This window comes from Sebastes umbrosus, chromosome 18, assembly GCF_015220745.1.
Source record: "Sebastes umbrosus isolate fSebUmb1 chromosome 18, fSebUmb1.pri, whole genome shotgun sequence".
Classification (NCBI taxonomy): Eukaryota; Metazoa; Chordata; class Actinopteri; order Perciformes; family Sebastidae; genus Sebastes; species Sebastes umbrosus.
The window spans coordinates 14,833,482-14,977,660 of record NC_051286.1 but is presented as its reverse complement, the minus strand read 5'-3'; the positions used below and the strand labels follow the sequence as shown (position 1 = coordinate 14,977,660).

At 39.2% G+C, this 144,179-nt stretch overlaps 4 protein-coding genes across 12 annotated transcripts; 2 read left to right on the top strand and 2 right to left on the bottom strand.

Moving 5' to 3' along the window:
- Nucleotides 1-9,462: 9,462 nt before the first annotated feature.
- fndc4a (fibronectin type III domain containing 4a) lies at nt 9,463-32,531 on the top strand. Its single transcript, XM_037751516.1, has 3 exons — nt 9,463-10,083; nt 30,315-30,529; nt 32,331-32,531. The coding sequence occupies exons 1-3, from the start codon at nt 10,008-10,010 to the stop codon at nt 32,370-32,372; spliced, it is 333 nt and encodes a 110-aa protein (XP_037607444.1). The 5' UTR covers nt 9,463-10,007; the 3' UTR covers nt 32,373-32,531.
- A 2,811-nt stretch (nt 32,532-35,342) lies between these two features.
- Nucleotides 35,343-93,555, bottom strand: si:dkey-71h2.2 (low density lipoprotein receptor adapter protein 1). Of its 3 annotated transcripts, XM_037751676.1 has the most exons (11): nt 92,673-93,555; nt 69,146-69,288; nt 65,814-65,926; nt 56,576-56,690; nt 55,739-55,811; nt 55,255-55,341; nt 52,012-52,139; nt 50,245-50,279; nt 46,594-46,622; nt 44,341-44,346; nt 35,343-35,353 (listed from the first exon to the last, which is right to left on the bottom strand). In XM_037751676.1, coding segments are annotated over exons 1-11 (816 nt in total). In that variant the 5' UTR covers nt 92,758-93,555; the 3' UTR covers nt 35,343-35,351. The 3 variants fall into 3 exon arrangements, with proteins under 3 accessions (XP_037607604.1, XP_037607603.1, XP_037607601.1); XM_037751675.1 differs by lacking the exon at nt 35,343-35,353 and having other exon boundaries at nt 43,324-45,027; XM_037751673.1 differs by lacking the exons at nt 35,343-35,353; nt 46,594-46,622 and having other exon boundaries at nt 43,324-45,027.
- Nucleotides 93,556-95,003: 1,448 nt separating this feature from the next.
- On the bottom strand, nt 95,004-136,756 carry si:ch211-278j3.3 (E3 ubiquitin-protein ligase RNF19B). Of its 4 annotated transcripts, XM_037751639.1 has the most exons (11): nt 136,736-136,756; nt 123,052-123,176; nt 112,149-112,757; nt 110,870-111,363; nt 105,827-106,032; nt 105,538-105,685; nt 101,810-101,972; nt 101,249-101,363; nt 97,906-98,037; nt 97,517-97,787; nt 95,004-96,643 (listed from the first exon to the last, which is right to left on the bottom strand). In XM_037751639.1, exons 3-11 carry the CDS (start codon nt 112,299-112,301, stop codon nt 96,349-96,351), a joined length of 1,977 nt encoding a protein of 658 aa, XP_037607567.1. In that variant the 5' UTR covers nt 112,302-112,757; nt 123,052-123,176; nt 136,736-136,756; the 3' UTR covers nt 95,004-96,348. The 4 variants fall into 4 exon arrangements, with proteins under 4 accessions (XP_037607567.1, XP_037607569.1, XP_037607566.1 ...); XM_037751641.1 differs by lacking the exon at nt 136,736-136,756 and having other exon boundaries at nt 97,517-97,766; nt 123,052-123,394; XM_037751638.1 differs by lacking the exon at nt 136,736-136,756 and having other exon boundaries at nt 123,052-123,393.
- znf513a (zinc finger protein 513a) lies at nt 128,990-142,366 on the top strand. Of its 4 annotated transcripts, XM_037751653.1 has the most exons (6): nt 131,950-132,086; nt 134,117-134,169; nt 134,467-134,601; nt 136,746-137,523; nt 138,540-139,298; nt 139,465-142,366. In XM_037751653.1, the coding sequence occupies exons 5-6, from the start codon at nt 138,614-138,616 to the stop codon at nt 140,421-140,423; spliced, it is 1,644 nt and encodes a 547-aa protein (XP_037607581.1). In that variant the 5' UTR covers nt 131,950-132,086; nt 134,117-134,169; nt 134,467-134,601; nt 136,746-137,523; nt 138,540-138,613; the 3' UTR covers nt 140,424-142,366. The 4 variants fall into 4 exon arrangements, with proteins under 4 accessions (XP_037607578.1, XP_037607581.1, XP_037607579.1 ...); XM_037751650.1 differs by lacking the exons at nt 134,117-134,169; nt 136,746-137,523 and adding an exon at nt 128,990-129,397; XM_037751651.1 differs by lacking the exon at nt 136,746-137,523.
- Nucleotides 142,367-144,179: the final 1,813 nt, after the last annotated feature.

Genomic DNA, 144,179 nt, shown 5'->3' with positions numbered 1-144,179 from the left:
TTGGAAAAGATCGACTTGGTTAGGCCGAGGCAACAAACTACTTGGTTAGATCACAGTTTGGGTTAAAATAACTCCAGAAGTGCTGTAACTTAAGTACGGAAGTTGCGTGACAAATAAATTAACTTTGACTTGAGGTTTCACACAGGACACGAACAGTCCTGCGTACACCGCTCTCTATACTTCCAGGTTCACAATTACATGGATTGCATATGAATTGATTAGGTGCTGACCCTCGTGAAAAAAAATGTGAAATTTATGTCTATGTACACGAATCAATACATTAAATTTTGTGACTATTTCACAAACTGCTGTGCGACCGGGCTGGTACCTCACACAACCCCACTTTAAAACACCCAAACTATCCCTTTAAGTTCCCCTTAAACACAGTGTTTTCATTGACTACTAAGCTGGGAGGCGACATTCACCTTGACAGCAGGGAAATGCATCCTCAAAACATACTGCACATCCTCCAACTACCATTCTGTACATATTTCTTGGCCACAAACTCCTCATAAATCATATTTCGGTCGACCATCAAACCTTCTGCTTTGTTGTAAAGTGTCCAACTGTGTACAACTTCACAAAACCTAACCTGCTGGTGGTCTGTCACATTCCAGCTGTGGTCTCTAACCACTGGGCCACCCTGCCATGCACTGATCCTATCACTGTTATCTGTATTCATCTGCTCTTTACCTGTCTGGCTTTCTAGCTACAAGCACAAGTGTTTTTGGGGCTGGAAGACATTTAAGATGATCTTTAATTCAAAAGTCAGTTAAGGAAGGCTCATTGCTAATTCTGCTGTTTAACCAAAATACAACAGTGGTGGATTATCTATTAGATATGCTATGAATCCATCTGTTGAGCATAAGATGAAATATTTCCATTCTGTGCAAGATGTTATGGGACGCAGACAATATTTGTTCACTGTTTTTACCCCACAGGCGCAGATGATAATAACATCCGTCTGTCAGCTGATGAACTGAGGGAACTACCATTAATCACGTCTCACGCTGCCGTATGATTGATAAGCAGCCTCACCTTGAAATGAGCCGTGATGTTAACGCAAGATGACAAGACATGTGGGGTACAGGTTGGGAGGCCTAATCACCCTCTCCCCACCTTCTGTTCGTCGCTGCTGCCTTTAGAGGAATAATGACGGGAAACGGGCAGCTCACACACAGATTGATGAGTGATCCCTGCAGAAGGCAACACATCATTAGCATCCTTTGATTGCGACTCCGCGCTGTCCTCTGGAGATAGAGATGAGCACATCAACCACAGATGAAAAGAGATGTGCTTTCATCTTCCGATAATGTTTGCTTGTTTTCAATGGCGTTCAATTGGGATTATGCTCCTCATGAACATGTTTTCTCTCCTGGGCTTTGATGTCATTATATTAATGGAGGCCATCAATCAAGACTGTTTGGTCCGATAGATGTGAGGGCTCTTGAAACGACGACAGAAGATATCTATGAAGCATTTGGCATAATAAGCATTTGTATCGTAACACAAAGAGAAGTATCTTTTGAGAGGGAAACTAGGGCTTGTAAACTCACAAAAGTTTCAAACAATTTAAAGATTTTAATTATTTAAATTCTTGTGTATACACAATGAATCTGTTCTCTGATTTGACTATTTTCAGGCTATTACTTAGGCGTTATCAGTCACTATAAGCACCATAGACTTGGGTCAGTAGGGGCCTACTACACGCACTAGTATGTTTTATCATCTATTCACATGGTAGATCACTGAAAGAAGATATAAAAGAACATAACAGCGACCTCTAGCGACCGTAGTAATTTTGACAGGAGCAGAAGCCGAAGTCAGACGCTGTAGTACACACTGCGTTAAACTCCATATGGGGTGGAGGGTGGGTGGCGATGGACGGGACACAAAAACACAGTGTTTTCATGCAGGAGGCCAGGGCTCACAACCTGTGTGAAACCAAAAACGTGTTTTCGCAAGAGTTAAGTTTCACTTTCTCTTTTGAAACGTAGTTATTTTAAGCCAAAACACAATGTTTTTTCCCTTAACTTAAGTAAGTGCTTTTGTTGCCTAAACCTTATTGTTTGTGTTCAAAATGTAACATTTCATTCAGTTTTACAAGTTAGAACGTGTTGCTTTTAAGTTTCACTTTCACAACGTATAGTAGGCATAGTAGGCCCCTAATAACCCACATCTATGGTGCTTATAGCGACAGATAATGCCTGTTTAATGGCCTGATAACTCATTACCATTGTCACTCCCTCTGCAAAAAATACCTTAAGTTTTGGGGCTAATTTGCTCCCGATATAAAGTTTTATTTCCTTAACTTTTTAAAAACAATTAAAAACAAATCTTCTTTGTACACCTCAATCAGTCAAGCACGAAAATAGCTCTTTGGAGCAGAAACCACTTTGCTGTGAGCACTCAGTGCTAAACATAAAACAAAAGAAAATGATGAAGACCAAAAAAGAGAAGAGAGCACTCTTTACTTGGCTTATGTTCTATAGATCTATAGAGTAGGCTGATTATATTCTCTTCTATTCTAACCAAAATGAAGTCTTATGCGGAGGCCATTCATGCTAATGGACTTTTCTTTGGTGAAGCCAAAACAAAAGGCACACAGGAGCACAATCTATTGAGGCCTGCTTCCTTTCGTTGGGCTAATTGGGACGGATTAAGGAAACCATCTGCTAGATTGATATTTTCTCTTGATATATGAGTCTATGTCAATTCATTTACTGTAGGAAGCCTTAAAGCCATGAGGTAGCAGGAACCCCACCACCCACTCAAATGTATCTGGTAATTGACCACCGTGGTTGTGCTCAATGATGAGTCAAGGGCACCGGTAACTACAGGGAAATTTAATTATATGTGCGCTGGTGCAGTAAAAAGTACTGAAGGATAGTGCTGGCCTACACAATGTGGGCTGAAATGTGACCATTTAATGTTCTCTTACACCCTCTGTGTCCACTGTTCAGCCTTAAAGGATGAAATAATCAGATTTGTTTTAAGAGAATATGAAGAATCGGACTAATTCATGAATTTTGGTGTTAGTGCATGCATCTATCTCTTCAGCTGAATCAACTCCATACAACCACATAAACCTTTCACTGGACAGTAAAACACTCAGCTACATTTCACACAGCTTACGTAACATCTGGTATACCTTGTGTCATGGACATATGAGTCTTTTGTTAGCTCACCAACAAGACAGCTCATCATCCCTGATCAGTATGCAGCGCCGTGCTCCTGCCCATTTTAAAGATCCCTGCTGTCACCATCTCCCTTCTCCCAGTGGTTTGTGTACCAAATGTCAACGTAAATATTCATGTATGTGGCTTTGACCTTGGGTGGCCGACTCTTTCGCTATATGCTTTCTCTCTGCCTGTTTTTCCATTCAATGTCAAAAAGAGGGAAATCGGGAAGAATACAACGTAAAAGTGAAGGTGAGATGTTTTGTCAACGTGATCTTGAAATTGTTAGAATGATCTGCAGTTTGTAAACTATATTTCATTTTTCTTTTTGTTGTTTGATTTTATAATTTCTTTAAAAGGTGATCAATACGAAATTCAGAGCTTATCTAGTTCCTCCAAACAGCTCTCAACATGGCGATGGCTTAAGCCTCAACCTCAGCATTTTTGCCATTGCCATCTTGTTTTTTGGCAACCAGAAGTGACACGAGAGAGTGGAGCTAAGTACAACCAAACGCTAAATGAGACATTTTTAGGCAACCAAAATGTTACAATTAACTTTAATAAACTGAAAACACACTGAAAGGGTTAAAGTTGTAAGAGCCACACCCTAAAGCATACCCTGCTTATGGTCTTTTTTACTCTAAATGGGACCATAATTTACTAAATGAACATCATGCTGTATTGAAGAAGACTTGAAACTAGCGATTGAGACCATAAACTCATGTTTACAATGTTTACTGAGGTAATGAATTAAGTGAGAAGTAGGCTCATTATCTCATAGCCTTCTATACAATCAGACTTCTTTTTGCAACCAGAGGAGTCGCCCCCTGCTGGCTGTTAGAAAGAATGCAAGTTTAAGGTACTTCTGCATTGGCTTCACTTCTCAGACCCGGAGGTTGCCCACTATTGGCAGCTAACGGTGCTAACAGCCCTAACAGTGCAAACAACGGCAACACTGCTGACATAGTCAACAGTGTTAACCTGGGGGGGAATTATCAGCTGTATGAGACATGAGCTAATGGGGCACGCTCACTTGCACTCACATGCACTAAAAAGCACATGTGGCCAGCCCGGCTATGTCAACATGCCAGTAGCACAGAGAAGCTCGGATTACAACACACAGAGGGAGAGCTATTTCATTCTCTGCTCAAGTTACTCCTCTATATCTTTACACAGCAAATAGCTGTTTGATGCTATATTAATGCTCTGGATATCATTTAGAGAACATTTAACACAAAGTATAATTAATGTATAATATGCTGTGGGGGGTATAGACAATGTTTTTATGCCGTCATGCCATTTTACTTAATGGTGACTAAACTGCTTTACCTCCGAGCCAGAAAACTCTTTGGACTTTGGAAGGTGCCATCCAGCATATCGTTTCCAATCTGACACTGAAAGTACCTGAGAGTCATCAGGAAGATGGACACAATGAACTATAAACAGTCAAAGTCTGCAGTCACTTATTAAATCCCTGCCATCTTTCTGCCTTCTCATTACTTATAAAGTTCTTTTGGGCACTGAACACCAAGCAATTAACATTTTGAGTCATACCTCCTGCCAGGTGAAGTTATTTTTGGTATTTTTAACCCTGTCCTCATGACACATTGTTAGAAAGTTTTTTAAAATGAAACGATGACTAAGGAATACAGAGGAAAATGTGACGTAAAGCAGGGGAGCGGGGATAAATGGGGTTCAAAACCCCGGAAGAGGTTTGAAAGGGAACCTCTGTCTTTTAAAAGGCCTTCTGCACTTTAACTTGCTTAAATTATTCATTAAAGACAAGCTCTTTAAGACAACACCTGCATAAAATCCTTCCCATATTACAGTGTGTGAGATTAATCCAACAGTCCAGTAATGGGAAGGTTTGCAGGCAGGCTTGCACGACTGTGTGAACAAAGCACAGATAAACTCGGATTACAAAACACAGGGGGAGAGAGACTTCATTCTCTGCTCAGGTAGACATTACTCCCCTACATCTTTACATAACACATACTTGTTTTCTACTATATTAATGCTCTGGATATCATATAGAGAACCTTTAATGAACTACCCTGTCAGTACACAGATTACTTTTTTTCAAATGCACCTCCACTATAGTACAATAAATGTCTCTGACGCAGAGCTGGCGGCAAACTGACACCATGAGAAAACTCCACCATGTCTACTTTTAAAGTACTTGACAGCAACTAGATAGACATCGACAAACTGCTGGCATTTCTGTATGCAATCTGTAAAATACAAAATGTACTGCAAACACAGCAAGTCGACATCTGACCCTGAATGGAGAGATCTCACATCAATTCAGAGAAAACCACAGCAAGCAGCATAACCTTTAGCGCAACTGAGACCTTTGCCTGTGGACACAGCGTCCATAATATCTGGATTTTTTTTGTAATATAGAACCACGCAGTTTGTTATAAAGCAATTCTCTGTTTCAATATTCCAAAACCTGCAGGGGTGTACGTGTTTTCCAGGAGTGAAACTCTGATATAGTATCACACAAATCATCAGTCACAGTCCCCCCCACTGAGATGGAAAATCCATCCATTGTGGTGAATTTCAACACAGAGCTTGAATTCAAAATTACACACAGTATGAAGGAATACTCTCCCTCGCGCAGTAAACAGCTGAGCAACAGGGGCTACCGGTGCAGTCGAGCAATTATGTCGAAAAACAAACAACTGGATCCAAAATTACAAGCAGAATTGAAGTGCAGGACGTGTTGAGTGCTGCTGTGCTAAAAATCAAAAAGCCATAAGCTTGAGTGCTGCTTGGAAAGAAAATGTTGGCTCCATTATAAGCCGTTCATTGGATTCCTTATAGCCCACTTTCCAAAATTCTCTCGTTTCTTTTTAATGCTGCTATAAATCATTCCCAATGTATCTACCACTTTGTTCAATTATGAAATATGTTATACTTAAAATGCTATGATGTACTCAAAGTTTAAAGCCAGCGTAAACTCAACCTTTCATTCCCACTTAACTCTACAGACTACAGCACCTGACTGCTGCCTTCACTGGCTGCCTTTTGAGTACGGTGGACTCTGATGTAACTACAGAGAAAGTTATCTAACGGCTGACAGATTTATTTTGATCAAGAAAAATGTGGAAAAACAGAGAAGCAGAGAGACGTTCCCTCCATCGTTCCTCATGATCCTCAATGTGTTGATTCCTGTGAAACAATAACGGTGCCTTTTTTTCACAGTGATACAGTAGATGATCTACACCGATGGAGTCGTTTTTGACTTGATAAAAGCTTTTCATAAGTTGTATTCCAACGAATCAGCAACTTACTGTTATGACACATTTACATCCTCTACTACTTAGTGATTAAAGTAACTTGGAAGTAAGTAATGCTGCCAAGACTTTGCATACATTTTGGCTTATGTTACTGCTACAGATTGTAGGGCTATAGTGCTACACCACTCTGTGGTATTTCTGCTTAATGTGGGATCAGAGGATGGCTAACATCTTACAGGACTGAAAAGAGACTGCAAGAGGATTTTTTTTTTAGGGGCGAAGAGTATAAATCCCCAGCAGTCAGCGAAGAACTCTCTCTCTCGTCTGACAATCATCAGAACGCACTTGAAGGAATGTTTGTATTAAAGCAGCAGTGGGTAGAAATGGAGCAAATATGATTAAAAAAAAGTTATTTTTCATGTGAAATCATGCGAGAAAGTTTGTGAGCTGGCAGCCATGTTGAGATCAGTTGAGGAAATACCAAGCATCACCCACCAGCCGGAGCAAATTTTCTCATTTTACAGCTAAACTGTACACTACAAGATGTTTCTGAAAACATTTGAGGCGAGAAATAGGCATTACAGTAACAGAATATTGATTCATATTTGATCAGCGCTGCCTAATTTGACTGTTTGATTGGAGTTTGCAAGTGATTGACAGCTGCCTCCGTTGAATGAACAGCCAATAGGAACGCTCTCTTTGAAATGACTTGTGATTGGCCAAAGTCTCCCATCATGTGCTAGATGTTTTAAAGCCTGAAAACAGAGCCATGAGGAGGTGTAGAAGTCTAGTTTTCTCTCAGAACACTTGCATTGCAATATGCTGAAAGGTTATTATGGAATTTTTGCCCAATGATGCCAAAAACATTCTGCCTACTGCAGGTTTAAGCACAAATCACACATCGCTACAAAATGACTTCATCCTGATTTTGAGTCTCACACTGAGGCAATAGGTTGTTCGCAATTATTGTGCAACTAACTGAAAACCTCTAAACTGTAAGATGACATTTACGGCAAGGAAATTCAATTGATTTTGTGTTACAGATGAGCTTTATAAATAACTGGAAGGAGGCTAAATGCTGCTTAATACACAAGGTGAAAAGAAACAGAACTGTCTGTTCATTGCAGCCTCATTCTCACAATTGAACGTCTATAAAACACCAACATTATAGAGAAAACACAACACAAAAGAAGTGAGTGCTAACCACAATAGCCCCATGTTTCAGGGTCTCATATTGAGTTAAAAGCCAAAAAAAAGTCAGCTCCAAATAGGCAGCTGTCATGGTAACTCCAATATCTAATATCTGGCTTTAAATGCTTTCACAAAAGCCTTCTGCTCCGGCTCACAGAGAGGACTGGTGAGCACATAGAAACCATGGCAACGCCTCAGAGAGGGGGGGAAAACAATCTTTTCTTGACCACTAAAAGGATTTGAGTGGTTAATCTAACAGACAAAGATGAGAAAATAAAGTTTTGAAAGGGGCAACACACAGAAATATCGAAAATATCGAGTATCGCAATATTATGTTTTGTGATACTGTACTGATTTTTATTTAATAATTTACTTGCAAAGATTAACTCAGTCGTGCTATGATATACTGTGATGAATGAACATCCCACTGTTCTGATTGCATAAAAAAAGTTACTCAGATTTTATGCATATGGTGGTGTGTTCTTTATACTATCACAGTGTTCAAAAATTAGATTAAAAAAAATCGCAAACTTACTTATAGTATATCAATATATTGCGATATATTGAATCATAACCCCAGAATCATTATACGCACAGTATTGTATCACCAGATTCTTGCCAACACATATTCCTAATGTCTTCTGAGTTATTTTGCTCCTTTTATTGCAGTTATAAAATCATATTTGCATGATGCGATTTATATCTTCTGATTGATAATTCTCTCCCATAAGTCTGCCACACAGTTGATGACTTCCTCATGAATAAAGACTGCAGTAGCCTGTCAGATTCGCCATACACAAGCAATCTGATGCAGCGCTTGTCCCATGAGGCAATGCACTCAGCTTATCAACATGATTCATCTTTGTGATAACATGCTGTGTCTTATAGGAGGGGCTGGGCAGTGTATGATGGGTGAAGGACCTGCTGCTGCTGCTGCTGCTGGGGTTGTGTATCCAGAACACAGGGGGAATATAAAACACTTCATGCTTATTACATTTCTCACCATAAGTTTAGTGAATGAAGTAGAATGATACTATATAATATTGAACGTGTTTTAACCTTCTGTATCATCTGATGGTTTGGTAATGCTACTGAGGCACAGAAAAAGACCGTCAGTGGCCAGCTAACTACTAGGGATCACGTCACCAAGTATAGAATTTATCTACAGAGGCAGAAGAGTGAAGAAGGCAAACAATATTGTGGGTGACCAGAGGCAGATCCAAGTTCTCATTTGTCCCACAAGCTATTCACTTTTTAAACAGCTAATGCACTAGCACTTTATCCCCCAAGCATTTTTAAAAAATATGAACCATTTAAATAGAAGGAAGTATAAAAATAGGAGCAATATATACAGTATTGACAATAAAGAGACTATTAACAAAATTGCACAAGTGGAAAATGATATTGCACAGTGAGAATGAAATGAATGAAATTCCACCTGAAAATATTGCACAGTATGAAATACACCTTAGTAGTAATAATATAGTAGTTCACATATGTATGCGTGTGTGTATATATATATATATATATTTTGTTGTTGTTGTTGTTGATAAAATGCCTTGTGATTGTGCTGCAAACCGAATAAAGTATCTATCTATCTATCTATCTATCTATCTATGGTGTTTTATTAATGGTCTTCTCTGATATAGCTATAAACATTATGTCTCAGGGTCATTCAGCTCCACATGAAAACACTCTGTAATATCAACACTCCACTCCTTGTTGCAGTAAATATGATCTTATTGCTTATTAAATATTAAAGCAGTTGGAGCCACACAGTGTAGGCGTATACTGCTGACACGTGGAGCATCATTAATCACGGTATGCTGCGCGTGCACTTGAGAGTGCTATAGAAACCTGAGGGTCTCATAGGCTATACTTGTGGGGGGGTGAAGACTATACCGGAAAAAAAGGACTGCAGGAATTATAAACACAGAGAGCTGCGGAGCGCGCAAAGGGCAGTGTGGGTAAACTTCGTCGCTGTCCATGGTGCTGAATCTGCCTGGGAGCGTCATTTTCTCTCTCTCTCTATACGGACCTGTGTCGAACCTGGGCATGATAATAATGATGATGAGGATGAGGATGATGATGATGGACGCCTACAGTTGTTAACACCAGCAGCATGAAGGACTTGTGGATTTAAAAAACCCCTCAATGAAGACTCCTCGGCTCGACAAAATGTTTGTGAAGACATCATCATCATCTGTCACGTACTTTCACTGGCTGTCGATTTACTGACCAGCTCGAGTCCGATTATTCAGCCAGCAAGCCGTTCATTCATTCATTCATCAACATGTTATAATGAACTATATAGTTGCCCTTCAAGCATATAGGAGATCTGCGTTTTAATATCTAAAAGAAGAGCAACCTGAGACACCTGCAAGGAGAGACAGACATGGCTCGCCTGCTTGTTTTGGTCAACTCCGTGGTCCTGTTGCTTTTTGGCAGCGACATGTTCTTGGTAGGAGCGAGTAAGTATCAGAAGCCTCTATAGCAGAGGAGTCAAAGCAATTATTATACTGTAAAATGCATCATTTGGCAGAGTATTATAAAGCTGTGTTTGTTAATCTGCACCATGATGCACTTGATTCCACCTTTCATTTATATAAATCAAACAAGATCTATGTTTTTTTATACTCAGGGCTACTTACCTATACTGTTTAACCTGATATAGAATACATTGCAAGCATGTTTAGGTATACAAAATGGGCTTTTCTTTGAATCATTCACAAAAAAAACAAGACATCTATTTTAAAACATCCTTTGTGTTTTAAATTTAAATTCATAACTATATAAGAATAACCGTGGCCCTACTTATGCATCTAATAAAAAAACTATATAAGCACGTTTATAGCAAGAAATAATTTCCTAAAAAGAGAATTTGCACTACAGTCCAGCCTTTTCTCATTGTGTATATGCTCACTTGAGAGGCACTTTCTCTCAATCTTATGAACAAAGAAACATTTCATTCTTATATCATAATGTGAAAATGTGTAAAAGCTCTAATATAGGTGACATAAAATAGAAAAACACATTCACTTTTCTATAATAATGTGCCATAGAAACACCAGTTGCAGAGCCCACACTGTCTTCAGATCAACTGTAGGTGTTCTCATTTACAACAGTGCATATACACCCAGTATAATTCTTTTTTTTTTTGCATTCTCTCCATTGCAAGCTCAGCTTCAGACTTAATCTTTTATGAATCTGTACCAGGAATCTTCTCTATCTGCCTCTGCATGCGTTGCCTCTACAGTATCTCTACCTCTTTATCTACCTGTCTCCCTCTATCACTTCCTCCCTCGCCTCTCAAGGGAACCGAGTCTTACATGTGATAGCGTCTTGAGAAAATCAGATTGGCACCTCACTGTATCTGTGGGTGTGTGCACTGTCTGCCTGATACAAATATTCAGAGCTTTTGTCATGTTCCTGTGCTGGCATGTGAAACGCAGAAGCATCTCTGATCTCGGTGGAGTTCTGCATGGGGCTGTCAAGAGCAGGAGAAGCCACTATTAAAATAATAAACATGTCAGTCATATATTTGAATCTGGCTGTTGCAATGAGCTTCAGTGTAAATGAAAAATAAATGTTGAATTAATTACTCCCATCTGCATGCATGCTATGAGACTATGGGATTCACGGTGACATTCAGAGGAAGCTCTAAATTAATTGGAAGCTTCTCAGTGAGGATGTCCATAAAAATGTGAACGAAGCAGGAAAATGGAGCATTTCAGTAAAGTCTCTCTTAGCTAATACAATAAATAGTATTTGCTTAAATATTTCAAAAGTGATACTAAAATTATGTTAGGGATGCACGATACCAATAAGCGATAATTCCCTTCTTCCCTAATAATCGATAATTTCACGTTTTTGTATTTTAAAAAAGAAGTTCATAACCTGTAGTTTATGCACTCCTGAGGGTAAGAATTCCTATATGTAGTGAGCAAAGATGGATGATTTAATATTCCATAGCTCTGACCTAACCAAATGTAACTGACATCACTATTGTTAAAACAACAAAAACAACTCTGACTCTTCAAATGTTCATTTAGTTCATTTAGTTTTTCTAGTGAAGTAAAAAACAATTTGTATTGCAAATTACAATCATGTTGGCTTTCTCTGAAACTGAAAAACGTCCACACCAACAACAACATGTTTGGCTCTCTAACATAGACTGTATACAGTATAAGAAGTGGACATAGTCACCGTGACGTCATCCATTGGTTTGTGGACTGCCGTTTTGAAGACCTGTCAATCACAAGGTAGCCACGCCCTAAAGCATACCCTGCTTTATGGTCTATTTGACTCTAAATGGGACCATAATATACTAAATAAACATCATGCTGTATTGAAGAAGATTTGAAACTAGCGATTGAGACCATAAACTCATGTTTACAATGTTTACTGAGGTAATAAATCAAGTGAGAAGTAGGCTCATTTTCTCATAGACTTCTATACAATCAGACTTCTTTTTGCAACCTGAGGAGTCGCCCCCTGCTGGCTATTAGAAATAATGCAAGTTTAAGGCACTTCCGCATTGGCTTCAGAGGTTGCCCACTGCTCTAGAGAGGGCCGTTCACGTTTACAGTTCAGAGGCTTCAGTTTGTTGCAATCTGCAACCTCACCAGAGACTCCATTAAGCATGCTTTTCATCATGACATTTGGTCCAGATAATCATGTATTAAAGTCAATGTTTAGCTTCCGATATTTAAGTGAAGAAAAACATTCTAGTAAGATGCAATCTTCCTAAGTCAAACAGGGTAAACACAAGGTGTTTGATTTTTCTTAGTCCAACCTGACAAGAAATACTTACAATTTACATTCACACAGTCTGAAAACAAGCATGCTAGAAAATAAATCCCACTAAATCAGGGCTTAAGGCACTCGGCAAAAGTGAATTAGAATATATTGGATTCATTTGGATGGCCAGGCTCGTATCATTCTTCAAATTGGCAATCTGCTGTTCATAAACCTGGTGACACATTCTTGACAAATAGACGTCTTGTATTAGAGCTGAATCCATCAGAGTGACGGCCAATGTTTGCTCATGTTGTCATAATTGTATCTGCTGTCACATGGTAGACATTTTACACATGCAAAGATACAGAAAAGGATTTTATATCAGTGTTTTGAAAAGCATGCAGTAGCTCACACTTGTTGGTGTCTTGTTTAGACATAAACACACCACTGTAGCCAGTAAAATGAATGGTACAAACATCTTGTTCATAAACCTGCTCCTGCATGCTATAGCCTTTACAGTTTTGGGATGATGAAGTAATGTTAGCTTGCGGCTGGAAAGCCTTGGGGTTTGGCAAGTGATTACATTAACCTTAGACTGGCACCTGGTCCCATCTGGTCCCACTGCCGTTTCACAGCATCTGAGTCAGTGAGAGAGAAGACAGAGTGTACTTAAAGGGAGGGACGGCGAGTGCCTCTACTGTAGAGAGGCTCTGAAATGTAGGGAAAAAGCATCGGACTTCGTCACGCCTGGCTGGACAAGTCCTTCCATCAAAATACATCTACATAGCTACTTCATGCTGTTGTTGCTGCACTAGAGAGATACTAGTGAAGTAGAGATTTAATCAAAGATTACATAAAGTCACTTCTCCCACATGGCATGAAAGGCAAAATCTCAGAATTTCAAGAAACGAGAAAAAAAAATGTTTTCCAAAGGTAATATGAGGGTAGACGGTGCTGCGGCTGTGATAAAATCAGCACTACCAGGCAATTTGCAACACTGGGGCCTGTAAGCAGCTGTGCGACAACCTCCTGCTGTGCACTAGACTTCCCACGACTGGGTTGGAAACACATCCAGATGAAGCCGTTTGAAGATTGAGTGGACAAGACATCAAAATTCACAGCACCAATTATTGCCTTTAGTTATAAGATGGCAGTGAATATATTATCTATGTAGGGACCAAGGCATTAGAAGTATTAGAAAAGGATTACATTACAAGCAGCCCTTCAAACTGTCACCAGCTTAGAGGTAATTGAGACTGAAATATGATCAATATTACAGTCCGCCACCTTGGTAAACCAGTGTTTTCCATTTTACAATCGTTTAAAGCAATATGAATTATGCACCTTTGGGAGTTTTATTGTGTGATCAATCATTTGGAACATTTATGAATGTTTATTACTGAATAATGAGCTGAGCACTCATTTATGTCAGACTTGACATTGTTTGTTAAATAAGAAATAGCAGCTTCTGTCTCCATCTGGGATATTAACGAGTCAGAGAGCAAATTGTCACACATCTAACATTAAATGAGTGCATGAGCTGTTTAGAACGAAATGGGTTCAAAACAGTCTAAAGAAGTTTTAGGATAACTTTGTTTTTTTTCAACCAGGACTGTATTTTTCCACGTGTTTGTGTCTAAGTGAGTTTTGGGAGAGCACTGTAGCACTGATGACTCCGCTATCACGCTTTTCTAAAAGAAATGCAAAGAATTACGATGTCTTCCTTGCATCCGGATACAGCATTTATTCACAAACAGTGATGAGATTTAAGGGCTTTTAAACAGTACATTGGAGATCCCTAAGTGCATATCGATATTTGCTCATGAGTGTTATCATCCAATAACTCACATCAGATGCAAAAAGCAAACACAAAAAGGCAGATATATTGCTTTTTGCATTAGCTACGCATTTCAACCATAATGCTTTTCTTCAGGTGGCAGCAAACTAGACGCAAAATGAAGATGACATGTCATCTGTCAGATTATGTCTGGTGATTTTCCAATTTTCTACTCACGTGCCATTTTTTTTCCTGCTTAATCACTGTGTCACGGTTATCCAAGGTGGTCTGTGATCAAAAGCTGCACTGGCGTTATTGGGATAAATCAAAAATGTTAGTTTGACTATAAAAAAATCAATCTCTTCTCTTATGCTACGGATATACAGTATAAGCAAGCAATAACTAACTATGCTTGTATCAGGATATACTGCGCTATTGTGCTTTGCAAGCAAATACAGAGGGCAAACCACGGGATACCTCGCTCTAACAAATCAAACTGGGCTCCTTTCCACGTGGCTCGTCAGCCATTCAGAGATCCACCAGCACTTTCACTATCTCTCTCTGTGCACTCTGGGTAGATGGGGAGTAGCTAATGCACTGGGCTTTGTCTATACACGCTATGATTCATCCTGGCAGCGTGCCCACATCCCAAGAGGGTCTTACCATTTGTTTGCACTGAAGCACGCCTCGGCCGCCGTGACCTATTGCTGTTTGATCTCAGATCTTATACAAGGCGTTGTGTGGAGTGGGGCTTACTCGGGAGGACACGTGGCCAATAACAAATATTGAAGTATCCACAATGACACTTGTGCAGAAGGGGATATCATACAAGCTAGAGGGGGAGGATTGGACTTCACATCAATACAAATATTTACTTTAGAAAATCCCGTTATCATCTGTTGTCTGCTCATGATAGGGCTGTGTATTGGCAAGAATCTGGCGATACGAGACGTGAAATGATACAGGAGTTACGCTTCAATATATTGCGACACTGTATAAGCAAGGCGATATATTGCGATTTTTAAAATCTAATTTTAGGAAACTGTCATAGTATACAGTACATGCCACCATATGCATAAAAAAAAGTTTTAAAAAGTTGACTTTTTTATATATACACACATATACATACATATATACACACATATACTGTATACACACATATACATACATACGTACAAATATACATATATACGCATATATGTATGTATGTGTATATATATACAAATATATATATTTATATATGTATACATATCTACATATATTTACATATATACATATACTGTATACATATATATACTGTATATTCTGTATATACAGACTTTATATGTATATATATATTTAACTATTAATTAAAAATCGATAAAGTGTTTTTTAGAATCGATACAGTATCACAAAACATAATATCACGATACTCAAGTGTATCGATATTTTCTTAAACCCTTTGCTCATGAGCCAACATTTTTTTATTATTTATAGTGAGCTTCTAAAATATGATATAAGTTAATACAACAACATTAGTTTCAGTTGGCTTCATCTCATAGAGATCTTTATGTTCTACAGTCTAAAAAGTCACATTACCCGGATGAAAATACTCTCCTGCTCAACTGCCTGCAATGGCAACAACATCATACATGAAGAGGGCTCTTCATTACATATGTTACACCACTCACACACACGGTTTGGTGTAGAAGAGAGAGTTCACTTTTATTAATTCACCGGCAGAACTGGCAAAACCAAACTAGCTGTCGAGCAGCACCGGGCACACACACTTCACCGAACAAGGCCTCCGTCTAACAACAGAAACTTCTTCTTCTTCGCTGGTAGTCATTTACGACAGAGAGTTTCACCCTGCCCCCTGCTGGCGGGTGTACTTATACATATTTAAACAAAAGACTGAATATCACAGCATATTACTGAATGACATATTAGATAAATGTAACTAGGAATAGATATATAAAAAATGATATATCTCTCAGGTGCTACAGATGCATTCGGGCATTAAAGCACAGAGATGTTACAAGATAAGGGGCAGAATAGAAATGTTTATTATTTAAGTTAGATAGACATTAAATCTAAATTGTAGACTACCTCTCAGCCTTGGCAACGTGTCCCACATTGTCCCACATTGTCCCACACAAACATAGTCTTTGTCCCACATTTGGTTTGTTGGGATCTGGTCACCCTAGCCGACGGTATTTGACGCCTTGGGAATGAGAACGGGCTGGTATATTATATATATACTGTATATATTATATTGCAAGTTGAGTTACACATTATGGTTCTCATTCGGTAAATGATTTAATCCCGATATAAGAACTATATTTCTTGATGTATTGATTATTTTAAACACTCGTGCAGACGACAGCGGTCGGGTAAACTCTCCCCATGTGTGGATTCTTGATCAGGGTGGTGCTCTGAAATGTTTGGAAATCAACATTTTTCACGAGGTGTTTTGGGAAATGAGGACTTGCGGACACTCAGAGAATTCACCATATGATGCGTCACCAGTATAACTGTTGGTCATAAACGTATAATTCAATCATCATTCACACATTACCCGCGTCGCCCTGGCAGAGCCGGTTTAGCAACAACACGACAGTAAGAAATAAATCTAGTGATGAAACTCGACAGTCAGCGTCTGATCCCAGAGGACCAGAGTGTGTTTTAATGTCACGCAGCAAACTTTCTCTTTTGCTTAAGAATATAAAAACAACAGAAATGTATGATCACAGCAGAAATGTATTCCGGGAATTTGGCACTCAAGACAGCTGGTTTCTGGTTATGTTGGAAATGCAGAAAGAATGTACTGTAATTTAAAGACATTAAACTTCATGTGAAGTATGACTATAGTGGTTACTTACAAGCAGAGGAGTTCCCTGATTCCTGAACAGGTTTATCACGTTAAAGGATGAAGGACGTTGTAAATTTTAACAGCTGTATTAATCATTAATCCTTAAAGGAGTTGGAGAGAAGACCAGAGTTAACGTAGCTTGACTGTAATCCAACACCTCAGGCGTTAATAAAAGAGAGCTGGCATCAACCCGAAAGAAAAATGTTAGTTGTGTGTGAACACGTACGGTGATGATGATGATGATGATGATGATGATGATGATGATGATGATCACAGAGGAGTCTGACACGTTTCAACAGTTAATGAAATGTACAACATAACTTCAGAGTGATAACATGAATGTACCTGTGAGGAGAGTTAGAACACAAAAATGTGTCATAAAAATACTAGAAGAAATGTTAGAACAAGACGATCAGAATGAGAAAGGATATACAACTAAAAGAAATACTACAAGAACAGCCTGATCTCAGCCATTAGAGTATGAATAACACAACAGTTTCCTAAGTTATTTTGTGCATCATCGCTACGCATCTTTTCCTTTTCGTGTCATTTCACGCTGTGACAATAAGACGCTCCGAGTGAGGTCTCCGGAGGTCGGGTGACGTAGTATAAAGAGCCAGAAAGTCCACGTTAACATAACAAACTTCCTTATTTTAACCTTAAACCACAATCATTTCCTAAACCTAACCAAGTAGTTTAGTTTGAATTCACAACGTTAACCACGTGTTTATAACAGCGACTGAGCGTCGGTATGTGACGAGTTGGGAATGAGGGCGTTAATGTCAGCTTAACATGCGCAGACATGACACACGAAATGTCCTTAAAAGTGGCGTTTTATTTATACGGCGAACCATGAAACTCTGTTTTTTACCAGCCTATTCAGCCGTATGAATGCCACCATAATGCACAAGGCGTTTAGCGTGCAATAAGTACGTCTTTCTGGATTTCCTCGTGTCATTTGTACGCCACGTATCCTGTACTGACTGCGCTGTAAACACATCTGCGTATAAATACTACGGTGAGAGTTAGGTCAGGTTAGTGACGTAGTGCATCAGACTTTTAATGAGGAGACTCATGTTGGAGATCGTTGTTGACCGCTGTTTTATTTTGTAAGTTATGTTAGTGACGCTTGTCACGTGTTTTCTATAATTGTGTCACGTTGTTTTCTGTACGTATTTTACTTAGTTTGCTTATTTTAAGCCCAACCGTGACGTGTTCCCTTACCCTAACTACGTGGTTTTCTTGCCTGAACCTAACGACACGTGGAATGTCCGTCTAATGTTGTAATATTTATACGTCTTCCTGTGAGACCTGGTTGTAAATATAAAGATAGGATAACATACTATATATATTAGACAAGTGTGCAAATTTGTTGCAGTTTTATTTTTTAAATGCAATGAGGTAAAATGGGATTATACATATGTGCAAATCCGCCATGTGAAAGGTTATATATGGTTCTGTATGGAGTATAGTTGAGACAGAAAACTGGTGTAAACAGCTGTTTCTACACGCCTCCTCCTGCTGATTCTGACTGATTATTGTGAACTCTCTGATGTTAGTGTTGTTTGGTTTGAACTGAACAGGCGTTGTTCTGTTAGTTATGTTTCATTCTGCATTTCAGTGGAGTAAACAGATTCCTGCCCTGACTGGTTAATACCACCGCGTTGATTATAAACTGTTGTTTTAATTTTTCTGTGAGTCTCCACAGAGCTCCACTGTGATCTAGATGTTGATCCATTGATCCTAATAACAAGGTCTGGAGGAGGAGAAGGAGGAGGAGGAGGAGGAGGAGGAAGAAGAGGAGTATGAGGAGGAGGAGCTCCTAAAGCTTTGTCAATCAGCTCTCACATTATTTCCGTGTCGACGCCCCGTAAAGATTTATGTGAAGAACTTTAGAGAACAATGACTCACATCTCTCACATCCGTTTATGAAATAAATGACCTCACATCGGTTCTGTGTTTACGGACCGTCGGTGTGCAATGAGTTTGATGTGAAGGGACGAAGATGATGATGATGATGATGATGATGATGATGATGATGAAGATGATGATGATGATGATGATGATGATGATGATGATGATGATGTGTTTTACATGTGCAGCAGGTAGACTGTGTTCACTACATGACCACATTTAATCCCTTTAACAGGCGCACACGCATGAGGTCACCTGTGTTGCTTGGTTGGAAGAGGAGGATTATCTCATGAGTCTATCAACGTTCTGCAGGAATTTAAAAACCACATGACACACATACACGTGTTTAACCCTTTAAACTCTCAGTCTGCAGAAGCAGAAGAAGAAAACCATGGCGAGACATGCAGATTAAATGTGTGGGGTACGAGCGTGTGAAGACACAAAGAAGAAGAATTGAAGTAAATAAAATACAATAAATAGCACGAGTGTTACGTTATTAGTTTAACACAAACTATGATCTTTTTTCTAACCTTAACCAGGTAGTTTAGTTGCCTAACCCTAACCAATCGTTTCACAACGTTAACCACGTGTTATTGTGCATTTCTGTGAGTGTGATAGAGGCTGATATGATTTTTATCATAAAACGTGAAGGTACAGTATAATACCACAACACTTTCTCCGGTGACTGGGTTGATGTCAGGCGAGTGTAATACAAAAACATTAATTTGCATTCCCTCCGCTGCCTCACTAAATGTGTTCCCACCTGCTCTGTTTCCAATTTGAGAGGAAACGCCGGAAATTAAAAAAGATTGAAAGGAAGATTTTACACTTGTCTGAAGTGGAAAAGTTGTTTTATCACTATAAACACAAACACAGAACTTTGTGTCTGGCGTGAAACCAAACATGTTGTTGACTTTACATTTGTGACGTTTTCTGTATTTCTGTTACGTTGCTCACGTACGTATTTTTCTTAGTTTACGTTCTTATTTTAAGCCCAACCATAACGTGTTTCCTCAGCCCGTTGGCACGAAAAGGCGTATGAATGCCACGATAATGAGCAAAGCATTTAGCAATAAGTACGTCTTTCTTGATTTCTGTGTGTCATTCATACGACACGTGTCCTGTTTTGTTTTGTGACGTTAGGGACGTTTGTCACGTGACGGTTCGTGGAATAGTCAGGATATTTAATATATTTGATTCGTGTACATAGACACGGATTTCGTTTTTTTTTGTGACGCGCAGCACGACTGTCCTACGCGATTTCTTACGAATGACGAGCAACACGTGACACACGTGTCAATTTCCGCTAGTCTTTTCAAAATAAAACTACTTAGTTAGGTTAAGGAAAAGATCGACTTGGTTAGGTTTAGGCAACAAAACAACTTAGTTAGGTTTAGGAAAAGATGGTTTGGTTTAAAATAACACTGGAAGTGTCCTAACTTAAGTACCATTAGTCAAGCACCATTTGTCCCAAAGCTTGCTGCCGTATTTACACCCTCCACCTTAAAGAAGAGAGCTTCATTCAGCTGTGAATGTGACTACAGAACGGAGTTCACTCGGTGACGGAGTGGAAGTGGGGAGGGTCCGGTTTGATAATGTGACACCCTAGTCCTTATGAAAAATCTTTATACTTTACAGTTTTTGCTGTAAGTAGTAAGACAGTGTCCTCCCCGGGTCGTCCTCTGCAGCCTGCAGCTCCTCTCAGATGCTTGAAGTGAGCCATCAGATGTAAATTCCTCAGAGATCATAACTCTGATCTGACTCTCTGCTCCATGTGGCACCTTCAATAAGTGGGTCCAGTTTTCTGTCTTTGAGGATCTCTGATTAACTCGCCCCGAGTCAAAGTGAAACGAGCCAGCCAGACGTCACAAATCATCCTAAATAAATACAAGCTGAGTCTGACTGCTCGTCTCGCTCACATGTCTACACGTTGTACTGTAACCTCAGGACACATCTGATCTTCCTTCATGTTCGCAGTATGAACGTGTCTAAAAGTAAAAGTGGAAGTTGTTTTTTCGGAGTGACAGGATATTTTTATCCTGGTTTGCTGCATGTGCTGCCTGGACAAGCCCAGTTGCAGAGTTATTTAACCCAAACCGCGATCTTTTCCTAAACCTAACTAAGTAGTTTGTTACCTAAACCCAACCAAGTTGATCTTTTCCCAAACCTAACTAAGTAGTTTGTTACCTAAACCCAACCAAGTCGATCTTTTCCTAAACCTTACTAAGTAGTTTTATTTTTGAAAAGCCGGGAGCGGAAATTGACGTGTGTCACGTGTTGCTGGACATTTGTAGGAAAACGCACTAAAAGTACGTTGTTGAAGTCGTGCTGAGCGTCACGAAAAAAAGGGAAATTTGTGTCTTTGTACACGAATCAATACATTAAATTTATGCCTATTTCCTGTCCTGCTGTGAGACGGCGCTGCGTGGACGGGGGAAGAGGACATGAGTTTATCTTTATGGCCACAAATTATACGCACAAGATGAAAACACAAAGCTTTTTTCTGAATTCTCTCAGATCTCGTGCAGCTCCGACAGTAAATCTGCCTGATAAACGACTGAAAATTAATACGTGCTTTTCTTTGATGTCCATATGTGAGCTTTATTTGACCATGTGGGTTCAGCTAAGTCCTCCAGTGTGTCTCAGATCACTGCTGATGGACAAAAAACATGTTCAGTCAGAGAGGAAAATGATCCTTCCACACAACGTGCACGTGTTTTTTAAATTACAAAAGTAGAGTTTTTGTGGCTCCGGCGGTCATGAAGCTCACTCAGCACATCCATGATCATTCTTCAGTTCGAGTAAAGAAAAGAAGAGAAAAGTGAGTTCTTTTAAAATAGAGAAGACGTGTTGAGCAGCTGGTTTGAGGTGATAATGAACAGACCTGGATGACGATGATGTTCTCTGAATATCAACATCACTACATTAGTTTCTCTCTCTTTTCACTGCCAGAGTAACTGTACTACATTTCCTCCTCCGCTGCTCTTCAGCTCAGTTTTACTGTTTCCATGTTCCTCTTATTGGTCAGTCAGTCGGTCCAGACAGAAATATCTCAACAACTATTGGACGGATTGACGTGAGATTTCGTTCAGATATTCATGTTCCCCTCAGGATGATGAGCTTTACTTTGGTTTATCACTAAATATCTGCTAAACTAAATTATTAGTGCTAATCAACATGACAAACTTTTATTAACAAGCTAAGAACATGGCGGACATGGTAACCGTCAAACTGCTTGTTGAACCGCCGAATAGTTTTAGAAACCCTCTCCCTCCACTTTAACTTTCCGACGTCTGATTAGCCGTCAATTCCACATTCATGTCGACTTCACGCCGGGATGGTTCGGCTGTGTGGAGGTGAGAAAGGAGCCAGGAGTTTGAACTTCTCTCTCAGCTCTCTTTTCCTTGCTTCACAAAACTATCTTAACATTTCATGTGAACATCAACTGAGTACAAGACTACGACTGTCTTTCAGGAGGGAAAATGTTCGCTGTTATGCCCAAATTCAAACTGTTATTGTCTCTCCCTCTTCTCTATGTCGACTGACTTTGAGTTTGGCCATTTAGAACAACAACAAACACTTTTGATTTCCAACGTGATCTTTTCTAGCATAATCCGAAGCTTAAGGTCCTGACACACCAAACCGACGGTCGGCCGTCGGACAGTTTGAGGCCGTCGGCTCTAGTCTTCCCGTGTCGGAGGTTTTTCATCCGATTCAGCATGTTGAATCGGAGGCGGAGCTCGTCAGTGAGAGAAATCACTATGATTGGCTGTTCAGCTTAAACGAATCAGCGCATGAGAAGAGAAACGGAAGTGAGGAAAGCGGACGAGTAAAGTCAGGAGGAAAAACTCAGAAGGCTCTTCTCATTTTTCATCTTCATCTCATCTGATCATTCCAACACGACATGAACATCTGGAATGAAGCTAAGTGGTGAGTGAGAGCAGCTCGTATATCCGCCGTCCTCGCTCTTCCCGTTTCTCTTTTTGAATGATGAATACAGACTACCGCCGCCTGCTGGTGTGGAGCGTTATTTCCTCTCACACAGGAGCAGAACGTTCGTACTAACCGGCCGTCGGCTGTCGTCTTTGTGGTGCGTTCAAGTGCAACTTATCAAACAAGACAAAGGAGATGTGAGGCGACGCAACAGTCGGCCTTCATCACCGCTAGTTCTTTAATGTTGGGTTGGTGTTTCTAGGCCTTTAAAAGACAAAAAGACGAGGAAAAATCCCTAAACCAGCCTCCTGCTCCTCAGAGTGCTTCTTATTTTACTTTAAAGATAAATACTGCCGGTCTTGTACTTGTTGTGGAGTATTGCTGCTCTGCATGATGCTAATACTTTAAGAGTTTTGAGTTCTTCCTCCTCGTCCGTTTGGCCTTTTAAAAATCAACAACAGCTCAACATGTGTCTGCTTATTGATTCCATTTGTTCCTGTTAGTTTTTAAAAGGTCACACAGACCCGCTGAAGGGTAATTGCTTGTTCGAACGAGGAGCTCGTTCCCACGATCACCGCCAGAGGTTCATCATTCACTATCCACATTTATTATATCACCTTTAACAGAGAGAGAAGTCAATAAATACGACTACGTTTCTGTTTCTGGCAGCGAGCAGCAGTCAGGAGGTCATGAAGGTCCAGTTACCTGGAAGAATAAAATTAAAACTGACATAACTAATCATTTAATGTGAAGTTTACATTTTGTTAAATTCCTCCTGATTGGCTGTTACTGTCTGACCGGCCTCTATGATCACATGACCTGTAATCTGTGCTGATGATTTACCTTTATTTCACATTTCTTTCCATCGTTATATGAAACAAACTGATCCCTCAACCCGGTCTCACAGAGAGCGTATAAATACCACGATAGTCATTTGTACGCCACACAAATGTCCGCAGTTAGCTTCAGGCAAGAAAACCCCTTAGATAGGGTAAGGGAAAACTTCATGGTTGGGCTTAAAATAAGTACGTAAACTAAGTAAAACACGTATGGAAAAAACTACGGAAAACAAACATCTAGAATAAACAAACATCACTAACAAAACAAAACAGTCTGTTATTTCTTTATAACAGACCGTTGCTACGTATAACAGACCGTTGCTATGTATAACAGACCATTGCTTTGTATAACAGACTGTTGCTACGTATAACAGACCATTGCTACGTATAACAGACCATTGCTTTGTATAACAGACTGTTGCTACGTATAACAGACCATTGCTACGTATAACAGAGCGTTGCTATGTATAACAGACCATTGCTTTGTATAACAGACCGTTGCTATGTATAACAGACCATTGCTTTGTATAACAGACCGTTGCTATGTATAACAGACCGTTGCTATGGGCGCAGCTCTGATGTCGGACTCTGGAGGATGTTTTTGTGTTAAATGATTGATTTCTTCAGTAAGTAGCCGTGTAATAACCGGGATAATGTACAGCTAGCGGGTCATTGTTGTGAAATAAACCCCGACAGGGCGATGCCAGACTACGTCACTAACTCTTACCGTAGTATTTCTACGCGTATGTGCAGTACAGGATACACGGCATACAAATGACTCGGAAATCCAGAAAGACGTACTTATTGCACGCTTAACGCCTTACGCATTATCGTGGCATTTAAATACGTCTTTTCGTGTGAGCGGGCTGGACCTCTCTGAGTTCAGACATTTTTCCGCCATGATGTGAAACAACCAAACATGACGTAGCTCTTCATGTCTGAGTGGTTATCACCATCTGGAGAACCAACGCAGCCGTTTTAAAGACTGATGGAAGCGTTTATCTTTTAGTGCCGGTTCTGGGAGACCAGAAGCTGATATTGGGTCACATATTTATTGGTTCTGGTTATTAATGTTCAGTTTGGTTCTGAATCCCCGACAACAACTTTAATCTAGGTGTTCTTCTGGACGAGATGAGCTCGATTCATTAACGTGAAGGTAAACATGGCTGCCTGCTCCTCGTTACTCTAATTGGTGATTTAGTGAGTCTGCGGCGGCTGCCTACCCATAAACCCCGGCTGGTGTTCCGTCCTCAGGATGGGTTTGAAACTCTGCAGACAACGTTTGAAAAGGCCAAGAACGCAGTCATGCTCTAAAACAGCAGAATCATATCCAGTTAAGACGCAGCGATGTTTTCCAATCCTTGTAAACGGACTTTATTTCACCAGATTTTTAATTCTATTGCAGGAAAAATAAACAAAAGTTAATTATCGCAGATCGCCAACTTTTAAAGATTCAAACAAAACTAAAAATGTCATAAATACTCTCGTATACCCCCCCCACCCCCCCCCCCCCTCGTGTTGTTGTTTTTGTTGTTCAAATATCTGATAAACAAAACTGATCACTCCAACAGCAGAAACACAATCACAATGTTCCTCAGCATCACCTTCGAAATGCTCCATGAACATATGAAGACATGAAGATATGAACACATGAACACATGAACACATGAAGATATGAAGACATGAAGACATGAATATATGAAGACATGAAAACATGAAGATATGAAGACATGAAGACATGAAGATATGAAGACATGAAGACATGAAAACATGAACACATGAACACATGAAGACATGAACACATGAAAACATGAAGATATGAACACATGAAGACATGAAGATATGAACACATGAAGACATGAAGATATGAACACATGAAGACATGAAGACATGAACACATGAACACATGAAGACATGAAGATATGAACACATGAAGACATGAACACATGAAGACATGAAGACATGAACACATGAAGACATGAACACATGAAGACATGAAGATATGAAGACATGAAGATATGAAGACATGAAGACATGAACACATGAAGACATGAACACATGAAGACATGGACATATGAAGACATGAACACATGAACACATGAACACATGAAGACATGGACATATGAAGACATGAACACATGAACACATGAAGATATGAAGACATGAAGATATGAAGACATGAAGACATGGACATATGAAGACATGAACACATGAACACATGAAGATATGAAAACATGAAGACATGGACATATGAAGACATGAACACATGAACACATGAAGATATGAAGACATGAAGATATGAAGACATGAAGACATGAATATATGAAGACATGAAAACATGAAGATATGAAGACATGAAGACATGAAAACATGAACACATGAACACATGAAGACATGAACACATGAAAACATGAAGATATGAACACATGAAGACATGAAGATATGAACACATGAAGACATGAACACATGAAGACATGAAGATATGAACACATGAAGACATGAAGACATGAACACATGAAGACATGAAGATATGAACACATGAAGACATGAAGATATGAACACATGAAGACATGAAGACATGAACACATGAAGACATGAAGATATGAACACATGAACATATGAAGACATGAAGTCATGAAGACATGAACACATGAACATATGAAGCCATGAAGACATAGACTATATAACCATAGATATGTCCTATCAGCCGTGTGCTGCCTGCGGGACATTCGGGACCATTCGGTGTTAAGTCTGAAGCTTTTCTTTCTCCTTCACTGGACTGTAAAATTGTAAATTTGTAAACTGCGAACACGTGTGACTCATTAAATGTGTCTTAACAGTGAACATGTGTGTGAACTCCGTCCAGCAGAAAGTCTGAGTTGATTAAGATGCTGATATGATTTACTGTAACGCTGAGTCATGTTTTCTGTTTGACAGCCGGGTTCATATGACGAGTCATGTCTGACAAAATACAACTATAATAATTCATTCATATTCAGAGATGATATTCATGTTAACACTTTAGTCCTGTCTAATTGATCAGGATCGTTGTTCTGTTTGGACTGTATTGATTTATTTCTTACTAGAAACATAAACATAGAAATTAAGTTTGGAGTGCTTCTAATCTTCTCATCAGCGTCTCAGAGCTGTGCCAGTAGTCATAACCATGTTTCATTGTTCTGCATCTTAATCATCTCAATAAACTAAATAAATGATGCTAAATAAATAGTTTGATGCAGGAGTACTTTACAGTTCTCAAAGTTTAATTCTACAAAAAATATGTTGTTTTTGTATGTTTTGTTTTTTGTTTTATTTTCAATAAAGTCATAAATAGTATTAAAATAAAAGCACAACAAGACACATTGCTAACAATAAATGTGTTCATGTTTCTTTTTTTAATTATCAAAACATTTTTATTTAATTGTTTTAATTTTTTGTTTCATTATTTTATGATGATATGTATGTAGGTATGCAAGTATATATATATGTACAGTTTATGCGTATTAATTTATTTACTTTATTTTCATTTTATTTATTTATTTACTTTATTTTTATTTATTTATTTACTCTATATTTATTCATTCATTCATTTAATTTGTTTTATTTGTTTATTTACTTTGTATTTATTTATTTTATTTTGATTTAATTTATTTACTTCATTTTTATTAATTTAGTCACTTTATTTATTATTTGATTTATGTATTTACATTTATTTATTTACTTTTTTATTGTATTTATTTATTTACTAGGAGGAAGAGGAGAACTTATAGCCGGTCGCCTCTCTCTCTGACAGTCATCATTCATCTGGCCGACGCTAACAGGAACCCTCAGTCTGACCTCTGACCTCTGACCTCTGACCTCCACCCTTCTCTGAGTCTCTGAGTTCTGATAATTTCATATAGACTCTCTTCTCGTCTCCTCTCTGGATTTTATGGCTGCGTTCATAAATCACCGCTCTGCTTTCTGACATCATTCTTCTCGTATGTACAGTAGACGGAGACCAGCCTCGGCCCTCAGACCGCTGCGACGCCAGCTTCCCCGCCAGCTTCCCCGCAGCTCAGCCAGCAGCGTCTCCTCTAAACTGGTCCCATACTGGGAGAGGCTTTAATAAAGTTACAGGGAGGCTTTGTTCCAGAAACATATTAAAGTCAGATTTTACATTCAGCATGATATAAACTCATAAAATGTTTCTGCGTAAAATGTTTCCTTATTTACAGTCTGCAGTAACTTTATTAATATAATTACTACGCCTCCATCAAAGAGGTCAACATTCATCCTACATGTGTGTGAATGTCATGGAAACGCTTCTAAGCAAGTCAAACGGCCAACAGTGAGTCGATCCCCACAGACCTCCACGTTGTCCAACTTTACAGCAGAAATAAATGTTATAAATAATATAAATGTTTACAGCCTGATCTCTGGAGCTAATTCCTCCGTTCATGACAGCTGTACGGGAGGTGAATCTTTATACAAGTCATCCGTTTAAATTATAATAAGGCTTAAAGTTCGGCATCATTTAGGGCGTGGTCTCTTTGATTGACAGGTGGGTGCCGTATCAGGTCGCTAGCTGCTGGCTGTCTGCTCTGCTGCGTCAACCGGCCTCGTCAGCTTCACCCACAATCCACCTCTTTGTGGATTAGCCATCAGTGTGTTCCAATCCACGTACTTCCAGAAGTACACTTCAATATAGTGTACTGTGTGTACTCTGTACTCACTTGAGTAGTGCGTAAATTTCAGCGGGGTAAGATCGTCTCAAATCGAATACTCTGCGGCGCACTGACCGGAAATGGCGATCGCAACATTTGACCGCGGCTCGCTACCCGCCAAAATATCTTCTGAAAAAAATGAAAGCAGAGTGGAAATTAGGTTTCCAACGTCGTCGCCTACGATGTGTCCTCCTGTTGGCTGAAAATGCACCGGTATGTTTACGTATTGTTTTATTCTGTTATCTACGTCTGTTTGAATAGTGGCCGTGGCTCCGCCCCTTCCGCTACGTAGCCAAGATGGAGACAGTTGAGTGTGGAAAGTGTCCAGCGTTCCACACTCAACGATCTGACCGTTTTGAGTACAACATCCGGGTACTTTGAGTGCACTGCATTTTGCCGTACTTCACAGTGTGAACGCACTTATGCACTCAAAGTAGTAAGTGTAAGTACAGAAGTACGCGGATTGGAACACACTGCAGGAGTTAAGGCTGTGACGTCACTGCCAAGACGGCGACGGACAGAGCTACCAAGGATGTATAAAGAGAACTGGATCCAGCGTTGGAGGCGGGGCTTCGTTCATTCCTATGAATACAGTCTAATACAACAGTACCCATTTATATCAATAAGAGTAGGATCAGTAACAGAAACACCTCTCTGTATAATACAACACAGTTCAACAGCAGCACAAACTACAACCACCAACATGATCACTGATCACACCTCTATAAAGCATTATAACCTCCCTGAAGGGAGCATTTATTACAGGAATGCTGCACTCATTTTAGCTAGGTGTTCCTAATAAACTGGTAGCAGAGTATTTACTATATAAATACTATTATGTATATATTTTCCCACAATTGTAGGTATTTTCATGCTTTTTTCGTACGTCAAGTTTCTTTACCATTCACTAAAATGCAACCAATATTGCAATATTGGAGTGAAAGCATAAAAACTCCTCATGTGGCGCATTCATAATGGACTGCTCATTTGCAGCCAGTCCTGTTTAAAGTCAGCTTATACCCTGCATTTCAAACGATCACAATCTACAAAAGATAGTTGTGTTTACTTCTGCAGTTCTTTCCTGTTCGTATTCAATTTATTTGTTGTTTTTCCTTTTATCTTTTATCTCTGTTAATTTCCGCTGCCTGGTCTAGGTCTGAAAAAAGTAAATGGAATTATAAAGTAATCAGCTAATTGCGTTAATACGATGCAATCTCATCTGCCATATTGCATAACCTTTCTGTGTCGTGAGGGTCTGTTGGTTGAAAAAAATGCATAAAAATGGTGTGAAGACCTTAAAAAAACTTCACAAAATCTGCAGAGCAGCTGACATTTTTGCTGAGGAAAAGGTCACGTTAAAACAGCATAACAATAAACTGTAATAAGCCGTTTAAATGCAGACAAATCCCTTCTCAAATTACACAAACGCTGCGGTAATTTAACCTCGAAACAAACGTGAAAATGCCTATACCATCAATGTCTCTCTGCTACAAAGAGACAATGACATGTAGCTGCAATATTGCAAAGCGCTTACATGCTGCATGAATAATATGTGTTAATGAAATGAGTTACGCTATACGCTTCCATTTCTCCCAGCTCCCTAGTTGTCGTCATTACCGGAACTCGGTGTCAGTTTCTGAATACTTAATGATATCATTCTCATATAAATGCATAATGTCAGTGAAGCAAGGACGTTAATTGTGAGCATATAGTGCTTATCCAAACTGGAGGCAGAGCTGCATCTGGCAGATTGCATATTGTAGCAAAGCAAACTCCATGGAGAATTACTGTCTTCCAAGCGTTGCGATAAAGGCACCGCCATCACACTCCCTTGGGAGCGGAATGCCATTATCCACATGGCCTTTCAGCGTGCTCAGTTAGAGGAAGTGGTGACATGTTTGTGAGTGACAGTTGCCGCCTCACCACTGAATTCCTCTCCTTGTTTGTGTGTGTGTGTGTGTGTGTGTGTGTGTGTGTGTGTTTGTGTGTGTTGCACATGTGCCCATCTCTCACCTCCCGGCAGCTGTTATTGCCCTGTTCTGCCGACAGTATGACATCATCAAAGACAACGACTCCAGTAACAGTAAGGAGAAGGCCAAGCCGTCGTCGGAGAGGAGCACGCCGGAGCACCACAGCGGAGGGCTGCTGAGGAGCAAGGTGAGTGTGTCTCCTCTGAATACAGTGTAGTGAGTACACGACTTTCCACGTTGTAAACACGAGCTCACGAGATTCATTTGAAGGCACCACTATTTACACATTCTCTTTTCTTACTGAGACATGTCAACATGTCTTATTTTTCTTCTGTGTTGTGCTGTTTGTAAACCATCTTCCTGCAGAAACACTTTCCTCCAGTGAATAACATTAATGTAATCTAATCTTTGTAATCAGCCAACTCACACTGACGTTAACCTCTTTGGCACTTCACAACTGCTAACTTGGTTATGCTGGATATTAACATGATTCCTGTAGTTTTGTAGGATGCAGCTACATCTGGCTCTGCTGGAAAACAAAGAGCTTTAATATGCCATGATTAATGATGGATATATTGGGAGAGGATGCTTGATCAATAAGTAAAATATTGCCCAGTATCGAACCTTCTCTCTTGTGCTTTACTCGTCCACACATTCTCATATAAAATAGATTAACAGCAAGCAGCTGTTCCCATGATTAAAATGCAAGACATAAATTGACATTTATTTGATCAGCAAATGCAATTTGCATGCGGAGGCATGTGGAGAATGCTTATGTGTGTTTAATTAGAAAATAAAGTAATAAAGTAAAGTTATCACTGGTAAAAAAAAAAAAAATATATAAAATTTTCCTTTTCATTCAAGTAATTTTTTGGAAGATTTAATTTCATTCACAGTGACATAAATCCGTTCTAGACAGTGGGCAACCTGAAAAGTGAAGCCAATGCTGAAGTGCCTTAAACTTGCATTCTTTCTAACAGCCAGCAGGGGGCGATTCCTCTGGTTGCAAAAATAAGTCTGATTGTAAAGAAGTCTATGAGAAAATGACCCTACTTCTCAGAACTCTTGAATATACTGGTTTAAATCTGATGTATAAAATTTCCCCATCAAATAGTATTCCACTGAGGAAAAAAATACATCTTGTATTCAAAAAAGCACCTAATGGAAATGGTATATTTCCTACAGATGTAATCTCAGGACCCGTTCCTCAACTGCAGTCTCCAACAGTGCAAAATACTTACAAACAGCATGTCTGTTATGGAAAATATTTATTGCATGTGCTATAACAATACAGAGTTGGTTCAAGGTTGAAACCTTGTGATGCCGGTCCATGCCTTGAAAAATAGAAAATCGAGACACAAGTGAAGCTTATCAAAAGATAGCAGTGGACAGTCACAGCTCAGTAATGAGGCCATGGCCGATCGATAATCAAGGTCATTTGCATTGTGAGTGTTGACCGCTGGCTGAGATTTAACGGAGCAACATATTGAGTTTAAATATAAAATAGCTGAGGGGCAATCGTTGTAGTGCTCCTCATGTATTGGCTTATCTCTCCTTCCAGTCCTCATTAGGTGGTCGGAGGTTGAAGGTTTCTGTCAGAGACGTTCTGATGAGGACTTCAGAAGCTCTCTAGTATCTGTCAATAGCTTACATGGTTTAGAAAAAGTCCTGAAGGTATTTAGTGTCACCGATGGCATTTAGAAAAAATTGTAAATGAAAAGAAAGATTGGGGTAAAAAGATACCACTGAACAATGGTGTGAAATGCAACAATAAATACACCTTTTTACTTTTACTGTGCCAAAATCTTCCGGCGCTTAAAGTGGAATGGAGATTATCAATGTCTTCCAGCATTTAGATAACACTACCTGGGTTCATGGATCTTCTATTGGTTACTGTACCAGTAACAGTTTGTCTTCTATGATCAAAGTATGTCTTTATTGTAGAGGAGAATGTAAAATAGTAATAATGATCATCTTTTCTGTTGCAGTTTCATCCTTCTGTGCCGTCTATCAACATCATTGAAGTTTGAGAAGAAGGAAGCTGAAGTTAAATCCCTGTCTCTCTTCTACCATCGATGCATTTTCCACCTTTCTCACTGATGAGGAAAAAAAAGCTGATAACATGTTTAGTTTCTGTGGGTCATCATCAGTGAATAAGGCTGGCTGAGGCTGTGTTTGCAAAAGACACACATGCATGTAACACGGTATTTGTAGGAAAACACTAAACTACAGACACATGACCCTACACACACACACACACACACACACACATACCATACTATACAGTAGCTAACAGAAACCTACTCCTGCAGGTTAATAGTACTAAACTAATGTTAACCCATGGTGCAGTTAACATTGATGACTTTGCCAGGTGCTTGGTATGTTATTGCGATACAAAACACACAATCATCTCTGGGAGGCCGGTCTTCATGACTTTAAATTCGCAGTGTATTTTTGATATTGGCATGTGCAATTAGTCACCATCACGTTCTCCTGTTATAGGCAACTTAGCTCTAAATAAATCAACATTTTTTCATTGCAAATAGTGTTAATATATTGTCTCATATTATCTGACTGCTGTGGGCAGTTAATAAGGAGAGATATATGTGTTCATTTCTAAGAACCGCCACAACGACATGTCTTATTTTTTTCTAATAATATTAAAATACCATTTTCTGGATAACATTGTATTTTTTCATATTTCATAAATAACAAGCATTATGTCTGTACATATTTCATTCATTTACTAAAGTTGCATGCAGGTCATTTGCCTGTAGACTAGCATTTGATGTGCATTCCTGTGAAGCCGTTCATGTATTTCTTCTATTCTGCCTGCTTTTAGAACAGGACGTTATCTTTCATCATCCAGCGTTTCATTTCAGATCTTGTACATTTCCTGACAATTGTATTCCCTGAAGTGTAAAATAAACCCTCTTTTGAATGTCCCATCACCAAGTTGCAGCTAATGTAATGGAGTTTCTCTCACTGAAGTGCATAAATCACCTCCACTTCCGCACAAAATGCACATTCACACACAAACTGCTCGTCAACTGTCACAAAGATGCATTTTGTGCATTAAATGCTGGCCCGAGACTTACAGTACAGTTGAAAACAGCACTTAATGCACAAAATGCTTGCCAAGCTGTGTCACAAAAAGTGTTTTAATGCAGGTAATACCTCAAAAGTGCTACAGATTAATTAGCTAATAATATGGTGGTTAAATATTATAGTCGGTCCCTTCATTTTGAGGTACAAAATGCATGTAGTGCAGAAAAGTGACACATTAAATCCCGACGTGAACCATATTTGGTGCAACAACTGCAGCATTTTTGTTGCTCAGCCTGTATCTGGTGTATTTGACACCTGGTGCATCAAAATCGGTTGGTGGAATTTATGTTCCCTTAAAGAACTTTAACACAACACAATCAATCTTAAATATCGACTGATATTGTGAACAAATAAGCATAAATAAAATGAGCTTCCTGAGTTTAGATTCATGGCCTTAAAATTAAGCAATGCTGTTTTCTAACTCATAAGTTTGAGAAAGCCATATAACATGGCTGGGATTGTGATGTGATGTAAGGCACTGAAGGATCTGGCGGTATCTAGCAGTGAGGTGAGGAGATTGCAACCAACTGAAGCGTCTCCCGTGTGTCAAACGCGTTGGAAAGCTGCGGTAGCCAACGCAAAATCACGAATGACCCTAGAACCATTTGTTGTAAGAGTAGCGTAGGTCATTTGGAGCAGAGCCAGTGGTTAGAGTGTGTGTGTACGTGGCAAGTGAGTGATGAAGCAAGAGAGAGAGAGCGGCGGCGGCGACGGGATCGACTCCAGCCCAAGCAGGAAAAAGTTAACGTAGGCTACTGTAGAAACATTGCGGTGCATCATGGCGGACTCCATGAAGAGGGAACCCGCTCCGACCGATTCTTATTATCAGGTGATAATACACTAAAGAAAACGTATTAATATTATATTCCATTTCTGCCAATAAATCCCCCTAATTACGCACTGGTCCTTTAAGTTATTAACAGGATAAGGGCACAATGAACACAAGCTATATTCACACAGAGCATTAACTCTCTACTAAACATCCTGCATTAGAGAAGTAAGCAGCTAAAACAAACAAAGAGCTAATAGAACAATGGTCAGGTGTCAGGGAGAAGAAAAACACTGAATTTGTATGTATGATTATTTAATATTCAAAGAAATACATAATACAGACAGAGAATGGTGTTAAAAAAATAACAGGAAAACTCATCTCTGATGCATTATTCACAGGAAATAATCTGCTCCAAATCCATCCAAATCGCTTGTTTTACACAAACTTCCTGCAGTCGTTGCGTTCACTATTTGGGTTAATTGTACAGTTTATCAGTTGTTCTGTACTGTTATTGTTACAGTTTGCATTGAAAATATGTCACTTAGTCAGGGGTCGTCAGTTTACTCAATGATAGAAAAGGGGTCCCTTAAGGGAAAAGGTTTGGAACCAGTGATGTAAAGGATAACAGGCAGGGATTTTGAAGCTCATGTCTTGTTGAAGCTCTTCAATTCAAGAGCTCTTGAGTCGAATGGCTGCATTGATGCTCTCAGTGAGGCTGAATATGATTTGACCAGGAGAAAGCTCAGTGGAAATCCAAGATAGTATAAAATTGACATCGGTCACACTACCAAAGATTACAGGATATTCCTACGATTGCAAACACATAGTATGAAGCTACTGTACCTATCTGTTCACTTTATATTTACTATAATAAAACCTCAAAATCAAGCAGTAATCTCAACAACAATTGCTACAATGAAGCAGAGGTTACGAGACAAACACTGTCTGCTGCCGTACAACTTCAATGAGCCATTTCACCTGGCCTTTAAACTAGAATGTTCCTCATCAAAAATGTAATTACACAGACATACCTAAGAATACAGCTCATCCTGAAATAGAAGGTGATTACAGCCTCTCTGGGATTAATAGGTAATATTGTACACCCTCTCCTTTTTCCCCTTAACTTTGTCTCTGCAGACTTCTTTCCATTAGATGTTCAGGTGATTTATGGGCTGAGATAAGCTTTGGTTAGATGTGAATATAGGGTTTGAATAGGAGTCTACTTTCATTAATGTAGCACTTGGCCCCATGTCTCCATGTGCAGCGATATTATCCTCTGTTCTCCACATGTACTTTATTTCTACCTTGAGCAGAAATAGATGAACAAGAAAACTTGATATTCAAATAGATAGTCAAAATGTATTGCTAAATTTGCTACCGTTACTGGTCATGTTAAAATAGTTTTTCAGAGGTAAAAGGTTGGTTGAAGGTGAAAACTGCTGCTAGTGCTTGTCCTGAAATGTTGTACATGAAAAATGTTCCATTTTACACTGCAAATACATCATAAAACTAGACTGATGCTTCACTGCTATGTGCCAAATACTGCAATGGGAACACTTACAGGTTATTTCCCTCCATATTCCAGTAGTTAAAACTTTAGCTTATCTGACCTCCACATGCCAGTCTCAATAGATCCTCAATATCAAACGGTACAGCCATTACCAACACATTAAGCCATTAGAGTAGTGTGGAACACCTTATCAGTAGTGAATTAGCCATTTCAAAATAGCATCAAATAGACAATTAGCAATTAATGACACAGTTATGAATACTAAATGAGCTGTTCATTAGCAGATCCCTGGACATCACGGACAAATTACACACTGGTAATGAACATTTTGCCCCAAAGTTAAACAAGAATTCCTAAAATAGTATCTAATATAAACTGTACTGTGAGAATAGTTGTGGAATGTATTATAGGAGAATAATCTTGTAATGTGTAGCGTCAGAGTTGGTTTGGGTCACAGCTCAGGATGCAAAAATTAAAGAAGGTGCTGCTTCATCCAATCCATTATTCTAATCCAAGTCTTTGCACTCAAGTCCCAAGTCCTAAACTTTGCGTTTCGGGTCCTAAACAAGTCATAATGCGCTCTTCACTAAATCTAATGCCATTTTAACAACAGAGTAATAATATATTCAATTTACAAAAATCATGCTATTTTTAATTTGTTAAAACAAGTGTGACTGAACTTAATAAGAAAAAAAAGATCTGAGGAATTAAAGGGGACCTATTATGCATTTGTGCTTTTTCCATTTTCATTAATGTGTTATATAGTTTTTTGTGCATGCAAAAGGTCTGTAAAGTTACAAAGCCCAAAGTCCATGCCAAAGGAAGTTACTCTCCCCCACAGAAACACTGCTCCTGAACTGCCTGAAACGCCTTGTTTGAAGTCCCGCCTTTTCCTCCGTAATTTGGTGATGTCACCAAGTAACACATATGCAAAATACCTGCCTTGCTGCTAGTTTGGCACGCCCTCCAACAAAGCTAGTTAGAGCAGAGCTGGAGCGGAGTCTGAAGAGTTTGGTTCGGTTGACCAATCACAACAATGTCCCAGCTGACCAATCAGAGCAGACTGGGCTTTTCAGAAGGGGGTAGGTGCTGCAGCACAGCCGGTATGAGAAAAACAAAGCCTTTTTTGAACAATAAACAATCAACTTGCTAGAAATGAACAGCGTTAACCTTAGTTGATTCAAGAATTGATTCATGGCACACTTTTAAAATAATGTAATAATCTTTGGGCTTGGGGGAAGGTCTAAGTCTAAGTGAAGCCGCAAGTCATTGGTGTTAAAGTCCAAGTCGAGTTGCAAGTCTGTTCTTTGTCAAGTTGAGTCTAAAGTCATCCAATTTGTTCTGTGACTCGAGTCCACACCTCTGCAGCACACTCAAATATTTAGTAAGTGACACTACAATTTGTCCATAAAAACAGGATTTGACTAGCCGCTGTAAACTCTGATGACTGTCTGCACTGAGCTCCCATCTGTCAATGATCAACCAGGAGAGCACTAAGCAGTTCAAGTGGAGAAAAGCCGACCGTCTCTTGTCATTGTCTCAACATCTCCAATCATTCTGGCATACTGATCAAAACAAAGCCAACATCAAAAGCATTTTTTTAAAAAACTGAAATTGTGAATTGTTTTCACCACTCAAATGTAACGCCACAGCTCACAGAAGCAGCAAACAAGCAGCATTGATGTGTCTGTGGTTGTCAATGCAGCACATGAAATAACACCGAGCAGCTTCTCAGTCTCCAGTGACTTCTCTGAAAATATCAAAGTGCGCTTTTTTTCTACAGCTTTTTCTTTGGTGCTCACCGGAGGCTGATCTCCCTCCTGAAGACAGGTCTGATTCTCCACAGAGACAGCGTGATCACATTTGAGTTTTCTGGATAGTCCAGTCCTCCAGGATTAGAAATCAAACTTCTAAGGGCAGAGGATCCACCTGTCGTCCTCCCCACAGGCTGATAAAAGTGGACGGGTTGATAAATGTTAAATAAATACTGTTTTCTGTCATTTGTATTTATCACACATGATCTTACAAATACAGATTACAGACTACTACTTTTCAAACCCCTCTGATTTTTCCCCCACAGCCTGATAACGAGACTGGAGGCACCCTGCCATGATGCAGCCTCCACATCTTTACAAAATTAAAATTATATTTGCATACCTCTATAAACATCAGAGTCATCAGACTAAACAAACACTCACACAGAGCACTGCCGTCTCACAGAACACGCACGCACAAATTTGATTTGATTGGGTTTTACACCTGCAAAATATGGAGGGATAAAAGCCCTTCTCTGAACCCTTGACAACTTTTCTGTGAAGCGTTCCAGGTGAACATAAATATTCATTCTTTAACCCCCTAAGACACACCGGATCGCGAGCGATTACGACCGACTTTACTGTATTTCAGAGGCTCAAAGAGAGTGAGAGTGAAGGTACGGATATCATATGAAACTAGAAAACCTAAAGAATCCATTGGTATCAATCATGTCACATGAAAAACTGGCATGGCCACATGCAAAAACATGCAGTTTTTTTAATGCAATAATAATAACACATAATATGAATTAATAACACATAAATGTGTTATTTTCACCTATTCTAAAATGGTGTATTTGAATATTGGGGTCACTAAACAGTCAATTGCATAAATTGGGTATCACTGTAAAGCTGAGACTCTTATGGATCCAATGAGCCCAAATATATTCATGTTGTGATGATGTTAGTCCTTATATGGGCCATTTCATTTTAATGAGACAATTTTTTGAAACTTGACGTCACTGTATAAAATGAACTTTTGTGACCTCTAGGATAATCACAGCCTCATTAAACTTTAAAACCCACAAACTAGAGCCGTAGAGCATTCAGAGGATGTGTGTCTTTCCTAGGTATACTGACAATAAGGGGGGTTTTCTGAGTAGTTTCCAGAACAGATGTGCTCGCTGTCCAGTCACCGAAAAAATATAATCCATTTTTTCTATGATGTTCCTCGAGGTCTTGGTGTCTCAATGTGGTATTTTGGAGGGAATATTGATTTGTATCCATTCTTGAGGTTAAAAATGGTTAATTTCAGCACCAAATCTGTGTAACTAAAGGTATCAACCCAAAAATTGCTTCTGTAACACATGGGACATAATAGAGCATGGGAGTGGCCATCATATACTGCTTGAACAAAAACAGAAACCTCCTTTGCATCAGGTTCTTTGTCTATATAGCATATTTAAAGGGCAACTACTGTATGGCCATTTTAAAAATTCATACATGTTATTCCTATTGGTCGAACGGCCTTTACACACTGTGGGCATTTTTTTAGTATTTTTTGTCAGTATATTTTTTCGAAATGTAATTTTTTCGGACGGAACAAGGTTGATATTTCTGAGTTTTCTGAGCTGTGCAGAAGTTGTACCTACATTTATGATGATGTGTATATATATATATATAAAATAACAACTCATGAAAGTAACTCATGATCACAAATATTGATTGAACTTTCCTAGGCCATGGAAATAACATATTGTAATTCTTCATTTAAGTGGTGCTCCCCTTTAAAGATTACTCCGGTTGGCAGTATGATACATCTTTCTGAAAAAGTTATAGGTGCAGCAAATATTAATTGTACCTGAAATTGAATTGCCTGGGTTAGGAATCAAAGTTCATGTGGATACTTTTTTATTATTATTTCTGATTGAGAAAACAGACAAGATATTATTGCCTTGCACTGGGAATGCATTATTTACATTTTCAATCATAAGCAGAGGGATGAACAAACAAACATATTGATGTGATCGTGTCAGTCATACAGCCAAACAAGAGACTGTCCTTGCTTTGGATCGACCACAGTAAGCTGGAAAAACTGTATGGATTAACATTTCATGTTTAAACTGAAATGTTCTGGATAGATGAGTAGAGGGGCCACGATAAATAAAGTGCTTGTCTGCACAGTGAGCTGCTGTGGTTTAATTGGTTTCCTTTTGAAGATGATTTGTTGAAACTCATTATTGATCAAATTATAGAGCAATCTTGGAATCAAATTGATTTGCTATAAAAAGACATTGCAATCATATTGTCTGGCACTGCTGACCGTCAAAGTGTATCTTTGCAATTATACTGTATATGACAGAAGAGTCCAACAAAACACCAGCTTCTGCAAATGGCCTTTTATATTCAATAAGAAAATGCAATGAAATATGTGTACAAAGTCTTTTATTATGCATAAATATGTAACAAACCATAACAGTTTCCAAATTATGTACATTTTTTACACAGTTTAGGACAACTGCTTGTGGTTTCTACACAAATTGCTATTATCATAATAACACAACACTGTTGGAAACCCACTAATTGCATAGATAGAAAATAAGCACCTTCTTTGAAAAGTAAACCGATACTGTAAACATCAGTGATGAATTTAGACAATAATAGCTCATCTGAAAAATTCTGAAAGCCTCAAATGTTTTCTAGCCTCAAACCTCCACAGGCTGATTTGTATTCAGTGCACTCCAGGCTCAAATTGGCATGTTATACCTCCAAGTGCAGGTCTGTCCCCGGCTGTACCAAAGAACCGCATCCATTCAACATTTGCTGGGTATCAGTGTGCTGTATACAGAATACTGCCTACATGAAACAAAACCTCAGTCTAGCAGATCAATACGTGCCATAATACAATTTATACAAGGTATGATCAATTCTAAATAATAACCCAGAGGGACTTGGCTGCAAAATAACATTTTATTACACTGCTTTTTATGCTTGAAAATCAGTTAACCTGTTGTGCCTGCAACTGAAATTATTCATTTCCTTTGGTGGAAGTGCTCTCTGGGAAATTTTCAAAAATGGGTCAAACTGTTTGGCTGAAGTGAGTTTTTTTTATCATACTATATCTAGTGTTTGGGCACATGGGACTACTGTTAGACGCTCATTATATTTTAGGAAAAAACAGTAGTCCCATGTGCCCAAAGACTATAATATGATAAGAAAATGGCTGCATCTCAGAAACTACAAGGAGCACAATCAAGTATTTGATATCTATGAACTCATAACAAATTGAATATCAAAGATATGCACACGTATACAGTGAACGCTGGTTATACCCATTATTTTTTAATAGCATTTTATTCAACGTATTTTCATTCACGGTCGCTCGATATACTACGCGGCTTGCTCTGCACGTCGCTCGTTGTACTACGTCATTTGCTGTGGCCGTCCTCAGACTTACAAGCGTATTTCTGATATGTAACAGACGAACATAATCTGCAACAAAATACGTTTCCTTTCAAATGTATTTGAGAATACAATTTAGTTGTGCGGGAATGCAATTTTTTTGGAGACAGGGCCGATAATAATGCAGGTTGTGGTGAAGTTGTGCAGAAGCAACTCCAGCTTTTTATCCATATGAGTAAATGTGCTTCAAAATTCTGTTTGTCTGTTGTCATTATTGAAAACCAATTCAGTGTCTGAGAGCTCCTTGACAACAGCCCATCTCCAAATATCACCCAATAGCACAGAATCAGCAGATACTGAAGAAACCACACGCGAATCAATCAGTTAAGTCAATGACGGAGCTGAAAAGGTGAGAAAATCATTTCTACTCGTGAGAAAAGATGTTGGAGAGAAAGGTAAGGCAAAAAATGACAACGTTGCATTTTGACTGTGCACTCGGCTGAACGGTCAATACTCGATTGCAAACATGGCTCGATAGATCCTCCGTAGACATGCTGGAGGCTATTTATGATACCCAAAACAGTAAAGAGCTTTCTTTCTCTTCGAAGATGCAATGGATTCGGCATTTCAGCCAGTCAGGAACGAAACAATGTAATTAAGCTTCGTGGCGTAACCTGATAAAGCCATCCAATTATTCTGCAGCGGGTGTCATGACAACGACACTGAGCCCCCGCTACCTCCCGTCTCAGTCATGACGCCATGAATACAGAGAGAAGGACCACTTCAGCCAGACTGGGGCACAATACAATATCCTCTTGACAGTGAACGTCATCTAAGCAGCGGATAAAAATAATTTAAGTCTTAGCAGAGCAACAACTCATCTATAATAAGATTTGGAACAAAGGACGTGTTTTGTGGCACCCATTGCAGTTAAGAGAGGGAAATGTGAAATGTGTCGATCACAGGTGGACTTTCACTTGATAACTGTACATGGGATACTGGTGGCTACTTTGAAAAAATAAAGCAATTCCTGCAGTAATAAAACACATACCATTACATTTGTACAAATTGTCTAAGCTAATGCAAAACATACAAGCATCTACACTTTCACATCTCAACAAGAGTGGTAATTATTTTTTAAAAACAACCTGTGTGAAGCCCTGATTCTATTAATCCTACATCATGTATAATGATACAATATGCATACATAAATTACACAGCTCTGACATTGAAAAAATACAGCATATGGAAATAGGTTTCTATACTCTAATAGTTTGGCCTTGGCATACACTTGTCCTTGTAACCTTACATCATCGCTGTTCTTTAACAGGAGCATCATCTTTATGTACAGTGACAGCTGACTGATTGAGGAGACGGCAGAATGTAAAATAGTCATTATATTTTGGTTACATAAGCCATATTCATATGAGACAGCATTGAAAGTGATTGTTACAGGAATGTCAGCCTGCTTCTGCGAGAGAAAGGTTTTCTGTTGAGTGGTGAAGATTGTTTTCTTTACATTGCAAACATAATCTATACACATTGTTAACATAAAGCAGGCAAGCGCAAGCTTCATTGAAATATTTGTTTTCATTCTTAAATTATTGTGTTTTTTGGTGGATTCAACATCTTTAAAACTAGATTAAGAAGTGTTTACCTTAAAGGGGCACTCCATCAATTTTACACATCAAGTTCAAGTTTGTTCGTCATGATTAGTACTACTCAAAAACTGCAAAAACAGATGTATAATGTCTTGGCTCCAAAGTCTGTGAAAATAACCCAGATGATGTCATACTGATGTCATCAGGGTTATCTTCTTTCTTATTCTTAACTCAAAGCCTGTCTTACAAACTTGGAGCATGGAGCTTGGAATACGTGGGTGTTTACCAGGCAGGTAGGGTCTAATAGGGATGTCACGAGAACCGATACTTCGGTACCAAGTCAATGCCAAAATTCTGAAAATGTGATGGTATTCGTTTATCTGCAGTACAGCAGGTACCGTCAGGGCTCGAGACTAACAGCATCCCAGGGACGACAGAAAATGTGTTTGGGACACAGTAAACTCACTATGACTATGAGTCCAGGTGATGCACCCTATTTGCTACATTGCGAACAACAAATCCATGTTTAAATCGGCAGGACAAGAGCTAGTAACGTTAGCTGTTAACTAACTTTAACGGCAGGTGCAATTGATTTACATTATGAGGTGTTCAGGCTCTATTTAGTAAAAAAAAAAAAATGGATTGGGTAAAGGTAAATTCTAATGTTATCATGTTCAAATGTAATCTTGTAAAATATAGTTTTTGGTGAGAAACTTGAATAAATAGAGTTGTTTGAAGATGTTTTCACAGCAATATAAAATAGATAATAGAGAAGAAATTATGACCTGTTTAACTTCCTAACAAAAACCAGTATGCAAACTGTAATAAAGGAGTGGATGTTGAAGTACATGAGATTTAATGTTTTACTTTTGTTTTTTACCGTGGTATTGAATTGGTATCAAGAATCGCGGAATTTCACTGGTAACGGTATTGACTACTAAATTTCTGGTAACGTGACATCCCTAGGGTGTAATAAAAGACACTATCGAACTGCATTATGGGAAATGTAGGATCCGGTGTTTTTGGAGTTTGGCCCATACGAGAGAGTACAGGTGAGGACATCTCAGAATCTGCTGCTTAAATGTTTATCATTCTTTTAATAATCTGTCTCTTTTGAGTCACCCAACGTTATGAAAGTGCAATACAAAATCACTGGAGTAACCCTTTAAATGCCAAACTGTAGTGGGTTGTCAAGTGCATTGCTAATGGCCCTAAGCTCTAGTTTACTAAATGCATTGCTGAGACTAGTGTCTAACACAACAGAGCAAAACTAAGCTTGAAGGTTGATTCTTGACCTTCCAAAGCTTTTAACAACTTCTCATGGCCTTCCTCTGCAGATAAAGTTGCTCAGTTGTCATGGTGATTGTTTAGTTTGTTATCACACGGCCTAATAGATAATTTATTTCTATTATTTGATACCACCCCCACCCGATCTATACAACCACCTGTTATATAACAAACTAAACCATCTTCATGATAACTGAGCAAATCCATCAGCTAAAGAAGGCCAAGAGATTTGGCTTGACTTGGATACACAAAGTAAGCAGTCCTTGTGTTATGAACTTGTGTATACACTGTACTGCATTCTGTAAATGGTACACGTATGCCTCATTCAGAAACATTTCCTTAATTTCCAAGGTGGATTCTGGCCATTTTATGACACATTTATGTCGCAATCAATAAAAAGATGACACATGGGTACGGTATGTCTAATTACTACATCTCATGCCGTTTCATTCTTCAAAGAACTGCTTGAATCAGCGCAACAAACTGAATGATGAACGCATAATTCATCAAATATCATGGCTGAAGATTTTGTACCAGCTGTATTGATGACCTCTAACACTGGACATGAGTCTGGCAGCTGTTACTCCGTCAAGCAAACGACGGCATCAGAGAGCTTTCACACTTTCAGAAAGAGATGGCAGCCTTATGTACACATGTCTCTGGACTTCTTGATGCTGAGAAAACCTTAAAATCCATGTGTGAAAGTACTTTTTTTTTTACAATTTTTTATTAAAAGAAGGAGACTCCATCTTATGAATCTTCCGTGGGAACGTCTTTGAGTAGAAATTTGTAATTCTTGCTTGTCTCGCTGCGTTGTATTCCACATTGTGTGCATTGTCTTTCATCTGGCAGTTTGTGAGAGTTTGGCTGAAGATGGCTGTTTACACTGAGTAGAGTTTGTGTTGACTGGCAGGCATTCACAGAAATAGTAGTTTATAATATCAGGGTATCCATTCTGTCTTCTCTGCAGCAGCCACAGGAAATCAAACAGAGCCTCTCCTCTCAGGTTGTGCATCGGGAAGCGTGGTATATTTTCCTGTCTGTTCAAGTGATGTATGCCGTTTTGTTTTGCTGGCCTCTGGTATGGTTTCTGTCTATTTTCTGTGGAGCTGTACGGTAAATTGGGCAGTTATTGCCGGCGCGTGTTATTTAAATTCATTGTTGCAGAGAGACAACAGATTCCCGTCGGGGACCTCGCCAAGACTCAGAGCTGCATTGTCAGAGACGGGTTCGGAGCAGGGCTCGGCCAGTCTGACAGACAAAGGAAGAGAGAAAGAGGGAAAAGTAAGATTTCTACAGAGGTCAGGATATGCAAAGGTTGAGAACTGAGAGAAGAAGAACAGATAAAATGTAGTAGGAGCATGCAGAGCATTTGAATTAGTGGAATGATGGTCGATGAGTGGGAGGGCAAACATAGAGAGAGTCATCAGTGATAGACATTACAATATCTGAGGTCACTCATACAAACAACACAATCACAATCAAGACCAGATGATAACTATAGAGCAGGCAAGTGAACGCAACTGCTACTTTCTACAACACATTGATAAGATTGATCATATTTTCTTTTCTATAATCATGTGTATGATGTGCAGTTGATGATAATAGCTACATGAATAACTTTGTGCCTGAATACAAAATTGGAGATTTTGAACTAAGGTGAGGATTTAAATCACTGTTTCTCAAAAGACAGAACATTGAATAAATTACAAATCTATCTATTTTTGGTAATTAAAATCAGGCATTTCACCATCAAAAATATAATTTTTAGTAGGGCTGTCAATTGATTAAAACATTTAATTACAATTAATTGCATGATTGTCCATAGTTAATCAATTAATCGCAAATTAATCACACTTTTTATCTGTTTAAAACATACCTTAAAGGGAGATTTGTCAAGTATTTAATACTTGTCAACTACAGTATATAATACTACTGTATGCTTGCTTTATGCAAATGTATATATTTATTATTGGAAGTCAATTAGCAACACAAAGCAAAGACAAATATTGTCCAGAAACCCTCACAGGTACTGCATTTAGCAGAAAAAAAATGCTCAAATCATAACATGGCAAACTCAAGCCCAACAGGCAACAACAGCTGTCAGTGTGTCAGTGTGCTGACTTGACTATGACTTGCCCCAAACTGCATGTGATTATCATAAAGTGGGCATGTCTGTAAAGGGGAGACTCGTGGGTACCCATAGAACCCATTTTCATTCACATATCTTGAGGTCAGAGGTCATGTGACCTCTTTGAAAATGGCCATGCCAGTTTTTCCTTGCCAAAATTTAGTGCAAGTTTGGAGCGTTATTTCACCTCCTACGCGACAGGCTAGTGTGACATGGTTGGTACTACTGGCTTCTGGTTTTGATACCAGTATCTTCATCCTAGCTTTAAAACTGAGCCCGCTACAACCTCCGAAAGATTGACTGCATTAATGCATTAAAGAAATTAGTGGCGTTAAAATTAATTTGTATTAACATGTTATTATCGCGTTAACGTTGACAGCCCTAATTATAAGATAACAAAAGGAATAATTTATTCCTAACCAAATCCCCACAACTGACACCTCTGAAAATAATAGTAGCTTATCAATAATTGAAGTTTGCAAGAAAAAAAAAGTCTGGCCTGATTTGCTTATATTCAAGATGTATTCAACAGGCTAAATAATTTGAATGTGGCTTTATATGATTTGCTTATTTCTGGACAAAACTGAAATAGTACTGTACAGAAATCAGAGGTATTCTAAATGTAAGGCCTCATGCAACATGCAACATCAAGCACGTGTAAGTAACATGCCGGTCACATCACTTACCAGTGTCCATCTCCTCTACTTCCATGTTGCTGCATGCCAGATAGAAGACAGAGGAAATCAGGCCTACGTGACTAAATAATAAATAAAACACTCAGAATGTCTCTTACTGGAGACTGTTTACAGAACAGCATGTGCTGTCCCGGCGCCACCGTGCACAAAGTAAAAAAACACTCTAGACGCTTAGAATACAAAAAATAATACCTCGCCACGAGTTTAACTCCGAGGTCACCGTTAATTGAAGCAATCTTAGATACAAATTAAAGTATTTAAATAAACCCATTTGAACTGAGGTTGATGTCAATAGTTGAATATACTTGAATAACTATCTTCTATTCTCACAATTGGATTCTTCACGGAGCCCTAAACCCTGACCTGTGCTGCTGATACAGTTAATTAAAAATGATTCGACTGAAGCTGGTTTGGCAGGACTATAAAGCACTGCTAGTGACCCCTAGAGGCTGTGCTGCTACATACACACATAATGGCTTAAAGTGAATCACCAGCCTACAGACCAACAAACTGGCCTCCAATGTCATCTTTAAATTCACACTCTCTCTTAAAGGGGCAAAGCAGAGACATCAGCTTAGTGATAATGGTGCTCTGTACTGACAGCCTACAAACACCAAACCTAAAGTAAAAAAATGATGCCTGAAAAGGTGCTAAATTCCAAATTCAGGATGGCGGACAGTGATGTGGGGTCCGCACGTATTCGGGTCCGCACGTCCCGATTGGCGTTTGGCATACTGCTTTGTGATCGAGCAAAATCTAATGCTTGACCGTAGAGCTAACCATGGCAGTAGTCAAAAGTGTGATCCCTGAACATTCACAGCCCTCCTCTACTGATCTAAAAGCACTCCCAAAGTAACACTGAGGAGGTGTGACAGCCATGACAACTCAATGTGATCCAGGGTCTTTCATGTTTCAGGACAGATCTTATCCACCATTTGCCACAGCAGAGCCTGACATCCTTGCTGACCTCGGCTGTGGAGGTTTGCTTTAACACTCTCCCACAATCCTTTAGCATTTCCTCAAGGATGTCAGATTTAGATCTAAGTGTTCCTCCATTTGACATCCACACATTAGGTCAGTATTTCCTCGTCCCTGCTGAGAACAGCCTCAGGGATGACCTGCCTTCCTCTTCCCATCTCTCCCCTTCCACACCCAGCCAGCTTCTACGTACACTTCTGTATATAATCTCTGCCTCATTTACCCATTTGCTTGAACCAAAGCGTTGCATGCTCCAACACAACAAACATATATTAGCCGCAGGCAACACAGCTTAATGAATTGCGATATCTTCAATGTGCGAGGCACCATCCCTCCGCTGCTCTTCTCTCTTCGTGGAGGGGATAATACAGCACTGCAGGACACACATCCACACATATCTGCTGGTTATATGAGGAAATGAAAAGCCACGCAGGGGGCTCAGACACTCACTGGACTGTTTGACCTACATTCCTAACAGCTCGTTGTGCACAGAGGCACATTACCACAGAGTATGTCAGAGGGACCAAGTGCATGATGTTGTAAGCGTTAATCATGTTTTATGTCTCTGTGTGTCTCAGAAGGAGGCTACAACACAAAGCACATTTTACCCGCGAGACCCACATTTCACATTTTAGTTTCACAGACTGTCACACTCTCAGAGTAAACAAAAAAGTGTTGCATTTGTAATCCTTGTTCAGAGACAAAACGCTGATGCAATGTGGAGTGCCCTTCCTGGCTCCTGACAGCTCTGTCGGGAGAGGTGGCGATCATGTTGGCAGTAAAGGAAACGATAGTCACTTCTATTGTCACAAGAGTTCAGACTGCTCACTGGTTACACATGATTTTTATAGTCAACCAGCTTAGTGTTTAACACAAGCTTGCAATAGCCTATTCTAGGCTGTTCTCATACTTCATTCGCAGCTTATCATGAACCGAGAAGTATAAAGAGTGACAAACGGCACGTAGGGAGGACGTTCGTACCCCGTGTGAAACCAGAAGTCAACGATTTTTACGTAAGTTACGCCACTTCCGTAGTTATTTTAACCCAAATCACCATCTTTTACGAAAACTAAACTTAGTTTTGTTGCCTAAACCTAACCAAGTTGTTTCCTGTGAAGACAGAAGTTTATTTCAAAAAGACTGTATGCATGTAACGAGCGGAAATTGACACGTGTTGCTGGACATTCGTAGGAAAACGTACAAAAAATGAAGAATGACTTTCGTAAGATGTCATACGAACTGGTGTATGAGGATATGTTGCCTATTCACATGCATTGCATATATACCATATTATTGCATAATATGGTATATAAGCAAATCAAATAATATAACTGCTTTTAAAAAATGCTTTTAACAATCATCAGTAAAAAGTGAATGGACTACAGCATTGGGTTGTAGGAGTCAAAGCTGGGCTATTATCACAACACTAGTGTAGTACAAGGTAGTGTATCAAGTCATCTCCAACTACTTGAAATGGTAATTTATTTGCTTTAAATAGAGCTGACAACTGCTTGACTCGAAAACTGCCTTGTTGTATTCAGCTCTTTTAAAAATGATAAGCCATCGTGACCCAACTGACAATAGGCTTCATCTATGAATCATGAGAAGAGCGAATTTGTGTGTAAATGAACATTTCCTGACCATCTTTACTGCCATTTCTGCATCACCTTATATTATCTTGAACAGGTAAACTAGCCATTTCTAAGAGATATACGTTTGATAAATCACAACTTAATTTTATGCATGTGTTATTGAAAACACATACATGTTAAATACTTTATAAATGAGACCAAATAAATGCATTTAGGTAGAGTTAACAGGCTCTTGTTTTTTTTCCCTCTCATCAGTTAAACAAACAGACTGTGAGCTACAATTTCATATTAGATTCAATGTTATGAGTAGGCTACAATTATCAGAACAATACGAACATTAACATCATCACATCCTCATGTGGCTCAAAGATGTACTGCAGATATAAATATTAAATAAAAGACTATGGAAGAAATTCTGCAAATTTATTTTGGCGACCCTAATAAAATCTCCTTTGACCCACCTGTGGGTCCCGACCCAGTCTTTGGGAATGACTGCTCTACAACACCTCCAGTAACTACAGTCATTAGTAATGTTAAGTTTTGATGTCTTTCTATTGTTAACCACAGAGCATTTATTTAAAATTGTACTAAATCTCCAAAAGCTGTCATGACTTGCACAAATATATTTTCAAACACCAAAATAAGTTCCCATACAATCAACATAATTATCCTTTCTACATCAGCTCATTGCCATGGATGTAATGTCATCATTTTCACATGGAGTTACCTGAGAAAAGGAGGTTGTGTGTCCCTGTCAGTGTCTGTCAGTGTGTGTGCATTTCAATAAATATTTATGTCAGTCAGTGTCAGAAGAAGGTTTTCTTCTTTAAAAGAGTCTGAGCGGTTACTGACAGCTGACCATCACCCTCACTGCAACTGTCATCCTCTGAAATGGCTCGACAGCATTCAAAAGGAGATCTATTTCTATTTAGAAATAGAGTCAACATAAAAATGGTTTCATAATTTTGGTTTTCAGGAGGGGAACATTTGAGTATTTTGTGCGCTGTTGTTTCCTAAATTAAAGAATGCATCCACATTGTTCAGCAGACTAGCAGTAATAAGCAAAGGTTACCTTGAGAAGGCGTCATCGAGTCCATCCTCCACGTCCTGTTGGGACATGAACAATATGAATCAATACACACATAAATTACTCCACATTACAATTTTGCTGTTTCTGTGCCTTCGAGCTTCTCCACTGAGCCAGCGGTTTGTCATAACTTATCTTATCCAAGCGACACACAAATTAATTTATGAGCTAATTAATGAAACGCTGCACAATGCAGATTTTTGATGTGTACTTTTTGTTCCAATCACTGTGATTGTATGACAATATAGCATGAATTATATAAGAGGGAAATCTGAAGACAAATAGACAAGGATACATTTTTTTTACCAATTTAAATCGCCTTGAATTGTGTTCATTTATGAGATGCTAATAGATACGATAAAATAAATATTCTGTCCGATTTGCACTGAAAATAATATAAAATGTAACTTTATGTAAGGCAAACAAGGAGGGATTATAAACAAAAATTCTCAATTAAAGCATAACTCCTCCCAAAAAGAGAAAAATCCCATCAGGCAAAATATGTAACAATGAACAGAGATGAATTTGTGTGAGATCCGCCTGTAGAAGAGTCATTCTCATGAATATGATGCCACCTAGTGTTGAGAATCTGTAACACCAGGATGATGACTGATGAGCCCATAGAAATAGAATTTAAAATGATTTAACTACATATAACTACTCCAATTACACCCAAATCAACGTCAGAAATAACTAGGGGCAAAGAGCATAACTGTCCCATAATTCAAGGTATTTGCCCCATAAAACACAATAAAGGGGGCAAACAAAATTGTGTGATTGTGTAAGAAAATGCCTTCAAATTTCAAACAACAAAAGGCAAAAAAATCACCCAAAACTGCCACGTGAAAACATATGTTATCTTCTACCCTGACTTAAATAATTACTGGAGTACTTATAAAAGAATCATATATTAAATCATATGAAAACTAGCTCAAAAGTTTATTTCATCATTTGCTGTCAATCACATTTGTCAGAATGTTTAAATTAACTTTAAAAATTAAGAAATTAAATTAAGTAAAATATTTTGTTACAGTATATGCTAATATTTAATGTAGTATATGACTTTACTGGGCTCTATCAGCCTGGCAAAAAGTAGACTGACTGTTGCAAACTGACTTGGTCTTTCCAAACTACATGTGACTTCTTTCATCTGTTCAAATTATCTGTCATTACAATAATGCTGATCTGAGTTTGTTGGAAATTTGTGTCTCAGAAAATGACATTTAGAAGACAAAGAAAATGTCCCATACTCATGAATATGTCATGGTTTATTTTGATGTTTTGTTTGCCAATGGACACACTGCTCTCCTGTTCATACTATAGTACAAGGACTATTTAAGATAACTAAAATGTAGAACCTCACTTAATATAAAGTTTTTAGATGCTTTTTGATAGGAAACAATGTAAATTACAGAAAAGAAGGTTTTAATACAGTACAAGGATAAAGACAAGGATTTACAAAACATTAAACAAATCGGATACTGGCCTAATTAAGGTGGTGTTACAGTTTTGGTGGCCTCATGTTAGCTTACATAAAATTATCCTAATGAATTCTATGCAGTGAGGTGTACAGATTTAAACTTTGGGAAAGAGTTAGTGTGGATCGGTACCCTGAGTTGCCGTCTCTGAATTCGTTATCTGAGTAGAAGAAGTTGGATCTGTGCATCCCTATCCGTCCATGAACCATAGAAACTATTTAACCATTATTTTTGGCCCAATTAGCGGTTTGGAGGCAGATGGTGTGTGACCTACCCAAGAGTCGTGTTTGATTGGCCGCCTCCGAAGGGGGTTACTGCGAGGCGAGGGCGAGCTGAGCGAAGCAGAGAAGAAGGGCCTCCGGAGCTTCTCCTCCATCCCGACAGGCTTGCGTGCCTCTGGATCTGAGGGAGGTGGCAGGTGTGGACGAGAGGTCGACAGGAGACACGAGAGGTGAGACAGAGACGAGGAAAAAGGATGGATGCATCCAGACACACAACAGAGAAGAGAGAAGGAGAAACTTGTCAGCTTTTTCTGTCTCTAACTGCAGCCTGTGGCACGCACAGCTCATCTCTGTAAAACTTTCATACTGTGCCGAGTTACTCCCGAGGTCCTTGAGGCTTTCACATCACATTGTCTCTGTCCTCGGGCTACTACCGCTGGAAGTGGAGCCAGTTTTAATTGAAAGAAGCTGGAAAAGCCAGCCCTTAACCAACAACAAACTGAATGGATGATTAAGCCTCATCATGCAGCCCCTTTGACCCCCTGAGGAGTGGAAAACATGTTGACCTATAAATGTCACGGCTACTGGAAAGTATTTAAAATCTACTGCTCCCCGGAACGGCTAAATGAGTGGTGTATCATTAGGTGATTTGTCCTGAGAGATTGACGTCAGTTTAATTTGTCTGTGAGATGGTGCAGCGTCAAACTACAAAATTACAAGTCATGGACAACCATGACACACTAGAGGTCATTTTAAAGTCATTACGCAACTCACTACAGCAGCATTTACTTAATCGTGTTCACTGGAAACTGAGGATTATGAAAGTCTGGAGGAATTTGGTCTTTACTTACTCTAAATCTGCATCTACTTACTGTCTTCAGTGACTGCAACATATTACAGCTGTAATTTTTACAGAACTAATCAGATCATGTCAGGGACAGGCAGTTTTTCTCTCCAATCTTATACAGTAGGTTGATATAATATAATATTTATCCTCATCCTCCTAGAATTAGGAGGCTAGTTACAATTGTAAAACCTACCATGAAATGTGTCAAATATTAAGAATTTCTCCATAACATTAAATATTCACAACTAAATCAAAGTTAAAGTTGATTAAAAACTGTTTGAAGAACATGTACATGGGGGGGTAGAATAAACCTGAATGACTGACAGCTTATGAAGAGATCAACATGAGAAGTTGGTTTTGTGCCTTAAACTGCACAAATCACAAAAGTAATGGGTGGAAAATGTCCGTTACCACAGGAAGCAGACCTCTTTAGCTGTTAGCTCTAGCAGTCTGGTCAGAGCCATGTGTTTCTTGTGAGTGAAGCTTTGTCTATATATCTGCAGTCATCTAATATGAGTTTTTGCATGAAAACACATCTGGCAAATACAGAGTGTCTGGTTGACTTTTGAGGAAACAGCTGAATGTTCATACAGTACATGCTCATGTTATGAATAACCAGAATGAGTACGTCTGTGTTTTGCTCTTGTGCAGCAGATAAACTGCATATATTTCATGCTTCAGAGTTACTTTTTCATTTGTATGCTAACTGTGCTTTTAACCTTTGCTGCATGTTGATGGTTTGGGACACACACAGGTCATTTAAACAGACTACACTGTGCTACTGTAGCACAGGCGCCTGAGCGATGGAGCGAGCGGAGCAGCTGCACCGCCACTATTAGACTTGAGGGAGCAAACCTGTTTTTGAATCCCCACTTTTTGATCATACAACTTTGCTATTTTTAAACATTTGAGCTAGTTTGGATCAAAATTAGTCATATCTGACCGTTTCATATGTAGCCTATAGGCTATATGAATTAAAAATTACATTTCCCGTCCTCGTTTTCTCATATGAACTCCGGAAACCCCTAGCCATGACCTCGCCGCTTCCTAGTGCTCGCTGTGCCCTCTCTCCCTGTGGGAAAGGACGGGGCCCTCTGTTCTCGGTGCGACTGTCAACCGGGGCCAACTGTGTCTTCAGTGCTTCAGGGATATGCGGCAATATCAGCAACCCATCCAACCCGCCTTGAAACAAGGACCCTGTCTCTTTTACCATGCTTTGTGACTTTTTGCCATGTCATCACCATTCATAACTATACAACCAAGATAAATAAAATACAAAGTTCTTCATAGATCTAGCCTCTTAATTTTGCTCTCTAAATGTACCAGATTGAGGCATTTAACTTTAAAAATGTATACAGTTGTCAACCGGGGGAGCCCCCTGGACTTCCTAGAGGGTCTGAGGTCCACCCACCACCTTCTCACTAAATCCTGTGGGATAAACACTGTATTATATAGTGCAACAAGCTATAAACTGAGCTTTATAGTGAAAGAGCAGCTTTATTGGTCATGACTGAAAGCTCTATATTGCAGCAAATGGCTCTTACAAGGGTTAATTAGCCTAAATGATACATCTCATGCTATATCTCCTCTCACTGCTACTTGCTTTCTCACTGGTAACTTTAAATGTGTTATGTCAGCTAGCTAGAGGACAGACGTCTATCAGAGTGTGATGTGTGTTTAAAAAAAATGTTTTGGAAATGTGCGGATGAGTGTGGCATACAAATTCACTTTTAAAAATGATTTCTACTTGTTTCCAGTAAGTCCATATAAGCTATTGTGGTAATTGATTTTCTACCCCACTGCTGCGCACGCATACTTGATTGTTTGTAAACGGCAAATCCATTTATTCATTAAGAGTTTAAGGGAAGAGTTTGTCTTTCTTGGAAAGTATGTTTATCAGCTTTCTTTACTGAGCATTAGATGAGAACATTGATACCACTCTTATGTCTTCATCATATCTTAAGTGTAAAACCAACATATTGTGTTTACCGGGGAATTATGCGCCAGACTATTTGTTCGGTGGGCACAGTAACTTCCTGGCACAAGACCGCCTGTAAAACCCTGCTGGTAGATGGATTGTTTAACTCCAGACAGTCAGGCTAGCTGTTTACCCCCGTCTCTAGTCTTTACTCTAGGCTTTATATTTCACAGACAGACATGAGAGCGGTTTCAATCTTTCCAAAACTTTCCTCTCAAATCACCTAAAGGCCGATAAGGTTAATTTAATTGTGTGTTGCTATTTCTTAAATTGGAAACCATGCTTAAAACTTCGGGTTGAAGATAAAGGTTAACCTTGTCTTGTAGTAATTATCAGCAAGACATTCTGCTGTGTTTCAGTTCAACCGTTCAACCTTTTACAAATAAAATCACGTCTCTTGCTCATTGCTGTGGAACTTAATGTGATGTGCAGAGATGCATTATGGATGAGGACAAAATGAAACGAGCATACCTGCTGGAACACACTGAGTGTCTGTTGTCTCCGTCTGCCCTTTGCTTGCTGCACAAGAACAGCAGGTCCTGGCCTTCTTGCTTTTGTCTGCAGACAGAAAAAAAAACTGTTTTCAAAACTAAACCTGAAGAAACCCATATGACGCTTGAAATAAATGTGTTGGTATTTGAACTTTTGGTTGTGAGCAAATAAAGTTTAGTGGCAATTCTACGTGCAGGAAGTACAGTAGAGTGTGTCGTTCATAAAGTGCAGAGGAGATTGTGGCGGTCGAGCATGTGAAGCATTTTCCTTCTTTAGTTGTTAAACATATTCAATAACTGTCCTCCCAACTTGGCTTGCAAACCATAAGGATTCTTAGTTAGATGAGTCACAGATTGGATGGATTACAGCTGTTCCTTACTCATTTTTATTTCTAAACAGTTTAAGAGAAAACCCTTTCACTGAACTGTCTCAGTGTCACCTTCTTCTAGTTCAGTGAACTCACCTTCCTGAGCAATCTCCCAAAGATCGAGGGCGACTTTAAAGGCCTGGGCTACCGTTAATGTCACAGCCTGAGCCTGGAGAGAAAAGAAAAGAAAAGGGTAATAATAATACTACTACTACTACTAATAATAATAATAATAATAATAATAATAATAACTTTACTTATATAGCACTTTTCAAAAACAAGTTACAAAGTGCTTTACAAACACATAAAAAGCAAAAGAAATTAACAGGTAGTAATAAATAAAAATAGAGTTGATACAGTAAAAATGACAAGCAAGGTATGAAGTACTAAAACACAGCAACAACAACAAGTAGAATAAAAGCAGAAGAATGACTGATTAAGAGAAAACAATTCTGAACAAGTGAGTTTTTAAAAGAGATTTGAAAGACAAAACAGAGCTAGCCTGTCTGATCTCTTCCGGCAGGTAACATAGAAATTAAACATAATGAGTGACATATGAAACATAATCAATAGTTGTGGTCCAAGAAAATGTTTTGCTTTAACATCTTTAGTCTGATTCTACTGTTATATTTAGATTTATAAATGTAGTCATTTTTTCTATAAAATAAACTATTTTTAACCTTATCAATTTCTCAAAATATGTTGGATTAATAGTATACAGTACAGACTGGTGAGCTGTGAGGTTGACCTGCCACAAGATGGAGCCACACACCATCCACATTGATGCTATGTGCTGCCCCAAGTGCAGTTCATTATATATGTACTCAGTCCCCAAACCAACAAAGTCCAAGAGCATGTATTCCATACATTAAGCTACATACAGAGATATATACAGAGGTATATACAACTAAATCACAAGTGTTGCACACTTACGATCTTCTTCTTTTGGCAGAGAAATGCATGGCACTCCAGGGTCTCGTTGAACTGACTCTGAGAGACGTATGCGAAGACCTTATCCTGAGTTTTATCTGCTGTGCAGTACGAGATTCTGGAAGAGAAGAGACAGAAAACAACAAAAACATTATTCCAATATACTAACACTATAATTTCACCTGACATAAGTGCATTTCTGATGATAAATGAGCAATCGCACCAGACAGGAACCAGGTAGCCAAAAGGAGCTGCATGTCTCATTGTCTGTGTGAAAGGGTAAGGCTGTGTCACAGCAAAATGTTATTAAAATAGAGTTGTGAGATTCAACCTTCTACTCTTGGTATTCGTTAAACATAGAAAACATAGACAAAAGGTGCAGATGAAATACTGTGTGTTTATTCAAAGACACCTGCTAAGGTTGAGAATGAAGGACGTTTATGATGCACGCCTTCCTGTTCAAGTATTGGCTTCTGACTGTGTTTGGTCTTAGTCTAAAGACCATTTTTTGAAAGGTCTCGGAATTAACCACGTTTTTATTCGGGTCATTTCTCGGACAAAGATGACTGGATTTTATTTCAAGACCATCAAGACCACAACTACGGGATGTCAATACATTTCCTGTTCATTGTCTGATTTATTTGGTAACATCATTTCTGTTATTGCTCATATAAAACAAAGGCAAATTCCCACACATGAAATTCACCTCTCCAATACCTAAAGACATTTCTCGTGGTACTCTTATACATACACACATATAGAGTATAAAAGAGATGAATGAAGAAGAATCTTCATTTGTTTTCTGTGGGTGTTTTTATGGGAATGTGGATCTTCGGATCAATTTGTGCCTATGGTTGGCATGTTCCACATTTTATCGTAAGTGTGTCATGCAGTGTGGGACTCAAACTGGTCTGGTCTTCATCTTGACTCGGTCTTAACCCCCTTAAAGTCTTGGTCTTGTATCGGTCTCGATAAACTCTGGCCATCTTGGTCTAGGTTTAAGTGGTTTTGACTACAACACTGGGTTCTGAACTTCTTTTCTCTATCTGTCATTCTTCCTGGCCCGGCGAGGCGGGAGATCCACATTTGCAACCTTATTTATTGCAATTAAACATCCTTTTAAATCATAGGACACACATGCAGAACAAAGGACACCATGTACAGTGCCATTAGCTGCTAGCCTGCAGTCTAAATCAACCAACTTTAGACCATAACTTTGCTTTTGCTCTCCACCTTTTCCATATGCATAAGCAAACCAATCATAGCAGGATGAGAGTGCTGGTTTTGAATATTATGCTGATTAAGTCCCACAGCTGGGACTGGTGGAGCAGGAGACAAATGAGCAGCAGTGACATCCATGAAAGATGCTTGAAGCTGTGACTGAGCTCTTCAGTACTGCAGATTTTCAGACAAAGTGTGTTTCATGCAAAAGACAACTCAAATGCCTGATATAATGTTGCTTTGTGGATTCATGGTTTTCGATGTGATTCTCAGATGGTCAATTGGCCCTGAAATTATTTAGCTAAAGGGGACATATGATAATTTTCAGGTTCATAATTGTATTTTGGGTTTCAACTAGAACATGTTTACATGCCTTAGTGTTCAAAAAACACATTATTTTTCATACTGTCTGTCTGAATATACCTGTATTCACCCTCTGTTTGAAACGCTCAGTTTTAGCGGACACCCCCCCTCTGAAAAAGCCCAGTCTGCTCTGATTACTTACAAGAATAAATATGGTGTACCTTTGCAAAGGTAGTTCTCAAGCTGTGGGCGGTATATTCTAATGAGCCTGCTTGAGACATAGGAAGGCCAAATCTGAATGACTTGTTGAATCACATGTTTTCTGATCAAGGCAGCCCACAAAAAAATTGACTGGGTTGTCTTTTTTCACAGTTTGTGGGCTGGTAGCAGTGGGCAACTTCAGGGTCTGAAAAGTGAAGCCAATGCAGAAGTGCCTTAGACTTGCATTCTTTCTAATAGCCAGCAGGGGGCGACTCCTCTGGTTGCAAAAAGAAGTTTGGTCGTACAGAAGTGAGAAAATGACCCTACTTCTCACTTGATTTATTACCTCAGTAAACATTATAAACATGAATAAAAGACCATAAAGCAGGGTATGCTTTACGGCGTGGCTACCTTGCAATTGACATGCCGCTACCACGGCCTTGTCCGTGTTTTCGTCTTACAACTTTAACTCTTTTCACAGTGTGTTTCCAGTTCATTTTTGGTCGCCTAAAAATGTCTTATTCAGCATTTGGTTGTACTTAGCTCCACCCTCTCATGTCACTTCTGTTTGCAAATAATCATATGCAAATATCATTAAAAAAAATGATTTTTTTATGATATGTCCCCTTTAACACTTATGATTATGAAGGTGCAGGGACAACTTTACAGATTTTTTTGTTGGGGCTTTACGCCAGCTTAAAGAGTTTTTGTTGAATTCACTGTATTCAGGTAACTTGCATGCTATTCCTCAGTGTTTCGTCTTCTCTCTTGAGAACATTAACCACTATAGAAAGACATGCAGGAAATCTGATGTAGAAACTGTTAATTTCTGAAATAACCTCATGATATATTGAAACTTCCGCTGAAATATTAGATTTTTCATACTGTCGGTAATAAATGGAAAGTCTTGGATTACGAATGGCTCTTCGCTGTGACTATATTGAGCTTGAGACCTCATTCCCAACAGTCACACTGAATCTCTCCTGGATCTAACATCTGGTTTTCAAGAAATCCAATTGTCTGCAAATCCAGTGACAGCCACAGTTATTTTCAATGCTTATCTAAAACCAATCTAGGCAAAGTCCACCAAGCAACAACAGCTCGTATGGGTTTACTGAAGCAATGGACATAAAACCGATGGATTTGTTTTGTCGGATTTTATGCAGGCTATTAGAAGCCGTATCGATCTCGAGTCACCCTGTGTGTCTATCTGGGGTTGTTACCCGAACCAGCAGAGTGTGTCATGTTTGTTGCTTTAAATAGATGTGTAAATGAGCTGCCGTGAGTGATGCACTTGACCTTTGTGACTATAATTAAACATACAACCTTTGTAATAAAACAGCACAAGGACCAGATTGGGTGCTTTTACTCTCATTATGCAGGTATAGAACTCTATAGTCTCTGAATAGGACACATCAATTCATCCTTTCTCAATTAGACTCAGATACTCAATGCATGTCATCATCATCAGTGAGGGAAGACACCATAAGACTGCAGTCAGTGGTGTGGGAATTTCTATATAATCTGCTGTAACTTGTAAACTGTAAATAAAAAGGATCTGCAGCTGGCAGCCCTTTGCTGCATCACTTCAAGAGGGGCACTAAAAATAACGTAATTTATTCGATCAAACAACAACAAGCATGAAATCAACAGCGCTAGAATCTCCCTCTCAGATTGTTTGCTGGCTTGCACCACTGATGCATGACCCACATTGCAATGCCCCTGACACCCAGCTCTATATTTCCCCTTCTTCCCCCTCTGCTCCAACTTATATTAGGGCCTTAATTGCAGAAACATTAGCGTGGAACAAGTGGAAAGTGTTGACCTATTTGAGTTTGGTTTCTAAACTTCTTGATATAAACATAATTATCATCTTATTGAGATTTTATCTACTTTCTGCCTAGAAAGTGTTGCGCAACTTGATTTCACTTATTTCTCGGGGGGGTGTTATTGTTTGAGCAAAATTGGCATCTTGCTGTGTATGCTCCATAGACTGTATATAAGAAGTGGATGTAGTCACCGTGACGTCACCCATTGGCTTGCGGACTGCAGTTTTGAAGCCTTGAACTCTTTTGGCCGTCACCATCTTGTTTTCTTTGCAAACAGAAGTGACAAAAGAGGGTGGAGCTAAGTACAACCGTAATGTTATAATTAACTTTCATGAACTGAAAACACACTGTGAAAGGGTTAAAGTTGTAAGACGAAAACAAGGACAACTCCCAGACCGGACAACGTTATGTTAGCGACCTGTCAATCACAAGGTAGCCACGCCCTAAAGCATACCCTGCTTTATGGTCTATTTGACTCTAAATGGGACCATGATATACTAAATGAACATCATGCTGTATTGAAGAAGACTTGAAACTAGCAATTGAGACCATAAACTCATGTTTACAATGTTTGCTGAGGTAATAAATCAAGTGAGAAGTAGGCTCATTTTCTCATAGACTTCTAAACAATCAGACTTCTTTTTGCAACCAGAGGAGTCGCCCCCTGCTGGCTATTAGAAAGAATGCAAGTTTAAGGCACTTAAACACAATTGTTTTTTCAATAATATTTATATAATAAAGTAATGCATTATATACCTCACAATGAGACATGCAGTATTACAGCAGCAGTTCTATCAATAGTAATTAAATCAGTAACTGTAGTAATGGTAAAGCATGTTCTTGTCATTTAGGGAATCAGTGTTTTAGGATTTTAAAACAGAAAAAGGCCTTTCCATAAAGGCTATTTAAAAGCTGCCACTGATTTGATTTTTTATCTTTTCATAACTATATCTATGTTCAACTTAAAAAGGTCCCCACCCTCAACATGTTCTACAAAGTTTAAATAAAGGTTCCACAAAGGTTCTAAATCATCATGGACAGTCAGATGAGGACTGTAGCCTGAAGATACAAAGTCTGCAAACACAGCCAATGCCCGCAGCTCATCACTCCTCTCTCTTATCGCACACTGCAGTACAGAGATAACCAGTTCTGAGACAGAGTTTTACAAATGCATTTCAACAAGAGGTGCTGTTCGTTGTCCACAACACATGTTGTTAAGATTTCAGCAGTAAACTCAAGCAAAATGAGCAAATAAGTCCGTGCACATTGAGTGCCAGTCTGACAAGCGTACGTCAACGCCAAATAATTATCTGCAAGAATCTATGACTGTAATTTTTAACATTGAGCCGTGTACAGAAATTATGGTGGAACAATATGGATATTATAAAATCTACATCCTATCTCTTATTATCCACATTTTCATAACCATGAATTTATCATGCAGTAAGGCTAACAAAGAAAACTGTTCATTATAATATGACATCCATGTGAGAATAATGTGAATCTCTCTCGTTGGAGTGAATACACATTTAAGATGACATCTTTTTGACACACAAGCGTCTTCTTCTAGTCTATGAGTGTGATGAAACAAAAAACCTTATGTGTGCAGCTCATTATAAGACAATAAGTAAAAAGAAACAGACTTTTAATTACTGCCATCAATGTGCCACACAATGGATCTTATTCACAGAATAAGCCTTCAGCTTGAAACAACAACAACAACAATAACAGGAAAAAAAAAATAATAATTGACAGACTTTCCACTGAGCTTGAACAACAGAAGCTGAGCTGTCAGTCTGCATCGTATCTCCAAAGGGACTCTGTGGACCGCAAGCCTTTGATCTCCTCGCTGTGTAGAGCAACCGTGTTTGTGCGGCAGAGCCGGAATATCAATGGAAATATTTAAATATTTACAGTACAAAGCGTGAATAGAACTTCATACATCAAAGCCTCAAATTCTCTCTATACTCCGAATAAAGCAGGTATGCTGTTTAACACAACAATGAACTGCTTTTGTTCAACTTTTTACCCGACTAAAGTGCATTAATGAAAAAACAGCATTTTGCCTTTGCTGCAGGGAAGCCGTCATCAAAACATTTTCTTGCGCAATGGTGAAAAAAAGCAAACAGAAAATGGCAAATGATGAATGTGAGAGCAAAGACAGAACAGTGTTCGGGGGATTCGACAGACACATCTCAAAAAACCTAATGGTATGTCAGAACAACGTGCATCATTGACAGGTGGAGTGTCCGCTATACAGTCTCAACTCTCCATTTCTGACCTGCATGTTTTGCTGATTGATTTGCTGGTTGGTCTCTGAGAGCTCCTGTCAGAATATGAATCAGTAACACGGGTCCAGATGGGAGCTGAACACTTCGCAATGTTCTTCTGCTCTTTGAGCACCACATGAGCAACGGGTCTTGCTTGTTTTTTCACTCCCCAGCTGATAAAAAGACCAGGAGTCGCAGGATAAAACACATCAGGGGAGATAACGTTTCATTTGTGTATGGTCAAGTTAGATGGTTAGCTACTGCTGGTGACGTATATTGTGCGAGACGAGAGATGTAGCTCACTGAGCGGTATCACACAAAACTAAATGATACCACGACAAACTGTGACTTTCTTGACTTGCAAAATTGTGTTTTAAATTGACAAACATCATATGTGTGATTCGTGGCGCAATTCAAACTGGATAAAAAAAAATATTTGTCTCTCACCGTTGACTACAGTACATATTGTTTCCCAAAATAAGGTCCCATGGGGTCCACCGGAAGGGGAAGGACTTCACCTCTCTATAACCCTGCTTTCCTCTTGTAGAATATCATCAAACCTCCTGAGTGTGTGTGTGTGTGTGTGTGTGTGTGTGTGTGTGGTTTAGTCCTTGGTCTAATCCCTGCCAGCAGTCAGACCTCCAGCAGCACTCCAAGGCAGACTTGCTCATGTTGGAAGATCAAGCTCATGATAATATAATCTGAGTGTCTGATGCTGCAAATTAGATGCACTGCAAAATGTGCTCTCGAGAAACTGAGTGGCTGTCAAAGGCTGTTGAATTCAATATCAGGCTGTGAAAACTTAAATGCCACTGATACAGGATGATATTTCATTGTTAGTGTGTGGGTGGGTATGTGTGTGTGTGTGTGGGTGGATGGGTATGGGAGGGTCATGGCTGCGAGGATCCTATTTCCAATGCGATGGCACGATGCCCTCCGGTCTGTTTTCTATCCCCCACTAAGCTTCGCCTCAGGGCAACAGCCCGGCTTCCCAGTCAGTGTGAATACACAATTAACTCTACAAACACACACATATACATCACTCACTGTGTGAGGTGCAAAGGCTCTTATGTCCATCCATGCGTGGACACACACACCTATATTTAACTCGTTTCTCCCTTACTAGTTATGCACAATAAACAGTCTGATTTGAACCACTTTCTTTCACCCTTCACTTGCTGTCTTTCATGGCCAATAAGTGGATTATGTGCAACTAAAATAAGACATAAGAAAGGAGGGGGAAGAGGGGAAACGGGGCTGCAGGGAGGTGGAGGTTGGGGGTGGGGTCTCATAAAAGGGGATAAATCAATCCTCAGTCAACCCGAGCTCTGCATGTGGCCCTTCTCTCTTGTATCATTACTCGGGAGTATCGGCTGGCAGCGCGAGTTTCAAAGTGGGCAATTAGTCGTGGGTATTCCTGCGTTCAGAGCTCTGTTTATGTTAATGTGAGCATGAAAAGAAAGATTTCTTTCAAGACAGTAAAAAAAAAAATGAAAGAGGGGGAGGAGAGGAAGATAAGGAGAGAGGAGAAGGAGATCAAAGACGAGGCTGGTTCCCCTGGCCTGTGGTCTGTTACCGCTGATAAGGTGGATCAGACCCACACACACACAAACACACACACACATGTATCCCCTCACACACACTGTCTTTCTTTATCACAGCCTGTTCTGTAATCGCAGTCCAGCCATATGATATTTAGACTGTAATCCTCAATGATACGAGGCCCAGTCTATATTACAGGATGCCATCCAGAGAGGGGAAGCCAGCCAATCCACACACACTTACACACACACACACACACACACTCTCTCCACTGATTTGGTAGACTGAAACCTGCATGGTGCTGTAAAAGGTTAGCTTTCATTGACACAGAGAGAGACAGTATCAGACGCCCCCACGGCGACCCCCTTCTGCCCTCCCATTATTGGTTTCCTAGTGAATTGATCAAACATGAGACACACAACAGCTCTGAGCAGAAAACTGCTCGGTTTAATCCTGCAGAAGGAGCCCAGGCAGTGGACAGAGAGGAGAAAAGTGACCTAGATAAAGGATGATAGTTTCTTCACAAATCAGATGAAGCCATTTCTTTGTTTTTTAGGACTCAACTTGAAGGATTAACAGCATTGTTATAGAAACAGGTGATGAACCAAAGTTAAATAGCAATAATTTAGCTCATAAACCTTCATCCATTTAAAGGGGCTATTTATAACATTGATAACACTCAGCCATTATATGTCACATTCTCCCTCCCCCGTTCTATTGCATTTACTTCACAACAAGTCATTGCAAAGCACTTACCATCAATCTCAGCCATTTATCTGTTTTTTCCTCACTAACCCAGAGATTGAACAAAAACACGTGATACCAGCGTTGTTTTACTATTTGCTCACAAACCAAATGTCAGATATCTTTCCCGCTGACATTTTTAAAATGATTAGTTCATAATCATAATAATTATTTTCAGGAAAAGCCATACCTTTATTCGGTACCTTTCTAAAGGCTCTTTAGATGCAATATATATTTTTTTAATATTTTTCTGCATGAAAAATGTTATCAATAAGACCTTTTATAAACCCATGTTAAATGATATGTATCATGTCATATTGCTAACTCACACTTATAAAATCAGGCATTTACTCTTTGAGGTAACTACTGTATATGAACATTTAAAGTTACACTCTGCATGCATTGCATTGAATTCTTAACGCTTTAAAACAACCGTGGGAGATCGTTGTTAGCATGATCCTGTTTAAATCGATCTAAAATAAAAACCCTAATAGCTAGAGCATTCATTCTTTTTGCAGCAGAAAGCTAAGGCTTCTGTCTTTTGTTTAATGTATCTCAAAAACTAAAAGAATGTGCATAATTCAAATGACCTATGGAGTGTTAAGAAATATTTTGTTCATGTTTCTACATTTAGAAATATTTTGGATCAATATGTTTTATGTGTTCATTTAGTAATATTGTTGTATCTTTTTTACTTATTACACAATGCCAACACTTTTATCAATTATTATGGCTTATTGACTTATATATAACCTTGTACCTTAGGTTGTACAGATTTTAGAGATATGACGCATTTGAAGATACTCCAAGAAATGACATCACAATAAGCAAAAATACCAATGTAGGCACTGGCGGACCATTAACCAGGGTGCTTTGCATGATGATGAATTATTTGCATGAAGCCAGTAGTCTTAAATGAGGTCACTGCCACTTGTAACATGTAAGAGCATGCACTTGTTACATTATATAAGATTTCTACTGAACAGTAAACGGCTTGACATTATGTCTAAAATCTAAAAATACTTATAGAATGGGAATCTAAATAGAGTCTTGAACAGTACATACACTCTGCTGGAGTGTTTTTCCTCAATCAGCCCACTGAGCAGGTTTCTCTCTGTGCTTTTTATTTACCTGTATATGGAGACATTTTCTATGAGGTCTGTAGTCTCTGTGTCCGTCATGATGATGCCTTTCGGCGAGACCGTCAACGTCACTTTCCGAAACTTCTTAGCACCGGCTCTGGCCTGTGGGTATGAAATATAGAAGCATGCACATTAAAATCAGATGGAGAAAAATCTCGCCACAGAGCTACCCTCTCACTCTGACATAAATATAACATGATCTTACTTCTGATTAAACACCAAAAACCCTCAAATGGGACAGTGACTGCCGAGCAAAAGTAGGCAGCCTGCATGAGCCGTCCCAGAAATGTTGGGAATTTATAAAAGGTGACAGAACTGGGGAGGAGGAGGAAAGCTGCGATGTGTAGCCCAGAAGGAGGAAACTCGAGGTCAGGCTGGCAGTCGCTCACTCCCCCTGCCGCTCTGCTCCATCTGGAGTTTCAGAAAATACGGCCATAGTGCTGAGCTTGCGGTCTGCGAGAGCGCCTGTTGACGATGACAATGACCTCCTTACCATGCAATTAGCTAGCAAATGAGAGCAGTTTAGCTTCACACCCCAATGATATCAGGTTAAGAATCAGTGGAGTGACTGACGGGATACGGAGGAGAGAGAAGAAAAGAACTGATTTCATCGGTTACTGCACATTTCTACGTTCACCCTGCATGAGAACTCTTTCATTTTTGCAGAAGGTGAAATAACGGCCAACAGTGAAGAGGATGAAAAGGATCTTTGCTTAAACAAACACTAGGACTTCTGAAGGACAACAGGAACGGTGCCGTGGCTTGCTTTAGGAGCCTAAATGCCCATGAGATGGTAAAAAGGAGCAGCAAACTCCACTTAAAACCCTACAGCGCTTACAAAATGGTAAAACTGACATTATAATAGAGAGGCAACGAATGTTGAGGCTGACTGTGGCAGCTCATTCATGTAGGAAGTGCTAACAACCACGTTTTCTTCTGTCATGTTACTCATGTCGCGCCACGAGGCGAAAACCAATCTGTCAGCTTGAGATACGCCAAGTTCAGCCCTCTTCTATACGTTTGGTCCCTCCGTCTTCTCTTATCAAGCCCGACTGAAGCATGTAGCGAAATGGAAAAGTCACAAATGTATTCAGTAATCCCATTCAGGTTGATTGGTTTCCAAGGGAACAGACAGAGACAACCGAGTTGCGTTTCCTGTCCCGGTGTAAATCAATTGAATCTTAATCCTACCATTAGGTTCGGTTCAGTCTCTAATTGAGAAGTGGGGGGTTTATGATTACGCTGCCTGCGCCAGGCTTTTCTTTCTGCAGAGAAAGCTTTCCGGCAGATTAGACGCTCTTATTGTTGGCAGCGTTTCAGTGAAAAGGTGTGCATGTGTGTGAGCATGGAAGAAAAATGGGAAGATAGAATGTAGCCTTCAAGTTTGTTTTCATAAAGACGTGCAAATAGTTTTTACGTCTATAAATTTGCCGGTCTAAATGCAACAGTTTGTTTGCATTTTCCAAAACAGTCTTGTGAAAACTGACAGGATTCTGAATTGATATAGAAAACCGTGCTCAGAAATCCCCCATGTGGCTCAGTGTTGTTAAGCAAACATCATTCGACTGCTGCACATGTGCAACCCATGATAATCCTGGATTAGCAGCTGTGTTACTGACCTTGATATAAACATGACCCAACAATAACTACCTGCCAAGAGAATTACAGAGAGTTGAAGGTGAATGATACTGATTGCTCAGTTTAAAGGGGACATATATCATGCTCATTTTCAGGTGCATACTTGTTCGTTGGGTTTCTACTAGAACATGTTTACGCTTTTTTTCACTCCGTCTTACTTTTGGCGACTGCATTTACACTTCAAAATTCATAAAAGTGGTGTTCATTTAAGAAGATTATCTTGCTGAACAAAACCTGTAAGTATCATAAACGCGTGTTTGCCACAGAGCTTATTTTTCTGCAATAATCCAAAACCCATTGGAAAAACCCCATTGGCTTTTTGTTGAGGGAACCCAGGGCGATGCTAACTTGGGCCTGATTGGCCCACAAAAATGCATCATCCCTGAGGCACTCTATTATGCAAATGTGTTACTTGGTGACATCACGTTACAGATGAGCAAGGCATTTCAGGCAGTTCAGGATCAGTGTTTCTGTAGGGGAGAGTAACTCTTTTTGGTGTGGACTTGGGGCTTTGTAACTTTGCAGACCTTTTAAATGCACAAAAAACTATATAACATACTAAAGGTAAGGGAAAAAGCACAAAAGCATAAGTCCTTTAAAAGTCATTCTGGTGGGCTGTTAAGTACTTTACAGAATCTAAATGGCTAACCATGCTAACTTGAAAGGTGATTTGCTGGCCATGCGAATACATTTGCTGAACTGTGGCTGATTTAATTACTGACATAAAAGAAATCTTGTATTGAAATTGGGTCTGTAGTGGCACCCCAAGTTGTATGATACTGTAGATATGGTGCAAAAATGTACCAATTTATCGTAAATGACCATCCTGACTAAATATTATCCTGGATCATCAGAATAACATGGATAAAAATCTAAATTTGATAAGTATTCCCCTTTAAGTCGTTCAGATAATGTGCACTGCAGTTTGAGGCTGTAATTTCATAAATTCCCTAGAGAATTTCTATAAAAAGCATCGCTGTAATTGAAATCTTCACAATGTCACTCTTGAAATTGCCCGTCGCTACTGAAGGTCCTGACCTTGCCTGCAGAATTACATGCAACATTGTTTAAAAATATCAGAATTAGTGCTGGGCGATATGGCATAAAAATAGAATCTCCAATTTTGTCACACCCGATTTACGATTGTAATGGATTTTTTTTTTCTTAAAAACAAATAAGACCTACAAAAGACAAAGGAATTAACTTTCACCAAACTTCACTTTTTAAAAAATAAATAAATAGATGACCCTTCTTGAAAAATAAATTGTATCCCTGAAGAAAAAACACTTTTGTAAACAAAATTAAACATATGTTATTGTGAATGCCCTGTGGCATGTAACAATGCCTCAGGGCATGCACAATTACTCAAGGCTGCTGAGGAGACAGTGCCTATTCTGGGAATGAACTCCTCACTTTTATCTATTATTTCACCTGTGTCTAAACTACAAGAGCTCAGGAAAGCTGTGGCGGTTCCTAAGTTGAAGTAAAAAATGGTTTTAGATTTTTAAACATTGTCCTAAACCATGAATTCAAATTTACTCAGTATCAGAATCAGTACAATCATATGTACGGTATTCAGTAGAATGAAATCCAAGTATAGTACTGTATGCAACATTTGCATGCAAGAGTCAATATAACTTCCATTATAAGGTTGTATGAGTCATGAAGGGACCAGTGACTCACCGTGGCAACAATTCTGCGAATGGCAGCCGAGGCCATGTCCTCTCCTTTGGGCTGGCCCACCAGCGTCATACCCAGGTACTTCACATTGAACACCATGCCCTCCAGCAGCGTCTCCTTGGTGTCCGTCCAGTTCTCTGGCAGCTCTGGTCAGATAAAAACACAAGACATAAGGAATCACCAAAATGTCCTGATAAGGCTAAACAAGGGTGTATAATTAAAATGATTTAAGAGTGAAATGTGTTTCATTAAACAAGAGTCCAGAAAAAATACTGATAAAGAACTATTATCAGCTTTTCAAGTAGTTGTGGATGGGTGCTTGTTAATGATAGATGTCGCATAATCAACTCCGTGTATGGGATCAAATCAGACCAGTTAAAATGGGATTCACATATTAGGAAAAAAATCACCTTGAAAGAAACTACATTTAAACATCTTTATGACTTTAGAAGTCTGTCAGAATTAGTTTTCAAGTTTCATTGCATTGTTTGTTGTGAAGACTGTTTACAATACTCAGCACAGACAGCATGAGGGGTTGGCAGAGCAACGTCACAGCTGAGCAGACAGTAGTGTGTGGATATACAGTCAGACTTTGCACAAATTACATGTGTGATATTATCATTTTAAAATGAAATTACTTTTTGTTACAGTGCTTAAAATGTCTCTCTGTCGGAGCTCTGCAATATGTTTTCTAAAGTTGAAAATTGTGTGTGCATTGAAAGATAAGAATTAGATAATAAGTCCAACTCTACTGAGAGAATAAACACATGGTATGATTTATTTTGTGTATGAAACCCTCCATAAGTGATCCATTCCACACTATGCCTACTTTTTCTGAATTTGAACACATCCTAACTGAGATATGTTACCCTCTCTTACTGGGTAGGAGGACGGTATTTCTTTCTAGAGTAGAAAACAGTATGGATCTCAGAGAATTTTGCTGCACGGGCCCGACAAGCCCAGTATCAGCTCGGCTCTGATAGGACTGTGCAGAACGGCTGCAATGTCCTGCTGTTGCTGTTATTTCCAACAGGTAGCACCAAGCTGTCCTCTAGCAGACAGAACTGTAGGCAGGGAAGGAGACTGCGCCCATGCAGAGAGCTTAAAATATCTCCCAAAGACACCTGGACACCCTGCAGTGGAGCATCAGGAGAGAGGATATCTTACAAAACTACGCAACAGACCACATTCTGTGATAAACTTAATGGGGCGATAAATGAAACGTGATCCACATTTCAAAGCATTCTCTTAACACCAAAGTCGCCGTGATAAAGACAAAAACACAACACCATGCATAACCAACTGATAAATAGTCATATAGAACCAGTTTCCCTTCTCCGTACGGAGATATTTCTGCTCATAACACACACACTGAAATGAGAGTGAGATTGATAAGAACAAGAGGAGCGTGTAGAGAGAGAAAGAGACGCACACAATAAGCGTCTAACACTCTACTGGGCTATACTGGCACCAAACTCTCCACATGGAATGAGCCATCTGTCACTGGCAGGCCCCATGCAGCTGTGAAGGCGAACAGCAGAGAATACCATCCCCGTACAACGCTTCCAACAACTCTGAATTATTAACTAATCTTCAATCATACTATGGGGGCCGCTTCAACCAGAGAGCATGGGATGTTATTAAATGTGATGGCTTAGATGGTGGGCAGCAATGGTTGGTTGGTTGGTTGCTTTTGACTTGTTCTGGACGAGAGGTGTGTGTGATGATTAAAAGTCTCACGTTTTGTCTAATAGGAGCCTTTAATACTTGAAGCAATTCATTGTTCTGAGCCGGCAGGTTCACTTACCATTTAAGAGTGGTGCTTTAATGCACTATTGATCCATGAGGGAGAAATTCATCCCGTCTCTTTCCCCTCTCCACAGGAGGTCAGAGGTCACGTTCGGCTACTGAACCGTGGGGGTTTCAGTGTTTTGCTCAACAACACAAAAGGCATAGTGAAATAAGGGACACTATTTGTGGAAAGGGATTTTACTGTTGAGTGTTTCAAGATGATTTTTAATACATCACAAAACAAACATAATTCCATTCATTTCCAGTGTATTGTGGTGGCAGCAAAATGATCAGCAGCAGTGGATATTTGACAATCATGGCAAATAAAACCATGAAAACTAAACTAAAAAACTAAAACTATCTGCATGCATCTACACCCCTTACAAGATTTGAGTTAACTAATCCTAAAAAGGTGTTTTAACTGATACCATGCTACTAAAAGCGGTAGATTTTGACAGAGAAACACAATGGGATAAAAGAAGAATGCAGCTTGTGAGTTGTCCGTTCGCTAAACCCTTAACAGCAATTGTTCATTTATACCTTAGCAACCGTAACTAGGCACTACAGGCCAGTTTTTAGCCTTTCCAAAACCAAAAATACAAGAGCAAAAGTGGACCGAATGGAGTGTGTTTATCTGATTAACAAAAACATTAATACTCCCAGCTAACAAAGCTTACTATCTACCCATCTAGGGCCAAGAGTTAGTATATTCCTAGTTTGGAACATCCGCTTTGTGGAAGGCAAAATGCTACTATATCAGAGTTTGGAGTTTCTCCTGGTCTTTGTTTGGTTTGGGGAAGTTTAATGCTAGCAAACACAGACTAAAGGCCTTTACATACCGGTGGCATGACGAATAAACAACACAAAAATGTGAAAAATGTGTAAGGCATTTTATTGTGAAAGGTAAGAATGGAAGTAGTGGATCTAATCTATTGCCATTGTCAAGGTTAAAAAGGAGTAATAAAGTCTGCCATCCTAGTTCAGAACTACGGAGCCTCCGTGTTGTTGATTAATAAGTATAGGCGCAACTCAACCCGTTCCGCAAAACTAGATTCTTTGATGCTTGTATTCGCGGTGCGGAAACTCGACTCGGAAGATTTACCTTGTTCCAAAAAAAAATTACGTCGCTTTTTCGCCACGTAATATTAGTGTTCTGTGTGAAAGTAGACATACTCGTGACAAAAACAACTGTTCAAAAAAATATATTGACATGCAAATTAATCACATGGAAAAAAAAAAAAGCTGCCGGTGTGTTTGTAAAGTATTGTTACTTTGCCAAACTCATTGGTTAGTCCTCATCATAACTGACTTTTTATCTGGGATATCTAGTTTTAACCTCAGCCTTTACACATTATATCTATGTAGCCAATATGCGTGTGCAGTATAAAAGTATTTTAATCATTTTAATCATTTAAGCGTCTTTGAGTCCTTGAAAAGCACTATATAAGTTGAATTTATTATTATTATTTTAAAATGAGTCAGCAGGAAACATTAAAAAGTCAGATGGTGACGCCGTTTCCAATCAATACATGGAATTAGCGTTACTTAGCTGCAGCTGATAAAATCTGCTGGCTACAGTCATTATTTCAGGTGACAAAATCCTTGGTTACCACCAAGAAATGAGAAGCTTTTGTTTACTTCTGTGTGAAATTAGAGACTCATTACTTTAAAAAATGACTTTTTTGAGTGTTATGCACCGTGCTAGAATGGAAAGCTTGACAGGTGCAGTAACCGCACCTAAAGGGTGGTGGGGCTTAGCGATGGTTCAACTCCAATATCAATTCTTCAGTATATAGTTTGGGGTCATCCCAAGCTGTGATACAGCCACTCTTGGGTCAAACGATTTATTGCATGGTTGCGTTCTTTCAAATGTCACAAAGCTGAAGTGCTACAGTCCATGTTGTTGCTTCACCAGGCTACACACATGAATTATTAAAAAGGGCTTCATGTTGATGCTGCAGGGTTTCCAATATATTACCCCCCCACCCACCCACCTCCTAAAAGAGGAGCGCTTAAATTTTTAATAAATCCTGTGTGCGTCTACAGAGGGACTGGCACTGATAAGAGTGACAGGCACAAGCGTTGGGAGGTTAATTGGATTTGAACATGTTGAAGAAAACACAGAGGAAGACTGAACATTTTAACTTTTATTTTTCTATATATGCTGTATACATTTGACAGTTGCGTGAGTGTGTGTTAGTGTGAGAGTGTGTGTGTCGAGGTGATCTAATTTAAAAAGAGCACAAAATAAGATTAGGGAGGGCGAGGCCTCAGTGGTGCACTGATGACGTTTGCATCTTTATTAAACTGATGCCTGGCAACACTTTCACAGCCAGGCTGTTGCACTGACTCCATTATGTTCACACAAAAGCCTCACAGTCGGGACACGCGAAAGGAATCAATGCATTACAATGGAAGCACAAAGCGATTCAATGCCATTTTGCTGCACCGGGGCCTCAAGTGTATTCACATAAAAGTTATAATACAAGTTATAACACCATTGCCCGGAGATGTTGAGCATTGTAAAATGCATTCGACACTCTGTTGAACGGGTGTTGTAGTAGTATAATAAGTACCATGTGCTCTGCGCGCCTTCAGCTACATGCAGTGATCACCAGCTGTCTCCTTCAGCTCCACGCTCACTAATTTAATTTGCACTGAGAAGTCAAAATTGCACCCGGGTGAATTCTGCTCTGGTTGAACACCTACACTGATTGTTAATTAATAACACAAACAGGAGCGCACAGATATGAACACAGGCACAATATAGCTAGAATTGGCATATGCACTGGCATGCAGGGGGCGCACACACACACACGATTTCCTCAGGATACCAGCATTAGAGTTAATTGCAAAAACTGTTGGAATAAGTGTGTGCTCCAGGGTCAAAATAACAAACGTATTCCCTGTTTTCAATTTCCCTACAGGTCAGAAAAGTAGGCCATTTCTTTCTCACATGCATCTTAAATCCAATGTAATAAGTGCAACACCAATATGTGAGAAAGGAAACATTCAGCTTGCTTTATGAGACCCAAGTGACACCCCCCATCCTCCACATCCTTATAATATAATCTCTCTGCCTTACTGTTTTACTCATCCGATGGAACTTTGAATCTAGGACACCACCTTGACAGGGAAAATAGGCCGCACATTCAGGGAAGATGGTGGGCTGGGATGGCATGTGTGTGTGGGAGGGGGAGTGTAACTGGTTTCCTGATTCTGCCTTGAGGGGAAACCAAGTAAAGATAAGTCCTTCCTTTCAAGCTCTCGCTCTTCTCACTGTTTTCTTAATTCTATCCCTCCACTCACCTCTCTCACCTCCACTTCCTCTGGCTCTGATTGCACCCACACATTTTTTAAAAATCCCCCTCTTCTTCGCATATAAGAGCTTATGAGAGGGGCTCGGGGATATTTATTAATATTTCAGATGATCAATCAGAAGCCACTCCTCAACCGTCAACAATAACAAAGATGGGAGTCATGGGATCAAACAGCCCACGTTGCTTAGCAACCACAGATTCTATCAGATAACAGCCCAGCAGCAGCAGCATGGAGGAGGTACCTGCACATTACATTACTGAACACCTTGGCTCGGCTTCAAAGGAAGTTGTACAAACCACATAAAGTGCTCAGATAAAGCGCTCTGAACTGGAGCAGTATAAAATTCCACCTCCGGAATTTAATATTACACCTCCGATGGGCCCCAAATACAAAACCCTCATGTTCAAAATGCTACCACCTCAACTGTGACTCCCTTCATTTCACTGTCCTCACACATAACAGGAATGTTACAGAGCACCTGCTGCCTTAAGATAAGTGTTGCGAAAGATTAAGAAGCAAGTTTTGCTACAGACAGAAATTGCAGCACCTCTATAAAATGTCACACAGTAGTGAAAAATGCCTGTTACAAAAGTGACATTTTCATTTAGGGGTGGGAATCACCAGACGCCCCATGATACGATATCATCACGAAACTTAAAAGGTCCAGTGTGTAGGATTTGGCGGTATCCGTGTTGGAGAGCTACGGTGGTCGACTCCAAAATGCGAACATATCATTCACATATCTTGAGGTCAGAGGTCAAGGGACCCCTTTGAAAATGCATGTTTTTTCTCGCCAAAATTTAGCGTAACTTTGGAGCGTTATTTAGCATTCTTCCCGACAAGCTAACATGACGTGGTTGGTATCAATCGGTTACTTCGATTTTTTAGTTTCTATGATACCAGTATCTATACTCTAGCTTTAGGGTGCTTCATCCTCTGAAAGACAGAATAGAGGCCGAGCCGTCGGATTGGTAAGAGGTTAATAGTTTATATAATAAAAGATCGATACTTGACGTCCGTGTCTCGATTCAATATTGCCACGCAAAATATTGCAATACTATGCTGTATTGATTTTGGCTCCCCCACCCCACCCAACCCTAAATCAACCATATTGCTCGGTTTGTCCGACGAACACTTCCATTTACTATCACGTACAACTAATAAAAGCTGCAAATGACAAGCTGGAACTGAGGAAAGTTTAGCATGTTTGCTTGAAAAATAATTAATAACTATTAATCTATTATCAAAACAGTTGCCATGACGTTTCTGCTACACCTAATTGATGAATCTACTAATCATTTCAGCTCCAGTATGTTTAGTGGCAGTAAGTTAAGTAACAGATGAGGTGATTTTCTTGGAAACTCACTGCAACTTCATTTTTGTATAGCATCTCAGATACAGTGGCAAATATAATGAAAAATGTGACTACTTTACTCCACGGTGTATTCTTCAAACCGATGGAAATCATAAGGCAATGAAACTTTTCAGGCGAGAGGCAGGAACCAAAACTTCTCTGAAAATATGATGGATTTTGGTCCTTTGTTCCTTCATTATGAGCACTAACTCCAGTACAGCCAGCTTTTTTATTCCCCACTATATCACTGTTTAATTACAACATTCTTGTGTGAGTTGAAAAGCGTTTTTCTTTTTAGAGAGATCTCATTGAGCTCTCATTTCATTGTGATGCTTTTCATTTTCTGCTGACAAAAGCTGTCAGAGGAAGACAAATGTAAGCAAAACCAATAAACCGGATGATTGAAATCCTCGAGGACTATAAAGAGACTTTATTTGGTTTGTGTCTACTTGCATAAAAAAAAAATATATATATAGGCCTATTCCCACACAGTGGAGTCATCAAGCTTCTGTCTTCAAGCTTTTATTTCATTTTCACTGACAGGAGAAATAGCTGGGGTAAAATCATTGAGGTTCATGAATCAACTATTTGCCCCGGAGGACCTTGAATGAATCTGTGCTGGTGTTGGATCGTTCAACATAATCCCCTTTTCACCAAAACCCCTCATTAATTGCTTTCACTTCCAACACCCTATCTGCTGTTAATCATAATGATGATGTGAGTTATCTAGTACATGCATGGCTGAGCATGTAGAGCTACTGCAAAGTGAAAGCTTGTTAGGATGGACTGGGAATATGACGGAAGAAATGGGAATTTGTCGAGTGACTGGCATCATGTAGCAGAAAATGAGAAATAAGATCATTTTAACAGAGAACATGACCCAGCATAAATAGCTGTGGCGGTTTAGCCAAATTATAAGGTGAAATAAACATTATCTCAATCACTTTATAAGCTATTAATTTAATTTATAAAACAATTAAAAAGCATACAGTAGCCTATTTCCCAAAATGACAAGCTATTCCTTCAACTACAGCATTGAAGTGGAGGTAAAAAGAAACACGTAGGACTTTATAGTACTAATAAAAAACTAAGCTATGTCATTTTTACATAAAAAAACCTTCAGCATTCAACGATTAAGTGTGCTTGGAAGCATGAAAGACACAGTATGTGCGATAAGAAAGTTATTAAAAGTGATAACCCAAAACATAATCACAACTTGATGAAAGACTTTCTTATGACCTGAATGCAAATGATCTTTGACTGCAGTTATTATGCAAAACATAGTGTAGGCTTCAACCCCCCCCCCTCTCACCCCCCATCACGAACCGTCCTCCAAAGGCTCTGTATATCATTAATTAGACAGGACCAAACCAGCGTTCTCACATGCAAAGCAGTAAAAGCAGCGTTATCTTCTCTACTCTAAAAAGCATGTTTTGGCCCCGGAAGGTGTCCAGAGAATGAAATGGGATTAACACTGCATGGGGTTATTTTTCAGACCGGCATTATTACACAGACGATTGAGTTTTGTTCCTGGTTGACTTCCTGTACTCTATTTATAGCTGGGACCCCACAGTGAAACATAATATTAGCTCTGCAGACAGTGGCAGTTGGTGTGATGCTGTGCCAGATAAGCACACAATGATTTTGGATGCACAATACACAGTGTATATTGGCACTACAATAACTGAAAATATCATTCACTGTAATCCAGTAACAGTGTTTCTCATCCCCAGAAGACTTAGATAAAATAGTGCTGATGTGTACTGTACATCTGGTTGACGTCAAATGTAAAGTTTAACACCACATATCACTTACTGCTCAGTCAGGAAATCATTATTTACAAAGTAAGAGCAGGTGGAAAAGCCAGGATTCATTTACAAAGAGACCAATACTTTTATCGAACACATATTAACTCATATTTAGAGCTGCAACGCTTAATCGATTAGTTGCCAACTATTTACTCCTCTATGACAGTAAACTGAATATCTTCAAGTTGTGGACAAAACAAGACATCCGAGGACATCATCTTGGGCTTTGGGAAACGTCGATCGACATTTTATAGACCAAAACAGGTAGGGTAGGTGGACGGGCATACAAAGTGTCAACAGTCCACATTGGTTTCTTTTAAGGCCCTGACACAACAAGTCGACTGTCGGCCATCAGCCAGTTTGGGGCTGTCGGTGAGCGTCTGTCAGCCTAATATTTGTGGCGTGTTGGCTCTAGTCTGCTCATGTCGGAGTTTTTTTTGGCCGATTCAGCATGTTGAATCAACTGCGGAGCTCGTTGGTGAGAGAAATCCCTCTGATTGGCTGTTCAGCTTAAACGAATCAGTGCACAAGAGGAGAAATGGAAGTGAGAAAAGCAAGCCAAAGAACAGAGTCAAGAGGAAAAACACAGAAGGCTCCTCTAATTTTTCATCTTCATCACATCTTGTATATCCGCAGTCCTTGGTCTTCCGGTTTCCCCTTTGGAATGACGAATACAGACTACCGCCGCCTGCTGGTGTGGAGACTTATTTCATCTCACGCAGGCGCAGAACGTACGTGGTAGCCGGCCATTGGCTGTAGTCTTTGCAGTGTGTTCAAGTGCAACTTTTAGGCCAAGATAAAATCTACGTGACGCAACGTAACGGCCTTTGTCGACACTAGTTCTCTGATGTCGGTTTGGTGTGTCTGGGCCTTTAACCATGTCCATGACCATTCGCTAACCTTAACCAAGTAGTTTTAGTTGCCTAAATGTAACAAAACCTATAACCATAGAAGCTCATATGACTCATTTTTGGAGCAGTCATATGGGTCATTTGGAACGGCACTGACAATTTAACTGGTTTAGGTCTAAATACTTGCTTGCTCTGATTAATAAGAGCTTTATTCAGAAAAAGCTTGAGTAAAGCCATTTAAATGCTGCTTCACTATGCGCCAATTAATCAAACACAACACTGCCAGAGGAGAGATTATTCGTTGTTTACAATCTCCTGACAGTTATAGTTTATCATTGACCAAAGGGCATTAAATATGGAGGTGACTTGCTCAGTAAATGTCCACTGAAAGTACCTTGGATCATTTTTATTGAGTGACTCAGCAGCCACTGTTTGTCTTTGTCTGACATGTAGACTGCTGACGACTGTTAAATTAACACTTAGAGGTCTTTTTCCCATCACCTCTGTGCATATTTCATGGAAAGAAGGTTCCATCAACACCTATATAATGAGGTATATTATAAGTAAAATTCACTAGAGAAAGAGTAAAAGTCATGGCAAAATAACATAACCACATTAACAATGCAGATACGGAAATCTTTCCTCGCGGCTGTTTATTCATAAAGCATAATTGCTCAGCACCGTGGAAGGATTGCTTTCATTAGCAATTCAAACAGGGCATGATTCTCTCTTTGCTGATACAGATCTTTTCCCCCCGGAGTCTGCTGGCTCCCATTTCAACATCTTCATCAACTATAAATAGCTCCCACGACACAAATCCATTCATGAAACAATAGGTTTATATTTAATATTTTGTTTTCTATTCAAGGGTAAAGCTGTGACTTGTAAAAGAAAAAACAGAATCCCGAGGTTTCCCAGTCCTGATCTCCAGCTGAGTGCAAGGAAAACAGCACTTTGCTTGAGCAATCATTAGCTTTCCCATCCATTATCACAGCAAAGCAAAACAAGTCCCCTTCGAGAGCTGCTGATCTCATTTGAGACAGCGAATCTGTGGCCCTTTGACTTCTGAGGGCTTCCCACAGGAATCCCCTCTAATGCGGTAGACCACTTTGGACCCTTCCAGCTGAGTGATGGATGCTGGTCTGACACAGCCGGATCCCTCCTGAAGTATCAGGGGGTGTTTAAAGGGGTAATCAATGGGAGGTTTTGAGCTGTGCTGTACAGTTTGGATATGGCGCTTTCAAACTAATTTAGACACATTTTCTATGTATATGTTTGCCTTTACTTAATATCAGTATGTGAGCTAAAAGGTCCTGTCTGGATTTGCCTCCAGAAGGTTTATATTTATATTTATATGCATTTAAATCAATCTAGCAAATTACATTTTGACAAAATTGGTTATTGTGCTTTCCATAATAATGGTAATAAAACAAAAACAAGACTAAGCCCCGGGGCCACACTGGATGCATGAGCAACGCGTGACGGCTACCTCGCTGATCTGCAGTGTCTCTCACGTGTGTGTTGTCCACACCCATAGCGTTTCTGCTGCTGCGCTGCTACTGTCAGCCCTTTCTTTTTACATTGAGTTTGCCTTTCATAATGGCCATTTCATTTCATTGTAAATGACATTTATATTTATTTTAGACAAAAAAAAGGTTAAGAAGCCTGTGCTCATTTGTAAATAATAATAATAATAATAATAATAATCCACAAATAAAAGCCGGTACCCTATTCATTTATGGAGCTGTGCAAGTCACTGCATCTTCTACAACACTGAAACAGGAAATGTTGAGTTAAAAATAAAAGATAAATTAAATATTTACTTTTTTTCATGTCTGTGACATATTCTACAGATATAGACATTGAAACTGTAGTAATGTTGCTGGTATGATGTCAATATATGGTCAAAAGATAATTTTCACTGTCTATTTTTGCTGTGAACTGCGTGCGGCACACTCTCTAGAAGAGACGTAGCTGATACGCAGCTGAGCCGTTATTATATTGAGCTATTATTAGTAGGGCTGTCCTCAACCAAAGAAATTCTTAGTTGACTGACACGATTCTGTCGACTAATCAATTAGTCGATTTAATTGACAGATCTGTAAAAATGAGTTTCTCCACAAAGTATCACACAAAAAAGCACCACTTTAAAGCATGTGTTTACCAGAAGTCATTAAGCATGAAAAAAGCATAAAAAATGACTTATCGGTTGTTTTGGTTTTAGACTACTAAGATTTCCTCAATTGATAAGTCAACTAATCGACTAAGAGGGCAGCCCTATGTAATATCATGTTTAGTTTCTTTGACAGAGACCTGATCTTCCATCTTGCTTACAATGAGCACTGTGCAATTTCTAGCATATTTTTTAGGAGGATATAAAAAATGTAAAACATGCACAAGAGGTACAGGTGCTTCTTTTCATCTTTTTTTCATCTGTTTCAGCCTGTCAGACGCTGCCTGACAGGTGATACCCAGGGCAAAGTAGTCTGCAAATCACCCAAACATACCCAGTGGAAATTAGGCCCTTCATAGTACAGTATGACCTTATCCAACTGAGCCAAGGGCACCTAAAAATCATTTTATGTAAAGTAGATGTGAATAATTTAAGACAAAAATTATAAACAAAAAAAAACTCTGAATTTATCAAGACATCTAAAGAAAGCAATTTGCTTAGAGTTTTCGGCTGCTCTTAAAGTCCATCATCATCTGGCTTCATAATTAATATTTAATTCATAATTTAATAGATTAGAGGAAGTCGTTAAAAGGTAATTCACTAATCTCAGCTGGTTTGAACATCAACAGCTCATCTGAATCTGTTTGACAACCAGCACATCAAGATAACTTCTACTGGGCTCTTTGTGCTTTGTTTAAAACATATATAGCATGCACTCTGTGTTTCTATAGAGCACTACAGAAGTTTTCCATTTCCACTTTTGACGGTACGAAGTTATTTTTAGGAACGGGTTACCTCGGCTCTTGTTGCTGAGCTCAGATGGGGACATGACGTGTCAGAAAACGGTGAGTGGAGTATGAATTTTTCAGAGGAACAGAACACGGAGATGGGATTTAGCTCTCCTGTGGAGGAACAGGTTCAGCTGATATGCACACACACACATACTGTATATACACAGGTATCTGCAGTACTTAACCTCTCTCTCTCTCACACACACACACACACACACACACACACACACACACACACACACACACACACACACACACACACACACACACACACACACACACACACACACACACACACACACACACACACACACACACACACACACACACACACACACACACACACACACACACACACACACACACACACACACACACACACACACACACACACACACACACACACACACACACCAACAGAATAACAATAGAAAACATGCTCAAAAAGACTCTTACACCGGAGTGACAGCATATCCCATTTCACAGACAGCTGCCACGGACATCAAACAGAAAGAGGACTTCACTGTGTTAGGACTCCACTGTGCACACTGAACAGGAAGCTGGATGGTGTGTGTGCGTGTGTGTTGTTGCAGCAGCACTCCCAAGACAGGGTCTCTCGGTTTCCTCGTGTTGCATAATTCACTTTACTTCAGGCCGGGGAACCTTGTTGGTGCTAAAAACGCTCCAGAGAGACTGCAGAGAGCAGCATATTAATGAGCTGTATATGAGACACTAAAACTGTGGTTTGATTACAGGTGTTCGTGTTTGTGGAGGTGAAACAAGGAGCCATATTTAATCTCTGTTAGACTGCGGGAGTGAAGGATGCCCTCAGCTGTCAATGTTAAACTGGCTAACAGAGATAAAATGTAAGTTTAGAAGGCTTACGAGTTACCAAACGTAAGCACTTACAGCACATACTATATGTAATGTGGGCCATGAGAAAATGTACACTTGCCATAACGCCACTCTCAAGGGTCTCACAAAGAAAATCAATAAAGAATATGATGTGGAGCAGTTTTTAATAACATGAGGCCGAGGCTTTAAAAATCAATATTTGTGGAGTGCAACAGTGGAGAAAATATACTCGCAGCTTCAAATGTAACCGGCACAAGACAGCATGTGAAAAGGTGAAGAAAAAAAAAAATCACCATCATGAAAAATTAGATTCAGTACATGAGTGTTTAGTTGAAATTGAGTTATTGGAAGATAAATTTCAGCCTCAGGTACAACAAAATCAATATAGACGTTGTTCCCAGAGGTGGAATTGTAAGTCACATTTGCAGTGACCTTTCCAACAAAATGAAAAATACGTTTTAAAAGATTAAACCAAACCCCCCTTGCCGCACAAACACACATCTTGTTAGATCTTTCATACATCCTTATTTCCAAAACATCCTGTTATCCTTAAACCACAAGGAAGAATTAAAGTGAATCGCCTCGGCACATTGGGGATTTCAAGGCATTAATACGGAAATGGTAGTTGGGGGAATAAAGGACAGAAGGGCCTCCCGCTAAGCTTTGATTAAACTCAGACCTATGACAGAAAAAGAATGAGGCATTATTAAATTTCAAAATACCCATAGCAACCGCAGGATTAAAAACACAAGACGACAAGTGTGACAGGAGGAGCATTTAGTATGGTGAAGCACTTGTCAACCCAGTGAGAGGTTATTGTTCTCAGCTGCCCAAACAAAACCACAAAATAAGCCTCGAGGGCTTCATTTAACCTGCTCCAAGCATGCTTAGTTGAGTGTGACAATATCATAAATCCATTTAATGCTGTATCTCCTCTTGACAACCCAAAACATCACCTTGGTAACCTGAACTGGATTCATGCGAAGGGGGTGGAAAACACAAACGGATTAACACAAATATAAGCTTTAGTATAAGAAACTTACAGTAGGCCACTGACCGGGAAGAAAAATACAGGCTCACAAGACTAAGAGTCTATGCTAGCAGCTCTATGAGGCTGTACTAGCAATGCTAACATGCAGATCATAGACTGTATATACAGTAAGAAGTGAACATAGTCACTGTGACGTCACCCATTGGTTTGTGGACTACCGTTTTGAAGCCTCGAGTTCGGCATTTTGGCCGTCGTCATCTTGTTTTTTTGCAACCGAAGTGACACGAGAGGGTGGAGCTAAGCACGACCGAATGCTGAATAAGACGTTTTCAGGCGACCAAAAGGTCACAATTAACTTTGATGAACTGAAAACACACTGTGAAAGGGTTAAAGTTGTAAGACAAAAATACGGACTACTCCCAGACCGGACAACGTCGTGGCAGCAACCTGTCAATCACAAGGTAGCCACGCCCTGAAGTATGCACCGCTTTATGGTCTATTTGACTCTGAATGGGACCATCATTTACTCAATGAACATCATGTTGTATTGAAGAAGACTTGAAACTAGTGATTGAGACCATAAACTCATGTTTACAATGTTTACTGAGGTAATAAATCAAGTGAGAAGTTAGAAAGAATGCAAGCAACTTTTCAGACTTTTCTTTGCCAACTGATGTTTAGCAGATATAAAGTTTACCACGTTCACCATCTTAGTTTAGCATGTTAGTATGATAGTATTTGCTAGTTTGCACTAAAAACAAAGACAAATTTAAATGCTGACCTGACGATGAAGTAAGATGAAAGGTCAGGCTAAAGTTATTACAATTGATCCTGAGAGGGACGGGAATGTCGAAACAAAATTTCATGGCGATCCATCTAATAGTTGTTAAGATATTTCAGTCTAGACCACAGCGGTGGGCCGACAGACAGACAGACAGACAGACAGACATTGCTACCCCGAAAGCCTCGTCGCTATTGCTAAAAAAGTGCAGTTTGGTAAAAGAAGAGCATAATAAAATTTAATCTAATGTCAGAAACACAAAATAGGAAATAAAGAAAAAAGACAGTCACTGAAAATGTGCATCAAGTTCCACAGAAATTAAAAACTAAGTGAGGAAAAAAAAGCAGGAAGCAGCAGACAACTACAGAGTCTGTGCAGAGCTGTCACTGAGGTAGCTGTGCTTTTGACAATAATCCAACTAATCACAGTGTTGGGGGGATTTAGCTCATGCAGTTCTGTTCCGACCAAAGTGGAAAGAGTCAAAAAGGTCATGCACTCACGCAAATCCTCGCCGCTATTAATCATACAACTAAATAAAACCACATTTGAGCATCATGTTCAATGAGTCACTTTCCTAAGCTTTAAATGCGCTAAAAGGGAAATGGCTATGAAGTACTTTTTGATGGGAAATGTTTTCTTTCCAAGACCAAATCCTGATTATCTCAAGATAATTGGGAGCTTTTTGAGTCGTGCATTCAAACGTACCCTGGGGGACACACAATGGGTTTAAATAACTTAAATTATCAATGCAATGCAAGCAATGCCTCCCAACGTTGGCAGCTGCTGATCTTTGAGGAAAGTAACCTGTCTAATTGATTTCTTATTTCAAAGCACGTTCCATGAAAACTCATTAGCAGCACTTTATCATCTAATCTATCCTCAGCCTGCGACTGGTGAGACTGATGAGTGTGCGAGCATGAATTATGCAGCGTATAGGTGGGAAATCTGCTCAGTTAAATCGTCGTGTGATGCACCGAAGCTCAGCTAAGAGCACATATTGACTTTAACTGGTCTTATAAATGGCTGTTTATAATCTATATAGATGCAATAACTGAGCGTTTCTTCTTTAAACTGGAAATGCTGGAACTTATGCCAGAGCTATAAGAGCTAACATAAGAACCTCTGCACTATAACTAATACAGTTAAGACTTCAGATTTCACTGTTTTAGTGCATCGGTTGCATGGAATATTCTGCAAAGCCACCTGAAAATGAAAAGAAGAAAAGAGAGAATACTCTCTGTAACTTCAGTCTTGCTTATTCTCTTCCGTTTGTCTGCTCTTGGTACATTATCTGTGTGTAACTGTGCAAACAGGGCATTTCTGTAAAAGGTCATATATTGTACTATATGCAAATTCAACCTTTCTTAGATATCATGTTAGGCTAAATAAATCCAGGGCCCAGCCACTGAAAGCATAGCAATCAGATAATGTGTGCAAAGATAATGCAAATTAGTTCCACTGTAAACTTTCTCACTGCAAAGTTTGAGGATTATCCAGAGTAAACTAGGACACTGAATTGTTTAACAGTATTTTTTCAGTGGTTTAGGCCTGTAGAGCTGGAACAATTAGTTCAATGATCAATTAGTCGGTCGATTAGTTGAACTATTTGGATAATTTGATCATTTTAGTCAAAAGCAAAATTAGCCCAAAATTCTCTGGGATCAGTTTCTCCAATGTCTCAGATTTTCTTTGTTTTATATTAGAGCTGCAATGATCAAAAAACTATTAAATTAATCACCAACTATTTCGTTAATCAATTAATCGGTTTGAGTAATTTTTTTTAAAGAAAAAAAGTCTAAATTCTCTGATTCCAGCTTCTTAAATGTGAATATTTTCTGGTTTCTTTACTCCTCTGACAGTAAACTGAATATGGACAAAACAAGACAATTGAGGACATCATCTTGAGCTTTGGGAAACACTGACGGACATTTTTCACCATTTTCTGACATTTTATAGACCAAACAACAAATCGATTAATCGAGAAAATAATCTACAGATTAATCGACAATTAAAATAATCGTTAGTTGCAGCCCTAGTTTATATTATTGTAAACTGAATATTCAGTTTTGGACTGTTGGTCGGACAAAACAACACATTTTTTCACTATTTTTGGACATTTTATCAATTAAACAATCAATTAATTGAAAAGATAATCAGCAAGTAAATCAATAACTAAATCTATGAGCAACACAAACAAAACCATATTCCCCTCTATTGTATTATGGCATCAGAAAACTGAGAAATGCATATCTCAGATAAGATAATGGATAATGGATCAGATAATGAGCAGAGAAAAACAAAAAAAACATCTGCACGGCTGGAAAATAGGTTTTCTGTGATTCGTGTAAAATCTCTCATTAAATGGGTTTCCCAATTGACACAGACAGATTATACCGTATTTGGTGCTCAATGCAGCATTGATGACACTTTAATTCTGCATCATAACACAAATCCAAATGCTCCATCAGTGCCCAATTATCAACTCCTCATTTTTTTTGGATCACATTGAAAGCAGAGGCAGTAATCCCGGCATTCATCCCTCTCATTCCTGATGCACTGCTGACGTTCCCTCTATCATTCTCCCATATATTCCCACCATTCCCTCCCTCTGCTCTTCCTCCTCTTCGCTGGCGTTCCCCTGACTCACGGCTTCCTGAGTCGTAACGAGCCATTGAGAGATAATTGCTCCTCGAGGGTCACTGCTAACTGACACCGCTGCCTCCTGCATGTCATTCAGTCAAGCTCCTGTCAGCGTTAATAGAACCGCAGGCTGAATTCACTGCCAGATATCCCAACCAGTCCAACCTAACGACTGGTGAGTCCACTAATTTCAGATCACTGCAAAGCACAGCGATACAAACTGCATGTTTTCCTCACAGCAATAACACTTTAGATGTGTATTCAAGAACTAACAGAAGCCACTTATTTTCCATTTTTTCTTTTGATATTGCTCACAGAGCTGTGCAGAAGAAGCAAGCTTTGATATTTACACCACTAAAAGAATATAAGAAACAATCCCAGACCCAAGGACACAGTCTTACTGGATTCATCTCCGTCTGTCCCATAGCTACACGATTTTAAATTGATGCAGACTGTACAGCGCGGACGTCCTTGGCGCCAAGGGCAAGTGTGTGTGACTTCTGAGATACACAAAGGTCCGTACTGCTTCTGTGTGATGTGATCCAAAGGGAAGGCTTGTACTCCAGGCACATGCTGTGTCCTCTTCCGTCCTGCCAGTGGCTTTGACCTCAACAGATGACAACGGACGGCCACGAGGGGAGACTGGGAAGTGTGGTACATGTCAGGTTTTCTGCTGGCGAAAGAACTGAAGACTGGTCTCATGCATGTCCAGAAATAGATCTTTTTCATGTTAGTAAGGTAGAGTTGAAATTCAATTATTCTGCCTGTTTTTATTACTTGTGAAAAGGGGGCATTAGTGTAACTTAATATAGCAACCGATCATCATGGATTTGACTTATTTCTCATGTCTTATCCTGAGGTTGTACAAATACAGAAGAAGATATTTGGTTGTAATAGTTATCACAGGCACTAGTGGCTTAGTCAGACTTGCACACTGTCAGCAGAATACAGTATTTAAAACACACATTAGGAATGCCATGTGGTGATGGTAACGCCATTCATAACCTAAACAGGACTTTTCAATATTCTTTCAATTTTAGCAAATTTTTCAGACAGGAAATACGTACCATTGCTGGCCTCACCTAACTGTTATGTAAATGTTCCTTATAGCTTTATACAGACTTGACAGGACCCTTACGAAAAGAGCCACAATGCTCAATCAATGTTTGGCACCTGCTGCACGAGAGAAAGCAGTGACATTGTAGGAAAGTAAGGAAAAAAATATGTGTTCTGTTTAATCGCAGGCTGCATCAGCGTTGCATTTTGAAAAAAATATATATATATTTTCCCATTAAAGCCTTAAATACGGACCGCCTGCGGGCGGCTGTGGAAGATCGTTGTTTGCATGATCCTATTTAAATCTAAAATAAGGAGCAGCGGAAAGCTGAGGCTTCTGTATTTCGCGCCATCATGTTGCACACTTGTAATGAAGTCATTACGTTATATAATGTTGCAGAACGTAACGAAACTATCAAAACGCCTTTGCACTCGATCCGCTCATAAAAATGTGCATAGTTCAAATAATTTATGAAGTGTTCAGAAATAGTTTGTTCACGTTGTTCAATTATTCATATGGTTTATTGACTTACATAACCTTTTAGCTTAAGTTGTACAGATTTTTAGGGAAATGACATCACAATAAGCACTATTGCGGACTTCAAAGGGTTAAATAAAGACAGTTGCGTGCAAGACAGATACACCACCTCTTCTCATGGTGAACTCCTGAACATATTTTCTAGCACATCCTGTTGCCTATTTCATGACATCCAAGAGGACCCAAGAATAGAACGACGATATGTTAAGTTGGGACTTTAATATCTATTTGGCCACATGGTGTATGGAAAGCATTTTGCTGGATATTCATAGTTTCTTACATGCCATTTATGCAGAATGAAAATCAAAAATGTATGCAGGTCTCATTATTACTGCGGTTGTTTTGCTCCACCAGGAGCAAATCATCTTTTTTTAGACTGATTTGATTTGCGAAGAACGTCCACAACAACTTTAAATTAGCTCATTTGAAGTGTTTTCCAGTTTATCAACCCCGCTCTTGTTTTCTTTGTGTATAATTAAGTGATGGATTCATTATACTGCTCTTAATGAGGCGAACGAGACACGCATTTTATTTACCTCGCCGCTGTGACGTTAACCTAACAGCATGCAGTTCGGACTTGTGCTACGTTGGATGTGTTACTTGGTCCGACCTATTAAGACTGCTGTCATGACTTTAAGATGTAAGGGACTCATTCAGACATTAGATCGACATGTAGAACTGCCATTAACCTAACGAGGTGTGTGTCTGAAAAAGGCTTTTGAGACACATTAGTCAAGGGGAGGTTTGACCTTACAGCAGAAAGGTCAGGTGGCAACCACATTAATCATGCCGGTATATTCAGTAAAAGCTTTTTGCCATGTGCTTTTGAGTGGCGCTGCTCTCCCCCGTAAAAATACAATACTCAAGTCATCAGCCAATTAAATGCCTCTGTCTCGTCTCACCTTGACACTATAGTCTCATTTAAAACAAAGCACTAATGCTAATGCTTTGATCTTTCAACAGGAACTCAAATGGCCCATTATGTCTCTATATAATTTCTCTATTAAACAACTTGGCAAGTCACAGTTACTATACAGACTTCATCCACAAAGAAATTAACTGTATATTATCGTTAACTGTGGTTAAGGTGACCGCTCCATAGGCAGGACACAAATAATTCATCTCTTCATTTCCCAACTTTAATCACACCTAATTTGTGTGTGGTCGTGCCAAGCATCTGCGATGTTGCTTTATTTGCATTCCGACAGCCAGCTTTGACGCATCGCCACATGCCGGCACACACAGACGCTGTCCTCTCTCCAAATTGCCTGCTAAGTAGCTCCTGGACATCAGGAGTCACCCCCGTCTGTCTGTACTGTTTGTGACTGCTATGTTCACATTTTTTCCAGGCTGATTCCTCTGTTGGCTCTCAGACACAAACTGCTTCTGTCATCAGGCGCTGAAATGAAACAGCTGGATTCTGCTCTGACAACATTGTTTGGCTTTTTTTTTTTCTTTCCCCCCTCTCTTTCTGATTCAAACAATAAGAGAAGAAAAGCACAATGCAGAGCCTCCTGCTAACAATGTGACACCGACAATGTCTTTCAATACGAGATGTCGATGGAGAATATGGTGATGTTGACGAAAACAATAACAACTCCCATCAATCAAAGTGTGCACAAAAAAACAAGATCAGAAGTTTTAATCCAGCAACAGCAACATCTCAAACCATTTAAGACATGAAAGCCCTAATCCAATGAGAAAACTTTTAAATGCCACAGATTTATACACAATAATACTTAATATTCAATAATGCATATAGAACATTTCCTAGAAAAACCTTGAAAAAGAGACCAAGCACATCTTCCTGGATGTGAGATCAATCAGTCATGTTTAATTAAAGATGGCATGGGGTGCCGATTATTCACTGAGCAGAGGAATCTAGCATGAGGCAAAAAAAAGACAGCATGCTAGCATTTATGGCAGCGAGAAGCTCACAGGCGATGTAGCTGCAGGGAGGGAGCGCTCAAGACAACACTTCACACATCAGGGGAGACAGCAGAGCTGCAGGCGGCAAAGCAGCCCCTCATTCTGCCCGTCACCGATGGTGTGACAAAGTTTGCTGCTCTGACCCTTCACTCAGTGCTCACAACCTCCTGTACTTCACACTGTAGTAACTGAGGAGCAACCATGCACATTTTGTAGGCTATAACATTTTCTGAATTATTTGAAAAACTACTAGCAAATAAAACAGTCTAAGCAAGTACTGTATATCATTAAAATTATATTTGATTGTGGTTTGTCCAAAGAGTATAGAAGCAAAGAGACAAAGCCATTTTGGACTGAAAACGCTAATTATATTTAGAATATATTATTGTTCAACATAGGCCATTTCGGTAAAATATGATATAGAAGAGAAATAATTTTGTTTTACCAGTGTCCGGTAGTCTCTTTCAGTCCAAAATGTCAGAACCGTAGCTTTGCTGCTGGGCGCGGATGTTGCAATGAAACAAACAATTGACTTTCAGTTCTTGGCAATATACGTTCTTTGGTTTTTCTAGCTATTTATCTATCTATCTATGTACGATATTTTCTTGAATGTATTGCTGAAAATAGTGTACACATGTTGTAGGAGCCAAAATGTGTATTTATCCTGTGTTGTTTATTATTATTTGTTTAGGCTGCACACATTCTTTTGGTTACAATCATTTCCGGCAATTGGCACAGGGATGGGGTTTCACTTTATTTACCTGTGCACTTGGACGGCGGGATTCAGACAAAGAGGGTGAGTTAGGCTCAGACATTTTCTGTTGACCGTCACGTCACGTCACGTCACGTCACGTCACGTCACGTCACGTCACGTCACGTCACGTCACTCGCAGAAATGAAATATAATATTAATAAGTATGATTTCTTTAGTGTATAATCACCTGATAATAAGAATCGTTGTGTTTTTGTTACCTTAGAATGAGCCGTTTATATCTACGTAGGGAGCGGGCAAGGAGGAGATGTCATGCGTCAACGCGCCATATCTTTAAGGTACAAAACATGCGCAGTAAAATCTGGTTTGCACTCGCCGAAATTGAGCCAATCGCAACGCAAGACTGCAGCTCCAGTTACACTGTGAATGTGTCATACCCCATACCCCAAGACCCGTGTCCCAGCCTCTCTCAATATGCCGCTCGCTCTCTCTTATGCAAAAAAAAAAATCACAAGATGGCGTGATGCGTTCAATGTCTTGTTTTGTCTGGCCAACAGTCCAAAACCCCAAAGGTAGTCAATAAAAAAAATTATAAAAAAATACACAAAAATTGTCACATTTGAGAAGCTGGAAATTTGGCATTTTTAGCTCGATGAAACAATTACAATATCAATCAAATTTTTTATTTTTTTTTAAAATGTTTGAAATATCAAAAAACAGAAAATGCCCATCACAAGATGGCGTGATGCGTTCAATGTCTTGTTTTGTCTGGCCAACAAAACAAGACAAATCGAAGATACGGGGTTCCACGATTTAATAAGGTTAGACTGAAGCACTCTTTTGTACACCAGTCAATCCTCAAACTAAATATGGAGCCTAATCCCAGATCAAATGTACGTTTGAAGGGCCCTGAATATCGTCTTCTGTGATTGTAATGTTTAAATGTACGTATCCTTGTTTCTTGTCTTTGTCCTTTTTGTAATGTTGTAAATGGAGCTGCTGTGATGCAAAACAAATTTCAGACCTGTCTGACAATAAAGTATTATCGTATATCAACAGTCCAAAGGTAGTCAATAAAAATGTGTAAAATACACAAAAATTGTCACATTTGAGAAGCTGAAAATTTTGCATTTTTAGCTTGATGAAAAAATTACAATATGAATCCATTTTTTTTTTCATTTTTTTTTAAACCGTTTGCTTTTGCGGACCGACTACTCCCTTAATACACAAAAATTGTCACATTTGAGAAGCTGGAAATTTAGCATTTTTAGCTTGATGAAACAATTACAATATTAATCAAATATATTTCAAAAAAACATTTGAAATGTCAAAAAAAGAGAGAAAATGCCCATCACAAGATTGCGTGATGTGTTCAATGTCTTGTTTTGTTTACCCAAAGGTAGTCAATACAAAAATGATATAAAATACACATAAATTGTCACATTTAATTAGCTGGAAATTTGGCATTGTTAACTTGATGAAACAATTACAACATTAATCAATTTTTTTTAATTTATTTTTTTAAACCGTTTGCTTATGCTGACGACTACTTCCTTATTCGACTCATTTCCGGTATCAATTAGCCAGTTTTAATGTATACTAGTTGTTTAGTTATAGGAGACAGTTGGCAGTGGGACTACTAGCCAGCTCACTCACTCACAAGGAAGTAAAGTAAAGCAATGAGACAGAGCTTTATAATAGTGGACAGGCTGTAATTGAACAGCTTTTCTACACTACACAGTACATCCACATCCACATCCACCTCTACTGATACATTTGGCAACAATGTAGCTGTTGTGATTCCAGAACGGAAACACAACATTCCATTAGCTTCCTCCGAGCAGCCAGAGGCACACATTGTCCTTCTCCATCTCTCTCCACCAAAAACCTTTACAACACTGAACCAAATCCAAACATTACAACACACACACACACTCACTTTCGTGCTTGGAAGTTCCCCATGTGTGCCGCGGGACTCCGGGGCTCTTGATAATCGCTCTTCCGGCGGATTTGAGTGCATCCATCCCGAGGTGTGTGTGTGTGTCTTCTCTCCGGGGCAGGTGGGATCCCCTAGTCTCCGAGTCCTGAGTCCGGACCACGGTGGAGGGAAATACAGCAGCTCGACAAATGGAGGATGCACCAAAAAGAAGAGGCGAAGAGCACTGATGTATAAGTTCCCACCCTGAATCGTTTTTCTCCCCCCTCTACTATACTATACAGAGAGAGACTGGCAACCCAGCTGAGGAGCACATGCACCTACTGCACCGTCTCTCCAAAGTTAAGGGCGTGTCCCTCCAACCTTGATGAGCTCTGACAGACCAAAGTGCTCCAGTCTGAAGGAGCAGACCTTAATGAAAAATCATTAGAGCATCATTGTGCAGTGTGAAGGACTTATACTCACTAATGAGTTCATGGATAATGAGCTTACAACTGCACTTTTTTTTTTTTTTTTTTATCTCATAGCACTTTATTGACCTTTTGTGGATGCACTGTTGCCAAGTTTTGCTCTTAAAGAAAGGCAATGTCATCCCTTTGACATCATTAATATTTAGAAACAACACACTGTTTTTTGTTTTAATTCATGACAGAATTCAAATTATAGTTATGGACTACATGCCTCTTTATTGCAATCTTCTCTTTCTTTCCTGTTTTTTTCCAGGCTGGGTTAAAGATATGTGAAGTGCTGAAAAAATTATAATAATGTCTGAATACCTGATAATATATTTTGGCACAAATGAATATCTAACAACTACAAAACTAGGATTCATTTTAGTACGTTGGTGCCCTCTATTGGTTGAAACCAGCTATCACAGTGTGGTTGTTCCCCATCTTCAGCATGGGGATATCAGTTCTAAGGCTCACTCCTCTTCATCCCCTATGGCGCATAAGGCTTCAAAGAGCTCTCTCCATTGAATTCGGTCCTTGGCAGCATGTTGGGCCTCTCCCCATGACAGGTTCATCTTGTCTTCTAGTGGTCTAAGGCTGCCCCCTCTTATACCACTTTCACACCAATGATCAGGGTTGGACCAGGTTATCTGACCCATGTTCAACCCTCCTTTTGTCAATTCCTGCTGTCGTCGCACCGTTTTGATGAGCTATAGGTTGACCTGTGACAAGTTGCGTCACGTATTGTACGTTCCACATTTGCAACCAAATAGATTTGTCCTGCCCCGGTTGTTAGCGACCCTGGTGCATGCCGTTCACATTGAAATTGACCCCTGATTTGACCCACCTCTCCACCTGGGTCGCGAAGCCGAGTCGGTCAACACAGGGTTGACCCTTTCAAACACACAATCACCCCTGGTTGAGTCCTCGGTGTGAAAGGGGTATTAGTCGCTTGGTCATTTTGGTCTTAGGTGACTAAGATTTCTTTAGTCGATTAGTCATTTTTTTATGATTTTCATACTGAATGACTAATTTCCAAGAAACTTATGAGCACATCTCTGGTAAACACAAGATGTTGTGGTGCTTTTGTGCGATTCTTTGTGGAGAAGCTCAGTTTAAGAGATTTGTTGATTAAATCAACTAATCAATCAGTCGACAAAATCGTTATGAGAGTTAGTCAGCTAAGAATTTCTTTGGTTGAGGACAGCCCTACTAATAATAGCTGAAAGTTATAGTTTTTTTTACAAAATAAACTATAAATTGATTCTTAAATCTGTTTAAAATATAAATAATTATGGGCACCCTGGTGACCTAAGAGAGTGGTTCCCAAACTGAGGATCAGGACACTCACAAGGGGTCGCGAGATGAACCTGAGGGGTCACACGATGATTAACAGTAGAAAAAAAAAAAACACATTTCAGCCACATAAAGTTTTGTTAATCTTTTCAGATTCTCTGTTTTCCTTGTGAATTACTGGATCATTCTGCTTCAGAAAAAATATTTAAAAAATGTTGAACTACACCTGGAGCTGGTTACACAGAGTCACAAGAAGACTAAGGCTGACAGTCGATTAAAATATTTAATCATGATTGATCGCAAATTAATCTCAATGTACCTTAAAGGGAGATTTGTCAAATATTGAAACGAATTTGCGTTAACGCGTGAACTTTGACAGCCCTAAAGAAGACATTTTCAACCTCCCCACTTCAATTTCAACCTTTGTGTGACCTTTGCATTATCCCAAATTTCCCTGTCTGTAAAGCACTATTACAATAAAGGTAAAATGCCCCAAAAAACAAAATGCACCATATTAGGAAACCGGGAACTCTCCGACTCCACTTGAGCTTTCAATGAAGAAAAAATCAATTTGCGACAGACACATGCATTGTGTTTTTGTCCTTCATGGTGAAATCTTTATTTAATTTCTCTCCACAACCCAGCACAGGTTAACATGTCATGTCCGAGTTCATCTCTCTCACAAGTATTTCACACTCAGGAAGCTAAGCAGAGCATGTATAGTCATGTGTTTCTCATAGATCATCTAGTAGGGGTTATTAGAGTTTAGCCTGAGGTGGCATGCTGCTGTTGTAATTTTGGTGCTCTGTGATCATTTGAGAGGGTTTTTAGGTTTATATTTAATGCTCTCAGCAGCGCACACTACTGCAACTACACTGACTGCTGTGTGTGGGCATATATGTGTGTATGTGTGTGTTCATGAGTTATCCTGGATACACAGCAAGTAGAATCATGCAGCTACTTTTAAATTTAAGACTCGTCAGAAAAAGACTGCAGTTTAAAAGGAAATAGCCTCTTGAGGGCTAAAAGCTGCACTAAAACAATGCAAAAGTGACATTGCCTCATGTCTGCTTCCATGGAAGACTGTGGATTTGAGATTAATAGTTATAATTAATGGTATTTATAAGCCAGCCAGTCGATCCAATCACTGCCATAATGTCACAGAGCACTTTTTTACTCCAATAGAGAGCAACAATTACAGGCTTCAACAGTTTCCAGATGTCATTTTCCAACTGGTTCATGAAAGAGTAATCGAACAGTGCAGCATGCGTCGTGTGTTTGTCCAATTCAGGTGTGACCACTGCTTCTTTAAAATACCGGAGATATTCTTTTTAAAAAAAATCACCCCTACTGTCTTGGCTTGGGAAGCATGTGATGTCTATTTGCTGACACGACAAGTTGTTAGATTCTTATTCCCCCATAAAACAAATCATGCTTGTTGTGGGGAGGGGTCTTTATTTGTGAGGGGAGAGAGGTGAGGTCACTAAAAGAAGTGTAAGAGTACAGCCAGACGAAGAGAGGGGCCTCATGAAGTAGATTCATGATCGAGGGGGTGTAAAGTAGTCTATTTCAGAAAGGACAACACAGAAAAAAAAACATGCTCTCAGTCACTTCCGTTTAAGATTCATTGATGGATGCTATCCTGCCTGCTTTACAGTGTATCCCCCTCCGATGTTTATGTCATAGTCTCTTGCTATTTGTCTCATACACACACTCACACACTCTTATTTCATTTTCTCTCTCTAAACCCGCGTCTTCCTTTAGAGGCTGGAGCTAGAAGGCAACTGGTGGGAGGGCCCGTCTTGGAAGCAGGAGGTGGCCTTGGCCAACGATTTTCAGGTCAATCCAGCATCGACACGTCAGCTCATGGATTTCTCTGTTTCCATAAAACCTGACTTATCTTCAACCAAGTACAAAGCCTGCACTGGAGGGCCTCATACACTGTCTATTTCAAAGACTGGGTAAACTGTCCCTTCGTATCCTCCTGCTTCCCCTCCTGGTTTCTCTCTTCCCTCCTGCTCCTCTCCTCCTCCTCCTCCTCCCTCTCCTCCCCCCTCTCGTCTTTCATCCAGTTCTGAGGCACGCAGGTAGTCTTGGAACTGGGGATGCGAGTGTGCCAGAGACTCCGCTGACAAGCTTCGGCTAGACAGGATGCTACTTAGGCTGGAATGGCGGGCGCCTCTGGGATGGGTCTCAATTTCCACACGGACCTCAATATTGGTTCCTTCCCTGTGGCGACAGTAGAGAGACAGGAAGTAATCAATACGAAGCTGCCAGGGAATCAGAAATGTTTTCGACTTCAGGAAGTTTATGCAGAGAACGCCTTGGTGAGTCTGCTGAAGTCACATGATAGATCAACAGCAGGATCATATGCTTAAACATGCTTTGAGCCAGGGTTATTATAGTAAACTAAAACGAAAATAAGCAGTGAAAAATATTTTTAGTAAACTGAAACCGAATAAAAACTATATCCTTTAGGAAAAACTGAAACAATATTTCCTGTTAAAGTAGTAGTAGTACGAAGATTAAACATTAAACATTATGGCCATTTTGCATGTATATGTTATTAGATAGATACCTGGCCCTAACAAAAACAAAGAAAAAAAACAACTGTAAAACTAAATATATAAAAAACTAAACTAAACCTTTCTGAAAAACTGAAACTAAACTGAACTTATATTTAAACTTAAAACTAACAAACGCACTCTAAACTACGCACTCACTAAACTAAAATGAAATCAAAAAGTCAAAACTAAAATAAAATTAAAACTAAAAACTACACCTGAGGCTGATGGGAACATCATTAGGTTTTCAGGTCAAGTATTGGACAAATTACATGTTTGACCTGATGGTGGTGCTAGATGAAAAGTTAAGGGATCACCAAAAAGTTATTACAAATAATTCTGAGTGGAACATGGATATCTGTACCAAATTTCATGGGAAACCATCCAATAGAGGTCAAGACATTTCAGTCTGGACCAAAGTGGTGGACTAACATTGGCATCCCTAAAGCCATAGCATTATCCTGGCTAAAAAATCCTGCCTAAAAACATAAAGAGAGGGGCAGAAACAGAAAAGAGGAGAGTCAAAGGCAACAGTTACCTCAAAGGAAGCGCTTGTGTGTCTTCGAGCTTGCTGTCAGGCACAATAACCACCTCGCAGTCTGATTGGCTGTCCTGCTGGGTGTATCCGTGGTGTTTCGTGGCTTCATCCAATTCCTCATAGCTATCTAGCTCCGGGGGCGTGGTGCTTGTACTGGGCAGGACGCCAACTTCCTGTACACTGACTCTGACTTCCTGGACGCTGGTGTCGCTGAGCGATGAGTTCTTCTGACCCGTCCAGTGGTCACTGACTACATGAGAGAATAGAAGATCTATAAGAGAAGTTGAAACTTCATCAGATCAGGTCATGTTTTGGGGAAAAAAATTACAAGAAAGCAAATAAGCACATATCCCATAAATTATAAACTATTCCTTTAAATGTGCACTCACAGCTGGCTAAGTCCTCGAGTTGGATTTTGTGTGTTTCAGGGGGCTCATTCTGCGGTCGACACCAACCGTTCCTACAGAGCGACATGGGGACGACCCCGTAGACATAAGTCAGCATTAGCGGCACACCTACACCTGCAAAAAAAAAACAGAAACGTATGAGAAAACAATCCTGAATATATTTCTAATAACCTTTTGTCTTGTTTGTGCCAAAATAAATTTCAATAACACAGAAATGGTTATTAAAAAAGTACTCTTGCAATTTAGTAGTGCACTTCAATAAAGTTGGGGGACTTTTGAGAAAGAAAATCAAAGCTGCAGATTTAAAAATATTAGTTTTAAGACATGTTAAATTGGTGGACTGCCCCTTTAAACTATTTTTTCATATATTATTACTGCAATACCCACAAATAAACAGAAGAGGGAACCCCTCCTGCTCCACTGTGCCCTGCACAGAATAAAGTTGCAGGAACACACTGATCTATAAAGCTTTTCTTGGCATCTTCACCTCCATATCTATGCAATTGTATTGTTCCAAATAATGCTTATATGCTCCAGGAGCATTTAATTGGAGGCTATCAATACGGCATTAATCATCCATTTTATGTTGTTATTTTAATCTGCTGCATATCTAGTTTATGTTAATTGTTTTTGGTACATTTATTGCTGTTATTTTATCAATCTTATTTCATGCCTTTGATCTCATGTGCTTTGTGAATCTTGATTATCATCTTCATATTTTATCTTATTCATTGCAAGTCTGCGTTATATGTTTTGAAACCTCTGTGTTATGTTCTCTGTGTTGCTGCTATGTTGTCCGAGACACTCCTGTAAAAAAAGAGTTTGAATCTCCAAGAGGCCATTTCCTGGTCAATTAAAGTTAAATATGTATTTATTATGGTGAGATGTGGACAGCTATCCCTGCAGTGAACACGAAAACATGAAAAGTAACAGTTAGTAGCAAAACAGCAACCCGTTTAATGCAAGAAATGACTGAATCGACATAGCCCTTTCACTTTTCTGATAATAAAAAATAAGTCTTCAACACACAATTTTGACAAAACAATAAAGTAATAGATGAAGTGTTCACTATAATAGATCCCCAGTCTTCATATTAAGACAAAATAAGAATATCATAATTTGTATTTCTCCCCACTCTCCTTCATAACCTTCATAAAAGTACTTTCAACAAGCCCCCAAACTCGATGTGCAGCAGCCTCCCTCCACTGTGCGATTATGCAACCTGTGATTGAGATAGGAATTTTTGGAACACAAAGCAGAGTGCCAACCAAACAAAGGGACATCATTAACACAGCGGGAACACCGGGACGCTATTGACTCAACAACAGGGTGAAACGAGGGCAAGAGGATGAGCCTGCCAGCCTAACAGTCCACAGAAAGAGAGGAGTGAACAGGAGAGGATGTGTGTGTTTGTGTGTGAGTCAAAAAGAGAGAAACAAAAAGACGGGGAGCTGCGAGTGAAATATGAGAAAGAAAACAACAGTTGTAGTGCAGAGAGGGAGAAAAATGAGGCGTAGATGCAGGGATGCAAACACAGGGGAGAGATACACAGGTGGTAGGAGATGAGGGTGAAAAGTACAGTTCAGCTAAATGTGTTTTGAGTGTGAGTGTGCCGAGGGAGGGCCCGTCAGTGTGCGATTCGGTGATGGCCGTGACACTGCAGAAGGGAAGCTGAGAAGCTGCTAAAGCCTTAAGGATTTCTGTCACAGCTACGAATGTTAGGCTACCTACAGGAGGAAGTTGCACGAGTCATCGAAATGCTACTTTGCACTTTATATGTGTGTGGTAGTGAAATCAAGCGCTATGTTTGCATACAGAAACCTAGCTTGTGGGTTTTTCATATGGCTGTGCACTAACTGTTTACACCAGATCAAGCCTGGATGCATGTTCAGATGTGTATAGCTCATGATCTGTTAAAGGAATAGTCAAACATTTTTGGGAAATTTGCTTTCTTACCAAGAAGATTGGTACCACTTTCATGTCTTTATGGTAAATGTGAAGCTCCTGACAGCAGATAGTTAGCTTAGCTTAGTACAAAGACTAAAACACATGGAACAGGTAACCTGGTTCTGTTGAAAGGTAACAAAATCCACCTACTAGTGCCTCACTGCTCACTGGTTAACCTGTTATATCTCTACAAAAGCTGTACAAATTTATCTTGTACAAAAACAAAAGTGCAAAGATGTCACCTTGTTTTTTACGGAGGGTAAAATGTGTCATTCTTTACACTTCAAACGAGATATAACTTGTTAATCAGTGATTGTCAAGGCAGTCTTTGTGCTAAGCTAAGTTAGCAGGCTGTTGGTGCGACACGTTCTCATCGTCACATACTGACGCTTTGTCCGCCCCCTCTGCGTCACTTTTCAGTCACAGTAAACGTGTTTAATGTTGAGAATAAACAAAAACACTTACTTATGTTCAGGCAACAAAAACACTTAGCTAGGTCTAAGAAAAAACAACATGTTTGGGCTCAAAATTACTACGTCCGTACAGTGAAAATTTGACGTTGTGAACACAAACGAACAGCTGATTTTAAAGTGAAAGTGAAACTTAATGCACAGGAAGCAAACAGCGGTCTCCTGGATGAAAGCCCTGTGTTGTCGAACCCATCCACCTCCCCTCCCGCCCGACCTGTGTCTCTTTCGCTCTTTAAACTACATCACCACAGCACTTTCTCTGAGTGTTAACTGTTGCCGTGGATGGGTTTACATTGTACTTAATTGAAAGGCCAGTGAGTCTCCTACCACCTCTAAAGGGCGCCTTGTGCGGTGGAATCAAACACCAACGGCCATGACTAAGCGTCAATATTTTCACACCCTGGGAATTATCTAACTTTTGACAAGAAAGCAAATAAGCGTATTTCCCAAAATGTTGAACTAATTCTTTATTTTTAGGTTTTAAATTGTGTGTGTAGAGTGTGAAAAGAAGTAGCGTTTCTCTGTCTTGTTGATTCCAAAGTGTTTACTCAGTCATTATTATGGGAGGGATTATCCAAGACATTATGCAGCTAGAAGCCAGTGTGCTGATCAAACCCATATGAATCATCTTTATCTTTAATGGCTTTTTGATCCACATGAATACTGCTCTCAGATATTAGAAATGTTGATAGAACTACAGCTTATTCAAATAGAACGAAATATTTAGAATATTAGGCATCTTTGGTGTCTGACCTAAACTACTATGTTTCAGGATATTGTGGCAATTTTATCTACTTTCTTTGAAACAATTCAGTATCTATAAGTAATTCACTACTACAAGCTCATTTTACAATTACTCTTCTTAGTGTACAGGACAGACGACAGCCATGTTGTTGTTTGTTCCTTACCCACAGTGACAGCTGCTATGACCGGAGACACAAACACTGACATCATCACCCCACTTGCCACAGTCAAGTAGTGCTTACTTCCTGAGATATTGTTTTTCTTACAGCGACCATGGACCTGGAGGACAATAAATAAAACATAAATTAGATCATGGAAATTTAATTTGTTCCTTGTCGTTCTCATTCTCTGCATCCACTTATTCCTGTCACTTATTCATGTCCAATAATACGTGCATCCCAGCATGCATGACGGGAAAGGAAACAAACTACATGATTTTCATGATAACATGTTCAAAAGCTGATTTTACATCTGTTGATTACATGCAAAACTAATATGATATTTTAGATACTATTGTATCTGATGGAAGAAGTTGGTTGATTCAGAATAATTCATTCAGATTAATTTATTCACTTTAAACATTATAGTCTATGGGAGCAGTTTAAACATGTTGGACTGTCTGATGTCTTTGCTGCCACATGCACAAAACTAGTCGATCAAAAGAGCATATCCATTCAAACCCATTATTATTTGACATGACACAGGATTTACTGGCTGTTTTGTACCTTGCGACCCATGTAGATTGGTATGCCCACAATGATGACTGGGATGGCGATGCCCGCTATAAGGGAGATGACCACCGGCGCTCCGAGCAACATGCCCACCTGCCACAGAACCTTGCGGGTTTGAGACCATGGCTTCTTCCCCCAGAACGTACATCCTGAGGGACTGAGACACAACGGGAGACACAACAGGGGACATCAGATACGAGTTCAAACTATCAGCATGTTCAGGAAAATAATACATATTAAAACAAATAGCATTTTAAGCTACATGAGCGTCATGGCTGTATGGGTGGCAATGTCCTTTTGTCTGTCAGTTTGTCCACACTAAAATATCATAAAAACTGTTGGATGGATTGCCATGAAATTCAGTATAGACCCTGAAGATGATTCTTAACAACTTTGGTGATCTCCTGATCACCTAGATCTGATCAGTCTTTCTGAAGCCATCCTGCTACCTCAGCACACAGCACTTTATATCTATTTATTTAACCTTGATTCAGTCCTGGTACATGGTGCTCCTTTTTTAATGTAGCTTCTCTATTGGTGTATTGTGTTTTTATGTGAATGTGTTTTAATGCGATCTGAACTGGATGTGATATGTTGTTTTAATGTACTCTTTTAATAGCAGTTTTTGCACATGCAAACCAAAGACAAATTTCTGCCATTTGTACATGAAAAGCAGACAATAAAGTATTTTCTATTCTATTCTGATGTTTCCTGTAGCGCCACCATGAGGTGGACATTTTTTGTTTTGAGTGAAATATTTTGACCACTATCGGACAGATTGCTGTGAATGTTGCTACATATATTCAAGGTTCAAATTCTCATGACCTTGAGGATCCCTTGACTTTTCATCTAGTGGCATCATTAGAGCTGAACGACTTAGAAAAAATATGTAATTGTGATTATTTTTGACTGATTGACTGCAATTTTCAATATGATTTGCGACACCAGAGGAAATGATAATTATTCTCATTTTCACTGAAAAACATATTAAAATGATTATGGTGTGATTTTTGCAGGGATCTGTACCAAACAAACATGTTTTCTTAAGCCTATAGAAAAAAATGGTATTTTGACACATTTCACCTTTAACAAATATTGCACCTCTGGCAAATTTGAAAATTGCAGTAGGCCATATTGTGTTTTTGATAACATTTCGACAATTGTGCAGCCCTCGTATCATTAGGTTAAAATTTGTAATTTACCCATTTGCCCAATACTTTGTTTTATGACCAAATATCTGCAAAAGTAATGACATATTCCCATTAGCCTCAGCTGTAATTTGTTTTTAGAGCTCATTAAGAAATGTTAGCATGCTTACAGGCACACTCATAATGATCACAAAAGCCTCATCATACAGGTCATGACCTTTCATGCAGCCTCAGGCGACTCTGACGCACACATAAAGCGATTCTGAATGACTAGGAAACAGGTGAAATAAATGACAACACCATGACAACACTAACTGTCTGTCTCATTTGCTGTCATTACATCATTACCCAAACTGAATGACCTCTTCTGCATTTCTCATTCTGGCTGCGTCCTCTCTCCCTCAATTACAGTCATTTGCAGCCACCATTCACAAACTCACTCATACTTATGATGCTGTTAGATAAATGGAAAAGCCGGGTTATTTAAGTCTGTTTATGAGGAGTCAACACTTTGTCACTTGTTATGACGTTAGGTATAATAAGTGTCGCCTAAAAGTGCTTCTTTAATGTCGTATCAGCCTTTGGTGTTACGGTGTAATTCTAACTGCCAAGGAAAGCGGTACAACTCTGACTAATGCTGTCTGGTCTTAATCAAGCAGCCATTAACGTGTCGGAGCTGCAGTGACAATACGAGCAACACAAATAGCACCTTAGGGCTATATGCTATTCCTCAGAGTAACAGTGTTAAAGCAGCAAATGTCACTATTGGGTTCTAAAAGCCTGAGTGGGGGGAATTATGGGAAGATATTAATGTTGTGCTCTGTTGCTTTGAACTGGCAGATTTGCTGTGAGATGCTAAAAGTGTTGCCCTTCAATAGGACATTCACTGTAATTTGTAGTGTGACAGACAGACAGGGATGAGGAGAGAGGAAAGGAGAAGGGACGGCGGGGTGAGATGGTGTAAAAACACAATGTGGCTCATGTAGACAAACACAAAAACTCTCTTTCTCATCTGACACATTCATCAACACATATGCATGTGACATATCTGCATGCTGTAGTTTCTAAAACGGACTTCTGCCTTCAAATTTAGTCAATCAGCTTCTATCTAGTCTCATAGCTTGAGTTACATATTCTGCCGCATGGAAATATGGAGGCAGATAGAGCTGATTAATTGATGACAAGTCAGCAGTGACTCCCTTCCAGGACTGGAAAAATCAATGGAAGCCCAGACGAACAGTTTGAAGCAGCGCAGCCTCTAAACTATGACATAATGGAAGTGCCTTGCTGACTGGCCCAGTTCTCTATCTCCAACTGGGTATTGTTTTAAGAAATACAGATGGAATAGTGATGTGTGGACACAGGTGTATTCATTTTAGTGAAGCTTAAGTTTTTGTCCTTCAGGAAAAACTGAAGAAACTCTTCAGTATCTTACATGTAATGCCAAAGTTGGACTTTTGCCACAGAGCATTTTCTCACCTCATGCTGCTGGGAAACTATAGGATCAAATTCTGCTGCGCTTTCTCTTGTGTTTTTGTGCAGTACTTTCATCCAAACACTGAGATAACTCATTGTGGGGTACAACTAATGATTCTTTCTGTTATCAATTATTTTTTTGATTAGTTTTCATATTCTAGTTTGGTCTGTACATTGCCAGAAAAAAGTGACTTGTTTGACCAACCAATAGCCTAAAATATTTTTAATTTACAAACAAACAGAAATAGCAAATCCTCACATTTAAATAGCTGAAACCAGCGAATGTTCAACATTTTCGCTTGATAAATGACTTGAACGATTTCTCAATCATTATATTTGGTGTTGATTAATTGTGCAGCCGATTAGACTGTTATCAGGCCATTAAATGGGCGTTATCGGTCGTTAGAAGCATCATAGATGTGGGTCAGTAGGGGCCTACTACGCCTACTACGTTGTAAAAGTGAAAGCAAAACTTAAAAGCAGCACTTTCTGACATGTTAAACTGAATTAAATGTTACATTTGAACACAAACAAAACAGCTTCTTTAGGTTTAGGCAACAAAAACACTTGGTTAAGTTTAGGAAAAAACATCATGTTTTGGCTTAAAATAACTTCATTTCAAAAGTGAAAGTGAAACGTAATGATTGTGAACACAAAGACAACTACACGTTGTTGGTTTCACAGAGGATGGGAACCCTGGCCTCCTCTCAAAAGCCCTGGTTTTTGTGTCCCATCCATCGCCCCCGACCTCCACCCCATACTAAGGAGTTTCACGATGTCTATACTACAGCACCTGATTTCCGCTTCTGCTCCTGACATAGTAACTATGGTCGGTAGAGGTTGCTGTCTTGTTCTTTTATACCTTCTATTGGTGATCAACTATGTGAATAGATGATAAAACCTACTAGTGGTGTATAGGCCCTTACTGACCCACATCTATGAGGGTTATAGCAACCAATAATGTCTCTTTAATGGCTTGATAACAGTCAATAGACTTATCGTGTAATTACCTGTTCTCAACGTGAATAAAATGACATTGTTTAGTTAGATGTGGGCGTTTGGTTTGGTGTGTTAATGAGCTGAGTGTGAACTGAGTACCTGAGGTAGTGCACATCGGTGATCTCCTGCATACACAGCCAGCAGAACTGACAGGCACACACAGTGCAGTTCATACGGTTACAGCTGCCATCGTTGGTCTTCATGATGTAGGCACCGCAGCGAGGGCACGCTTTGATCTCCTCTGCATCTTCAGCAACAGAGTAATATGTGAGGGGTGTCCACACAATATTTATTCATAGCATACTGAAAAGAAAATCCTCTGGTTCCTGGCACAAAAAGGTTTGGAATAAAGACAAAAACAGAAGGTTACAGCAGCTGCTAGTCTCACCTCCTCCAGGTTCTTCATTGAAGACGTACAGCGTGGAGGCATCGTTGCCGCCCGAGGTGTGGCGAGCTCGCTGCCGCCGAGCCTGGTCACACGTCTGGTTGGGGTGCCACAGCTGCCGACAGTGGTAACAGAACTCTGTGTCACATCCCTCACGGCCACAGCTCAGCTTGGGACACTCCGCACAGCCGTAAGCTATCACCGCATAGCTGAGGAGAGAGATAAAAATGATATAGTAAATTAATTGAATTGAATTAAATAATAATAATAAAATAATAAATAATAATGTATTAATAATAATAATAATAATAATTATTATTATTATTATTATTATAATTATTATTATAATAATAATAATAATAATAATAATTTAATTAAATAAATAAATTAAATAATTTAATGTAATTGAGCCTGCTACAGCCTCTGAAAGACCAAATAGCAGTCAGATTTTTAAGAGGTTAAAGCCTTAGTTGGCTGAATGGAATATCTATGAAAAGCTGGTGAAGCACACCGAGTTGTTCATTGTTGTCTTTGCTCACATTTGGTAACCGTGAGTTTCAGTGAATCACGATTCAAAGAGAGATATCTGTGGGACTGGTTTCAACACCTGAACCAGAAGTAATCCCATCCTCAGATCTCGAGCCGGCATTATGACGATAACAAGGAGCTTGATGCCTGTGGTCCTAATCTCACACTTTTCAGGTTTGTCAGACAGGTAGATGAATGAGACAGGCTGAGGGCCACACACACACACACACACACAGACACACACACACACAGACACACACACACACATAAGATGATAATTAGACTGCTGCCTGGATCCCACTCCGGTGTCTGACTAGATTTCAACAGCTTGTGTCTGATTCTCTAGTCAACCCCTTTTGGCTGAACAACAAAGCTAGCATGGACCTGCTCATGCATAAAAACATTTCCAGGTATCAGTGAATGTCTTTATCAAAGAAAGCCGCAATAAGTGGATTATTTAGATAGTAAAACGCCTTTACACACTTCACCATGCAAAGATGTTTAAAGAGGTTCTGACAAAACAACAGCTGACATATTTATATCAATCAAATTTGCTACACTTTTATTTCTTGCATGTGTAACAGATCAAAGTTTTACCAAAGTCTTTTGGAAAACATATCCTTATATATACATATATTAATTCTTAAAGATGCCCCCTCTCAAGCATGTTTTAAGACATCTAAAAATATTCTGCTTTGAATAATAATTTGTATCTGAATCTATGAATATGCATTTCAAAAGTTTAACTACTGGACACAAGATGAAGTCCATTCTCAGAGTGCTGGAGGCTTCAAGCTTCCATATCACAGCTGTGTAAGTATAACACATATATTATAGGACCATGATTGACTTCTAGACTAGTTGTGGTGTCTAGGGATGTCACGATACCAGAACTTTATAGTCGATACCAATACCAGTGCAATTCCTAGATTCTCGATATCAAGTCGATACCACGGTAAAAAACAAAAACAAAACAATAAATCCCATGTACTTCAACATACACGCCTTTATTACCGTTTGAAGCTGGTTTTTGCAAATTTATTATTAATCCCTAAAGATCTGCCTCAAATTTCTTGCCATAAAATAAATTTTACAAGATTACATTTAAACACACCATGATAATATAGTTTACCTTCACCCAATACTTTGCCCATTTTTACTGAATAGAGTCTGACTGCATCATAATGTAAATCAATGCAACCACCGTTAACATTAGCTGTTGGCTGTGTTATTTAGCCAAGCAGGACTGTGCTGCCCACCGGCTGCTAACAGCTAACGTTAACTAGTTGTCCTCCTGCCGATTTCAACACAGATTTGCTGTTCACTAGCATTATCAGTAGTCCCCGGGATGACGTGACGTCATTAGACTCGAGCACTGACTGTACTGAAAAACAACTACCGTCACATTTTCTGAATTTTGGCATCGACTTGGTAGCAAATTATTGGTTCTTGTGACATCCCTAGTGGTCATCATCTTGCAAATTTACATCTAGAACTCAGTCCTCTAGTGTCAAATTCATTACATCATCCTGCACAAATAACAATAAGCAAAACATGTTGGAGTGGAGGGGGGACTTTAAAGGTACCCCGTGGAGTTTTTGACCATTAGTAGAGCTATGGAGCAATTATTTCATGAGCTGGTCCCTGTTGTGTTTGTATCTTTGTGCAAACGGATGCACATGCATGCGCACAAGCACACGGTCACACGGATCTGCCACCAGTTTCACACAGAAACATAGCAGTGTGACAGCAAACAGTAAGGAAGATGAAGAGTTATAGCGGATGTAATTAAAGTCTCAAAATATGTAAAAAGAATCAGCTACACAAATGTTTTACAATGCATTTTGCTGGGAAAAAAACTGAATGTATACATCATTTTGTTTGTGTACAGGAAAACTCTTTAAGTACACATTTCAAACTGAAACAATAGTTCAGGCTATGTGGTTTAATCAACATATGTTTGACAGAAGTTCAAACAAAAATGTTTTATATCTCTATGTGATTACCAGTTGAGAACTTAATGTACTCTTTACGTTCAGAAAAACAGACCACACACGCTTCTTTTTGGGACAAAATCCTTCCTCATATGTCAGAGTGTGGTGATGTCAGATAAAAATGTTGTTATTTGACATCAACACAGGCACAGAAAGATTTTCCACAGTGCGGATTCTGTCTGTGTGTGCTGAACAAAAATTCCTTGCAGCTTCTCATTTGAAACCACCTACAGTAGCATCACATATGCAGCAAAAACATGACAAAAATGTGCACACACAGACAGAAGTGTGTGGATGAACGCCACATTTTGCCACACTTTCTCAGAGCCGGCATAATCTCCAGCTAAGCTTCTGTCACTAAGATCTCGAGGAATGTGTGTATGTTGGGAGCATGAGAATACACAAACCATAACTGTGACCAGTTTACATAATGGGTCACCACTTCAAAGGCGCTTCTATGTGGGAAATATTCAAAATTTAAAGCTCCACTGACCTCCACTTGTAAACATTTTCTAATACGGGGAACTCATAATTCTGCAGATTTGTTGGAGATACTTTTGAAATCCGATCTTGCTTCTCTGAGTTATATTTAATTCACCACAGCATCAGACAGATCGGCGTATTGATTTTTCGCTCCGTTCATTCATCACGACCGGGCTGTGAGCCCTGACAGTCGGGGAGACAGACAGTCTAGCGCTGAGGCCTGAACCCTGGTGCATACGTGCTTTTTCACCACAAATATTCACCGAACGCACACACACATTATGATTTCCTGTCAGCAGTCCTATCCTGTTACCCCTCAGTGAACATTAAGGTAATCCAGCAATGGATCAGTGTCTGAACATGTAAACAACGGCAGAAGAGATGAGTTAACTCAGAACATGTCCTGCGGTTGCATTGCATTGTGGTCTATCGAGGGAATGGGGGAAAAATGGGGAAAAGAGCATATCTATGACTTTTCCGCAGTGGATTTCTCCCTGAGTGATTTATGACGATGGCTTCGATCGATTCTGCAATGAAATTACATCGTAGCTGCGCCGTGTACATCTCTATGTGACATGATGTAATCCACATTTCAGCCAGTTATCCTAAGGGAGCAAGAAAAAGTCAAATGTTCCCAGAAATGGGCAACAATAACTATTTTCAAAGTGTTATTGTAGTAAGCTGATTGAAAGGTGAATTCTTCCTTTAACTCCCAATGCAATGTGTATTTGGTGTCACTGTATGTCAGCGGTCTCGGGCTCGCTATCCATTTCTGAGTGGCTCGCTAAAGGTTCAAAGAATATGTACATAAATTTGACAACACAAGTTGCCCCCTTCTGACACAAAATGATTATTTGCCAATCAGCCGTCAATTATACGAGTTATGGGCCTTTCACACAGAACGCAGCAACAGCACCCCTGCACTCTGAAACCCATTATTTCCAATGGCTTGCGTGGCACAACAACAGCTTTCTGCTGCGCCAAGCAAAGCGCGAGCACAGCGGAGCACGCGGCTGGTGGTGTTCTGCACCCAAAGTTCAAACTAGGGATGTGACGGTGAGGAAATTTTCCCACCGGTTAATAAACTTCTAACAACACCGGTTTTACCGATTACACCGGACATTTCCCAAGAAAAGACGGCGCTCAATATCTGTAGAGCGCTTACTTTGATCTTTAACATCGCACGGCTGTGTGTCTGGCCTCTCTGGTCCAGCTTTCGCTACGAGGCTGTAAGTTTCCACCTGGCGCCTATGTGTGCCGTGCACACCGGCTGTGACCGTTCCGTCCACCGCTCGGCAATTGCCTCATTAATGTCATGGTTCCCTGATAGTATTGAATTTAAATCCGTAGTATTACCAAATACGCGCTTTTGCTTTTCGCTTTGACACCAAATCCTCCGCCATCGTCTTGTCTGTCAACTCTCGCTCGTCCCGTGTGTGTGAAATCTGACTCCTGCTACTCTGTGCTGTATGGAGCAGACACTGATAAGCGAAAATGAATTAAATGTGTTTTATTTCATTAAAAAAAGCAAAACGACGGTGGGGGCCGTTGGCAAGTAATGTAATCGGTGTATGCTCGAACACCAAAAAATGGAAACAGGACTGCTTCATCATTCACTGTTCTGTTTCAGAATCTGTAAAATATTTTGGTTGCATCAAACTTTGAACAGCCTTGGGATGCATGTAAAACTCAAACTGAGCTTTCAGTTGCTGTCAGTTCATCTTTTCAAAGCTCAGTCAATCATTCTATTCAAGTCTTGTGTTTTATAACATAAAGCCGGTGGTGGGATGACAGGGTTTTGACAAGGTTTTTTTTCTCAAGGTAATTACACTACAGTGAATTGTTTCTGTGTGACTCAAGATGTCAATAAAAAAGTACATTTTTCTACAAGTTGAGACAATCTAGAGAAGCCTGTATTTTCACGCCTTTTCCACTCTCTTATTAAATTATCTTCTCTCAATGTTGTTAGTTTAGCCAAAAAAGGATCTGTAATTATTTGTGATTTTGTGTAAATATACTTTACTGATATTGTAGTTCTCACCTGCAGTCAGGCGCAGGACACCAGCGTGTATCTGGATCAGCAGCCAGGAAACGCCTCAGCTGGTACTCCTCAAAGCGCTCCAGCAGCGCCCGGTCGTCCAGGATGGCGCGGACATCCAGGGGCGCCAGCGTCTCGGGGCACTGCGGGCACGCGATGCCCACCCGGCTCTCCGATATCTCGATGCGCAGGTACTGACGGAGGCAGTCGGAGCACGTCCGGTGGGAGCAGGAGGAGAGTCGTGGGAAGTGGCAACGAGGTTGACTGAGCAGGCACAGTGGGCACTCCTCCAGGTGTTCGTCCAGTAGCTGCTCCTGGCTGGAGTTGGAGAGGGACAGGACGCCGGTGGAGCCGCTGCTGGCCCCGCCCACGCACTCGGCTGTGGCGGTGGCACCGTCCTCACTTGCTTCCGCCGCCGCCGTCGCTGCCGCCGCCGCCGCTGGTGGCGGACCTCCTCCTTCTCCTCTTTCTCCTCCAGCCTCTTCTGCTGTGAGGTCCTGGAAACAATTACAGATACACTGATTTACCAAAGCAAATCATGTACATTAAAACATGTTCTCAAACACAGGGTGACTTGTGTGAGGGTATTCTGCTGCTGTTCACAAAAATGGTTTATTTTGATAAATAAATAAAAGCTATGAAACATCCTGACATTTCTAGTGAATCAGTATTGCTGAGTGTTTACGTAGTTGGATGCTTGGTGGACTTGGTTTCTTGGCAACATCATTTCTCAAAATTACCAATTAATTAAATAAACACTCTAATGGATTTGGGCTATAACAGTATGGGAGAGGGAGGAAGTAAGCAGAAGCTAGTAAGTTAATGATCTACAGCCTCTCTTCGGGTTCTCCTTTCTTTTGAGAGACATTTGACATGATTCTGGGAACAAAACTAGACATATAATATCTCTATATATGGAGATATAATGAACTTATCGCAAGCATACACATTATATTTAAAAAGTTGGAGTACAATTTATAATAATAATAATAATAATAGCGCTTAAAATCATCTGTGAGAAAGAATAATGAAACACATATATAAACACCTGAAACATCACACAATTTTCATCCAAATGCAAAAGTCAGTGTGTTTAAAGACAGCACTACTGATAAAACTCCAAAAAGACTTGTTAACAGACTTTATAAAACTAAAGCTCAAACTTGAACACATAAAAACAAAGATCAAACATTTTATGAAAACTAAAAAACTGCCAAAAGAAGCCAAAACAAAACTAGTAGAAACAATACGATAACATATGGGATGACTTCCTCAGTCTCACCTGCTCTGGATGCTCGCTCGGGGTCAGCGTGATGGCCACCTCCTCTCTGGGCCAGGCGTCCACCGGCCTCTCGGGCTTTGGCTCCGCTTTGGGCTTCCTGCTGAAGAAGTTGAGGAAGCTCAGCGGCCCCGTCTGCTGCTTGGGCCTCTTCATGGTCTCGAACTGGAGCGGGAGCAGCAGCAGAGGAGGACGGGCCAACGACCATGAGCAGGATGCAGAAGCGTGCGTGTGTTTGTGTGTGTGCGTATGAGAGAGAGAGTGTTTGTGAGTGTGTGTGTGTGTGTGTGTGTGCGCGCGCGTGCGTGGGTGAGCACAGCGAGCTCTCACGGCTCAGAGTCTTGGAGCTGGGCGGCTGCTCTGCAGTGCGAGGGAGGAAGAGCGGGAGAGATGGAGAGGTAGACGACGGGGAGGAGGAGGTAATCCCTGCCCGAGGGGAGCATCACTAATTTGGAGCCTTTCCGAGGTCATGTGATTTTTACTTTGTCTCTCTTCGGTCCTCCTCTTCCTCCTCCTCCTCCACTGCAGTTCTCCTGGTCTGAGCTAGTGCTGAACTGGCTGACTGTCCTTCATCGTTTTAGGCCTCCTCTTCACTGCCAGCAGTCCCTTACCCTGCAAAACAAACATCACAAAATGACAGTAAATCAGAGATGATGGGATGAGCATTCAGCCATTTTTGTCAGGAAATGTTTTGTTATAAAAAAAAAGTCCTTTCGTGAAATATGGAGCTGCTAAACGCATCAGAGGCAAGGCGATAATTCAATATAATTATTTATCAACTTTCTGTGGAATGGTGACATCATGGTTTGATTATATTGTGTTTTTTATCCAAATTATTCCAAGAAAAATGTGAAATGTTAAAAATACGTTTTCGGTTGGCATAAACTTGCTTTGGTTTGTCACTATTTCAAAAATAATGACTTATTATCCTTTTTTATTTTTATTTTTCATGTATATTTAAGTTGTATAAGTTGAAAACAACGGAAATAAACTCTAACCGTTAAAAAGATTCTACATTAATATGAATATTTTGGGACACCTGGAAAAGAATATTAATCTACTCTTGTCATATTGATCTAAACCAGAGGTTCCCAACCTAGGGGTCAGGACCCCCAAAAGAGGTCACGACACAAGATATCTGAGGAGGGTCACAAGATGATTAAAAGGAAAGGAAAGCGAGAAATCCAAATTTCTTCTAAAAAATATATATATTTATTTTCCCGACTTTACTCAAATCATTGCTCTTTTCTTGTGAATTCATGGCTGATTTTACTCCGTCTGAACTTAAAAAACTATTAAAATATAGCAATAGCGAGGAAAGTCACTCTTTGATTCAACTGGTCACAACCGGTTAACATGCAACTGGTGATGTCTTTGTCTCAAAGGCTCACAAGCAATCAAAGTTGGGAACTGATGATCTACTGTCCAGACCTACATCAATGCCATTTACAACTTAGTAACAAAATGTAATAATAGATGTCATAAAATATTTAAAATCATAGGCGTTTATGACATAATCAGCCACAACTTGCTTCGACTCACACTCTAATTGAACTTTTCTTCTCTTTCGAATATTTTTCTTGTAGAAAATCCTCTCTGTGAACCCTGTGCACATGATTATAAATGCTATCTATGAACTATTTGCCTCTGGCTGCAGGTTCAGAATCCTATTATACAGAACAACAACAGCAAACAGGTTTTTTTACACAAAAACATAGATGGCTAAATCTGTGCTATGGTGTTTCATTTGTTATATTATATTACTATTTACGGCAAAACTACTCCACATAAATACAAGATATATAATGTATTAAATAGTGTCTCTCTCATTACTCGAAACCAGAGCAGACACAATAATCTTAAGGAACTTTTCCTAAAATCTGACCTTTGTTGTCACAAAAATAGCAATTTCATACATAAGCTCTGCCATTTTACTCCTGAATCTCTATTTAAAATCCCCTGAGAGTCATTTATATGGAGTAAAATCCAAACAAAAAAAAGACACTGAGGGGTCTCTGCGACCCGTCACACAGTCGCAGACATGAGCAATAAGGTCACAGCCATGAGACACAAAGAGCAGATGGACGAGAGAGTTGTGACTGGTTTGACAGAGAGGATCGGGGGAGATGGAGGGTGAGGAGGAGGAGGAGAGGCGGTGACAGACACTACAGACGACTCATTCTGTCTCCATTAGGCAGCGGCGAGCGAGCTCTCATAATCAGGCCCAGAGAGCAAAGAGAGCATGAGGTGATTCATGCAACCCCAGACCAATTAAAATAGCCGTCTCCGTATTGACGCTACGTCAAATCGGACCATGAAATACGGCATGAAATATGATATTCTCTAAGGTTAAATCTATTATCTTTAAAAGTAATTCATTCTTTATATCAAATTTACTGCAATGGCCAGAGGCTAAAGGAGCTATATCCTTCATCATTCTTTTAACAGGGATGCACAAAGAGTCTGGATTTATGTAACACTGCAGTGCCTAACCTGCCTCCTTGCATAGAGACCGAGTTACAGTTGTATTTATACTCTCGTCCAGTGGATATGTTGAAATCGACATGAATAGCAGGCTCTTCTTGCAGCGGCACATCATTATATACACTACGGTAATTTAAGAGTAAAGAAAAGACATCCTTGCCCTTTGAAATGTTGGCACCATAAACTGATGATTACTGTTGATATTTTAGATGCAAGATATGTTTTTTCCACTGTAGCTCTGCTGGAAATGCGCTATCTCCATAAAATAACAACGATGGTGCCGAAATGCACGGAAAATTGCAAAAACAGCTGTTTTTGTCCAGTTTTTTTATGCTGGAATTATCAACATTTGTGCAAGCAACGTTTCAAGATCCTCTTAGAAAGGATCTTCTCAGAAATCTGTTTTAAAAATGTATCAACCAAAAATACAAATGTGTCAAGAAGACAACCGAATGTGTGAGTGAGACTAAGGCCAGATAACATATCTACATCTTTAGAGGTGAAACAAAGATTGTTAATAAACAAATTAAAATCTTTTGTGATAAAATCGGTCCTGGTCTTCTTCTCCAGAAAACTAGAGGAAAATGAACTGGAGATGAGAGGTGTTTGTGAACATATTCAAGGCTTTCTGTTTCACGCAGGCTGGCAACACGGAGGATACAATGACAATGTCACAGCTACAGTATCCATACAACTCTTACACACGGTTTCCTGCGCTGACAAATTCACTTAAGGACCAAACAGTGACAGCAAATGCGGTAGGGCAGCAACTAACAATTATTTTTATCGTTGATTAATGTGTTGATTATTTTCTCAATTAATCGATTAGTTGGTTGGTCTATAAAATGTCAGAAAATGGTGAAAAATGTTGATCAGTGTTTCCCAAAGCCCTAAATGACGTCCTCAAGTGTCTTGTTTTGTCCACAACTCAAAGATATTCAGTTTACTGTCATAGAGGAGTAAAGAAACCAGAAAATATTCACATTTAAGAAGCTGGAATCAGAGAAGTTTGACTTTTTTTTTCTTAAAAAATTATTCAAACCAATTAATCAATCATCAAAATAAGGGATGCACCGATACCGGCCGAATCCGAGTACCGATCCAATACCAGTATTTAATTAATAAGATGTATGCCTCACTGTGTGGAAGTGACTTGGATCATCAGGCTTGACTTAAATATTGCTTTCCTAACTTTGTAAAACAAAATGTAACAAATAAATACATAGATATAAATGTATTGAATTGTAATTTATTAAAATAATGGTATCCGATACCAGATTGGCATATTGTCACCGATACCTGATCCACCTATTTGAGTCAATATCGGATCGATATTCAATATCAGTATCGTATCAGTATAGTTGGCGATTAATTTAACAGTTGAGAACTAATCAACTAATCGATCAATTGTTTCATTTCTAAAATGTGGTAACAATTTCAGTTGTTTTAAATTCTTTAATAAAGCATATGGAGTCCGGTGGTGTTTGTTTTTCAGTTCCACTTTACTTTTTGTATGTGAAAACTAGAGGTATCTCTAAATTCAGACTCAAATCTCTTATGAAAACCTTTGTTTGCAGACTTGAAAAAAACAAAGCAGTGAAAGTCATCCCTAATAAAAAAATGACTTTGCACTCCCAGCAACAGTTTGAAAGGATTTAGTCCTCCCTCTACATATTTCTTGTTTCATGTTCACCAAATGTAGCTTCACTGCATCCAGTTCCCAGCAACTATGTTGTGTATCCGCTTGAATTTCATCCATACTCTACAGGGACCGACTTTCTCAGCCAAAGCACAGGCTCCAAAGCACCGACCTCTGTGATGATGAACACATCGCTGTGCTGCTGCTTATTTATAGGCATAATTCCCACATATGAAGACATCAAAAGCGCACACATAACACATTCGGAAGAGCTCGATGTGCATGCAGTGAACATACTGTCTGTAGTGTATCCACACATTGATGCAGGCACACTGGTACATGCACGAGTAGACACACACAGAGGATAGAGTGTTTTTGAATTATATCTCAGTGGGCTCCAGCCAGGAATTATCACTCCACACTAAAAAAGACAGATAGCCAAGTAATTAGGCAACACAATTCGCTGCCTAGCAACATAGACACAACTGTGAGGGAAAGTTTCCCATCAGTATGTTCACAAATGTTCGTTTTGCACGAACCTCACTGTTCTCACACAGCTGAGCAAAGATAAAGAGATAAACATGCAGTGACTTTGTACAGACCGTTCATATGAAATCAGATCGGACAGAACATTATATCAACAGGAAGTCCAACGTCTACAAACCCAACTGATAAAATTGCCATAAACACACAAGTCTAAACAACTTTGTACTGAGTTATTTAAGTACAAAGTTCACAGAAATAATAAGAACAATAAATTAATTTTGAGATTAAACAAACATTTCAATAAGACATTGTATAAACACTGTATTTCACTGTTAATGTTGGCAAACATTGCTGCGTTTGGCAACAAAGGACCAGATATGAGTCGGCTCTGGCCCATACATGGCTGCCAGATTCGACTAGGATTTAGGGGGCTCACATTTGGACCAATTTGGGATGAGAATCAGCTCCAGTTAGCGATACCATTCAAGACTAGTTTTGGACCAGTGATGATTATTAGAATGGGCCCAAGTATTCTGGCAAGTAAATTTGAGACTACCAACTCAGTTTGCCAAAGTAAGGCCAATGCTGGGCCGAGCACTTCTGGCTAAAAGTTTTTCCTTTTCTATTCTTATTTGACTAAACCTTCCATTTATCACAGAAAATGTTCTTTCACTCCAATTGTCCTGTTCACAATCTGTGAAGAAGCTTCTCGCTGATGAGATGCTGTTTGTCCTCAATGACCAGTGGCTATGATACAAACATAATGAATGTTAGTGTTTAGGCTGACCCAAAGTCAGCGAAAACTACCGAATATAGTCATAAGCAAGACTTGTAACAACAAAACAGGCACATGTGAGACATCAAAAGATGTGTTCCTTTTAAAGAGGACCTATTGTGCTTTTTCCCTTTCCTTTACTGTTATATATTTTTTGTGCATGTAAAAGGTTTGCAAAGTTAAAAAAGCCCAAAGTCCACGACAAAGGGAGTTATTCTCCCCCACAGAAACACTGCTCCTGAACTTCCTGAAAAGCCTTGCTTGAAGTCCCGCCTTTTCTTCTGTAACGTGGTGATGTCACCAAGTAAGACATTAGCATAATATCTGCCTAGCGGCTAGTGTAGTACACCCTCAAACAAAGCTAGTGAGAGCACAGCTGGAGTGGAGTCCAAAGAGTTTGATGCAGTTGACCAATCACAACAGAGTGGACCAGCTGACCAATCAGAGCAGAGTGGCCCAGATGACCAATCAGAGCAGGGGGTGTCAGGAGCTCAAACAGAGCGTTTCAGACAGAGGGTGAATGAAAAGAGCCAGTATGGGAAAAATAAAGTATTTTTTGAACATTAAAGCATGCAAACATGTTCTAGTAGAAAACCAAAATACAAGTATGAACCTGAAAATAAGCATAATAATTCCTCTTTAACTTCTTTATCCTCACTGACCCACCAAAAGGTCAGTCATCACAAACACATGTTTGTGATTGTTTAGTCGGTCACTGTAGCTACCAAATATCTGGAAAAATGAATACACAACAAGAAATCGGGTGTATTTCCATTGGAAGTAATGGTGGAGCAGCCATAAGTTTGCTTTGATTTTGAATCATTTGACACAGATTTAGACTCATTCAGCTTGAACGTGCGACTACAGTGAGATAGAGTGTTACTGGTGTCATTCACAAACACAAGTGCACTTCTCTGAACAAAATATTGCTGCTACAGAAACACTTTATTAGATTAGCAACTTTTACTAATGCCGATACACCAAGTGCACCACTTTCTTTTTTTAAATTACAGTTGTTGACTATATTTAACATCAACATTCTTCAGACCTGTACATTTGTCTTTAAAGCAAGTTATAAGGATGCAGATTTACCTTTTAGTTTTAGATATTATTTTGTTAACAACTGTCAATTCCATAATTACCCAACTAGACAGGCTGAGAATCGTCATCTTCCTTTGTAAAAAAACATGCTATGGTCAGTTTTCTATCAAATTTCGTGGAGCATCTTATGGAATGAAAATGTATATTTAATGAATTTGTCTGTCATTATATGTACAAAAAGAGACTTGCTCTGCTGACAAAAACATTTGATTTGGAAAAAAAATGATCACTCTCAGAAACTGTTGTTCTTATTATAAATATGACAATTACTCCTGCTTCTCTGCATTTTTTTTGTTTGTTTGAACTTCACTCCTACACTTATTTTTAAATGTGACATTTTTTAAAACTAATTTTTAAAATGTACTGGTGATTTTTGTATGGTAATATTTTTACCTATTGTATGTCCTTTGGGTGTTTTTTTTATATAAGCCATTATAGGTTTCTACCACACCCTCACGCATATTTTACCTTCCTTTCATGTGAATTGTATTTTAGTATCTTTTTATGCCTGTAAAACAAATAAACATAAAGTCCAAAAACATTGTGGTGTCAATCTCTATTTTCTAGCGCTAATAGCTCATCTAATAATGAAACCTCCTCTTATATCTAATGCATGATAATATTTCTTTGGAATTATTATGTTAAACAAACTTAATGACCTCTCCCTGAGGAGACAGTGGGGGTGAGATAGAGGGTGAAATAAGAGTGCTGTTGTCTCTAATGTCGTCGCTCAGAAGGCTCAAGGGAACATAGTTAACAACACCAGGGATGGACACAGATGCTGCTCGGAAAGAGAGAGTACATCTTCAGTTTACAGCTTAATGATTTTCTTTTCTCTTGAATGAGAGAGTGTGTTTGTGTGTGTGTGTGTATACAGTATACCGTAAAATGCTGCTGAGGCCAAACACACTTAAAGATCTGACCTCCCCTCTTTACACTATAGGACGTCGGCGCTCCTTTGATGCTTCATACTTCATCCTATCTAGAGAAGTCTTGGCCACAGAGAAGGAACGATCCGGTAACACGTGCAGCCTTTACAAGAACTCAAATTCTTAAAGCGTCTCGGGGGGGTGGATTACGGAGAATTAAAGGACGAATTCAAAATCTGTCCTAGAATTTTCTCTTCTGTGCCAGAGCACAAAGAGCTTAAATCACTAATTCATCCTCCATTCATGTGGAAATTCTAACCTAAATATGAGATTTAATGACGTTGGAAGTATTCATTCAAGTAATGTGTCATACTTAGGAGGAAAAACTGCAAAGGGAATAATAACCTGCTTCTAAAGGTTCGGTTTGGGACACCTAGGACCTATGAGAGTTAAATAGCCACATCACTTCATGTTGAAATCATCCATAGAGTATCTCTCTCTGCAGTTTAAGTGAACACTTATACATGTAATCTTTGAAATTAAATGTTATGGACTTATCAAGTCTATCATTCACAGTGTAATAAGGAAAAGAACTACACATCATGTATGTCTCAGGGCAGTGAGGAGAGAGATGTCTGCAGGAGGTGGATGTCTACTGTCTAGCTCAAGATGGCTGCTTGACCTTGTGACCCTGCTGGAGCACTTTACAGCTGACCGACACCTATTCTCTGTACTGTTAGCTACGCTATAGCGCACAAAAGCTTCAGCCACACGTCTCAGTCTTAATTCACATGAGCAACCCCTCATTTTTAATTTATCTCCAACAGGAAAAAGAAAACTGATCCTTTGGCCGAAAGCATCAGCACGGACATTATTACATAATGAACAAAGGCTTTGGCTGGAGTCTTGTTTTCTTACCTACTGACATGATTCAGCACGCTGGTTCACACCAATTTCAATCCAACAACAAAAGCAGCATGCACTCGAACACGTTTGTACAAAAAGTATAATACAGGGAAAAACTTTTACAAGGTTATTCCACCAATCATACACATTTTTTTTAACGAAAACAGTTCTGGGGACTCCCTGAAAGGACCTGCCCACTGGGGAGCTCCCCCGAGAACAACATACCTTCAAGATCTTTTTCCTGTTTGCACTCACACCGCCAACAGGAATGCTGAAGTGACGTAAGCCGGGTGCCACTTGCACACATCTCCAGCTGGGAGATCGGCAAGCGGCGAGTTTTCTACATTTCACAACCTCTCTTAGCTTTTTTTAGTAATATAAGAATAAATAAACAACTCTGTTACATACCACATATAAGCACAAGCAACATAGCCGTCACAAAACTACCTTTTTAGTTTGAATCGGCTATCGTTCTTCAGCTCAGTAGGTGTGCTTTGTGCTACTGGGTTAATATGAAAGCAATAGTACGCAAATTGCATACTATTTCCAGTGAAATATTACAGTACGCAACGCTGGACACTACAGCGGCATAAATATCCCACAATACAATGCGGTATGACGACAACGTTCATACCAGACGTTGACAGACAGCTCTGTTACATCAATAACCCTTCATTTTAAGTGCAAGTATAATATTTCACTTTGCTAGGAGCAATATATATATTTTAAATTAACATTGACTTCGATTCTCACAAACCGTCGTTTTGGTCACATAAGGTTGGCACAGGTTACCATGGTTACACGTCTCTAACCGGCAAGGAGGCTCTCAGGAAGTGACGACGTAAATTATTACTCAGTGCGTCCGAAAACATACATACTACTGTTTATTCACACAAAAGTATGTTGAACGATAGTACACCTATTGAGTATGTAGTGCACAGTATGCGATTTCGGACGAAGCCAATAAAAATGGCGGTTTTTAGAACTATGAAAAAGTTCCTCTGGTCCGAAAACGAAAAAGTAGATTAGTCTAAAGGTGTGTTACAAACTGGAGGCATGGAGTTCGAAAGACAAAGATATTTACCAGACAAGTGAAGGTAAAATGAAATTGTGCTTTTGGTTGCATTATGGGAAATGTAGGATCCAGGGTTTTTGCAGCTTGACCCATACTACAGACCAAAAGTCAAGACATCTCGGGCTCTGCTGCTCCAATTTTGCACTGTTTATAAAGAAACAGCTTGAACTTATTTTTCTCCCAAAGGTGTACCATCATCAACTCATCTACAGGTGAAGATACACTCATTATACAAATGTAAAGAAGAAGTAAAACACTTTAAATGAGTTATGCCCTATTACTGTGACACTTGACCTGTACGGATGGTTCGCTTTGGGTCAAGAGCATATCATCATATCAAATCATACTTAATCTAATGTCTTTACATTTAAAACAAATAAGAGGTCATGACTTTGAATGCTCTCAAATGAAGCATTTACTGCTATAAACCTGGACAAAATGCACTATCCTTTACATGTTAAAGTTATTCTTCATGTAACATAGACTTTCTGATTTCACAAATGACCGTCCATATGTTAGAGTATGTAGTGTAGTAGGCCTACTCTGCCTATTGATAACAGATAAAAGGACAATGACAGATGGGATTATTACACAACCACCAGCATCTTTCCCCCGAAGCATTTCCCCTCATTCGATATGCCAAACAGGCAAAAAATAGGACACCTTTTTTTCTGTATCTTGTCCTTTGAATGAACCATATTATCACAGCCATGTTATCTCCTCAGTTTTTGAGGTGTTTTTCGAGGACACTTGTTAACAAGCTGTTGCTATGCAATCACTGAACAGAGAGGATGTCTGATGTGGAGTTGTTGTGTGCCTTACAGCGGAGGGGAAACCTGATGATGCACCCTATTAAATATCTCTTCACTGGACACAAGCAGACATCAGCAATGCGGGTTTCAGAGGCATGAGAGTGACCTCAGCCTGCCCACACACACACACACACACACGCACACAAACACACACACACACTCCTGCATGGCATCCCTCACCAAAATATTCTGTTTCTGCACCATGTGGTTTCCCAACACTGAGCCTTATTAGTGACCTCTGGCAGCCTGCAGGCTACTTTATGCTGCTGAATAACCACAATATAAGGGATTATTTTTAAACATGATGTCATAAAGGAGCCTTATTTGTTGTGAAATTTCATAATTCTTAAAAAAACTCACTGATCCATATGTTTGAGATTAAATAAGAGAAGTGTTATTTAAACAAAAAAACACAATAGACCATCTAAGGACAGGCCATATGTTGTGGATGTAAACTAAAGGTATTATATAAGCAGATTGATCAAAGGCAGCCTTGCATAACCTCTATTTAAAAAATATATATATTTTCCATACATGCATTTTAATCATCTAAAGAGGTGCTCTTGTCCAGTGCATCAGTATGCTATATGCAGGGAGTGGCATGTTTTAAAAGGCTACGTATTCGCATTCACCTCCACCTCCATATATATATATATCCCTCATAAACACGAGCAATAACAGCGAATATGGAGCCGTCTAAATGCGCAAAAGTCTGCAAGATAAAACAATCATTTTGCATTACGTAAAGGGTTATCTTACCTCCTCTGTGTGCGGCGCCTTCTCTTCTCTTTTGCAGCGTAGAATCAACAACTGGCTCCTCCCAGAGAGGACCAAACAGTAGCAGCACACACACAAATATCTCCCCCTCGTCTCCTCCTCGTTTACTGCAGCCAAACACAACACAACACAGACAGTATGAGGCCGTCCGAAGCTGCGCAGAGGCCGGGGACGATGGTCAGGTTTGGTCCGGTGCAGGAGAGAGAGAGAGAGAGAGAGAGAGAGAGAGAGAGAGGAGAGCAGAGGAGCCCCGCGGTGAGGAGAGGAGATCCGACCTCCTCCGGTGCAGCAGCAGCAGCAGCAGACTGATGGCTGGCCTGAGGAGGGGAGGCACACTGCAGTGACATGAACCAATGAGATGACGCAGAATCCCAGGATCTCCTATTCATAAATGCCCCAGTCCCCATAATAAAAAAAAACACACAGTGGTTCTCACATGTTTTCAGGAAAAATATACACACATGCCATCCCACCTTTTTTTATATATTTTTTGTACCAGTCATCCCAAATATGGCAGGATTTTTGTTGATAATTTAAAGGTTCCATATTATGCTAATTTTCAGGTTCATACTTGTATTTTGTGTTTCTACTAGACAATGTTTACATGCTGTAATGTTAAAAAAAAACTTTATTTTCCTCATACTGTCAGCCTGAATATGCCTGTATTCACCCTCTGTCTGAAACGCTCCATTTTAGTGCATTTCAACGGAATTGCGTTGCTAGGCAACAGCTTGGGTTCATGTTTACTTCCTGTCAGCTGTTGTTATTTACATACACTGCAACAGGAAATAAACTGGGACACATTTAGAATGTTTATGTTTAAAACTGTGTAATGGTCAAAATATTGTACATTTGTGACATCACAAATGGACAGAAATCCAAACAGCTTGTTTCAAATGCAGAGTTTTTGAATACGGGCTGTGTGTATTTCCCTGTGGATTATTTCTGCACAAACATCCACTGTACATTCACTAGATATTCTCAGAGCTACTAACTCTTCTGCAGTGTGTAGTGTGCGCGCATGCACGTGTAGAGGTGGAGCGAGACAGCGAGAATGCGCGCGGTGTGTGAGTGAAGGCAAGCAGGCAGAGGAGCAGAGACTCCGGCCACACGCGAGCGGGCATATGCGAGCGCGTATGGGATCCCGACCCGGTAGATTAATACGTGTAAGAAGTTACAAACAGTCCCTTTAAGTGCTTTATAAATCCTGTTAAACTATCAAAACGCTCAATATACGGAGAAATACACACACAGCCCGTATTCAGTAAGTATTCAGTGCGTTTGAAACAAGCCGTTAGGATTTTTGTCCATTTGTGATGTCACAAATATACAATATTTAGACCATTACACGGCTTTAAACGTAAACATTCTAAATGTGTCCCAGTTTATTCCTGGTTGCAGTGAATGTAAATTACATCAGCTGACAGAAAGTAAACATGGACCCAAGCTGTTGCCTAGCAACGCAATTCCGTTGAAATGCACTAAAACGGAGCGTTTCAGACAGAGGGTGAATACAGGTATATTCAGGCAGACAATATGAGGAAAAATAAAGTTTTTTTTTAACATTACAGCATGTAAACATACAAAATACAAGTATGAACCTGAAAATGAGCATGATATGGGACCTTTAATATTAATAAGGTACATCTTATAGGTACAATGCTCACACAAGTGAAAGTTTCTATTCTGTAGCTATATCTAATAAGATAAATCCCAGTAAAATAAAAGCTCCCTATGGATCTCCTGAAGTACAGTTCAGTTGTCAAAAACACTGCATTGTTAATGTAAGATAACACATAGGACACACATTAAAAGGTGTGAGGTCTATATAAAGACACCGTGGAACTTTTTAGGAGGACAACCTATATATATATATTTTTTTAGGTTAGCCTAGTTTTAAGCCCAGTTAAATCTATAGGCCTATAAATGCACCCATCCAGAGTGCATCTTTGTCACTGAACAGTAAAGGGAGCTTATAATGCTTTGTATTGACCCCTATAATGTACTGTATACAATTGTAAAACATTAGGGCTGTCAAAGTTAACGCGACAATAACGTGTTGACGCAAATTAGTTTTAACACCACTAATTTCTTTAACGCGTTAACGCAACTTGCGATTTTTAGGTTGTCACCGTTATAAAGCTAGATCCTGGCATCACATGGAACTAGAAAACTAAAGAATCCATTGGTACCAATCATGTCATATTAGGTCGTCACGAAGGAGGTTAAATAACGCTCCAAACTAACAGTAAACGAAATTTTGGCGAGGAAAAACTGTCATGACCATTTTCAAAGAGGTTCCTTGACCTCTGACCTCAAGATATGCGAATGAAAATGGGTTCTACGGGTACCCACAAGTCTCCCCTTTACAGACATGCCCACTGTATGATGACCACAAGCTGTTGTTGCCTGTTGGGCTTGAGTTTGCCATGTTATGATTTGAGCATATTTTTTATGCTAAATGCAGTACCTGTGAGGGTTAACCGTCATTGTTTTGTGTTGTTAATTGATTTCCAATAATAAATATATACATACATTTGCATATTTGCCCACTCCCATGTTGATAAGAGTATTAAATACTTGACAAATCTCCCTTTAAGGTACAATTTGAACAGATAAAAAATGTGTGATTAATTTGCGACTAATTGCGATTAACTATGGACAATCATGCGATTAATCGCGATAAAAGCGATTGACAGCCCTATAAAATATATGTAATTATCATTTACAAGCAAAATATTCTAAATTATGGGACTGTCGTGCATTCTTGAATTACAATTAAGAGAACACAATTTATTTTATGCCATCTCTGGACAGATGAAAGTCTTCACAGAGTGCCTCTCCCTCATAAGGCCGTTTTATTATTTTGTAAAATGCAGATAATGACCTAAAATGTCACAAGACAGTCATTTGCATCATTGCCATCATATGCACACATTACATCATATGTCATTTGCAAAAACATTTGCATCTTTTCCCATATTTTACATGTAGAGACAGTATACTTGAGGCATTTTTTTTGCATTTCCTACAATGTTATATTGTACTACTGTACATTATATCTTCATCAGCATGGATTCTCTGTTGAGCTCTGAGCTTATAGTTTAAGCTTTAAATAGCATTAATGGAAGTGAAGTGGATTTTTTTTTGTATTTTGCCATGTAAATAAATACTGTGCTGTGGGTATGATCTCAGAGTAGTATGTTTTTTGGAAATGGGTCTGCTGGAGTAGCCAATTTCTCTTCCATTAGATGAGTGCATTGTATTTTTGTAGAACTCACATAATGATCTGTTTATATAACAGAGACACAGGCCCAGAAGTGTGAAATAATTCAGTCAAGATGATCATAACATGGATATTTCAGCGACTACATATAAGAACTACAACTACAATGATTCAGTGGGGCAACCGGAAATGATTTCCGGAAACGGAAACACCCAACTGCCGGAAGAGAGATGGATACAATGGAATCAAGATATATCCCGCCATCTACAATAACACATCCGGTATGCGCCCATTGCCTTCAAAATAAGAGCCACGAATTTAAACTATTTAAAAAAATAGGCCTCAAAATACTATAATTTTGAAATCAATAGTCATACCAATTAAATTAAATGCAAAAGCATGACAAAACCAATGTCACTGGAAACAAAAGATATGCAAACAGAGTCCAATTATCTTGTACAAATACATAATATCACCTTATCATACAGTTTAAGGTTGGATTTGCAAGTTTTTTCTTCTTACACGTGAACAGATTGAATTACACAATAACAATAAAGTAATGTTCTCAATGAGAATTAACTCTATTATATGTGCATGTTTTTTTTTTCAAACAATATTTTTATTGAATTTTACATATAGACATATATACATATATACACATACAGACAGACTAACAATTTTAATAATTAAATTATACAATGAAATGTTTAGTCAGAATTTCAAAGAAAGAGAGACATTTCACTTTTCTAACAAAGAAAAACAAAGAAAATAAAAGACAAGATTAAAATAAATAAATAAATACCTCAAAGAAGAAGAACAAAAAAACAAACCAAAAAACCCCACAACAACACACAACAATTTCAACAACAGCACTCAGCAACACACAGCAGTTTCAATTTGACTGTACCCACTGACGTCCAAGAAATAATATGTGCATGTTGTGTGCTTAACTTAATCGTGGTGCACAAATATGGAACACCAAAATACACGTTATCAAGAGCTTGTTATCCTTAGAACATTTTAAAAGGAAATTATCATCACATTTAATTCATGATGTCCAATTATCTTTTGATATGTTTAGATACATTTTCTTTTTTTTCTGTACTTCTTTTGTATGTATTTCATTGTTTTTATTGGATTGTTTTCCACTGTTTGGTTAGGTTTTTCTGCACGTTTTGTGTACTTCTTGTTGTTGTTTAGCTTTTGTTGTATTTTTAAAATTATGTTAGTTTAGATCTTTCTTCCTTTTTTGTTATTGTTGTTTTCTCCTGGGGTTGGGGGGAGGTCCTTCGTATAAGCCTGTGGCTTCTTGACCTCTCCTGACACATTTCTTGTTTGTTTTTTTCATTGACTGGATTTTGTGCAGTTTTATATATGTGCAAATAAATAAATAAAAATTGAACTTTTACATTACCAAATCAGTAGTCATACCAATTAAATTAAATGCAAAAGCATGACAAAATCAATGTCACTGGAAATATAAAATATGCAAACAGAGTCCAATTATCTTGTACAAATCATAATATCACCTTATTATACAGTTTAAAGGGACTGTTTGTAACTTTTTACACGTATAAATCTACTGGATCGGGATCCCATGCGCGCTCGCTCGCATATGCAGGACAGCGGGGCTGAAGCAGGAAAAGCCAACACTAGGATCAGCAGTGATTCATGGAGAGACCTTCGTCTGATCAGCTAACATTACTGCCAAGCAGGTGAAATATAGAGTGATATTGTGGTTTTAGCTGACGTGTGTCGCCTCACTGTTTTGAGCGATGCTCGTTCATGTCTATTTAGAGCGAGTAAACGCGAGCCCGATGCTGACTTTCGTTGACTTAACGGCAATAGGTGTCGCTGGTAACAAGCATTTCTGAAAGTTACAAATAGTCCCTTTAAGTCCTATATAAATACTGTGAAAGTATCGAAACACTCAATCCACAGGGAAATACACACAGCCCGTATTCAGAAACTCTGCATCTGAAACAAGCTATTTGGATTTCTGTCCATTTGTGATGTCACAAATGTACAATATTTTGACCATTACACAGTTTTAAACATAAACATTCTAAATGTGTCCCAGTTTATTTCCTGTTGCAGTGTATGTAAATAACAACAGCTGACAGCAAACGCGAACCCGACGCTGACTTTCGTTGACTTAACGGCCACAGGTGTCGTTGTTAACAAGCATTTCTGAAAGTTACAAATAGTCCCTTTAAGTCCTATATAAATACTGTGAAAGTATCGAAACACTCAATCCACAGGGAAATACACACAGCCCGTATTCAGAAACTCTGCATCTGAAACAAGCTATTTGGATTTCTGTCCATTTGTGATGTCACAAATGTACAATATTTTGACCATTACACAGTTTTAAACATAAACATTCTAAATGTGTCCCAGTTTATTTCCTGTTGCAGTGTATGTAAATAACAACAGCTGACAGGAAGTAAACATGAACCAAAGCTGTTGCCTAGCAACGCAATTCCGTTGAAATGTACTAAAATGGAGCGTTTCAGACAGAGGGTGAATACAGGCATATTCAGGCAGACAGTATGAGGAAAATAAAGTTTTTTTTTAACATTACAGCATGTAAACATGTTCTAGTGGAAACACAAAATACAAGTATGAACCTGAAAATTAGCATAATATGGGACCTTTAAATTATCAACAAAAATCCTGCCATATTTGGGATGACTGGTACAAAAAATATATTAAAAAAAGGGGGATGGCATGTGTGTATATTTGGCTGAAAACATGTGAGAACCACTGTGTGTTTTTTTTATTATGGGGAGTTACAAGTTACAAATAGTCCCTTTAATTTAACTTTTAGGTCACATTTAGTGGAGACGTCACTTTTATTCTGAAGGTTTCCCCGGACCGGAAGTGTGATTGTTGTTGCTGCTGCTTGGATCACAGAGGCGAATCAGAAAATCAATTAAGTTATGAAAAATACCATTAATTGCCTTTCTTTGTCACCGCAGCTCATGAAGAAATGGCGGATCTCCAGACGTCGTACATCTGAGGAGCAACACATCGCACCCAATGGCGTTTATTCCACCGATAAAGACCAGTTCAATCGACAGGAACATTCACGTTTTATAGGTGAGTTAGCTTCAGAGCTAACCAGTGGAGTTGACATTAGCTGCTCGGCTAATCTAGCTTGTAGGTTAATGTGTTAAGACACGGCTGACATCCACTGAAGATGGAGCTTGTCTGTCATTACTACGTGCAGATGAGATTGTGTTTAACCACCTACCGTCAGTTTCCACCTAGATATGATGGGTATTTCTTGTTGTGCAGTTGCAACATCAAGCTAGCTGCATGCTACATGAAGATAGTTTCAGTTTAACATTAAAGCAGGACTCGCTTGATTGCTCTCTCTCTGTCTGTCTGTCTCTCTGTCTGTCTGTCTGTCTGTCTCTCTGTCTGTCTCTCTGCAGCACCAGAGAGCTGATGGGTGTTAGCCATTTTTGCTAAAGTAGCTCGACAGCTTACTTAATGGTGGATTTTGTGATTTGTTTGCATTTGTAAAATACACCAAGTCCAGATAATACATCTGTGTCCTGTGATGTTAGTTTATTAGCTACACTGTGTAATATCCTGGCTTCATTAGGACATAATAGATTTGAAAAATGATAGATGCACTGCAGTAAAGACTGGCTTCATGTGTTCATAGCATTATAGTTAGCAGTTTTATTTAAGTATAAGGATTAACAGGAGCTAGAAAATCTCCCTATGTTAGAGTAAAAAGGCTAAGGTAGCTGTTTAATAGTCTTTTATGTGCAGTATTTGTTTTGACACCATCACTGATCACTACATACATGTCACTCTGTTGTTCAGCTCAAGAATAAGAAATAAATACACCAAGTCCAGATAATACATCTGTGTCCTGTGATGTTAGTTTATTAACTACACTGTGTAATATCCTGGCTTCATTAGGACATAATAGATTTGAAAAATGATAGATACACTGCAGTAAGACTGGCTTCATGTGTTCATAGCATTATAGTTAGCAGTTTTATTTAAGTATAAGGATTAACAGGAGCTAGAATATCTCCCTATGTTAGAGTAAAATGGCTAAAGTAGCTGTTTAATAGTCTTTTATGTGCAGTATTTGTTTTGACACCATCACTGATCACTACATACATGTCACTCTGTTGTTCAGCTCAAGAATAAGACATAAATACACCAAGTCCAGATAATACATCTGTGTCCTGTGATGTTAGTTTATTAACTACACTGTGTAATATATCCTGGCTTCATTAGGACATAATAGATTTGAAAAAAAATGATAGATACACTGCAGTAAAGACTCTTGTTACTGAATTGGTGACTGGCTTCATAGCATTATAGTTAAATAGTAATAACATTAAATTAAAATAGTGTAAATACACCAAGTCCAGATAATACATCCATGTGTCCTGCGATGTTAGTTTATTAACCACACTGTGTGTAATATATCCTGACTTCATTAGGACATAATAGATTTGGAAAAAATGATAGATACACTGCAGTAAAGACTCTTGTTACTGAATTAGTGACTGGCTTCATGTGTTCATAGCATTATGGTTAGCAGTGTTATTTAAGCACAGGAGCTAGAAAATCTACCTATGTTACAGTAAAATGGCTAAGGTAGCTGTTTAATAGTCTTTTATGTGTACTGTGTATGTGCAGTATTTGTTTTGACACTTGTTTTGACTGATCACTACATACTTGTCACTCTGTTGTTCAAGCTCAAGAAGTGACTTGATCCTATTCAATTACAACAAATAATAATAATAATAATAATAATAATAATAATAATAATAATACATTTATTTTATATAGCACTTCTCAAAACAGATGCAACAAAGTGCTTCACAAGACAATAAAAGCAGATAAATAAAGTGAAAGATGTGTTAACTGCTAAAACAGAACATCACAGAACATATCAATAATAATAATAATAATAATAGAAGTGGTAAAATGGTAGGACAAGTTGATAAAACAAATATACAGTATATATACATAAATGTGTATAAATGTACATATGCGTCCAGAAACGGATGTATACATGCATATAGTTATACCCTTCTACTTAAAGGAATGCTATCCTACAAAAATGTGTTTTCAAAAGTTTTTTAAAAGTAAAATAAGCTATTGATAATGGTAAGCTATTGATAATGGTAACTGAAATGCGATATTCTAATATAGGTACATTTTGGAGCTGAAACCATTTGCTGATTAATTGGTTAGTTGATCAACAGAAAATAAATTATCCTTTAAGTAATTCTTTTTAAGCAGAAATGGCACAAATTCATTGGTCCAAGCTTCTCAAATAATAGTATTTGCTTGTTTTCTTATTCTTTTGTGATAATTAATGTGTCCGTGGGTTTAAATTAAATCCAGTTCAGTAATAGCAATTGCACTCTTCAGTTACACAGTTTTTTATCAGAGTAAAAAATCATTTAGCTGTAGTGTGTTCTGAAGGTTATTCCAAGACCTGTGGTTTTGGACTGTTGGTCAGACAAAACACAATTTGAAGATGTTACCTCGGGCTTTAGGAAATTGTGGTGGGCTTTTTTTCTAATTTTACATTTTATAGACCAAACAATTAAACTATTCATTTACGATAATAATCACACAATAATTGATTTTTGTCTTGCAATCTATAGAAATACAGAAGAACATCTTCCAAACTGATGAGAATGAGTTGATGGTTGTGGAAGTCTGCAAGAAGACGTCGCAAAACAGAGAGAGGCTGTCTGGAAGATGCCAAGAAAAAAACAGCAGAATCCACAGCCAGTCAAGTGTAGGTATTCAGAGATCTTTTTTTTAACATTGAAAAGTTGATGATGCATAGCTGAGCTTCAGGAATTGTCTCACATCTGTAGTAACTTGCGGCTTCACAGTTTAGGTCTCAAATTAACTCCCTGTGAATATTGGCCTGGTCGTTTACAACGTGTGTCCTCTTTCTTTGCTCACATCTGGACACCAGGCGTTGCTGTTTGAAATGTTCTGCATACATTACAATGATTGTGGAATGTGCACACTGCAAGTTACTTCTAAAATGTATAAAGTTAGAACTGTACAGATGTAAAAAGAGACATTTAGAGATCAATTTTTTACTTTTCTTCAATGTATTGCATTCTGTGATTTAGAATGAGATGACTGATCATGTTATTAATTAGCTGCTTTATATAGAGTTAAAGCTGTTACATGCTGCCGGAACTAATTTCTCAAACCATGCACCTTACAGCTAGATGTTAGTGTTGCCAATTAGCAGGAGGATAGTATTTGTTTAACCAACTTCTTCCGTCTCCCGACACTCGACAATACATGTAATCGTCACAACAACTTACAAAGCAAAAGACCACCTCTGTTTTGCATAAAAAAGGACAGATTTTGACTGCAGTGGTGGTCAGTAGGTAATGTCAAGACCATAAACTCTCAACCTGGAAAATGCTTAGTTACTAATCGCTCATTATTCATCAGTATGTACTTAAAAACACCAAAAATAATGTTATTGACATGCATTAATAATACATCCAAGGGTTTGCTTTACTGCTTCTTTTTTACACAAACATTCTCTTGACCATCCTATTTTACTGGAGCAAGATTCTTTTTGTTTGCACCTATTTAATAGCCATCAAATTTGATTTGATGTTGTTCTGTGAAAAAGAGCAACGTCCCACTAGATATATTATTGTCGTCATGTCAAACACTAAAAAGGACCAGTAGATGGCAGCATGATGCGGTTTTTCTCAAGGATTTGCTAAGACGTGTTGATGAGCAGGATGCCCTTGAATTGGCCCTCTGGTAGTTTTCTGAACAGTGACAGCTGTGTGATAGCTGTTTGGATTCCATCAAGCTTGAGAGACCGAGTTAGGAATTCAGGCATCATTAGCTGTAACTGCAGTAAAAAAGAGCTCCATCTGTCAACTGATAGCAGTTCATTTTTTGCTCATAAAAACGCTGTTTGTACACTGTAGGGAAGTAAATTAGACTTTCTTCCCAGATTTATGTTTGACTTTTATATGTTAAACAAATAACATTTTAGTGGAACGAAAATAGACCAATTACTGATGACCTGGCTAATTGCATTTCCAATCACCCAATATTTGTATGCTTGACTAACCTAAATTAATTAATGTATAATTGTGCACAATTTTACATTAGTGAGGTGGACTAAACAATTGCACCCAATAGATGACATGGCTTGATAAATGGTTGACAAAAGCTTTTGCTGTAAAATGGCTAGAGAGACAAGAGGATGCGTTTTGTTTTTGGCATAAATGGAAAATTGAGGATTTATTTTTATTTTTATTTATTTATTTTTTAAATTTTTTTTTATTGCTTTCTTAAATCCTGAAAACATGTATTAGGACTGGACGATATGGCCCAAGCCCTCTGTCACGATATAGGTAATTTCATATCTCAATAGTATATCACAATATAGCATGTTTTCTGGTAATACAATAAATAAATACTAGTCTATATGAAATAACCACATGGTAAAGCCTATTTTGTATACTCTTGTGTGAATTAAATACTTGACAAATAAAAAAGTACTTAGCATTTTCTCATTTTAAGAACTTGAGTGCAAAATTAACATGAAAGTGAAATTATAGAGAAAAAAATAAATATATATAGGCCTAGTCTATATCATGATAGAAACGATATAGAAAAATATTTTATACTGTTTTGACAGTATACATTGTCATATTGCTCAGCTCTAACATGTATACTGAAAAAGTAATATTCACTTTTTAGGTTGAAGGTAAAGCAACCTCGTTCAGCCGAGCTTCATTTTCATTAATCTGCAATAATGTCTGATTTTAGACTAAGACATCAAGATGCTGATTTCTATTCATAAGGAGACCATATCTACGAAGGTATATCAATATCATTTTTTGCTAACTTGACTATCATTGTAACTCAATATTTCCTTAGAGGCAATTAAACAGTTATTTGCCTACATGATTTCCAACGATTCTAGTTGACACTGTGAAAATCCAGCAGCTTCAGGGTTGTTGAGTTTCTCTGAAATGTTGCCTTCTGCTTTGTGTGTCGTTGTCTTGAGAGTTTGTCAATAACGGTGAAATATTCATGCAAATTGGTTAAAACTGACCCTTCAGTGAAACGTTAGTAGTCATTGAATGATGTTGATTTGCTTCTTTCCATGACTGTAGTGGATTCTGAAGATGGTGTAGCCATTGAAGCTCCTGGAAACCTCACGTTAGACACAGACTTCCTACTAGGACAAGACCTCGAGTTTGGTGATCCTGATCATGACAACAAGATTCTAGGCCTGGCAAAATTCTCAGGTTTGTAAAGCATTTTTAAAATAATATAATTAAGCGTTTTTAAAGTTAAATAATTATAATTTAAAGTTATAATCCGTAAGATTTTAGTCCTGGTTGATTTTGGCAACAACCCGTGGTTGCCGTGGTTACAGCAAGTGCTTGAGCCGCTGTTTTGTCAGAACTACAACAGGAGAGCGACTGCTATATCTGTTTACAGCACAGCCAAACAAACTTCTGTTTGTTCAAGACAAGAAAATGGCAAAATGATAAAATTGTTTTGTATGTGCATTTTTACCGATCAGCTGTGGTCAGTGCTAACCTTGTGACAAAAAAAACTTGCATTTCCTGTGGTTACTTCACAATAAAAGCCACCACGCATTTCACACTGCAGTCAAGTCAGCCTCCACTTCGAAAAACACGGTCAAACTAGCCCCCATGTTGTTTTGCGGTACGTGTATGTACTAGGCATTACGGTAATTAAGAGCGTGTCAGAACTGATTTCAAAATAAAAGCAACATCCAGTGAAAGTGATAGGCAATTTCACATTCATTCTATAAATCCGTCGGTCAATAATAAATAGAAATAAATAAATACATAAATATTAAATAAATAAAATGAATGATAATAAAATAGAACTACCGCCTGCAAACTGTATTTCAGAGAAATATTGAGCCTTTGAAATTCCTTAGAGGGTTAGTCAAACCTAATAATAAAGAATACATTTCCAAAGACCAATCTGACTTCAAAATGACCGTACGCCACCTCAGAGTGTCATTGAGAAACTTCCTGTTTCCAGAGACCAATTTCACTTCAAATCGCAGACCACCCCAGAGTGTCACTCAGACAATATTAGTCCATTCTGATGTGAAATTTCAAAATAAAGCCCTCTAAAATGTCTTATAAAGCAATATTTATAACTCAGACTCAGTTTAATATTAAAGTACACATCCTGTTGCCACAGAGCAATTTCACTTCAAAATGACCGTACACCACCTCAGAGTGTCACTCAGACAATATTAGGCCATTCTGATGTGGAATTTCAAAATAAAGCCCTCTAAAATATGTTATTAAAGCAGTATTTCAACTCAGATTCTGATTGTTATTAAAAGGAAACCTCCTGTTTCCAGACTAATTTCACTTCAAAATGATAGCAGACCACCTCACAGTGTCATTTAGACAATATCAGGGCCTTCTGATTTGAAATTTCAAAATTAAAGCCCTCTAAAATGTCATATGAGCCATGTTCCCTCTGAATTCAGATTTAAATTAAACAGAACATCCTGTTTCCACAGACCAATTTCACTTAAGAATGATAGCAGACCACCTCAGAGTGTCACTCAGACAATATCAGGATACTCTGATATTGAGGGAACATCCAGTAGCTCATATGACATTTTCAGATTGTCCATGCTTGCTTGACTGCAGTCATTTCACCAGGTGAACACTTTTAATGTGAAGCAGCAGGAAATTTGCATTCGCAGTATACAGCTCTGATACAGTGAGGCCAATATCAGTTAAATGTTATCAGTCAAAATTACAAACAACGGTAACGCTGGATTATCTGTTGTATCGTTTCCTGGTAATCTCTTGTGTGTAAATAGGCAATTTGAATCCGGCGCGCGAATGGTGGACTCCACTAAAAAAAAAAAAAAACGTACAAAATGCTAACCATGAATAGTACCAAAAACTGGGTTTGATTTCATTGAAATTGGAAGGATTGTGGCTTTAAAAGGTGGCGTGTGTTGTTTATGTCTACCTGTCAGCTTGTCTTTATACTGTGTCTGTCCATTCACTTGTAAGTAGGGCAAGTCTATCGACCACGTTTTTCTCTTTTAGTGTCTTACTGTTTGTCAGTTGTTGCATGTTCACCTTCCTGCTTGTGTTTTTAAGTGTTCTCTATTTAGTGTATTTCATAAACATCCCACGTATGGTAAATGTGTCTATTGATTATACCGTAAAGGGAATGGGTAGATCACACAGCCTGATCATTATAGTACATTTCAATGGACTCCACAGTTTGAGCTACACTTTCCCGGTGAAAGGAACGATAGTATCGTTATGTTTTGTACAGGCCGTCATTTTCACTTCCTGTCATTATTACTATGAAAACATGTAGTGAATCTGACTGCGATGTAAATAATTGTAATCATTTTACCTCTATAAAGGAAGCCGTGGCTTCGTTTGAGAAGAAGCCGTAGCAGCACAAAGAGGACTGACTCGTAGGGTTTGTTTGTCAGGGACGAAGCGTAGCCCCCCTTCTGCGACAGCAAGACAAATGGAAACCACCAGCTCATATTTCCCAGCATGACTCGTTGTCAGAGAGAATGATCTGAAAAATGGAAAAGTAGAGAAAGGAGCTGAGATACCATTATTATATAAGGGTCATAAAAATAGGACCATTACCATCAAGGACACCATTATAAGAGGGCATTTATTCATCATCATCATCATCATCATCATCATCATCTGCTGCCTCTGCTCCCACCCCACCGCCATCATCGTTTCCCCCTCATCATCATCATCATCATCATCATCATCATCATCATCTTCTACCCTCATCATCATCATCATCATCTCCCCTCATCATCATCATCATTATCATCATCATCAGCAGCAGCAGCAGCAGCAGCAGCCTCACCATTATAGTCATCATCATTATCATTAGGCTCAGTAATCATCCACGAGGGGTTTCCACGGGGCAGGATAAAAGGGCAGTCTCCACTCTCGCCTTCCTCACATCCTGCCTCGGCGTCTGTGGAGGAAGGTTGTTTTTTTTTCTTCTGGCTTGTTCGCTTTCAGAAAGCACACACTGAAGAGAGGAAGAGCGCTGTGTCTTGACGTTGTGAAGCTTTTTCTTTCCTACCCTCTGTGGAAAAGGGTTTTGTTGTCTTTTTATCGCCTGAAAACCTCAGCTCAAAAGCAATTGACCTTGCAGGTAGCACTGTGAGTATGAAATGTTTCTCTAAAATTCACTTTTCTCACCTGCTGAGAAGAGATTCTGCCTGTGCCGAAGTTACTCAATGTGATGGAAATGGAGGGGCATTTTCTGTAACAGTTCGGTGTCGCTCGTAGTTTTCTTTTTCTCCGGTTTTTAGTCTTTCAGTGAGATTTGTTAGAAGATACCGTTTGAATTGGCTTCAGTTCATTGTTATAGAAGTGAAAGTCTCGGTAAAACTCAGTAATAAAAAAAATGTGGTCTCACCATTCTTATTTTTATATTAACAGTGTTAACAATATTGTTTTTTTAATGTCATTATAGCTATTATTTCAGCTATTATTATTTTATTATGGTATAATCCACGCCCACTTGCCCCTCGGCCAATCACACGTCTCCAGCCTGTGAAACTATGGAAATAAGAGTGATGGAATCCCATTTCAGTTTAGTATTGAATTATTTCACAATTTATCGGTTCAGTTGAATATTTTCCTGTATTTGTTCTTATAATTATTTCAAAATGTCTCATTTAGTTTTTTTCAAAATTGGTCATTTGGGACTTCCGTAGATTTGTGCTCAACATCTGTTATAGTTGTGGTGCTTGTTCTGTTTGATTTAAGTGAATAATTCAAATAGTCTTACAGTATATTAATAGAGATGTGTGTCTTGTGATTGTCTCTGATGTTGTTTTGTGTGCCTGGCTGTGTTTGTTGTCTTCTCTCTGTATTTCTTCTGCTGTACTCAGGTCTGTCTTGCAATAGAAATCTTGATCTCAATGGCATTAGCCGATTAAATAATGGCTATATATTATATACAGTATAATACAGAATAAGCCATCCCAGATAGAGAAACGACAGTTACAAATGTAAACCGTGGTGTGAAATGTTAAATTGAATAAATAGCAGTATAGAAATGTGTTTTTTCGAGGTCTGGAACAATATTTAAAGCGGATTGAGAAGGTCTTTGTTCTGAAAACGTGTGCAGTGTTTAGAACCCTGTTTTTCTGTTTGTCGTCCCTGTTCAGAAGTAGCTGCTGAGATCGGTTTCTCTGTGTATCCTCTGGGTGATGAGGAGAGCCCTGCCTACAGCCAACTCAGCATGGAAAGTGAAACAGACAACTCGCACAGCACAACTGACAACGGGAGGGAAGACGAGGGCGGCTCAGCCCAGTCCGAGTCCAGTTTTCCTCCCTACCTGTCGTGCAGGGGCTGCGGACAGCTCCGCGATGAACCTCTCGGACCTGGCATAGACCTGGTTGGTCCGTACTGCCTTCGGTGCTGCAAAGCCTCCAGGGACGCCAAAAGCACAGACTTTTGTTCAGCTTTTGGGAACATCGGCGGGATTCGCCCGGGCTCCCATTTGCAGCTCGACGCTGAAGAGATGGACGACAAAGCAATGTCAGCTGAGGACAAATTGTCCAAACTGCATTCTTGCCACCTCTGTGGCTTCTCCTCACGTTACGCCAACCACGTGAAGCGTCACATGAAGACTCACAACGGGGAGAAGCCCTTTAACTGCCCCTTGTGTACGTACGCCTCGGCCCAGCTGGTGAATCTGCAGAGACACTTGCGCATTCACACGGGGGAAAAACCGTACAAATGTGACATCTGCAGTTTTGCCTGCAGTTCCCTTGGCAACCTAAAGAGGCATCAGCGCATGCATGTGCCCTCTGCAGGGGCGGGACAGGACCCCACGCCACGACCTGCCAGTGGCCAAAACAGCCTGAAGAGGCATGTGACTGGGCAAAGACCCAGTGAAGAAGTGTCTGGTCCTTCAGCCAAGGGTATGTATCCTTTCCTTTTATTAATTATGTCATCATCTCCTTAACTACTTTTTTTCCTTCTTTTTTTTGTGTGACTGATGATACACAATCTTGAAACATGATGCACTCTTTTGATAGCTTTGATCAGTCATTTAATAAACAATAACTCACTCATGTTTTTGTGAAGTTTCAGAAGTTGCGAGGCCAACTTCAAACCAGAGTCTGGGAGCCCAGAACAATGACTACCTATCAGCCTTTGATGGCTTAAAGGGGGCTTCAACTCCACCCGTACCCGCCTCTAACCCAGCTCCTGGCCACCAACCTCCACCCCAGCTGGACAACACAGGCAGCGGTGGCAGCAGAGCGACCAGAGGGGGCGTAGCAGACGGCGCCGCCGCCCTCCCCACGTCACTTTTCCCTTATACTTGCCGGTTGTGTGGCATCGTCCTGGAGGACGAGGACGGCACCTCGGCCCAGATTTGTGCCAAGTGTACCCTTGAAATGCTGACTAAAGACTCCTCGTCTCCCAACAGCCCTGGCGAGCGCAGCGACAAGGTGTACACCTGCGCTGCCTGCCCGTTCCTCACACACTACCCGAACCACTTGGCACGCCACATGAAAACTCACAGCGGCGAGAAACCCTACAAGTGCCCACAGTGCGACTACGCCTCAGCGCACTTCGACAACCTCAAGCGCCACCACAGAGTGCACACGGGCGAGAAACCTTACAAGTGCCATTTGTGCGATTACGCCTGCGGGAACCTGGCCAACCTGAAGCGCCACCAGCGGGTGCACTCGGGCGCGAAGCCCTTCCAGTGCGCCGTGTGCAGTTACAGCTGCAACCAGAGCATGAACCTGAAGCGGCACATGCTCCGGCATACGGGAGAGAAGCCGTACAAGTGTCAGGAGTGCGGCTACACCACCGGCCACTGGGACAATTACAAGAGGCATCAGAAGAAACACGGCCTGGCCACAGACGGCTGGGTCAAAGTTCCAATGACTGGCAACGGTGAAGAAGCGGAAGTGAGGAAAGGGATGGGAGCTGGCGGTCCAGCTCACAGAAAAGAGACGGGGGTTGATATGCAGTATATGCCTCGGGAGGGAGGTCAGACAATACACTCGTGCTACAAACTTGAGATTGTATAGAATATAACTCAGCAAAACTAAGCTACCAGCAACTTGTTTTTTTTCACAGAGCCTTTATATTGTTTTAGTGTGTGTCGGTCTTTTAGTGTTTGGTCAGATGTCTTCAGAGGCTGCTAATTGTTTATTTGTAGAATATCGCACAATTATGAAACAATATTTTCATCCCTTTTTTGTATTGTGTCGAGACAAATGGGCTTTCTCTACCGTGGAAGCCCTTTGACGGTCTTATTCTGTACGTTACACCACACTAGGCTAATTCTACCATTTCCTTTAGGGTTGGGCGATACGGAGAAAATCAAATATCACAATATTTTTGATCAAATACCTTAATATTGCGACGATATTGTAGGATTGACTATCGGTGCTTCCACAAAATATTTAACACAATGAGATTTTTGATAAATAATCATCAGTAATGTGGATATAATGACTAAGTGAGTAAAGGCAAATAATAGAACAGCTAGAACAGTCCGGTAAGTTCAGAAAAATACAACACTTTACTTTAATGCAGCTTTTAAAACCATGAAAAGACAACACTTATGCCATGTTACGATATCCAAAATCTAAGGCGATATCTAGTTTCCTATCACGATATCGATATAATATCGATATATTGCCCAGCCCTAATTTTCCCTCTCGTATTACAACACACATCTGGTTCTTCATTCGAGGACACTACCAAATGCTCCTATTACATGTGCACATTTTTGCCTGAACTGTTGAGCAGCACTGTGTAGATTTATGTGTTTTTTTTAAATAAGGGACAATTGCTATTTTTATCAAAGTTGTTAGTATCACAATTTTAGGTTAAACCTTTTTTGTTTTGTACCAAAAATCTAATGAAATAACTTGAATGTTACTGATAGATGACCACATTTACCTTTGCTTTGCTTCATGAGGTTATTTTAACTACACAGTGCAGATTTTAAGTAAAGATGGATCCTCGTAAGGGCCAATACTGTGCTTAAATTGTTTGCATTGGGGGCACAAGCTCTGGTAATGGCATGCCTTCAGATTAATTTTTCTTCTGTATGTGCTACTAGCAAAGTGCTATTTAATAAGACTGGACGTGTTTTACCCTTGATAACCTATATTGATTAATTAGGTTGCGCTAACCTAACTAAATAATCTCCTGTGTCATGAACTGCATTGTCATCTTTGCCAAACCCCCTCAGGATTATATTTGTGATTTGGAAGACAAAATGTCAAAACAAATATATATTTCTGGTTATTTTAACACTCAAATTGCATGCACAAGCATTTTGAAAAGGCCCTCTTCAATCTTCACTTGGTTGTATGGTTAAAGAAAAAGCACAATCATACACACACTGTTGCATTTAGAAGAGTTAAAACGAAGTGTGGAGGGGGAAAAAACATTAGCTGACGTTTCTTATGTGATTCAGGAGCAACAAATTGTAAACTAGCATGTTAAAATGATTTTTTTTCCCCACAATCTTGTACTCACAACATATCATTAATCTGTCAATTTTAATCATTTTTGGTCTTTTTGATTACTGCTTACTATTGACTGTGAAATTAGCCCATTCGTGTTTTTTTACTTGAAAAAGATGACACTATTAGTAAGCAGCATGTGAGTGTGTAATAGTTGTTTTATTTTTCTAATGTGGCTGTAATACACTGCTAGAAGTGCATACTTTAATATATATAGAATTGTTTTTTTTTATTATTTTGAATGTGTGATGTGTCATTTAGTTCCCAAGGGATAAATAATAGGGACTGTGATTTAAGTTTACGCTCTTTTTAAATTACTATTATATGCAAGTGAGATATTTTTCAGGTTGCCAACTTGCCATGACACAATGGAGCATTGATTAGTACTGACATCCCCCAAAGTGTCTGTTTTTGTCTTTATGCAGTGTCTCATAAATGCCTTAAGTGAGGATTTTGAAATAAACACATGGAATTCATTTCATTGAATGTCAGACTGCAGACTCGATCTCATTTTTTCTCTTTTCTCTTTTATCTCTCATACATCTCATTTTTAGACACACGCTCTATGGATGGTAATGTTGATCTGTCCGTCAGTCCATCACTTTGGTCCTGACTGAAATATGAGGTTGACATTTGTGGTTCTGAGTAAAATATTTTGGATTGATTGCCATAAACTCTGACGTCCCCGTCGGGATGAATTTGGTGATCAGGTCAACATTTGAATTTGTCCAATTCTTTTGTTTATGACCAAATAGCTGCAAAACTGGCGTTTCCCTCAGCCTCAGCCTCAGCCTCCGTTCAGCCCTAATTGTAAGTAGCAAATGTTAGCATGTTAACACACTACACTAAGATGGTGAACATGATAAAGATTACACCATAAACTATACAAGAAGTAGACGTAGTCATCATGACGTCCCCCATTGGTTTGTGGACTGCCGATTTGAAGCTTCGAGTTCGGCATTTTGGCTGTCGCCATCTTGGTTTTTGGCAACCAGAAGTGACACGAGAGGGTGGAGCTAAGTACAACCGAACACTGAATAAGACATTTTTAGATGACCAAATTTAATTAACTGTCATGAACTGAAAACACACTGTGAACGGATTAACAAGAACAACTCCCAGACCGGACAACGCCGTGGTAGCGACCTGTCAATCACAAGGTAGCCACGCCCTAAAGCATACCCTGCTTTATGGTCTATTTGACTCTAAATGGGACCATAATTTACTAACTGAACATCATGCTGTATTGAAGAAGACTTGAAACTAACGATTGAGACCATAAACTCATGTTTACAATGTTTACTGAGGTAATAAATCAAGTGAGATGTACGGTCGTTTTCTCATAGACTTCTATACAATCAGACTTCTTTTTGCAACCAGAGAAGTCGCCCCCTGCTGGCTATTAGAGAGAATGCAAGTCTAAGTCACTTTCGCATTGGCTTCACTTCACGGAGGTTGCCCACTACATTACACCAGCTTAGCATCAGCATGTTTGTGTTGTCATTGTGAGCATGTTAGCATGCTGACGTTAGCATTTAGTTCAACTCACCACTGTGCCTCGCAAATCCTCACACAGCCGCCGCATCTGTTTCTAAATGACCTCAAATATGAATTTAGCATTGCTCTACTACTAGACTCCTTCAGGAATGACACTGAATTAACTAATAAATCAACTGATATTTTCTTGGTACAGATAACATTAAATCAATATCAGCATATAGCCTACATCTGTCAATAAGAAACAACACATTTCAGTAAAGGAATGGCAAAGTTATATCTGAGGTCATTTAGAAACTGTGACATAATTAGTTTGTCTATCAGAGAGCACTGACAAGTTTTAATTTACAACTGTAAAATGTCCCCCAGTTTGTGTATATTGTGTTTATGTAAAAACTGAATATTAGCTGATGTTTTCTTATCAGACATTGGGTTGAATAGATAAAGAATCAAAGCTAAACTAGTTAGCCTAAACATGATAGAGCAAAATAAAAGTAACTGGACTGTCCACGCGGTTTGTCCAACTCAAAAACAGTCTCTTAATGTGACCAAATTATACAACAAAAAGGTTTAATGACCTCCCTTCAAAATGAAGAAGTATAAACCAGGAAAAGATGATGCATTACAAAAAAGAAAACCTCTAAAAAGGAGTCAAACTCACCTGAAGTCGGGTCGTTGAGTTTGGGGGTTGGCTTGGTTTGCTGCTCAATCTTTATGGTCCCCAGTACTCACTGGTCTCTCTGCTGTCTTCAGTCGGTCGAGGTAAAACCATGACAAGGAGCTAAATATGTCTATTTTTCACCAGAA

Bases quoted from the DNA above. Each gene is read 5' to 3' on its own strand.
- fndc4a (XM_037751516.1), top strand. From the start codon at position 10,008: ATGGCTCGCCTGCTTGTTTTGGTCAACTCCGTGGTCCTGTTGCTTTTT. The intron at 10,084-30,314 runs GTAAGTATCAGA...TTCCTCTCCTTG, and splicing joins CATGTTCTTGGTAGGAGCGA to TTTGTGTGTGTGTGTGTGTG. The intron at 30,530-32,330 runs GTGAGTGTGTCT...TTTCTGTTGCAG, and splicing joins GAGGGCTGCTGAGGAGCAAG to TTTCATCCTTCTGTGCCGTC.
- si:dkey-71h2.2 (XM_037751673.1), bottom strand. From the start codon at position 92,757: ATGGATGCACTCAAATCCGCCGGAAGAGCGATTATCAAGAGCCCCGGA. The intron at 69,289-92,672 runs GTGAGTGTGTGT...TTATCTGACCAG, and splicing joins GGGAACTTCCAAGCACGAAA to AGCTGCCAGAGAACTGGACG. The intron at 55,342-55,738 runs GTGAGTTCACTG...TTCTGTCTGCAG, and splicing joins TTGGGAGATTGCTCAGGAAG to ACAAAAGCAAGAAGGCCAGG.
- si:ch211-278j3.3 (XM_037751639.1), bottom strand. From the start codon at position 112,301: ATGAAGAGGCCCAAGCAGCAGACGGGGCCGCTGAGCTTCCTCAACTTC. The intron at 111,364-112,148 runs GTGAGACTGAGG...AATTGTTTCCAG, and splicing joins CGAGCGAGCATCCAGAGCAG to GACCTCACAGCAGAAGAGGC. The intron at 96,644-97,516 runs GTAACTGTTGCC...CTGTCGCCACAG, and splicing joins ACACAAGCGCTTCCTTTGAG to GGAAGGAACCAATATTGAGG.
- znf513a (XM_037751650.1), top strand. From the start codon at position 132,047: ATGCCAAGAAAAAAACAGCAGAATCCACAGCCAGTCAAGT. The intron at 134,602-138,539 runs GTTTGTAAAGCA...GTCCCTGTTCAG, and splicing joins AGGCCTGGCAAAATTCTCAG to AAGTAGCTGCTGAGATCGGT. The intron at 139,299-139,464 runs GTATGTATCCTT...GTTTTTGTGAAG, and splicing joins GTCTGGTCCTTCAGCCAAGG to TTTCAGAAGTTGCGAGGCCA.